The 144,179-nt window shown below is 34.8% G+C and overlaps 3 protein-coding genes and 1 long non-coding RNA gene across 7 annotated transcripts in view; 2 read left to right on the top strand and 2 right to left on the bottom strand.

Moving 5' to 3' along the window:
• The window catches only part of LOC103909697 (uncharacterized), a 22,500-nt gene extending 1,216 nt beyond the window's left edge, over window positions 1–21,284 (bottom strand). The window contains exon 1 of the long non-coding RNA NR_170149.1: window positions 20,736–21,284. This is a non-coding gene — a long non-coding RNA (uncharacterized lncRNA). The remainder of the gene's footprint in view (window positions 1–20,735) is intronic.
• Window positions 21,285–55,135: 33,851 nt separating this feature from the next.
• On the bottom strand, window positions 55,136–69,756 carry myb (v-myb avian myeloblastosis viral oncogene homolog). Of its 2 annotated transcripts, NM_001309822.1 has the most exons (16): window positions 69,564–69,756; window positions 67,589–67,706; window positions 66,323–66,394; window positions 65,584–65,676; window positions 64,965–65,185; window positions 64,373–64,589; window positions 64,221–64,289; window positions 63,402–63,506; window positions 62,939–63,130; window positions 62,413–62,565; window positions 61,596–61,720; window positions 61,173–61,284; window positions 59,933–60,055; window positions 59,621–59,704; window positions 59,433–59,537; window positions 55,136–56,470 (listed from the first exon to the last, which is right to left on the bottom strand). In NM_001309822.1, exons 1-16 carry the CDS (start codon window positions 69,584–69,586, stop codon window positions 56,357–56,359), a joined length of 1,926 nt encoding a protein of 641 aa, NP_001296751.1. In that variant the 5' UTR covers window positions 69,587–69,756; the 3' UTR covers window positions 55,136–56,356. The 2 variants fall into 2 exon arrangements, with proteins under 2 accessions (NP_001296751.1, NP_571341.2); NM_131266.2 differs by lacking the exon at window positions 62,413–62,565.
• Window positions 69,757–74,950: 5,194 nt separating this feature from the next.
• On the top strand, window positions 74,951–117,868 carry hbs1l (HBS1-like translational GTPase). 3 transcript variants are annotated; one of them, NM_001308548.1, is made up of 18 exons: window positions 74,951–75,116; window positions 75,618–75,683; window positions 76,036–76,176; window positions 80,863–81,069; window positions 97,950–98,058; window positions 99,924–100,150; window positions 101,844–102,009; window positions 102,106–102,223; window positions 106,699–106,845; window positions 106,983–107,057; window positions 108,617–108,734; window positions 110,682–110,750; window positions 110,914–111,018; window positions 113,533–113,623; window positions 113,799–113,907; window positions 114,032–114,132; window positions 116,264–116,408; window positions 116,500–117,868. In NM_001308548.1, the coding sequence occupies exons 1-18, from the start codon at window positions 75,074–75,076 to the stop codon at window positions 116,509–116,511; spliced, it is 2,049 nt and encodes a 682-aa protein (NP_001295477.1). In that variant the 5' UTR covers window positions 74,951–75,073; the 3' UTR covers window positions 116,512–117,868. The 3 variants fall into 3 exon arrangements, with proteins under 3 accessions (NP_001295477.1, XP_073794199.1, XP_017209007.1); XM_073938098.1 differs by lacking the exons at window positions 97,950–98,058; window positions 99,924–100,150; window positions 101,844–102,009; ... (9 more) ...; window positions 116,264–116,408; window positions 116,500–117,868 and adding exons at window positions 81,706–82,565; window positions 82,905–83,818; XM_017353518.3 differs by lacking the exons at window positions 97,950–98,058; window positions 99,924–100,150; window positions 101,844–102,009; ... (9 more) ...; window positions 116,264–116,408; window positions 116,500–117,868 and adding an exon at window positions 81,706–83,818.
• Window positions 117,869–121,471: 3,603 nt separating this feature from the next.
• aldh8a1 (aldehyde dehydrogenase 8 family, member A1) lies at window positions 121,472–132,576 on the top strand. Its single transcript, NM_001004540.1, has 7 exons — window positions 121,472–121,689; window positions 122,300–122,447; window positions 124,898–125,053; window positions 125,154–125,303; window positions 126,425–126,681; window positions 128,919–129,080; window positions 132,023–132,576. The coding sequence occupies exons 1-7, from the start codon at window positions 121,552–121,554 to the stop codon at window positions 132,473–132,475; spliced, it is 1,464 nt and encodes a 487-aa protein (NP_001004540.1). The 5' UTR covers window positions 121,472–121,551; the 3' UTR covers window positions 132,476–132,576.
• Window positions 132,577–144,179: the final 11,603 nt, after the last annotated feature.

The raw sequence follows: 144,179 nt of genomic DNA, 5'->3' as shown, positions 1-144,179 counted from the left end.
GGATGTTTTCAGGCTTGTATTGTGTTTTAGGAGAAGTTGAACCTTTGTGCAACCTGTGGCTGATTCACAAATGTGACCCCAGTGAAAGCCAATTTAGATTCTGCTGTGTTATTTATCTTCATTCAGCTTAAAAAAACGGAAGTGTCCTTATTCCAATAGGGTATCAAGCAACGGGACGAATAATCAACCTTTTCTGACAAAATTTGCCCAAATTAAAGCTAAATAAAAAAAATCATATGGGTCACATTTTTCCAGTTCTGCAAGTCATAATCGAGGCGGGTTTGGACATGCCGGGATCGGGACTCTGAGAATAAGGAGAAGGTGGAAACAGGCCTGACGGGATTCCAGCTCTGTGTCCCAACTGAGGGAGTATCGGTCCAGCATTTTTCCCATGAGAACTGCCGTGACCTTCCAGACGGCTCTGGGGGTCCCATAGGGATTTAAGGGAGCGCTGGATGAGGGTGTCTCTGTGTTGGCAGATATTTATCCAGCAATGCGTCTCTGTGACCTTCATGAACTCCACACCTTTTTTTTTTGTTCAATTTAATGAGCTGAATTCTACAAAATGTAAGATTCTCTCACAGTGTTTTTGCATGTCTAAATATTTTTGTGCACATATGCATTTAAAATGATTAGCTCTTCGTGAAATTTGATTTATTTTTTTTAAATATTCCCCAGATGCAAGGAAATCACATTGTTTTCAATTATATTTTTCTTCTGGAGAAACTCTTATTTCTTTTAGTTTGGCTGGAATAAAAGCATTTTTAAAATTTGTTTAAAATATCTTTTTGTTTTCAATATATTATTTTCACATCGATAATTTACAGAATCATTTCAATATACATGTAAACATTCTTTTCTAACCACCCTCCACCCCGGTCCCATGCTCACTAGACAGAATGGACATAATTGTAAGACATTGAGCTGATATGTAAAGGAAGAGAAAATTAACAAGTAAATAAATAAACAATGATAACAAATAAAAGAATAAAGCAAAGAAGAGTCACATTATCCCACCAGCATTCTCAATCAATATAACATCCAAAATGTTCATGCGGTCAATAATTGTGCCCCAAATCTTTTTAAACATTGATGACTTACTTTAAAGATTAAACATTTTTTTCAACAGACTAAGGTTCTTTAAAATATCTTTTAAGGTTAATATTATTAGCGTGTTTAAGATATATTTTTTTTGATTGACTACATTGTTGACTTGCTCAATTAGCCAAATTAACCTAGTTAAACTTTACATTTTTCAAATGCTGAAAAATAAAACAATTTACTAGTAAATTATGATTAACTGTCATTATGGGGAAGACAAAAGATGTTATTAAAAATGATTATATAAAAAAAAAAATGTGTAAAAAAAACTTTTCTCCATTAAACGACAAATGGGACTAATTGAAAAAGTAACACATATTTTACAGAAGAGCTAATAATTTTGCCTTCATCTGTTTAAGGTTTTAACAAAAAATATTACGGCGGCACAGTAGGTAGTGCTGTTGCCTCACAGCAAGAAGGTCACTGGTTCGAGCCTCGGCTGGGTCAGTTGGTGTTTCTGTGTGGAGTTTGCATGTTCTCCCTGTGTTCGCGTGGGTTTCCTCCGGGTGCTCTGGTTTCCCCCACAGTACAAAGACATGTGGTACAGGTGAATTGGGTAGGCTAAATTGTCTGTAGTGTATGAGTGTGAATAAATGTGTATGGATGTTTGCAGCTGGAAGGGCATCCACTGCATAAAAAACGTGCTGGATAAGTTGGCGGTTCATTCTGCTGTGGCGACCCCAGATTAATTAAAGGACTAAGCTGAAAAGAGAATGAATGAATGAATGAATGAATGAATGAATGAATGAATGAATGAATGAATGAATGAAAAAAATATTACCTTTTAAAAACTAATCACTTTTTGTTTTATAACACTAAGTGAAGTTTCACAAACGAATTTTGAAAGGAGCATGTGATATGATCAACTACAGCTGGTCCTTATCGCTAATTATTAGCTGGCCTATCAGATCATTTCAAAATTACTATAAATATACTGCCTAAACTTCATTCCCTATATTCGTTTTGGAAAACCTCTCCTCTATCCTTTCCTTCTCCCGCCTCCTTAATTTTAGGATCCGACGACATGTCGACTCAGTGGCTGGCGATGCTGCCTCCCAGAGGGAGGGCCAATTGTTTAAGTTCTAATTGAGCCAGTCGGCAGTCTCTACATGGAGTTTGCATGTTCTCCCTGTGTTCGTGTGGGTTTTCCCTGTGTACTCCGGTTTACCCCACATACTAAAAAGATGTACATAAGCCTATTGTAATAACAGTCACAAGCAAGTAATGCATAATACTGAAGTAATTCTTATAGAACCACCTTATTAACCAAAGTATAGGTTAAACTTAACTACCTCTGAGCTCAGGGTGCTTTCTCAGGACAGCATGTCAAACCTGCTATTATAGACAAGCATTATCTAAGTAACTCTTGTAATAAGGAGTAAGAAGAAAATTTTTTTTACCTCCAAATCAACATAATTTTTTTTCTGAATTAATATAAATATGTATGCAAATATGTTCATAACTTTGACAAAGCCTCCATTCACAATTACGGTAATTAATTAAAAAACAGCAACCTGGACTGTCTTTAAAAATAATAACATGAAAATGTGTCATTTTCAGGTAAACTATTCCTCTATTAGCTCACGTTCTGCTTAAATGGTCTCTATCTTACAAACCGGATCCATGATGTTGCTTTTTCCTGAGAATCTGTGAAAGTACAGCTCGGATGCTTATCAGATTGTAAGTGCTTGAATATCAGTATGAAGAGGTCTGTGTTTGCTCTGTGTCTGAAGAAGTATCTTGCGGGCATCTGCTATTTAAGTATTGACGCTGTTTGTATATAGTCAGTCACAGACAATAAAAGAGTGTAATTTAAAACTCAACTGACTACAAATGGATTTGAGCTCATTCTTGGTTAACTAGAACCCAACATTTCTCCCAATAATGTTTGTTTGTTAGCGAATGTGGTGTGTTGGTTTATGTTGCAGAACAGGATTTCCCCCCTCCTTTTCCCCCCTTTTTCTGTTTATGTGTGTAAGTGCCTGATCCTGTATCACTTCTGGATCAGTACGACCTGACATGATGTGCTTGTTTGGACTGGAGGCACAGATAACTCTGAGCTAAACCAGCTGGTTAAGTTCCCAGGACACGGGAGACTGACGTAGGTGCGTCTGACGAGAAGGATTGCCGTGGCTTGTGGCTCTTCCATGTGTCAGACAGACTGACTGACAGCTCTGTTGACAATGCTCTGAAGTACAATGTTCTTGCTTACCATAAGTTCTTTTTATTCTATTATCATGCTTTATTTTCTTGCTATGCGCACACTGGGATATAATAGCTTTGGTGTTCCCAATGGCCCAAAGAAAGGCCTTCTGATTCCATCTGGTTGAGTGTTAAAAATGGTCTATTCATTTTGTTCTTAGATATTATGTATAATATTAATATGCATCTGTTCTGTTTGTTTGAACTACCAATACATATTTTTGACTGTGAAAGTATTGTGATAAAGATCAATATGTATGTCAATGCTGAATACATATATATATATAAAATAATGGCGGCACAGTGGCTCAGTGGTTAGCAATGTCGCCCCACAGCAAGAAGGTCACTGGTTCGAGTCCTGGCTGGGTCCGTTGGGGTTTCTGTGTGGAGTTTGGATGTTCTCCCCGTGTTCTTGTGGGTTTCCTCAAAGTGCTCCGAATGTGATTTGCATGAATGGAAGAGTGTATGGGTGTTTAGCAGGACTGGGTTGTGGCTGGAAGGGTATCTGCTGTGGAAAACATATGCTGGAATAGTTGGTGGTTCATTCTACTATGGCGACCCCTGATAAGCAAGAGACTTAGCAAAAGCTATCTACTCCTGCTTTCCTGTCATATCTCTACTGTCCTGTCTGTGCGTTAGCATTAATGTGTGTTATTGTCACTTGTAGACCCTTTAATGAATGTCCTATTACAGTTATTAACTCTTTTATTTGAATATACTCCTATTTCAAGGAGACTAAAGGAGAATCAAATAGTAAGAGAGGCTAAATCTACAAATAGAAAATACATTTATTTCCAGAAAATGTAATAATAATAATAATAAAAATAATAACATTTTTATTTACACGTTATAATATTGTGTTTTAGCATCTGTGTAGCTGCTAAAGAAGAAGCTGTTTACTACAAAGTCCCTTTAAGGCAAGCCATTTCACTCGGCAGCCATCTTTGAATCGCCTCTCAGACAGTATGCTTGTGCATTCTGTCTGAATGGGGAAACATCAAATTCTCCAAAACTGTTTGCCAAGCTTACGATTACGTTACATATTACATATTTGGAACCACCAATAAAATTAAACAACAATCGTCTCAAAAGTTTTGTTTTAAATGTCCAAATCAAACAAAATCTGCATATTTTCAGGTTGGGCGAGCTAATGCGCATGCGCACTCAAAAGAAATTACAACACAAACTTCATTTATGCCAGTTCTACACAAATCGTCCTTTGGATAATGATGTCTGATCGCGCTGCTCTTTTGAAGTAATCCACAACTTGGTCTTGAGGGCGAATCTCCTCCAGAAATAAAAGCGACTCTTTGTTTACAAGTTTGTGGGCGTTTAAATATTTGTTGTCATGTGATTTGCGTTTGACAGGATGGACTGTACCTCCCGTTCATTTCATACAGATTACAAAAGTGCACTGGCTTTATTTAAAACTTCAAGCTTTATGGGGACATATTTCTTATGCCTGTGATCGAGGGAAATATTTGCTAATATTCCAGTGTGTTTGTTGACCACCAAACTGTCATAAAAGCACACGTCTGGTCCGAGCTTTTCCATCAGAGAATCGTCAGTCTATAGTGATCGATGATTAGCTCCTGTATTAGCAGGCAGGGCTTCATTCGCCATATTGACAGTTGCACTTATCCCCATTCAAAACTATACAAGTGACATGTCTTGTGTGACTTTGGTTTACCACCAACAATGGCAGAAACTTTTGCATTTACTTAAGTAGATTTTCATTAGCATATTGCTAATACATGCATAATATTGATAATCATAAAATACATAAATGTTAGATAATATAACCGATTTGTATTTACAATGAAACATTTTTAATCATCACTTTTAAAAAGTGTTGTCTTTTATAATCTACTGCTTTCATGTCGTCCGCCGTCTTTAATTTTTTTTTTTTCCCAGAGCTCACTCACTTGGAAACATCCACACACTCTCCCATTCACACACTATGGCCAATTTAGTTTATCCAATTCACCTATATAACCCACACAGACACAGAAAGAGCATACAAACTTTACACAGAAAGGTCCTGACCCATCCTGGACATCAACCAGTGACTTTCTTGCTGTAAGGCAACTGTGCAAACCATATAGTCACCCTTCCCAGAGCTCATCACTGTGTATTGCCTCCTCTGTAAAAGACAAAACTGACTTTTATTTATTCATTTATTTTTTGCAGTGCATCTTTAAGTCATTGTCATTTTGCATTTGTGTAGCTTTTAGCATTTAGCACATTGCTAGCACATGACAATTAGCGCTAAATTCTAATACATTACCTGATGCATTTCATATGTAGAAGCTCGTTCTTGTTCATTTATAATTTTGTTTCTACACATCGCATGCTAAATCAATGAAATCTACACCTTTGCACGTGATCTTAATGAGAAAATAAGATCTCAGTGACGCCGCTCTGCAGTAAACAAGCTTTGTTGACTCGTGGCACACTGCTCTTTCAGTGTGGTGTTAGTGAAGTGAATGACAGTGAATGAGCCGGCTGACGATACAGGTTAGTCGTCTATGTGTGTGTTTTTGCGTGTCTGGACTGATCCCGGATCCCAGGGGAGAGGTCCAGGGTGTGATGGGAGGGTGAGGGGGCAGAGACGGGCCCAGCCTCTGCTGATTCACTCTTATCCTGATCTGGTTCTGCCAGAAGGATCACATAGCTCCACTTTTACATCCTCCTTTTCTTCTCAGCCTTTTCTTCTTGTTTTTGTATTGCTTCCTTGTCACTGTTCGTGCATTTGAACACATTTGTGTGTTTATCTGTTTTCATGGGTGGGTCTTTTATGAGGCCTTTACATCACTTAATGTGACAGAATAGTTTATTTGTTACTTAAATATTTATTTTTAACAATTATATTCTTAAGTTACAGATCTAAGAGTGAAACACTATATGCCAATTAAAAATAGCAACTAATAAAATGTTGGAAGTGCAAAAACTGGATTATGCAATCCAACATTTTAATTGTGTTCCATATACAGTGCTCAGCATAATTGAGTACAGCCCATTTTGAAAATGAATATTTGTATCCATTTCTCAGTGAATACAGGCGACGTATTTGAGTGCATTTAAACAAAACAGATTAATTAAACAGATATATTTATTAAAATTATATTTTAGTCACCAAACATATTTAGAAATCGGAAGACAATACAATTCAATTCAAACAAAATATCACAAATAAATTACATCCTTCAAAATTACAACAAAGTTTTTCCATAATTTTTGCTTCTCTTGATTTTTTCCCCCCTCTTTTTAAAATTTATATTTAGTATTTTTCTATAACATAAATTTGGCTGTACTAGTTTTTGGACAGTTATTGTAGGTTATTTTGTTATAATATAATAAATATAATATTTTATAGTTTCTTATAAAAAAATGTTAATTTAAAAGAGAGATTTGTCTGTGCCAATAGCCTAGTGGTTAAGTGCTCCGACATATACCATGGTGTCCACGGTGACCTGAGTTCGATTTTTGGCTCGGTCCATTGCCGACCCTTCCCCTCTCTCTGCTCCCAATACTCTCCTGTCTGCAACCTTAACTGTCCTTTCCAAATAAAGGCAAAAAACCCCTAAAAATAATTAGAAAAAATAAATAATGAGAGATTTGTTAGGGGTGTACTTATATATGCTGAGCACTGTATATTTAAATTGCAAATGTATTTTTATTAGTTTTAAGTTATATTTTTATGTAATTTACTGAACTGATTTTACCACACTGTAACAAAAGGCATATAATAAAGTGTTGTAATTTGTCAGAAATGTTGAAAATATTGACAGAAATATGAAAAATGTCAAAGTTTTGATCCTGTATTTCTATAATATTCCAGCTTTTTAAAAATTATAAATATATTTCCAATAGTTTGAAGTTTAGATGAGGTACTGAAGTGGAATTTTCTGAACTGAACACTGTAAAATATGTTAACTACATAAATATATGAAATGCAAAACTGCACATTGGCTAATGTTGCTGTTCTTTAAATATTTATTTTTATTGATCAAATACTCAAGTTTCAAGTCATGGGGAACACCTATATGCAATGCAAAAACAACAATTAATAAAATGTTGGAAGTGCAAAATATTTTTTTTATAACAAGTAATTTTTGCACAATCCAACATTTTATCTGTGATCCAGATATATTTAAATTGCAAATATATATTTTAATAGTTTTAGGTTTAGAAAAATCGAAATAATATTGATATTTTAATTTAATTTATTGAACTGAATATACCACACTTTAAAAAGCCAGGTAATAAAATGTTGGAGGAGCAGAAATATGAAAAATTAAAAGGCATTCATCCAGGATTTCTATAAAATTCCAGCTTTATTTAAATGATAAGTATTTCCAATAGTTTTAAGTTTAGATAAGATATTGAAGTGGAATGTTCTGAAGTGAACACTGTAAACTATGTTAACCACATAAGTAAAGTAAGAAAATATTGTACACACAAAAATAAGTCAAATCAAGTCAACATGCTTATTGGCTATCATTGACTGGTCTAGTAAACACAAATTGCAAAATATAGCCAGTATTATAATTATTTTTAAGTTGGATTCATCTCTGGCTCAGGCTAAAGCATGAAAATAAAAAAGAAATGACATAGAAATCATAAACAGAAATTGTGGGTTAAATAATAATAATATTTGGTTGAAGCTGTTTAAACTTTTTACAGTGTAAGCAGCAACCTTTGCTTGTTAGAAATACTTGGAGGTAGCATAATTAAATTGACTGTTTTTTGGGAAAAGCTTTACATTTTGATGTTTTAAAGTGTGTCTTACTATGTTGAGGAACATTATTTGTAAATTATTAGTGAATGAACTTTTCACATCTTTAGTGAATGTTGATATTGAATGAACTCAACATACCTGCATGCGACATTAAAACTAACAAAAATGTCACCTCTATACATACTATAATTCACAACAGTAAACACTTACTTAATACTGCTTAATAACTTAATTGCAGATGGAATTAATGCATTCTTAAACCTGTTTAATCTGCAGTTTGGTGATCTAAATCTACTTCCTGGCTCTGGATTCAAAATGAGTGTTGTATTGGTTAGAATACAATTTTTGTCTTGTTTCTAGTCCAAATATCTAAAATCTTTTAAATCAAGAAGGATTTTCTAGACTAGCAAAACACATTGTCTTGTTTTAGAACTAAAAATGTTTTTTTTTTAAAACCCATAAGCTAAATTTTTGAATATTTTGCTAACCCCATTAGTAGATTTCTGTGAAACTCTCTTAATTTGGGAATATTATTTCTGAAAACAATACAATATGTTTTGCTTGTCTATAAAATGCTTCTTGATTGAAGAATTTGTAGATATTTGGACCAGAAACAAGACAGAAATTCTAAGCAAGAAGAGCATTTTTTGCAATGTACATCTAACTTTTGTTTCAACACATTCAAATCAGCCGTAGTTGCATTTTTCCCAATTCAAACTATACAAGTAGCACGTCTTGTGTATTTTAGTCTTTGGTAGATCATCTGGCTTTAAAACTATTTCAATTTTGCAATTTAATTATTTCACTTTCATAAGGCATTTTTTTTCCTAAATGTATCACAATTTGTCATGTGCTATAAACTATCATCTCATAAACTATCATCTCATGGATGATAAAGCTACCTCTTTTAAGTTTTGGGATTCTGCTCTTATCAGTCATTGGTCAGAGTTGATAAACTGTTTATTTTGTCTCATAATTATTGTAATTCTGAAATGATAAACCACTCGGTACTGTTCATGTGCTTTAACTTGCTGCTTTCATTTAGTGATTTTTTGATAACACTATCAACTCCTTTACATAAGATGTTTCCCAACTTATAAACTATTGAGTTCTGTTTTTGAGTTTAAACAGTGTGCGAATCATACTTTGATGATCAGGAGTGGTCAACGTTTTTAGTAATGTTACTGTCATTTTTGTATTTATTCAAATTACGTCTAGTTTATTAATAAAATGTATTTAAGTGTTCAGTGCTTTGAGGGATATTTAGTGTCTGACCTATGGTATCCTCTGATTAGCTATTTCAGAGGTTACTGGAGGTCAAACTATACAAACTATGCATCTAAAACTATGCATCTAACAAGCTATATGTTGATACCAACACTAAACACTAAAAGTGTCTTGTGAACACTTACAATGTCTATCAGTGCTCTAGATCTGCAGATTTCAGACTGTTGAATGATTTTTTTTTTTATTGCATAAACCGATTGGCGCGATTATGAATTCACAGTGGTATTAACTAGGGGTGGTCAGATGTATATTTATATTATCTGTTATTTTAATCATTAACATTGTTATTTAAAATACACATAAGCTTGAACTATTTCTCACTATTAAAGGGCTGACCCCCCATATACACTTTATTTTGATATGCTTCAGTGGGCATCGAGCATTAATTGTCAATCCCCCCAAACCCCCCTGTAATACGCACCCTGACTTTAAATAGTGAAAGTAGTGTGTTATCACTGAAAAATTGCAAAAAGAAAAAAATATGGCTTTATATGTCCAGATAATGCACTTATTTCAATGCTAAAAATGTGGAAAGTTGGACACTTTAATCAGTTGGCAAAGCAATCAGGCTACACTGTCAAAACTTATATGACACAAAGTCATGGCAACAAGTGTTTTATTATTGAATTATTTTAATTAATTAATCAGAGGCGACTCGGTGGTGCAGTGGGTAGTGCTGTCGCCTCACAGCAAGAAGGTCGCCGGTTCAAGCCTCGGCTGGGTCAGTTGGGGTTTCTGTGTGAAGTTTGCTTGTTCTCCCTGCGTTCGCGTGGGGGTTTTTTTTCCGGGTGCTCTGGTTTCCCCCAAACCAAAGACATGTGGTACAGGTGAATTGGGTAGGCTAAATTGTCCATAGTGTATGAGTGTAATTGAGTGTGTATAGACGTTTCCCAGAGATGGGTTACAGCTGTAAAGGCATCCGTTGCATAAAACATATGTTGGATAAGTTGGCGGTTCATTCCGCTGTGGCGACCCCAAATTAATAAAGGGACTAAACCGAAAAGAAAATGAATGAATGAATGATTCAGATTTCAACTATTTATTTAAGTTATACAAATTTTAACTTAATATTTTAATCAGTTTGACTGATGGATGTTGAGTTGACTTGAAAAATTCATATGATTCAGCTAAAAAAAATTAAGCAGCAAGCATCTTTTAAAGCGTACAATGATTAATGACAAATAAAGTTCATACACACTTATAAATATAGACTTAAATTGTCATTGATGGATTTATTGAAGAACCGTAAGCGTCAATGGAAACTTTACATCCCACATAAAGTTCTTTAGATTTTTAAAATAAAAGAAATGATTGGTTCTTTTAAAAACGTTGGCTAAAATCATTTGTTCTCTGGCATTATTGTAAAAAACGCTTTTGGAACCTTTATTTTATTATGTATATGTGATACATTAGTAGCACATAGTCTGAAACTGTATAGTGTATAGTATAGTGTGTAATTTGGGACACATTCATAAATATTCCTTCGGCTTATTCCTGTTATTCATCTGGGGTCGCCACAGCCGAATGAACCGCCAACTAATACACTTATAATGTTTTACACAGCAGATGCCCTTCCAGCTGCAACCAAGTACTGGGAAACATCCATACACACTCATTCATGCTCATACACTACGGAAAATTTAGTTTATTCAGTTCACCTATAGCGCATGTCTTTGGACTGTAGGGGGAAACTGGAGCAACCATGCGAACACGGGGAGAACATGTAAACTCCACACAGAAATGCCAACTGACGCATGTTGGTATTCGAGCCAGCAATCTTTTTGATGTGAGGCGATCGTCCTAACCACTGAGCCACCGTGTCCTCCTTATACCACCTTGTAAATCATTGTAAATCTACAGCAGTCAGGTGGTACAGATGTCACATGATACTTTACAAGTCATTAACAAAACTCTGATTAGGTTAAGGTTATGTACTTAATACATTGTATTAAAGCCTGGTTTAGGTCCATTGGATTTAATTGCTTTCTCACCACAAGTAAACTACTCCAGAGATTGTTTTCAATCCCACTGGGACCATCTCAATCAGTTGAAATTTAATAAATCAGGTAAAATAACAAATGTTAAAATGTTGAAGGAGCACAAATGTAAAGTAAAATGTATTCAAATGAACAAATAGTTTCTGAATAGTTTTAAGCTTTTAGAAAAACTACACCAAATACTGGCTGTTTTTTCTATCAGTACATTATCAGTAAAGTTTTTGTCATTTCTTTTTGTGGAAAATAATTTTTTTTCTTCACATTAGCACTGGACCCTATTTTTACGAAAGCTTTTGTTGTGAACAGCAACACCACAGTATTTAACAGAGTGTGTAAACTTTTAGATATTTTCAATGCTAGTGTGTGCTGCATTGGTGAGCAAATTGGTGGTGGTATATATATTGGAAATAGCCTTTGTTTATGGGATGCATTGCCTTTTTCCACAACCCACCTCCTTGCATTTATCAGAATCTGCCGTCCTGTTGTGTAAGCACCCCAAACTTCAGTCGACCATTGTTTGTATCACCACCACAGCATGTTTGCATGAATGCATGTATATTTAAACGTGTGTGTGTGTGTGTGTGTGTGTGTGTGTGTGTGTGTGTGTGTGTGTGTGTGTGTGTGTTAATGGGGGATGGTGCAAGGTTGACAGACTCTTATCTCTCTCAAGGCTCTGCACCTGTTCTTTATTATTCACCTGTCACTCAGCCTCAAAGCCACTAATACATATCTGTATGCTCATGCTAATATGCTGCTGCAATACTATAATGAACGCTAATAGGCCCACGTAGTGGATTCCCCCCCTGAGTGGTTAAATATTTGCTCTGCTACAAATCCATTCCTTGGAAGATAGTTTTTTTGAAATAAGAGAGATTGACATCAGTAAGCTCAAAAGGTTGAAGGAGGGAGAATAAAATGTTGAAAATAAGAGTCGTATTCTTTTATGTGGCTGTGTGGGTGTGAAGGGTGAGGCATAATGGAGGAGTTTACTTGTTTGTGTTTGTGTGTGTGTGTGTGTGTGTGTGTGTGTGTGTTAAAGGTGTGTCTGTGGTACAGGGAGGTCTGTATGTTTGAGCTGAAGATTGATGTGTCCTTGTGTGTGTGTGTGTGTTGTCCAGCAGATGTTCAGGAATGATGGAGAATTGAGTTTAAGATGTTTATACATGATGTTATCTCATTTCACTTTGTTTACCTTACTTTTTACTATGGTTGGGTGATTAATCAAAAGTAATCGAAATTGACATTCAGAACATATAATCAAGCTAATTTTTCCAGGTCAATTACTCAATTACTTTCCTTACCATCATCAGAGAGTAGCAGTGTCAGGGTTTCAGGAAAGGGAAAGGAGCGAGGACTCAAATCCAGGGACAAAAACATGTATTTATTAATTAAAAATAAAACAAAAAGCAACAAAAACTACCTTGATGGGGGAAAAACATAACTAAAACACAAAACTAACTTGACTGGGCTGGCAGGGAAGAGCAGGGATGAAGAAGGCGATAAACGACGGCGTGCTCATGCAGGATAGCAGACCTGCCGCGTGTTCACATGAAACGCAACACTAAAGCAACCGGCCACAATATAAACAATGAGCCATGTGCTTTGACAACACCAAGACGAGACAGAACACAAGACACGAGTACACTTACCGTGCACTCACACATGCGACGTGCATGTTTCAATCCCAGCGCCAACCGAAACAGAAACCAACTAAACTGAGGTGCTGAGAATAGAACAGCACAACAGACAAATCTAACACGAGCGAGGGTGCACGCGTGCTCGCTACGAAGACAAAACTGCTGCTCACTTAAGATCGTGCATTCACAACAACAACAAAAGACACAGAACAAGACCGGCCTGAGAAAACTCAAACCGAACACGACATACAAGACAAGACAGGACTATTGTCTGGACTCCGCCACCAAAACAAGAATTAGCAAGACTGAAGTGGCAGACTCCTGACAAGCAGTATATAAATCATAGATCTCAAACTCAAGCTCTCAGCTCTGCACAGTTTTGCTCCAACAAAGCTGATCCAAATAATCAAAGTTTTCAAAAGAGTCATGAACAACTTGATTAGTTCAATCAGCTGTGTTTGATCGGGTTAGAGCAAAACTGTGCAGAGTTGCGGCCCTCCAGGAATTGAGTTTGAGACCCATGATACAAATGCTTTGACAAATCTGTTATTTTAGTTTTTGTGTGTCAATGTCTGTGCAAACTGAGAGGAGAGAGTGAGTCCTACAGGTCAAGCCCACTGACGCATATAGAGCACACTCAAAATTGCATAACGTTTTCTAAGCAGTATGAGGTGTTTATATGTAGGTGTCTGGTGCATATGGAGTGGAAAAGAGTGTGTGCATATAGGTGGTTTGTCAAGCCCAGACATCCATGTAATTCACTATTTTGTGAATTAGATTACTGGTTGAAATTAGAATCAGTTCCAAAGGAAGTTAAAATTTAATGGAAGTAAGTGGAATTTACTAAACTGAAACTGTATTTTTGCAGTTTACAGAATATTTAGATGGTTCATTAGCTTTAGTTTAATAATTTCAATTTTGTCAAGTGTTCTTCATGTAAATTTTTTATTTCTGCTATATTTAAATAACCATTATATTTTATTAGTTTTAAGCTTAGAAAAATCTAATAGGTACTGAAGTGGAATTTACTAAACTGAAGTTGAAAAATTATTTTTATCTTTAGACCGTTTATACCTCAATCTGCCCAGTTGGTGGAATGAACTCCCTAACTGCATCAGAACGGCAGTCACTCGCTTTTTTCAAGAAACGACTAAAAACTCAACTATTTAGTCTCCACTTCACTTCCTAATCTGCAATTGCCTCTGAATATCACACTAACTGTACCCAAAAAAAAAAAAAAAAAAAAAAAATCCTAATACTACTAATACTTTCCTTCTTAGACTTTACAGACCTGAAACTTGCCTATAGCACTTATTCATTGTTGCTCTTAGTTGTGTAAATTGCTTCCTTGTCCTCATTTGTAAGTCGCTTTGGATAAAAGCGTCTGCTAAATGTAAATGTAAATGTAAATGTAAATGTTATACCAATACATATTTTCTTTATAAATTTCATTACAGTGGTGTCAAGAAAACTGAAAAATCTTACTTTAGTAAAAGTATCTTTCAAAGTAGACCTTTAAAAGTCAGCGAGTAGTAAGTATTATGCTGTAAAAAGCTGATGCTTAGTGTCATAAGATGTTAATGTTAGGTTAGATTATTAATTCAATGTCTAGTCAGTGTCTGAGGACAATGTTTTTTTTTCGTAATCACCAATAACAATGTCAAATGACGTTGATATTTAGTTGATTTTAAGTTGTGTTGGAAAGTGACCAAAATCCAACGTCAGCATCTTAAGCCATATTGACGTCCAACACTGATATTTATTTGTCAGGTATGGCTACCAAAATCCAGCGTCTGATAGATGTCATAGTGGTAACTTCCACACAATGTCAAGCTCTAGTATCATTAGACGGTAATATTTGGTTGATTTTAGGTAAAAGATTTTGAACATTTTTCTTGGACACTTCCAAACAGTTTTCTTCAATTATAAAGCGCTTGTCTTGATGTAATTCATTATGATGCGATTTACTTTCTATGTGCGATTTGATTGGACGGTAATCACTGGACTGATTTTTCTAATCCCCATAGAAAGGAAAAATCAAGTAGAGACTGCAGGCTCAAGAAAAGTAGTGTAGTTAAAGTACCAATACTGCACTAAAAATGTACTCAAGGGAAAGAAAAGTTCATGTTTTTAAAAGCGCTTAGTAAATTACAATTCCTGAGAAAAAACTATTCAACTACAGTAGTTTGAGTATTTGTAATTTGTTAAAACCACTGATTATTTATTTAATTCTGAGTAGTTATGTTTACTACTCATAATGTGTTGGTGAATAAATCAACAGAAAAAATGAACAAATGCTGCAAAATTTAAGATATAATGGGGGAAAAAAAATAAACACTGTTTCAAGCTACACCATGATAGTCTATAGACTATATTTTAATTCAACTTCATATTGCAGTTATTTATTCATTCTCCACTTCAATTCAAATGATCTCAATTAAATTGAGTTTTACATTATCTCCAGTGACTTTACCACCATCCAACTGTCTGACTGGTGAATAACCTTACCACCAGGCCTAGGCAAACATCTGTGTCTTAATTTTCCACAGTCATATCACCCTGCAGTCCAAGACCGGTTACTCACTGAAGCTAACCTGGATAGGAGACCACATGGGAAAACTAGGTTGCTGTTGTAAGTGGTGTTAGTGAGGCCAGCAGGTGGTGCTCAACTTGCGGTCTGTGTCCTAATGCCTCAATATAGTGGAGGAGACACTAAACTGTCAGTGAGCGCCGTCTTTTAGATGAGACATCAAACTGAGGTCCTGACTCTATGTGGTTATTAAAAATCCTATTGCATGCGCAACCTTGGTGTCCTGGCCAAATTCCCTCCATCAGCCCTTATTCATCATGGCCTCCCATTCATCCCCATTCAGCGAATTGGCTCTATCACTGGCTCTCCAATCCCCCAATAGCTGCTGTGTGGTGAGCACACTGGTGCCGTTGTCCTGTGTCTGCCGTTGCATCATCCTAGTGGATGATGCACACTTGTGATGGTGTGTTGAGACCCCCCCCCCCCCCCCCCACCCCCATGATTGTGAAGGGCTTTGAGTGTATACACAATAAATGCGCTGTATAAATACACATTACATAAATACACATTACTTTCCAGGATCAAATATTATCTCGCCAATAGTTGGTGAGGGAAATATTATGGTAATGATTCACCATCTTTTACATTCATTGAATAGCCTTGGGCACCGTTTAGTCTTCTTCTCTAAAAGTTTTCAGACGACCTGTCCATTGTAGACAATGATTTATAGTACAGGAACTGATGGGGCAATTTCTATTGTGTGCAAGGAAAACTTCAGCTGAATCAGCAAGACTGAGCAGTTTGTGGTGGATTTGTGCCATGCAGGGAACCCATGAAACCAGCCTGTGCTTTCTAACCACTTCTTTCAAATAAAGATATTACTCAAAAAAAAGTTTTTTACAATTGCAAAAGAGTGACTAAGCCCACCCAACAGCAGATTGCTGCTTTTATATGTTCTTCTGTTTGATGATGCTTCCAATTATACCTGCATTTGGCCTTAAGTTTTCAGGCTTTGATATAAATTCACTTCCTTATATCTTTCTCCAGACTGTCTGACACGCACCTCGCCATCCACATTTATGTATGTTGAATATAGGAACAGTCTACTTTTTAATGGTCTGCCCACATAGATCACATCCACTTTTTTACTTTTCTGAGCTGGGAAACAGGGGAAACTTGGGCTCGTTGTGATACAGTACAATGAATATTTCTCATGGTTGTGACTGAACACATGCCAGGTTGCCATACTGTATGTGCCAATTAAAAGGCTATTTAATTACTTTTGTTTGGTAAATTTTTTAGTAATATGTGACTTTATGGACCACAAAACTTCACTGGTATGAATAGCCAACAATACATTGAATGAGCCAAAATACTTATGTTTTTATGGCAAAAATCATTAGTTTAATAAATAAAGATTATGTTTCATGTAGACATTTTGTAACTTTTCTCCTGTAATTATATGAAAACTTAATTTTTCCTTAGTAATGTGATTTGCTTAGAGCTTTATTTAGACAATTTAAAGGCAAATTTTTTAAACTTCAGATTATATGTTTTTTTTATTATTTATATCTCAGCCAAATGTTGTCTAATCTTATTAAACCATGCACCAATGTAAAAATGTATTTGTAATGTACAAATCTCAATAAAAAAGAGACTCTTGTATGACTGGTTTTGTTGTTCATGGTCACGTATTTCATTTCACAGTTTATTTTACAGTATTTAATTTTACATTTAACTTTATTGTAGTAACTGCAGTAAGTTATGTATAATTACATACAATAATACTAAACCCAACCTTAATTCTTAACCTAACCCTAAACCCAAGTTGCCTACATGCTGTTGATTACTCTGTTATTTAAGAGCACTACTCAAGGAACAAGGAAACTGTAAGCAAATAATAACTACTACAAATTATTATTATTATATGTTTAAAATGTTACAACATCAAACTAATGTTTTCACTAATATATAATCATGTAATCGAATCCCTTAAAAATCATGCAACATGTCGGCGCCAGTGGTGTAGGGGTTAGTGTGTCGTCATATGCTCTCCGGTGCTTGCAGCGACCCGGGTTCGATTCCGCCTCGCGGTCCTATGCTGATCCTTCCCCTCTGTCTGCTCCCCATGCTTTCCTGTCAGTTCTCTCCACTTTCCTATACAAATAAAGGTGGGAAAAGATGCATGCAACATAGACTAATACAAATGTGCATCGGTCTTGTCTTCTTAATTACATAATAAAAGTTTTCATTATATTTGCTGCAATAAAATTAGTATAAAAAAGAATTTTCATTAATAAATTGCAAGTGAATTTCACAAACTATTACAAAGAAACAGCAAGAAACACACTGAAGTTTTGGTGTAACTTTTCAACCGTAAATATATCAAAATGTAATTTTTTATTAGTAATGTTAATTTATAAGAGCTTCATTTAGACAACGCTAAAGATGATTTTCTAAATGTAAAATGTAGAAATTTCATTAAAAAAAATCTATCTTATGATGTCCAGACTAGAGACACATTTAATTTTGCAATGTCCTTGTTACACGTTCATGTACTTACTTTACAATAGTAATTACAGTACGATACCAAACCTATATGCCCATGTGTTGTTAATTACTTATTGTGGTCGAACTTAGGGAAGGTCTTGTCACTTAACAGTAATAATGTGCAGTATAGAATATAAAGTCATTGTGTAGTGGAAAAACAGTTAATATTGTGTATGATTCCCATGATCTTGGAGGACTGCATCCATACATCTTTGAAATAACTAAAATAAATCATTAATAAAGTCATCTGGAATGGCAAAGAAAGCGTTCTAGCTGGACTCCCTGAGTGAAGATTCTTTGCATTCATCTTAAATGCCTCCTCCTTCATCTTACCCCAGACCTGCTCAATAATGTTCATTTCTGGTGTTCTGGTGGCTGTCCTGGAACAGCTTGACCTTCTTTTGCTTTCGGGAACTTTAATGTTGAGGCTGAACTATGAGAAGGAGTGCTATCCTGCTGAAGAATCTGCCCCCTCCTGTGGTGATACCTGTCTGTTGATGTTGCCATCTACTCTGCAGATCTCTGGCATGCTCTCTTACTGAAAGTAACCCAAACCATGACTTTTCCTTCACCAAACTTGACTGATTTCTGTGGGAATGTTGGGTCCATGCAGGTTTCAATAGGTCTTCTGCAGTATTTGTAATGATTGGGATGCATTTCAACAGATGATTCATCAAAAAAAAAAAGAATCTACCTTCTGCCACTTTTCCAAATGAACAACTATTAGTCAAGTTATTATTTGTTGCTCTTAAAACTGGGATCGACAACAAGACTTTTAGTGCAATCACAAAATGTTAAAACATCAAACTAATGTTGTCACCAAGCCTCAATGAATTATATGAAGTAAAAAGATTGACATAATACTCAAATATTAATTATTTTCTGGCTAATTATTTTCTTGTGTTCATTGGTTTACACAATGACCATTGCAATGATAATATATTTGATGATACTGCAGATTTAACTGTAGAACAGATTTAGAAGATGCTACAGAGGACTGTGTAGAAATAGGTGATTTATGCAAATGGAATTTTGATTAAACTATGTGCATAATGTTGCACTACACTACATTACATGTACACAGCAAAATCCTCTGAGTAAAATTGACAGTTTAGAAAGTATTTTGTTCCTTAATAAATTGAGTTAATGTTACTCAAGTTAATGAAACAATGAAATGATTATTTAGGTGATGACTGAGGACTGATGATGAGAAACACAAAACTACAACTGACTTCAGTCACAGCCTTAGATGAAATCAGCTAAAATTTAATACATTGAATCTCTCAAAATCTCTAGATCTATAAGCAACTGCACAAACAGCAGCTTTACATATTACAAACCCGTTTGCCTTATTATAAAAAGGGTCCAAATACTGTCTGAATGGAGTAAATTTGACTAATTTCTTCCCTTTTTCACCCTAACTCTTGACCTCATAGGCTTCTAAAACACTTTTATTGCACTGCAGTATGTAGAAGTATAAATAATTACATTCATTCAATCTTTTTCCTTCGGCTTACTCCCTTATTCATCAGGGGTCACCACAGCAGACTGAACCGTCAACTATTCTGGCATATGTTGTACACAGCGTATGCCCTTCCAGCTGTAACCCAGTACTGGAAAATAACCATACACTCTCGCATTCACACACACTCATAGATTGCGACAATTTAGTTCATTCAATAGGTTAAATGCTGAGCTAGTGTTGTTCCCATACTGATAAACTTCCGGTGACCGGTTATTGTTTTTTTTTCATGGTTCCTTTTACAGCAACGATGTTGTAATGTAATTAAAATATAGTCTGTTAAACAGACTTTGGCATTCATTTAGTAGCTCAAGTGTAAGACGATACAAAACACCGTTTACTCGCACTCGCCTGTCAGAATCGGCAGGCTAGCACAGAAGCTCAATTCAATATACTGGGGTAAAATAAATGCTCATATTTTAAAGACACGGCGGGGAGAAATGTAATTTAATGCAGTGCTTCCACTATAATCTGAGACCCACTTTATATCAGATATTACTCAGCCAGTGGAGATCGCTGATTTTTAAAGAAAACAGACCTTAAACACTCCGATTTTGCATTGGCATAAAGTTCACCGGAAGTGGTTAACCCAGGTTACTGGCAAATTAAAAGTCCTATTAGCATGCTTCGACATACAGTATACCCTTTTCACCTATACTGCATGTTTTTGGGCTGTAAGGGAAACCGGAGCACCCAGAGGAAACCTACACCAATATGGTGAGAACTTGCAAACACAGAAATGCAGAAATTATACAGCCACAATAATTCTTACTGTGAGGCCACAGTGCTAACATTGTTGCCTAAATAATTAGATACACTGTAAAAATAAATGTTGCTGTTCTAAATATTAAAGTCATCTTTTAAAGTAATATTAACTTGCATCACCTGAACTGACTTAAAAACCACATTAAAATTGTTATAACTTCAAAAATTAAGTTTAAATTAGATTAACTTACTAAAATGAGTAAAAGCAACTTAAAAGCACATGTTGTCTGACTTACTAATATTTTACAGTATGTGCAACTGATCTTCGTGTAGCTCCAGCATTTGTCAGCCCACTTGTTTACCTATTTCCTCAAACACTTTCATTAGTCTTATAATGGCTTGGTAGGAAGTTGACTAATATGTTGCGGTAGTCATTTTACATTCCTAATTACATCGAGCTTACCTTGCAAAAGCAGTCGACTGTATGGGTTTCTTTGTCCATGTGAAGCACCGTCATGCTTCTTAGACGTCATGTTATGCCTTTAAACATCCCAATTTGGATGTTTGCACCAAAAGTATGTCCGAAAAGCCGTGTAATGAGTCAGCTGTGCAAAGTGTCAGTGAATGGGATGTGTGTTTTGCATAACTCCTATGCTCCCTCTTCCCCATTCCGATCAAACATCACACGGTGAGTCGGCTCAATCTGCTGGTTCGTGTATTGAGCTGTCTGCGTTTAAGTCAGTTTTATTGAACTTTCAGAGGAAAACGTAAGTATGGAGCAAATAGAATTTGAGCACTTGTTTCTGTGGGCTTTCAGATGGATTAGGAAATTTGTGTGAGAGGATGTTGAAGGATGAAACAGAAGGTAAAACGCTGCCGTAATGGAGATTCTGTCTTCTAATCTTAAGTCTTCTAATTAACAGTTTCCCTATTTTTCAGTTTTCTGTTTATTTACGGTTGTGAATTGTATTGCTCTCTGTCGACGTTTGATGTTGAAAATTGAACTCTGCAGTTTAACAAAGTGACTTTTAGTGACATTTTAGTATGTAGAAGATAACATATAGAGAAATAAGTCTGTAAAATTGCAGAAAACGTACTGGCAGCTTAATACAAGGTTTTTGCAGCATAATATACAACACCAACCCAGACAATATATCATTTTAAAAATGTTCATAAAAGTCACTTTTTTAGGTCGTCAGAAGAATTATTGGAATTTAAAAGTATATAAATGAGGAAAAATAAAAACATGAATCACAAAATGCAGAAAACTGCTAATAAACGTATATTTTTCTGTCCCTATTCATTCTTTGTTGGTTTCTTTGCAGTGTTTTCGTAATGAATCAGAGAAAAAATAGGCCGCTTTTCACATATGCTCGACAAAACTGTCCTTTTTTGATCTTGTTGTTTAGTAATGGCGTGAAAGGAAAGTGAAAAGCCATTGTGACATTTGATTTAAGGTTAATGTTTTTTTTTACTTTTACAGTATGATGACACATTTTCTGTTTTGCTGTCAAAAGGCCTTAATCAATAAAAATGAATAAATTTGCAGACATTTGAAGAATTGAAGTAAAGATGTTTTGTTTTGTTAGTCTGTGTAGATAAAAATAAAGATAATCAAAAAACTATTATCAAGTAAATAAAACAATCATTTACAACTAATTTTACACTTAAAGGAAAATTTTTAAATAGGATACATAAGTCATGATTTTTAGATTATTCAGATTATTTTGGCCGATTGTTAGGGGAAAATTAGTTATTCATACACAAAAATCTTGCTACGTTCATTTTTTTGTTGAATCAACTAAATTTTTCTAGTCATTCCAAGTTATATTAGTCAAAGTGACTAAATTATTAATTAAAACAACTTATAAAATGTAGTTGACATGATTAACCTGTTAAAATGATTTAAAGTTTTTCTCATAATTTTTTACTTAGTTTTTTTCTGAAATTATGTTCCACTTTATATTAAGTGTACATACTGTATATTATTATATCTTATTACAATGTACTTGCAATAAAAATAAAAAACTATTTACTTACTCTGTTCATGTATTTGAGAACCCTTGTGGAGCTCTTAAGTTGGGATAGGGGTAGGGTTTTGGACAGGTTTGGTGGTAAGTGTAGGTTTAAGGTTGGGTTAAGGTGTAAGGGATGGTCAACAGTGCATTTACAAGTGTAATCACAGACATTAATTACAGATGCAATTACATATCGGTATTTAATCAAGCATAAGTTTCATGTAAAAACATGTATTTACACAATAAATACATTGTAATGAATTATTTATTTTGGTGTAAGTACGTATTGGTTAAGGCCACTTATAAAGTGGAACCTGAAATCGTAAAACTACTTTTTTAAGGAACATAAAATAACAATTTGTTATGAATATAGATTTTTTCAAAAGTTTAAGAATCAAAATGAAAGCACAAGCAGAAACTATATATTAATGTTACATATTTAGTTAATTCAACTTAACGTTTAATTTAACATTATATTTTACATTTAGCAGACTTAAAAAAAAAACTAAATAAAAAAAATGAAACATGGTTAACTTCTTTTATTAAGTTAAAAAAACATAAATGTATACAGTTGAAGTCAGAATTATTAGCCCCCTTAATTTTTTTTTATTTTTTATGAATATTTTCCAAATGATGTTTAACAGAGCAAGGAAATTTTCACAGTATGTCTGATAATATTTTTTCTTCTGGAGAAAGTCTTAATTGTTTTATTTGGGCTAGAATAAAAGCAGTTTAAATTTTTTTATGAACCAATTTAGGGACAAATTATTAGCCCCTTTAAGCTATATATTTTCTCGATAATCTACAGAACAAACCATCGTTATACAATAACTTGCCTAATTACCCTAAACTGCTTAGTTAACTAACCTAGTTAATTTATCAAGTGAAAATATAATTTTATATATATATATATATATATATATATATATATATATATAGGTTGGCATAAATTTTACAGTATACAACATCTGTACTGTGCAATTTTGTGAGATAAATGTTTACCTTAATCTTGATCTTTTTAGTAAATTGCTTTAACGCTTAAAATTTTACTGCTTTAAAAATAATTAGTATTTTAAAGCATAAAAGGCTATTCTGTCCATATCTGCAGGAGAATAAATGGTTTGTTCATTTCTTGACATATTTCAGAAATTGTAAAACTACTTTTTTAGCAACACAAAATGAGAATTTATTTTGAATATTGCGTTTTGTCAAAGGATTAAGAATCAAAATGAAAGCAAAAGTAAATCAATATATTAACGTTACACTTTTAAGTTGATTCAACTTAATAGCACACATAATTTCAAACTGTATTATACATTAAGCAGACTTAAAAAATTAAATCTCATATAACTTACAAAATGATGATGAAACATGGTTAACTAATTTATAAAGGTAAAATATCATCAATATATATAAGTTGTCATGACTTTTTAAAGTATAAATCACCTGTACTGTGCAATTTTGTGAGATAAATGTTTACCTTAAGCTTGATCTTTTTAGTAAATTGCTTCAACGCTTAAACTTTTACTAGTTTAAAAATAATTAGTATTTCAAATGGTTTATTTATTTCTTGACATTTCAGAAATTGTAAAACTACTTTTTTATAGGAACACAAAATGAGAATTTATTATTAATATTACATTTTTAAAGGTTGAAGAATGAAAATGAAAGCAAAAGTAAATCAATTTATTAAGTGTAATTAATTACACTTTTAAGTTGATTCAACTTGTATTATACATTAAGCAGACAAAAAAAAGTTGAATCTCATATAACTTACAAAATTAAGATGAAACATGGTTAACTAATTTATCAAGTGCAAATATCATCAATATATATAAATTTGGTATGACTTTTTACACTATGCAGCATCTGTACTGTGCAATTTCGTGAGAGAAATCTCTACCATAAGCTTGATCTTTTTAGTAAATTGCTTTAACAATGAAACATTTACTACTTTTTGTATTTTTGATATATTACTAAAGCCGAAAATGCATTTCTATCTATATATGCAGGAGAATAAATGTTTTAAAAAAGATATTTTAGATTTAAATGTTTAAGACACGCGTTCCTTCAACTATTTTATTTTGCAAAGTTTTAAGATTATTCAGGAATTCCTCATTGATTTGTTGACATGCTCACTTTATATCCAATAAAGCAGGAGAAAAAAACATTTCTTATCTCTCTGACCTTCTGTGCTTCTTCTTTTTTTTCAATCCTATCCTTTTCTCTCTCTCTCTCTGCTTGTGTGTGTCTGTGGTTTTTTGTCACTGTTATCTTTGCTTAGGTCTGTCTGAAACCCAAGTGCTTCTGATGACACATTACTCATGCTCTGCTCTGATAATGCCACCCCCCTCCACTCTCTCTCTCTTTCTCTGTGTGCGTGCTTATGTGCGTCTATGTGTGAAGGGGAACCCAGAGTAGAGGCTTCCCAGTTTTAATAGCAGTGTGGTTTGGTGGATGTGAGAACGTATTTACCACCTTTGTCTTGCAAGTGTTGGCGTCTGTGTGATCTGCTTCAAATTCTGCCTTTTATTTTGTGGAAATTTGAACAGCTGCTACTCATGTACATACATATTCAGTTGAATGAAATGAAATGATTATATTATTCTGTATATTTTTCTAAGTGAGATGTAAAAGTGTGTGTTTATGTACACTATATTTATATGTATCAAACCAAAAATTCAGATAACAATAACTCTATTTTCACAATTATAAATAATTTGAGCCTAACTGACAGCCTGTAGTCTCCTGTGTAATGTCTCTCTCTTACTCAATAACTGAGAACTAAAATTGAAAAAAGACCTTGGCAAAATATTTCTGATATATTTTTAAGTCCAGCGTTTTGATTGATTTGAAACATTTTATAAGGAAGTGAGTGATCTGGTTACATACTATCAAGATAATCACACTTTTAGCTAGTTGTGCTCACATTGCTTCATTGACTTAAATGGATTAAGTTCACAAAACTCATTAGGATTTGTTTTGATCTTAAATGGTTTGTTGCAATCAGTTTCCTCAAATGGTTTGAGTTACCTTAACTTTTTGAGTTTATAGTGTATATAATAGGGCTGCATGATATTGGAAAAATCTGATATTGCGATATTTAATTTTTTGCGATTAAATATTGTGATATGAATACCGTTTACAAGTTGGTTTAAATAGATCTATTTGACCATTTTCTTGGGAGTTAAACAGTATTCAGTTACAGAAATTGAACAACCAGTGCCAAAAATCCTTTTCTTCCTTTCCTTTGTCTTGTTTCTTGTCCAAATATCTAAAAGTTCTTCAATCAAGAAGACATACTATTTTACTTTCAACTTCAGAAACTTTTCCTTAAAACAAGCAAAAATATCTGCCATTTGCAAAATAATCTTGTTTTTGATTTGAACTGTTGATATTTGGACTAGATGAAAAAAAAGAAAATCTACAGTAATTAAATAAAATTCTGTGGCTCCTGGTCACCCATAATCCAGACTCAACATTGCATATCTTGCGATGTGACTATTGCGAATAGACACATTGCAATATCGATGCTGAAACAATATATTGTGCTGCCCTAGTACATACATTTGAAGTCAGAATAATTAGCCCCCCTTTGATTTATATATATATATATATATATATATATATATATATATATATATATATATATATATATATATACATATATATATATATATATATATATATATATATATATATATATATATATATATATATATATATATATATATATATATATATATATATATATATATATATATATATATCCCAAATTATGTTTAGCAGAGCAAGGAAATTTTCACAGTATGTCTGATAATATTTTTTCTTCTGGAGAAAGTCTTATTTGTTTTATATCGGCTAGAATAAAAGCAGTTTTTAATATTTTAAAAAACATTTTAAGGTCAAAATTATTAGCCCCTTTAAGCTATATATTTTTGATAGTCTACAGAACAAAGCACTTTTATAAAATAGTTTGGCTAGTTAGCCTAATTAACCTAGTTAAGCCTTTAAGTGTCACTTTAAGCTGTACAGAAGTGTCCTGAAAAATATCTAGTAAAATATTATTTACTGTCATAATGGCAAAGATAAAATAAACCAGTTATTAGAGATGAGTTATTAAAACTATTATGTTTAGAAATTTGTTGAAGAAAAAATCTCTCCAGTAAACAGTAATTGGGGAAAAGAATATACAGGGGGTTAATAATTCAGGGGGGCTTATAATTCTGACTTCAACTGTATATATGAGATATGTTGTGCTATTTTATGTTAATATTTATTTTTATTTTTCTGATAATATATATTTAACGTAATTATATTTACAACATAACCCTTGAATCTTGAATCGTGTTAAACATGTTTATTAAAAAAAATCTTTTTCAAACTCTCTGCCTCTTTTTTTTAAGTGAATCACATTTATTAAAGCACAATCTTCAATTGTGATGTTGTATTTTTGCAGTTTCTCACTCTCTCTCTCTTCTGTTTTGCATTTATTTTAAACATCATCAGCATTATTTTTTTAACACTTTCCCTCATATCATCGTCTGCTGCTCTTTTTCACACATTTATGCACCGTAATGCACTAACCATCAGCCTCCACAATACTGATCCAGTCTAGTCAAAAAACACCAAACCAAAACTCAGTGCCCAACCTGTTTTGAAAGGATATTTTAGTGAAATAAATGATGTATTGTTTAAGGTGTGTGTGTATGTGTGTGTATTTAACTATAGAGGAAGTGACTTGTTGAGTTGTTTTCATTTCGTACTTACATAAGCCACTAACACATACACTACTTCTGCTTTTTTTCTTTTCTTTTGTGTATTATGTGCTCATGTTTGTGTATGTGCATGCAACACTTGGCCATTCCTTATTTAAGTGTATGTAACACAATGTTCACAGTTCAAAATGCAACCAAAATACACTCATATTCCTAATGTACTTAGCAGCACTTTATTTTGAGTCTGTAGTGAGCAGTGTAAAAAAAAAACAATTAAAAGATAATTATATATATATATATATATATATATATATATATATATATATATATATATATATATATATATATATATATATATATATATATATATATATATATATATATATATAATTTATTTTTTTTATTTTATGTTATTTTTTTCTGCATTAGGGAAATTTTCACAGTAATTCCTACAATATTTTTTCTTCTGTAGAAAGTCTTATTTGTTTTATTTCGGCAAGAATAAAACCTAATTAAAAATTTAAATTCAATTTTTTAACCATGTTTAAGGTCAAAATTATCAAGCAATATTTTTTTAGTTGGCTACAAAACAAACCACTATTATACAACGACTTGCCTAATTACCCTAACTTGCATAATTATCCTATTTATACTAGTTAAGGCTTTAAATAGCACCTTAAACTGAATACCAATATCTTGAAAAATACAGTATATACTTAAATATTATGTATCGTCTTCAGGGCAAAAATAAAAGAAATCAGTTATTAGAAGGTTTTTACTAAAACTATTATGTTTAGAAGTTTGCTTAATAAAATCTCTCAGTTAAACAGAAATTGGGGAAAAATGTAAAAGTATTAAAATTTTACATGAGGGCTAATAATTGAGCTGTATATACAGTGCATACACAACCTGGAAAGCCCCTTATGAAGGCTACTGTGTCCAATATAATGCACATTCCCTGATAGCATGTGTGTGAATGTGTGTGTATGAGTTGTCTGTTTGTTTTGTGTGTGAGTAAAGAGGCAGTGCAATCATTTAATGTGCCACTATAAAGTGTGTGATGCTTGAGCAGGTGTTGTGGAATTCCCTGACTGCATTGCACTACACACACACACACACACACACACACACACACACACAAATTGGTTTTTGGGACTTTTGAGGACTCTTTGTAGCCGTAATGTATTTTATACTGTAAAGACTGTTTATTACATTGCCTTACCCCACCCCTTCCCTTTAACCTAACCCTCACAGCAAACCTGTGGCAAATTTAGAAGTTCAAAAGACCCCGTTAAGTATGGTTTTAAGCAATGACACAAGGCATATACGTATTGTAATCTCTTGGTCATAACTATGTCATTATACAAGTTTGTATTATCACAAACCACGTAAACAAGCAAACAAACATGCACACACACATACACACATATACATACAGCACATACATACACTTAAAAAAATACCCATAAACAAACGCTTATTTTCTGGCAGCAGAGGGGCCAGAAAAATACCTGCAAAAAACTGTCAGAATAAAAAATGTAGATAATCTGTAAAAAAAAAAAAAAAAAAAAAAAAAAAAAAAAAAAAAAAAAAAAAACAACAACAGCAATTTCTTGCTTTAAAATTACTTATTAAGTATTACAGGTATTACTGTCATTTTACAGATTATAACTGTAATCATACAGGTAATTACAGCCATTTTACTTTTACATTACATTTTACTGTAATTTTATTTATGTAATTATGCAGGTTATTACTGTAATAATACAGATTAATTAATGTGATTATAGTTATTATACTTTAATTGTGCAGGTTATTATTATACAGATTAATTAATGTGATTATAGTGATTATTACTGTATGCATGTTATTACTGTAATTATGCAGATTACTTTATGTGATTGTAGTGATTATTATTGTAATCAAGAAGGTTATTACTGTAATTGTACAGATTAATTAATGTGATTAGTGATTATTACTGTATGCAGGTTATTACCGTAATTATACAGATTAATTAATGGTATTATAGTGGTTATTACTGTAATTGTACAGGTTGTTACTGTATTTATACAGTTTAGTTATTGTGATTATAGTGATTATTACTGTATGCAGGTTATTACTGTAATTTTACAGATTAGTTCATGTGATTATAGTGATTATTACTGTAATTGTACAGGTTGTTACTGTATTTATACAGATTAGTTATTGTGAATATAGTGATTATTACTGTATGCAGGTTATTACTGTAATTTTACAGATTAGTTAATGTGATTATAGTGATTATTACTGTAATTGTGCTGGTTGTTACTGTATTTATACAGATTTATTATAGTGATTATTACTGTATGCAGGTTATTACTGTAATTTTACAGATTAGTTAATGTGATTATAGTGATTATTACTGTGTGCAGGTTATTACTGTATTATACAGATTAGTTATTGTGATTATAGTGGTTATTACTGTATGCAGGTTATTACTGTAATTTTACAGATTAGTTAATGTGATTATAGTGACTATTGCTGTAATTATATAGGTTATTACTGGAACCTCTACAGAATAATTAATGTGATTATAAAGATTATTACTGTAATTATACAGATTAATTATTGTAATTATACAGATTAATTCATGTATTTACGCATGGAATCTCAAAATATTCTACTTTTAACGTATCTTTAAAACGGAAGAAAAATATTTTAAAGAATGATAATAACAATAAAATATAATGTAGTTTAACAAGCATTTTTTAGGATATTTAGATTGTACAACTGTTAGATATCTACTTTTTTCCCCCTTCATTTAACAAAAAAAAAACAAGGCAAGTGTCACGTGACGATGGCTGGACAACAAAGTTGAGGATCAAATAGCAGTTTATTAAGAGAATTATCTCACAATCAAAGGTTGAAACAGGAACAAACAGGTGCATACAGATAATCCCAAGTGTAAAGCTGGCGAACAAAGTAACAAAGCAAAGGGGCAAACATCGCAAAGTAAGGAAAAACAAAAACAAAAAGGTAATGCTCACTAAACAGTTTAACAAGACCTGCAGAGTTTTGTAGTCAGTGTGAATCAGACAAAGGTGTGTGCGAGGTACAGGCTTGGAGTTGTAGTACGTAACGTAGTGTGTGTGCAGTACTACGAGCTAAAATACTGTAAATAACTAAAAATTTAATGTTAGAAATTTTTAATACAGACAATTACATATAAATGAACATTTATTTTTTATAGTGTACATACAAACATTTATGGAATTCTAAGTTTGGCTCAAGATTTGGATTTACAATTTTGTTTTTGAGTTAAAATAAACTTTTGTCCTCTTTTGCAAACTCTTGATGACATTTACCTCTCAAATTTCAATAAAAATGTATTTTAGAGCAGAAAATTAATCAAAATAAATCAAAATAACAAAATGATGTCTTGTTTCTAGACATTGATGTCCATTTTTAGACGACACAATACCTGTGTTTTAAATTAAGAGATTAATATTTGGTGGAATAACCTTGATTTTCAAACAGACAAGTGAGATATTTGTTTTTTGTCTTTTTTTGTGCCAAAAAAGCTCTATATGACAATATTTGTATGAGATATCTGGAAAAAAATGTTTCTTTAGAAACATCTAAAGAAAAAATCTTTAGAGAACAAACAAAGTTATATATATTTTCTGTCACACTTTATTTTGATGCTCTGTTTGTTGAATTTAGGTTACATTACACCTACATGCCAACTAATTCTCATTAGATTATAAGTAGACTGTTAGGTTGGGGTTAGGGTTAGTGTAAGTTGACATGTACTTGAAAAGTTTCTTATAATCAGTTAAATGTCTGTTGAAGGAGCAATATCAATATATTAAGCAGACAGTCTGCTAATACTCAAATGGACCCTCAAAATACATATATAACTGCCATATATATTTTTTATAACAATATATTTTCGGAGTTTTTCAACTTTATTATATAAGACAGTGGAGTTGAGACAGGAATACATGGGGAGCAGAGCGAGGGGGAAGAAGGATTGGCAAAGGACTTCGAGCCGGGAATCGAGCTTATGTTGCCGCAAGCACTATAGGCTATTGGAACCAACAAAAAAATTAATAAATTTAAAAAAATAATTTTTTTTTTACTTAAACACACTACACACAGAATCTACACAGACCTGCTTACTATATAGACTACTTTGAGGCATATAAACAAAAACAATGGTCTCAATGTTTTTCCTGTTTTACATTTTTAATTTCTATAGCTTCTGAGAATCCAAAAAAAGCCACAAATTGATAAATAATGTTATGATAGCTGTTTTAACATTACGTTATGATTGAATTGCCTCTTGTTATAGTTAACAAGCAGGAAATGTTCATAGGCCAATGACATCACCACATTGAAATGGTCTTCAAATAACATTTTAATGCAAATGTGCAAGAAGTGATTTCTATTTCAATGACCAAACCTTTTGAATTTTAAAATGCTTTTTTAAATAAACTCCCATTCATGCATTCAACTGACAAATAATCACATGATGTTGATGAAAGACTAGATATATATATTTTTTAATGAACAACATTCTTTAAGTCACATTCATGACAACCGGTGTCCTGACATAGCATCCTACCCATCAGATTACGCTACCAACACTGTATTTGAATAGTTCTGAGGTCAGGTTAAGAGATTAGGTAGATTAGGGTAATAATACAGCTTCATATCACACTACTCCATATGAAAATTTACACAAGTAGCAAAATCTGATGGGTAGCATATTGCATCATCAAAATGTGCTACCTACTTTTTGAATGGGAGGTAGGACAATCTGAACACAGGCATCAAAATACATGCTGCAATGTCACTCACACCACAAACAAACAGATCTCAGTAAAAACAACAACATTAATCTTCATTTTAAACACAAGAAGAAACTGGAAAGACTTGTGACCAACCCGTCTTTCACAGACTTTCAAGACTTTTGCTTTCATTTCACAGAAACATTGAACCAGTTGCATCACTTTAAATATGAATTGCAAAACACAAAGTGTGAATCCGAGCAACATGTTTATAGAGATTTCAAAGCTGCTGATGTCCGATGCCCCAAATTATGTGTGTGTGTGTGTTGCTTCATTTGCTGTCAGGATCATTTAGAGGGTAACAAAAGTGCGGCCAGCAGCCTGGTGTTGTGGGTTCAGGACAGGGGGTCTGCATGCGTGTGTGTGGCGGCAGTGTGTATCGGGATGAATAATGAGCTCCATTTAGTCTTTTCATTCTGCTCTATTTCACCAGGTGAATGGAGCACAACACACACACACACACACACACACAAACTGACTTGCGCGGGAAGCAAGAGGCTGCTTTTTACTTTTTAGCAACAAAACTGGCCCATGGATACGTGTGTGCGTTCATGAATAACTTTCGCCTTATTATGCCTTATGTGGCTGAATAGCTTGTCTTTTATGTGAGCAATGGGGTATATGCACACAGACTTTTAATTTTTAGTCAGCCAATCCAAGAAGCACTACATTAAATTTCATTTTCCCCTGCCATGTCTTTTAAATATGAACAGCTATTTTACTACAGTATTTTCAATGAAGTTTCTGCGCTAGCCTGCTGCTACTGATGGCACTTGTGTTTACACAATCTTTCATCTTGTTTTAAGCTTAAGCAACTAAATGAATGCCAAAGTCCATTTAACTGATTGTATTTTAATAACATTCTCAGAAATAAAGGTACATACGCTTTCAATATGTCCATATTTGCACTTTAAAGGTACAAAGTATACCCTACAAGTACAAAAATGCTCCCTTAAGGTATTAGTGTAAACCTGTAAAATACAAAAATGTGCCTTTAAAAGAGGTACCACCTCTGTCACAGCTTTTTTACCTTTATTTCGGAGTGTTTACAATATCAATGCTGTAAAAGGAACGTTATGAAATTAGAAATAGTCACAGTAACCTTTCACCGGAAGTTTATAATTGGCTGAAAAACACTAGCTGTGCATAGAGCCCATTATAGACACTTTTCCTATAAGGAAGTGTTTGTTTTAAGGAAACATCATTATTGTCAGCAGGACCAGCAGTCGTCAAACAAGCCCCTCAAGGCTTTCGGCTTCAACAGGAGTTGTAGATCTAGTTTTGCCCCCAGTGTAAAAGTGTGTGTGCATGTGGGTGAACATTAGTGCTGCACCATACTGAGAAAATACATTACAATATAAGACGTTGAGTATTGTAATAATAATATTTATTGTGATCAATTAGTATATCTTGTGTTTGAATTACTGATTTATATAATGATCATACGCTCAAAAATGACATTTACTCTGTTGTCCTGACTATTGGAAAAAAAAAGATCCTGAAAACATGGCTGGATCCATCTACTCCAGTTGATCTTTCTTGGAAACTCTACCTGCAGGGCATTATTATTATAGCTTGGAGAACACCACAGACAAAATAAATGGCGCCAGGAAGAAAACTGTACACTGTAAAACCCAAAAAGTTAACTCAAATCATTTGAGGAAACGATTGAAACAAACCATTTAAGTTCAAAAACTAATCCTAATGAGTACTGTGAACTTAATTCATTTGAGTAAATGAAGCAATTTGAGCACAGTAAAACCCAATGAATGAAGAGAGCTCAAAGCAACTGAGTACTATAAAACCTAGTAAGTTAAGGCAGCTCAAACCGTTTGAGGAAACCGAGTGCTACAAACCATTTGAGTTAAAAAACTAATCTATATGAGTACCATGAACTTACTCCATTTAAGTTGAAGTAATGAGGCATTTAGTTACTCATTAGCCTCAACTCTGAGTTCTTTTCAAATAAGTAGAATTAACTTTCAATGACTTTTGCAGTAATTACACTCGATTTAATTTGATAAAGTTAACTGTTGGGTTTTACAGTGTACAATTCTGGTCAAATATGAGAGAAAGACTGTATCAGATATGCTTCAGTCCTTATTGTGCACCTATTTTTGCACTATTGCTGTTTTTAGTATATTTGACCTTTTTGCTGTGTGGATCTCTGGGTTTGTTGTGTATAGTCCAAATCTGAAATATTTAATAAAAAATGTTGTTTGCTGTTTGTTCAAAGTACTTATGTAAAATGAGCTGAAACAACACAATTCTTAAGGCTTCTTGCTTAAAAAGGTGTCAATACATATACATTTAATCAACTAATATATGCTTTTCTCAAAAGCGTTATACCAATCAGGATAAAAGAACTGCAAATCAACAGAAAAGCTTATATATACGCTAAGTTGCTACTTATTCATTCATTCATTTTCCTTTGGCTTAGTCTCTTTATTCATCAGGGGTCGCCACAGCGAAATGAACTGCCAACTTAACCAGCATATGTTTTACACAGTACATGCCCTTACAGCTGCAGCCCAGTACTGGGAACCATCCATACACACTCATTCACACACATACACTGCGGTCAATTTAGTTTATTAATTTAACCTATACTGCATACACTGTCTTTAAGGAACCCGGAGGAAATCCATATGAACACGGGGAGGACGTGCAAACTTCACACAGAAATCCCAACTGATTCAGCCGGGACTCCAACCAGCGACCTTCTTGCTGTGAGGCCACTGTGCTACCCACTGTGTTGCCCCTTATTCAAACTGCTTATTTAAAATGAGTTGAAATAATACAATTCTAATGGTTTTTATGTTCAATCCACTTACATTCATGAAAAACAGTAAAGTTAACTTAATCGATTTGTGTTCGGACAACATGAAGGAATTGTGTGGAACCCAAAATTTTTTACAGTGTAGATGCCATGACAAGTCTAATTTAGTTCAGCAGTTTTTCTTTAATTAAGGTCTTGTAATTGAGTGTTTGTAGGAAAGTGTCTGGTACATGAAGAGGAAAACAATGTTTCTTGTACAGGTTTCTCCAGCTCACCTGCATGAAGCACAGTGTCCCATCAAGTGTCCCATCTTTGTCAGATTTGGATAAACAACATATGGGTGCAAATGATGTTAAAAAAATGTTAATTATCTCTGCACTATGGATTTTGCATAAATGATCACATTTTTGTTACAATAGAGTTTCATTAGTTAACATCACCATAAAATCAAAATTCACTTTTCTTTTTATATGTATATAAAAATAATTTCTTGTTCTAAAGAATGTTTCTTCATTATTTTGTAAAAAATTGTTTGTCCTAATAAACTTTAATCAAATACCATAACCACCAAACACCCCCCTGTCGTCACGTTCTTGTCATTTCTTTAGGGTGGGTATATCAGTGGGTGTCTGGTTTCTCCTCTGAATTCAACCAAACATTACTGTTACTTTATTTTGTTACCAACACCTGTCACTCAACAATCCAAATGTGTCACAAAGAACAAAATCCAGCATGGCTGTACTATTTTTCTTATTTTAGGATCAATTTAAGTAGATGTACGTCACGATAGCGGGAAAAAACAACAATAACTTCCGCACCATGGTGGATTTAATGTATTTACTAATACTGTATAGAATATAGGCAGCGCAGTGGTGCAGCGATGTTGCCTCACAGCAAGAAGGTCGCTGGTACGAGCCTCAGCATTTTGAGCCTCAACATTTTGACAAACAAACAAATAAAAAGTTTAATGTGCCGTTGTTGAAAATCTGTTTATCATGTAATAATGAAATTAGAGGAACTCTAAAAATGTTTTATATATATATATATATATATATATATATATATATATATATATATATATATATATATATATATATATATATATATATATATTTCAATTGTGTAAATAAAAGATTCTCATAGATTATATATACGTTTTTTGTCAAATTTACTTGTAATGTCTCGATAAAAAAGGATATATAAACGTACCTTAATTGTGTCATTCTTTTATTGTATTGATGCTTACAAAGCCCTTTTCACCTTTCATCTGTTTAACACACAATAAAATCTGGCATCAGCTTTTGGTTATTTAATTAGCTTTTAAACACATCTGAGGGACACAATGGCACCACTTTTGTGTAACCTGAATAATTTATGCCATCAACTGTTGTCGTCTCAAATTACAGTACTGCACATGAACGCATTATAAGCCTCCAAATTGCAAAATAATAATAGCCCCAGCTGTTTGTTTCCATATGAAAAAACACAATAGTTAAGAAAATCCTAGTTGATATGCATTGTCAGAAATAAAGGTACGAAAATTGTTACTGGGGCGGTAACATTTCAAAACATACACTTTTATACCTTACAGGTGCATATTTTTATCTTAAAAGTTCAATTCTGAACTTTTAGGGTTCACTTTTGTTCCTTTTATGATACTATGATGTACACATTTGTACTTTTTATACTCATATGTCTCTTTGAGGTACAAAAGCGCACATATTAATTAAAAAATTGTACCTCTTGAAAAGGTACTGCCCCAGTGACAGGTTTTGCATTTCTGAGAGTGTGACACAACAACTAACAAATGTTTATTTTTTAAATGTTTATATAGCACATTTTTTACAACACAACGTCACATCACGTTCATAACAATTAAAACATAAGGCAAATCCCTCAACATTAAAAAGGCTCAAATGCTAAAGAACAAAGATGCCGTTTCAGAAGCTTTTTAAAAACAGATAGAGTTGGAGCGTGTCTAATGTGGGGTGGAAGCTTGTTCCAGAGTTTTGGGGCGACAACAGCAAAAGCTTGGTCCCCACTTTGTTAACACTGGGACTTTGGTACAGAAAGAACAAACTGATCAGATGACCTTAGTGACCTATCAGGATTATATACATGTAGAAGGTCTGATAAGTAAGGTGGTGCCAGGTCATTTAAGGATTTAAAAACAAAAATGTATAATTTAAAATCAATTTGTGACTTAACAGGCTAGAGAGGAAAGACCTGTGACATGTGCTATACTTGCGAGTCCCTGTCAGAAGTCTTGCAGCCACATTTTAGACTAATTACAATCTATTCAGGGCATTTTGACTAATACCCACATACAACGAGTTACAATAATCAAGTCTTCCCAAAATAAAAGCTTGAATCACCTTCTCAAGGTCATTAAACGAAAGAAATTACTTCACTTTTGCCACAAGTTGTAAACGGAAAAAAATTAATTGAACAACTTACTTGTCCGTTAAATTTCAGATCACTATCAACAGAAATGACCCAATACTGTAGTTTTCTAAACTCAAAAAAAATTAATTAATTAATTAATAAAAAATAAATAAATAAATAAATAAATGTGTTGCTTGTTCACACTACTTGTTAAAAATGGGCTGAAACAACAAAATTCTTGAGATTTTGTTGGGACAACTTAGTTTGTTTAAGTTCAATCCACTTAAATTTGTTAAATCAAATTTAGCTTAATCAATTTGTGTTGGGACATTATGAATACACAATACATCACACTATTAATGTAGTAAAAATTAAAGTATACAACAATATGCATTACAGTTCATCATTTCATTACTACAGAATTCATTAACAAAGAGTAGTAAACACTGTAATATAAGCAATAATACACTTTGGTACACTGAAAAAAAAATGATTAATTGAATTTACTAAAATAATAAAGGTAAGTGGTTGCAATCTATTTATATGAATTTAAACAAACAAATTCAGATGAACATAACTCCATTTCATTTGTTTAAATTTAGCCCATATAAATAGTTTGCAACCACTTACCACTAAAAAATGTAGTAAATCCAGTGAAACATTTATTTCAGTGTGTGGTTCAAAAGCACTACAGTATTTATTGTAAATTACTACAGTATTTATGTCATGTGGGTTAACTCAACCTTTGCCAATTTGACTCTCTAAGAAACCAAATAAAAAAAGTAAAGCTGATTTCACTGATTATTTTTCTAAAGCTCCTTTTTCGTTATCTAAATTCCCATGTTCACTTTCTCTGGTGCATTATTGTATGTATTTTCTTTGACCTACTTCTCATCTATGAGCTGTTGTTTTCTCGGAGCGTATTTACAGTTGATATTGTTTTTCTGTGATTATCAGCAACTGGCACACGACTCTATATATGTTTCTGCTCTCTCAGAAACGAACCGTCAACCGAACGGGGCCAAATCTGAGGACAGAGACAGTTTCTTCATCTAATCGGCCTCAGTGCAGTCAGTTCTCTGTCGCTTTCTCTTTATCTGCTCAATCTGTGTATGTTTCTCTTGTGCATGTGTCTGAGTTCACGTGTTTGCTTGCCAGCGGATCGTTTTTTGGGCTGGGGTTTGGTCCTGGGTTTACTCCTCTATCGCTAATAAACCATCTGCCACCTCAATCCCTCTGTCTATATGTATGTGTGTGCGTGTGTGTTTCTGACTTTGCTTTGCTTTTGTTTACACTCATTAGCACGAGCTTTTGTCTTTATAACGCAGCGTTGCCTTATCATTTATAACTTGAACTTTCTTCCTCTTGTTTCTGCTGTTTTTGTAATTCTGTCAAAGAGATTGTGTTTGGGTAATTTCAGCAGCAGGTGTTTGTGTGTACTTATGCGCTGAAGTGTGAACTTTCTGAAAAATGTACAGTAACATTCAAAGGATTGGGGTCAGTGTGTGTGTGTGTGTGTGTGTGTGTGTGTGTGTGTGTGTGTGTGTGTGTGTTTTGAATTACAGTAATAGTTTTATTTCAAGTAAAAACTTGCTTTTCTTTGACTTTATGTTCATCGAAGGATCTTGTATTGATCAAATATTACATTGTTAACAATTTCCTGTAGAATTTACAGTAACTTACTGGCAGCAGTTTTTTTTTTCAGTAACTTATAATAAAATCAATTACAATAAAATTACTGTAGTTACATGTACAGCATCATGTATCTTGCTATTTATGTTTACAGAATTGTATGTACATCTTTACTGTAAACTATTCAGTAATTTTCATAATGCAACTTTAAAATACAGAAACATACCGCATAACTGTCCTACGGCAAAACACAGTTCATATTACCGGTAAATACTATGTAATTTACTAAATGTTTTAACAATGTAAGTATTAATAATCAGACACATTTCCCATTTCAAAAAAATTTTATTTATTTGACCCAATGGTTGAGTTAAAAATATTTAGTGCTTTGTTGGGTTATTTTTATCCTTTATTGGGTTATTTATTTAATAAGTCAACCTGTTGGGTTAAAAGTTTTGAATTTCAACAGTCAACTGATTTAATGGACACAAAACAGCTGTATAAATATGCATGCGTAATGTTGTTTTTGCTTTATAAAGTTTATTTAAACACAATAAAATATTTTTTAAAATCAAATTACCTCTTCGTGTTGTGTTTTTTCTAGTCGTTTTACAAGCACTCTAAATTGTAGATGATAAAAGTGCGTATTTCATGGCCGATCAATTATAAATGGATAAAAACGCTGAAGTGTCTGGAACAAATGTTGTGGAAATAAATCATTTTCAATATTTTTGAAAATTGCATGTTATTTATTTAAACAGCCATAATTATAAAATTAATAATAGTACTAGTAATAGGTAATACCAGAACGGAAAAAATAACATTTAATCAAAATAACCCATAGATGGGAAGGTGCTATTAAAAACCTATAGTTGGGTTATATGTTGTTGTTGTTTTTAACCCAACTGTCTTAACTGAGTGAGATATGATTTCTAAGAGAGCATGAGTGCATAAGTGACCCTGATGACTGAAAATGAAAATGCAGCTTTAGATCACATGAATTACATTTTAAATTATAATAAAAGAGAATTCTGTTATTTTGAGTTCTAAAAATATGTCAGATTTACTGTAGTTTTATAGGCAGCTTTAGTCCTTATAACATCCATAAAAAAAAAGGTAACACTACAATAAGGTTGTTTTACTGTTAGTTATTTATTTAGTCTACTATTTAGTTAATGCATTTACTAACATGAGCAAACAATGGACAAAACATTTATTATGGTATTTATTCATGTTTGTTAACGTTAGTTAATGAAAAAAAAATTAAATCACTTAAAGTGATTATTTATTTATTCTTTATGTTTACGTTTTATGTCTTAATGTGCATTTGTTGTTGTTACAGTGTGTGGCACTGTTGTGAGATGACTCTTGATTGCAAACCAAATCTACCTTCAGGTATAAATAAAGTAACCTACCTACCTACCTATTGACCAATGTTAACAAGCATCAAGCATGAATTACTATTTATTAATGCATTAGTAAATGTTGAACTATGATTAATAAATGTGGTATAACAAAAAAATAAATGATGTATGCTTAATGAGTAAAAAAAACATTATTATTATGATAGTAATATTGATATAAAAATATAAAATAACTTTGTGTGTTATTAGAGTTTCTTCTTTTAGGCTTATTTTTCTGTAGGGCTGATTTGCATGCTAAACATCCTTGGAATACTAAACACTTATTCAGTCAAATTAATGAACTTTTAAAAGCATCAGCTGCAATTATAAGTTAACTTGAAAGTCCATGCAAAATGAAAATCATTTACTACTCATGCCTTGCCAACTTTCTTTTGTTCTTGGAACAAAAGAGAAAAATTTTGCATAGCGCTTTTTGCCATACAAATAAATGGCAGCATTCAACCTTTGAAACTACATGAAAGTATCATTGAAAAGTAGTTTGCATGACTCCTGCTCAATTCCATGACCTCTAAAGCAGGGTGTTTTTGTCAGAAACAGATGAAAATGTATGTTTATAGCACATTTATTTTTTGTTATAATTACTTTTAGGAGTTTTTCCACCTTTATTATAATAGGACAGTAGAGAATTCAGACAGGAAAGCATTGGGAGCAGATAGAGGGGAAGGATCGGCAAAGGACCTTGAGGCGGGAATTGAATTTGGGTCGCCGTGACCATGTAGGTGCTATATGTTGATGCCATAGATTGTAAAATATATGGACGTAGTATTTGTAGATATTTGATGTCACCCATAGGTTTCTGAAGAACGCAAAAGAAACTACCAGTAGGCATGGCCAACCATTGCCATTTCGTTTGTGTGTCATCACACCGACCGGGGAATACCAAACAAGGGGCAGAGCATGAGCAGAACTACAGATAACTGCTAGCATTTTGCTTAGACAGGCTTTTCTTTGGAGAAATGCTTAATACCGTGTCACCCGTGACTTGTTTGTGTTTTGACCACATGTGATCGGTTGTATACTATATCAATAAAGTGTTTAGACTTTTAAAAAACACTGTTGTAATATATTGAGCCACTTAACATTGTTCTTATGATGTTTTTCTACAGGAGGAAAACACAAATTACTTCCAAATACTTCAGATATGGTCTGTGTTAGTAAATGCAAGGCTGTTTATGAAATCTAGGCAGAACACTGAATGACAACGTTTCAGATGACTGTTTTAGAGCTCACAGCCAATCAATCTGTCAGATTCTGCAGTACATTACAGGTCTAAAGAAAATGATAAAATAAAAGAAATACATTTATAGATATGGTATGTAAGTTTATAATTCCACTCACCTGGGAAATGGAGGCCACGTGAATGGTTTGTGAGCACAATTAAGTGCACACATCATGCCATATTATCTGATATTGTAAGAAATAGTTCCAAAAGGCAACTGACTGTGTAAAGCTACATAAAACCAAACAAAATTACGATGAATATGCCAAGTTCAGCGGTTAATCAGCTGGAATCAGCTGAGATAAAGTGACTGCGACCAGTGAGACCTAGCTGTCTCTCAATTGGCCAGGTCCTTATTTATGCAGACTTAATATAACTGAATATAAACAAAATGGATGAGTTATAAAGAAAAACTCACCCCCTTAAAGTTGTCATGAAGGGTAATATTAGCTATATACAACAAAATCGTTCTTTGTACCAGGCTGTAAACACCTTTTTTTTCTGCTGATTTGGGATCTTTAAGATATTTTAATTTAATAAATAATCAAAGATATTCAGACTGGCTTTGTGAGTTGGATCAACTAATTCATTAAAAAAGATCCGATTAAAAAAAGCTATTTGTTTACAATTCCCAAGTGGATCTCACGGTGTTCAGTAGCTACATTTTGAGTTGGATTAGTCTTTAAATTGTGTTTTCTAAATTGTTTACAGAACTGTATTTGATCTATGAGTATGAACAAATGTGTTATTTATTAATCCCATTATATATTAGGTTAAATATACAACAAATATTTTCTTGATGATGACAAAATGTTAAAACAAAGTGCTAAAATTAGAAATGACAACTAATTATATGAAATAAAGTCCTTTATCAAATTATGAGGCCCCCTTTGAAATTTTTTTTTTCTTTTTCAAATATTTCCCAAATTATGTTTAACAGAGCAAGGAAATTTTCACAGTATGTCTGATAATATTTTTTCTTCTGGAGAAAGTCTGATTTGTTTTATTTCATCTAAAATAAAAGCAGATTTTTTTTTAAAAATAATTTTAAGCTCAAAAGTATTAGCCTGTTTAAGCTATATTTTTTCCCGATAGTCTACAGAACAAACCATTGTTATACAATAACTTGCCTAATTACCCTAACCTGCCAGTTAATGTCACTTTAAGCTTTATAGAAGTGTTTTGAAAATATCTAGTAAATATTATTTATTGTTTATGATTAGAAATGTGTTGAAAAAAATCTCCTCTCCGTTAAACAAAAATTGGGGAAAAAATAAACGAAGGTTAATAATTCTGACTTCAACTGTATATTATGGTAACACTTTACAATATGGTTGTGTTCAATGCATTTACTAACAGGAACTAACAAAGAACGACACATTTATTACAGTATTTGTTCAGTTATTGAAAATAGTTAATGAAAATACAGTTGTTCATCGTTTATTAATGTTAACTCATAGTGCATTAACTAATATTTGCAAGCATGAATTACTATTTTTTTTTTTTTTACTTTGTTTATTTTGAATATTCAGTTGAGTACAATCATACAGTATTTCAAGGTACATTGGTATCTCAGTATGTGAGCTTAGGTGGTATAAAAAATTACATACATTATTGTCAGGTGTATTTACTACACAGTAGTATACTCAAATTTTGTAAATTATAAAATGAAAAACAGCATAAAGAGAGAAGAAAAGTAAAAAAATAATAAGAAAATATCAAATAAAATATAATAATCAAAAATAAATGGAAATTAAAGCACATGTCATAATAATTCCTTCAAGAATAATCTCAAGTGACCATCTTCATTATACACATGGGGATGTCACAAATTATAATATGAATAAGTGTAACCATATACATGTACATACATTACATAGATCTCAATAGTTGCGTCTATCCAATTACAAAGGGTTAGTCGCTCTTGCTGTAGCCATTTGCGTGTGATTGCTTTTTTGCTAGCAGCCCTGTGAGCACGCATAAGGTATTTATTATCTGCCGTTACTTTATCTGGATCCACACAGCCAAAATATAACAATTTACTGTCTAGAGGTATATCTTTTTCAGATATATATGAATTACTATTTTAATAATGCATTAGTAAATGTTGCTATGAACTATGATTAATAAATGCTGCACAAGTATTGTTCATAATTAGTTCATGTTAGTAAATACAATAACTAATGAACAATTACTTTAAGTGTGACCATATCAGTTACATTTTAGTGAGCACTTCCGTAAAGTAAAAAAAAACATAACATGACAATTGAAGTTTTTTTTGTTTCTCAGAAAAACTGAAAATGAAACAGGATACATTCTGATGTCCAAGAAAAAAACAAAACACTTTCATTCTTGTATTTCTCGGGGGGGGAAATACCCTTTTCAATATCTCCAGGATCTCTCATAGCACATTTTCCCCCCATGCATTAATCAGCTTTGTGTGCGTCAAGTGTTTTGCTTGTACATATTGTGGTTTGGATGATGTTATAGGAAAGTTTAAATAACAGACAAACATGTTTTATCTTACTGTTTCGCCTCATTTTTTATGTTGCATAATTAATAACTAGCCAATATAGGCAGCAACTTCAATATAAGGTCTTAATTACTGTTCATCTTCAAGTTTACTGCAGCATTGGATCTTTCACAGACACACACACATACAGACTTATCATGGTCGCTCAGATACATTGTACCTGCCAGTGGAACGAGGAGTGGCTACTAGTCCAAACCACAGGAAATCAGCAATATTGTAATCTAACCAAGGGGTACAAGTGTGTGTGTGTTTGTGTATGTGTGTGTGTGTGTGTGTGCATGGGTGGGCAAGTAAGAAAGTGAGAGAGTACAAAAAAAAATAAGGAAAAATGGTGCTGCTGCAACATCCGGCTAATAATTTATTGTGACAGGTCGAACGAACTGAATTTATGTGCCAATCCACTTGCGACACGGAGATGCTCTGTTGAACACAGAGAGGAAAAGGAGCTGTGACTCAACCCAGAGATAAGAGTTATTCTTGCTGCTGTAGTTTTCCTCTCTATATGCGGTAGACTCATTTACTTACAGGGCAATTCAAACTGGAGACCTAAATGGATCACTTTGCACACGGTCGGTGTGTTTGTGTGCGAGTTTGCATTGAGGTGTTTGTGAATGTTGATGTTGTTTTGATTGCGCCATCATGTAAACTGGCTAACCATTGACAGGTAAATCGGTCTGAGAAAAGAGCTGGTTTTTACCATGGTGACTGTCCTGTAACATAACCCCACAAACTGTCTTGTGTCTTTAAGCCTGGTTAGAATCAACTGAGCCCTCTGACAGATATTATTTAGCTGTATTTGTGATGGATTTGATTTAAATCATTAATTTATTATTATTATTTTTATTATTATTGTTGTTATAATTGTTATTATTATTATTATTATTATTATTAGGGCGACTCAGTGGCACAGTAGGTAGTGCTGTCGCATCACAGCAAGAAGGTCGCTAAGTCGCTGGCTTGATCCTTGGCTCAGTTGCTGTTTCTGTGTGGAGTTTGCATGTTCTCCCTGTGTTCGCGTGGGTTTCCTCTAGGTGCTGCGGTTTCTCCCACAGTCCAAAGACATGCGGTACAGGTGAATTGAGTAGGCTAAATTGTCTGTAGTGTATGAGTGTGTGTGTGAATGTGTGTGTAGATGTTTCCCAGAGATGGGTTGCGGCTGGATGGGCATCCACTGCGTAAAAATGTGCTGGATAAGTTGACTGTTCATTTCGCTGTGGCGACCCCGGATTAATAAAGGGAAAGAAAATGTATTAATTATTATTATTATTATTATAATTATTAATATTATTACTATATGTTTTTCAAGCAGTTGTATTTTCCAACAAAAAATGTGTTGATGTTCATCTCACATAAGCCAAACTGTACTGTAGCAATCTAAGAGAGATAATAATAATAATAATAATAATAATAATAATTGTAATGTTTTGTCATATACAAATATTCATTCATTCATTTTCTTGTTGGCTTAGTCCCTTTATTAATCCGGGGTCGCCACAGCGGAATGAACCGCCAACTTATCCAGCAAGTTTTTACGCAGCGGATGCCCTTCCAGCCGCAACCCATCTCTGGGAACATATACAAATATGTTGTAGTAAATAAATTACTTATGCACAGATAATGTCAAAGCAATGGTTATGTCCTTGGGCTAATGTTATTTTATTTGCAATTTAAATAACTTATTTATAATTATTTTTTATAATTATAATTATTCTTCAATATTAAAAAATAATTATATATATACTTATAATAATTAATATATATATATATATATATATATATATATATATATATATATATATATATATATATATATATATATATATATATATATATATATATAGTATATATTATACTATTAATAAAAAAAATCCCAGTTCTTTATTTTGCACTTTTTTATTTTTGAGTTACAACATTATATTTAACATACATTTCATCTTATCTAATTTAGTGCATCAATATATGCACTTTAAATGACAGATTTTTATGTTAATGCAATCCCTATTAATTTATTATTATTATTATTATTGTTGTTGTATTTTGTATATTTATTATCGTATTGTAGCACTCTTACCAAATGGAGGTAATAATAATAATAATAATAATAATAATAATAATAATAATAATAATAATATTAATAATATAATGCACAGGTAATGTCAATGCAATAGTTACGTCCTCAGGCTATTGCTGTTTTATTTGCAATTTATATAAACATAACTATTTTATAATATTTATCATTTAGTATAAATATTTATTTATATAACTTTATTTACCTTTAATTTATTAATAATTAATTAATTATATATATATATATATATATATATATATATATATATATATATATATATATATATATATATATATATATATATATATTAAACTTAATAATATAATTTACTATTAAACATTATTTTGACTATAATATTTACATACATTATATCTCATCTACTTTGGTGCATCACTTTATTCACTGTAATTGACAGACTTTTATGTTAATGCAATCACTATCAATTCATATATATATATATATATATAATATCAATTATTATTATTATTATTATTATTATTATTATTATTATTATTATTATTATTATTATTATTTGATCAACTTATCCTTCCTAATATTAATTAAGATAAAATGTATTAAATACAAAAAAACTTTTGAACAATATTATATTATATTATATTATATTATATTATATTATATTATATTATATTATATTATATTATATTATATTATATTATATTATATTATATTATATTATATTATATTAACTAATTTAATATAATATAATATAATATACTATAATATAATATAATATAATATAATATAATATAATATAATATCCTTATGTATTTGTTACCTAAAAATCCTGTTGAAATAAATAACAATACAAAACTCAACTTACTTCGAATATTAATAATGGGGTTCGGATTCTCTTCCTAACCCCCTTTCGAATGTCACCCAGAGTTCTGATTGGAGGACGTCTATAGGCATCTATGATGTCATTAATGAGCGCGGAAACATTCCACACATCTTGTTTCCAACACAAAGGTCACGTACAGAGGGTGTGTGCGTACAAGTGGAACTCTTTGCACCTGTGTTGTTGTTTTTTAGTGTCAATTTGGGGTGGTGACGAACCCCCACCCCACCCGCTACCATCATCATCGCTACATCTTTCTTTCTTTCTTTTTCTTTCTTTCTTTTTCTTTCTTTCTTTTTCTTTCTTTCTTTCTTTCTTTCTTTTTTTCTTTCTTTCTTTCTTTCTTTCTTTCTTTCTTTCTCTCTCTCTCTCTCTCTTTCTCTCTCTTTCTCTCTCTCACTCTCTCTTTTTCAGACAGAGAGCAGGTGTGTGGGGTTTTGGGGGCCTGCTCCTGTTCTGAAAGTCTGCTCATGTCTCTTCATTGACAGGCCTTTCCATTCCTGTAACCCACAGCATTCGTATGCGCACACACACACACACACACACACACACACACACACACACACACACACACACACACACATACACACACACATACACATACACACACACACACACACACACACACACACCCTCATTGAACAGATGCTCACACAAAAGAGCATCAGCTGACACAGTAGCAAAACTCTTTACTGCATTTATCCGATAATTCTGTTTCTCCTCTCATCTGTTCAACTTACCACCTCCTTTTCCCCTTTAGTCAATCTTTTAAACTTCATTTAGTCAGATGAAAGAGGCAGAGAAGATAAAGTAAACCCTCATTTAAACGCAAATTGCACTTACAGTAAATAAACGTTATGTGTGGTTAAAAAGATGTGATATTATTCTAGTCTACCGATCCCTAAATAGCCTTCCAGCTCCTCACCAGTACTTTATCTGTATAAATTTGGCACATTTGGTATGTTTTCAGTGGGCTAAACGTGGGTGTTGGGAGGCCAGCGAGCAGGTGGCAGGATGGGGGATGTGAGAGCTGGGCAGCTGTAAATTTAGGCCCTGGTCTGAGCCGGGCCTCTGCTTTTCAACAGCCACACAGGAAAAGCGATATCCTCCAGAGACCCGAGCAGAGTTTCTGGACCACAAACACACACATATAATAGCTCTAATACTGTAAAAGGTAGTTTTTTTGTTACTTCATTTTCTCACCCGCACGGGGGGAGCATCTGTTAGGGCTGGAGTTGGAAAGTGTTTCCATCAGTGTGAAGCCCTGGGGGACTGACAGCTCTGTACAAAACACCTCTCAAATTCACCCTCAAAAACAGTCAAAACACCCAGAGATGTTATATCTAGTGTGGTCACAAATGTGTGTGTGTGTGTGTGTTTATCTGCATTCAGGGAAAGCATTCCTAAGACAAGCCTGAGAGAATACAGTTGGTGGCATTTGCATAGCTCTTACTATGAAGCCCGATAAAGAGTTACTTTCAGATTCTCTCCATTCAAAATGGGCCTTTATCATTTCTGCTGTAACCTACAAGCTAGAGAGACATTTGAATACTATATGGTTGTAGTTATCTAAGTGTGAGTGAATACTGAGTTTTGCACTTGTTGCAATGGTTCAGTGGAAAATGGCTGCTTTTATATGTGAGTGTGGTGTTGTCTTTTACAAAAGGATTAAGAGAAAAATTTACTGTGAGTACATTTACATGGACACCAATTGACTGACTTTAATAGGATTAAGACAATACTCTGATTAAGAGTTTACCATGTAAACAGAGATTTTTGATTAATCCGATTAAGGTCATAATCGAACTAAACAGAAATGGAATTAAGACATGTGGAGTATTATTGAAGTGCAGCACAGACATGTAAACACCACAATCAAACTATTACTGCCGTGTAGGATTTTGTGACAGGATATTCCATACAAACATGGGTGTTTGACACTATTCTCTGCACCTACAGAGTGAAGGACCACAGACACCTGCATCGCCAAATGCAAAGGTTTTTTTTTTGCCCGTACGGTGTGCGGTATCAAATTTCATTAAACTAAACTCTTCCAGCAGTTTATACTTGCATACAATATCTCAAGGGGGGCATGTATGAAATGTTCCTGAATGAAAGTGAAAGTGCTAAACTCAGTGTTGCCAACTATTTTCAATGAAAAGGAGCTAAGCTCAGGGGCGTCGCTAGACCTAATTTACTGGGGCACGTGCCCTAGTTAAAATTGCCAGTGACCCGGTAAATGCTTTGAGATTTACTTCATATGCAAGGTGTATTTATTAAGAGTGGTAATCCTGGAATAAAGACGTTATTCACTATGTGCAACCGAACTACCGCTGTTAAAAGTAATGTAGTTTAATCAAAAAGTAAACTGATGCATCTCTGCATGTGCGCAGAAAACTATACCCGGACGTGGGTGCCTCACACACCGCTCCTGCTGGACCCTGTTTGACGCATTGCTTTTCTCACGGTGCAAGTCCCAAATGTTAACATGCACGCCAAAAAGTACTTGCTGCTCACGTGCCACTCATGTGTTGTGAAACCGACCGGCCTTCAATGCAGAGGTGACTGCAAGCAGTGAGTTTTGCAAGTCAGCAAAACCAAAGTTTAAATAATATGATGGTAATCTTAAGCACTAAGACAACAGATAATACTATTAAACATCTTTTTTTTTTTTTGTATTCTTTAGAATTGTCAGTGGAAATTAAATCAAATGAAATTAATATTCATGCAAAAGATTTCCTAAATAATCTTAGCATATCACTCCAGTTGTGTCTCTATGTTGTTCTTCAGTTTAATTTATATATATATATATATATATATATATATATATATATATATATATATATATATATATATATATATATATATATATATATATAAATGCCCTAGTAGAGCTTTATGTCTAGCAACGCCCCTGGCTAAGCTCTACCCAAAAAGTTGCTAAATGTCACAAGATTATGTCACATGTCAATTTGCATATTACTGACGTCATCACGTTCAACTGCTTCTGTTTAACAGCCTATGGTTAATTAAGGGATGTTTATATTTGCCATAGGCTTTATGTAAGTCAATTTACCTAAATTTATTGTTCTTTGAATACAGTATATCAATATAAATGTGTAGTGAATTTGCAGTAATCTCTCAGACGTAATAAAACTAAAATATCTGTGATTATGAACAAGGTCAAATGAAATTGTTAAACATAAAACTAAGGAGAAGCAGATCGGTTTGACTGTACAAGGGAAATACCTCACACTCGTGGTGCTACATCATTTGCCGTTGGTACGTAGAGGAGTGATCTGCTCTTAGGCTGCAGGTGGGAGAGTCTGCTGCTGTACTAGGACTGGGCTGCCTGTCAGTGCTCTGAGGTGGGGGAGGGGCTGATGACATCACCCCAGCTCGTGGAGAAGAGTAGGAACAGTACAGTATGGACACATGAGAGTCTATAAAAATCTCTGGTAACACCCAAAAAAAAGTCACTAGATTTGTCGCTAGTCGCTTTTTTGAAAACTTGTCAACACTGGCCAAACTGCAGTTAAAGTCAACAAATTAAAAATGAAACACCCGAATTTCATGAAACTCCGGAGAAAATGTGGATAGCGCAGTGACGCAATGGCAAATTATAATCGAATTATTTTCTATGACATGTTAAACTGGATCATAAAAGGAAAATTTAAAAAGCAACTCATGTAAACACCTTAATCATATTATTGTCTTATTCAGAATAAAGCAAATAATTGGATTACGGATGTCCATGTAAACGTAGTCAGTGTTTGGACACTTAAAGAGAATATTTTAAACCACAGATAAACATAAAATGATGAAGAATTCATCTTGGAAATAAAAAAGGATAGTTCAGTCAAATCTGAAAATGCACTGGCTATTTACTCACCCTCAAGTGATTCCAAGCTGGTTTGAGTTTCTTTCTTTTGTTGAACACAAAAGATGATATTTTGAAGAAAGATGAAAACCGGAAACCATTGACTCATTTTAAAAATGAGTTGAACCAACACAGTACTTGAGTTTTTTTTTGATTGTTTTATGTTTAATCCACTTAAATTTGTAAAAACAATCAAGTTCACTCTATTCTAGTTGGAACAACATGAAGAAATTGTGCAGAACCCAGCAATTTTACAGTGTAGGAAAAACCAAAAATATTGAAGTCAATGATTACAGGTTTCTAGCTTTCTTCAGAATATCTTCTTTTGTGTTCAACAGAAAAAAGAAGCTGAAACAGGTTTGTGATAAGTGTGAGTAAATGATGACAGAGTTTACATTTTTGGGATGAATTGTTTCTTTAAGGCCTTTTCCTGAGAACACAAGCATTTTGTTATCATTCTGTTATAATCAGCTGCATTGCTCAGGGTTTCTGTAGGTAAATTTAGGTTTTTAGCTCCATTATTTCTGTTATTCCATTTAGGTCCATTATTTCTGGTGGTAAATTTAGTGCTGTTTAAAACCAAATGATTATGGGAAATGTCATTGTTTTCTCCAGCAGTTTTAGTAATTATTTTAGTTATCCAGCAGTTTTGGTAAAAAATTTAGTTTGGGTTTTATTCACCATATTTTCGGGCTCCATTTTGACGGTTCACGAGCAAAGTGCAAAGCGTAGGGCGGAAACGCATTCAGGGCGTGTCAGAATCCACTTTTGCTAATATAAGGACGGAAAAATCCACTTTGCGCCATGGCGCATGATCTAAAAGGGTTGAGCTTATTTTCTTAATGAGTTATAGGTGTGTTTTGAGAATAAACCAATTAGAGTCTCATCTACCATTCCCTTTAAGAGTCAGTTGTGACGCGCCATAAGCGCATTTGCTATTTACATGAAAACTTAAGTGGAAAAACTGAGCATTTCACTAGTAAGAAAACAGTTAAACAGAGCATCTACAGCGCAGGAATGAGAGATGAGGCTTTCTCATGATCTACTTTCAGGGATAGGGAAACCTTGTACGCACAGACATCCATTAGCCTGTAAATAATTAATTTCATTTGTTAAGCGCAAATATTTGTTTCAAAACTATTTCTAAATTCAGTTCTAATTTCCAGCAAATGAAAAACTGAACAATAATAATGAAGTGTGGTCAAAAAACGGAGTTAAATCTAAATACACATGCTATACCCCATATGGTCTAAAACATGCAGGTGGACAAACTTAAGCTTGCTTTAATAAAACAAATATAAATATGCATATAATAAATAAAACTGCTAATAATGATAACATTATACAACAGCAAATTGTTATAAATCAACTGAAAAAGCCCCACAAGATGAAGGCGGCGTGAAGGCAGTGGTTTTTATATTTATGTAGGCTAGAAAATAATGTTTTGTAATATTTTAGTCCTTGATATTTATATCCTATATATATCCTTACTATATCCTATATATATATATATCCTTAATATTTTAATTCTTTGTCATATGTAAAGATTTTTTGTGTCTTTTGTGTATTGCTCTACATCTTGTGTGTATTAAGCAGTGTGTAAGCGAGGCGCACAACTAACGCGCTCTGCGCTGGACAATAGACCGCCTTTATTCTGGTCTATTGAAAAATCTATTATAGTTTCTCAAAATAGCAACGAACAGCAATACATCTCAACACGCCTCCCTTTTTAGACCAGAACGCCTATGGGCACACATATGAACGCAAATGCATTTGCTATTTAAACAACGTGGCACAAAACGTCAAAACGACTCTTTGCCAAGCTGTAATAAGTAAACAACAGTTGCGTCGCGCCTTGCGCCAGGTGTATTATAGGGCCCTTCATCTTGTTTTCCAGTGCAAACATCTCTTTATTCCTAAGTCAAGATACTTTTATATGGGAGACATAATTGTAAAGGTCTTGTTTACAAGTCTTGTATACAAAAATAAAAACTGAATTATTTTTAGGGTTAAAACAAGAGCAAACATCTGCTAATGGTCTTTGAAATAGCAACTTAATTATAACTGAAAAGTAATTTTCATTTCACATCAGCAGAAAACAGTATTAGTTTGTTCATCTAAAGTAAAATTATATTGATACACTGTAAAACCCAAAAAGTTAAGGTAACACAAACCATTTGAGGAAACCGATTGCAACAAACCATTTAAGTTCAAAAGCTAATCCTAATGAGTACTGTGAACTTAATCCATTTGAGTAAAAGAAGCAAAGTAAAACCCAATAAATGAAGAGAACTCAAACAAACTGAGTTCTGTAAAACCCAATATTCAATTTAATTCATCTTTATTTCCCTTGTGCTTTCACAATTTAGTTTGTGTCAAAGCAGCTTAACATAGAAGATTAGAGAAGTTTGAAACTGTGTCAGTCCAGTTTTCAGTGTTGAAGTTCAGTTTAGTTCAGTTCAGTGTGATTTAATTTTCACTGCTGTACAAACACTGAAGAACAAATCCATTGATGTGCAGCTCCACAAGTCCTAAAACCACGCAAGCCAGTGTTGACAGCAGCAAGAAACAAACTTCACCAATTGACGAATGTGAAGGACAAAACCTCAAGAGAAACCAGGCTCAGTTGGGCTTGACCATTTCTCCTTTAGCCAAATGTCTTGTGCAGAGCTGCAGTCTAGGCGCCGGAGGCTGGAGAACGCTGGAAGTCAATCGTAGAGAAGCTGCAGGTGGGAGAGGTCACTGGCTGATGTACAGGCTGGCCCTTCAGGATCAATGCGAAGACTCGTCTGTCACTGGGGTCTTACAGGAATCAGTCTCATACTCTCCACTCCTCCATTACCACCACAGCAGCTTCAACAAGTTAAGGCAACTCAAACCCTTAAGTACTGTGAACTTACTCTATTTAAGTTGCAGTAATGAGGTATTTAATTAACTCATTACCTTGAACAGTTCAAAACTTGTTTTAAATGAAAAGAATTAACTTCCAGTAAATTTTGAGGTAACTGCACTCATTTCATTTGATAAAGTTAACTTTTAGGTTTTATAGTGATATATTTTTGTAATCAATCAACATTTAATTCCAGGACTCTTTGAATTTGCCCAGAAATAAGAATTTTTAAGGCTTTATGGTTTGAGAGGGCAAGTTAACATTTTTTAGAAACCACATTACTGGATTTTTAAAAAAATAATTACATATTTAACGCTGGGATAAAATGTATTGCGATTCATTGCATCCAAAATAAAAGTTGGTTTTGACATAAGTCTCTGTTCATATTTAATACAACCTGTATATAATGTTCATAGTACATCCATCTGTAAATATTACCCGGAGTTTTTCTAGAATTGCTATTTTCTAACTTATACCTATATCCTGCCCTTGCTGCTATTGCACTCCTGGTTAGACCTGAACTGCATTTCATTGCCTTGTACTTGTACATGTGTAATGACAATAAAGTATAATCAAAATTACATATGCATATGTATAAATACAAATATGCATGCAAATTTTTGAGAAAATGTTTATTTACATGTAGATATAATATACTGTGGGGAAAACTGGAGCACCTTGAGGAAAACCACGCGAACAAGGGGAAAACATGAAACTCCACACAGAAATGCCAACTGACCCAGCCAAGGCTCGAACCAGCAACCTTCTTGCTGTGAGGCGACAGCACTACCTGGTGCTGACGCCTCACAGCAAGAAGGTCGCTGGTTCGAGCCTCGGGTGGGTCAGTTGGCCTTTCTGGAGGTGGAGTTTCCATGTTCTCCCTGCGTTCGTGTGGGTTTCCTCCGGGTGCTACGTTTTCCCCCACAGTCCAAAGACATGCGGTAGAGGTGAATTGGGTAGGCTAAATTGTCTATATAAGTGTATGAGTGTATGGATGTTTCCCAGAAATGGGTTGCGGCTGGAAGGGCATTCGCTGCGTAAAACATATGCTGGATAAGTTGGCAGTTCATTCTGCTGTGCCGACCCCTGAATAATAAAGGGACTAAGCCGAAAAAAAAGAATGAATAAATATCTATGTTACTCAATTGTTTTGTATAGTTTTGTTTCTATGCGTGTGTGCCTATCACATATACATAATAAATATACAATATATAAAACACCTATATTATGTCAAAAAACTTTTATTTTGACCCTAAATTAATATAAAACAAAGATTAATGGGAGCACAACTATGTATATAATGGGGTTTTGGATTTTGTTATAATTTTATTAATACTTTTATTCTAACTTACATTTTATAACAAATAAGTGATTAAAATATTATTTATTTTATTTTAGATGTACAATAGGTTACTGATATTTACATAAAGATTAACATAAACTCAAAATGGATTTGGATACTAAGTTCCTTGCAAGTATGATGTTTTTATGCAAAGTTCTTGAGACATTTAAGTTTGTCTTTTCGACTATATTTCAATAAGTAGTTTAATTTTGGTCTTATGAACATCTGTGAAAGTAAATAGATTTTAGGAGATGCAAAGTGGAAAAGAAACCATTAATCCAGAGATATTTTTTCTCAAAAACACACTTTATTTACAAGGCAGTTTGTATAAAAAACGTATGAAAAGTTCAAAATCAGTGTATAAAAAGTGTTTGTACTTGAAGCTAATACAAAAAGGCAGCGAATAACAAAAAGTTATTCCTCAATGCTTTTGATTGGATCTTAGTATCAAAAAAGGCTGATTGTAATATCAAAAAACAAGCCAACTACGTATAAAAGCAACAATCATTTCAGTGTTTAAAAACTAGAAATACCAAGGTAAATTTGATTACAAATCGTCATACAAAAAAGTGTTTATGAAAACATAAAGAAATGTTGTATATCATCTCGAAGGCAACTTTGGACCTTGATTTGAAAATGTTCGGTAAACCTTTGAAGCAAATACAAAAACAAACAAACACTTTGTTCTGTTGAAATTCCTGCAAGAGTTGATCTAAAACCTGAAATAGTGCTAATACAAAAATGAACGTTGTGGTTTCCATCTTGAAGCTTTTGAAATGGCAACACTACTAAACTGGCAGAGTACACTAGATATATGACTTCAAATTTTGAGTTGAATTCACAAACTGGCCTAATTTTGTAGGCATCGGGCACAGTTTGTTTTAGCCAGAAATACACAGCAGTGCTATAAGTCTGAAATACATACAAGGGCAGTTTTGTTGGTCACCCAGAACAACTCTTTGTCTGGTTTTGGGTGTAAGACTCGGATAATGCTAGGAGGACATGCGCTCCTTACAATTAACACACATTTAGCGAATAAAAAAGTGAGCAATACTGGGGGCAAACACTGGCAAAGGCGCCCGTCATAGTTAGTTAATTATTATTCTTAATACAAAATAATAATAAATTACTGCAAATTGTTCCTTATATTAAAATCCATAAAATTAGAACCCACATAAACAATTATTTCCCATGTATAATACAACATATATAATACAATATTATTAAATTCCAATCAGAAATGTAGAAATAACAAAACAAAACATATATATATATATATGTATATAAAAAACACAATGTCTTTGGTTCCTTGAATGATGGCACAGCTTAAACATTGGCGACCAAACATCGACTGTGCAGTCTACAAACAAAAATGGCTTACAGCCTCTCCCAAATAATGTACCACGAGTGTAGGGACTGTTCCTCTTTTTACTTCTTTTCAGAATGATTGTCTTCTTTCACTCTCCCTCCTCCTTCCCTTTCTATTTTTGTCTCATTATGTCTCTCGTTCATATGACCAGAGCTCGCGAAGAATAATTGCTGAGGTATTTGTGCGTGGCTTCAGAGGGAATCGTCTGCTCTTCCGTCTTCCCACAAAGCACCTGTTCCCATGTGTTCAACTGCTGTGATGGACGAAAGAAGAGAGAGAGAGGGGAAGTGAGGATGGAGAGAAGTACATCAAACTCAGAGATGAAGGTGATTGGTCAGGTTTTGCATAGCCTACGCTTGTGTGTCTAATAAATCATTACTTTTACAAGTTTATGGTGCAATTCAGCACCTGGAGTCATAAAGCCAAATATGTGCTACTACCAAATGCTACTATATAGTTGTACATACAAACTACGCAAGTAACATTAATACATTAAAGACACTAAAAATATGCATTTTCAAGTATTAGCTACTTTTCACAACAGCCCCAAACAAACTGTTTTTGTTATGAAACCGTATTTTAGAATGAAAACACTCCTCATTTAGGCAAAACAAACTCCATCACTCCATTATACGGTGTAAAATGTATGATATCTGACTATTCGCACTTTCTGGGCATACACATATTTTGCCCGCATTCATACTTGAAGTCTACTGGTTGTGTAAAAATCATATGGTAGTGGCTTGACGAATCGGCGAAGGATATGCAATAGTTTAGATGACCAATCAGACAGTGATCGTAGATAGCCATGCCTCCATTTAAGAAAATCTCTATTTCAAGCTATACTAAAACAAACATAAAAAGCATTTCCAAACTAAAACTGGGTCTTTAGTGTTTTTAAAATGCTCCATTTTTACAAATTGAACATGTCCGAGTAGTCCAGATGCTAGCCGCAATCATGACTAAACTAAATGCACTAGTGTTAACAGAACAAAATAATAACAAAAAACAAAATACGTTGTGTAGAATTGTTATAAAAGTACCTCCACTGACACATTTACATAATGAGCATTATAGTAAAAGTATTTTTTTTTTAAAAAGGGTAAATATTAGTGATGGTGTTTAGGATTATAAAGAAAATGGTACCCAAATATTTTCTTGATTATTATATTTTAGTTTATTTCATTTTACAAAAGCCAGTAGCAGGCATGTTTATCCTTGTAGATTAGATTAGAGTGAAACAGGTAGAAATTCTTTAATGTATTGCCTATGAGTTTAAAAGAGATTCAATTTGAGAGTGTTTTTAGAAGAGCAATTAAAAAAAATGAAGGTTAAAGTTAATATAATGTTAATATTTGCATTTATAATTCGCTTGTTCAGTTTTTAAGATCATCGAGGACCACAATGGAAATAAGTCTGTGGCTTTTTTTGTGTATTTTATCCTTGACAGTTTTTAAAATATGTATGAATTATTCTAACTGGACTTGTTGGTATATTTTTGTTCAAACTGTCAAATAAAATCAATCAATCAATAATAAATGTTCTAATAATAAATGTTCAGTATAATGTTGAAACAGCTATTCTGTACTGCTATGTCAATGCAAAGAAAAGTTTACTTTCACATAGCCAGATCTGTAGAGTGCAATAGCTTTATATCCATAAGGGTGCATGGCTGAGCTTGTGGAAACATATCCATGTTGCTATGATCAGATCCCGCTTTTTTAAATTTATTTGTTTTGTGGCCTTTAATTTAATGTTAAGAGGAAAGGCGTGCAGCATCCATTAATCTAAAAGTGCAACATACATTCATGGAAACATCACTCTAAGTTTGTACATTTTGCAAATGTAATCCCAATTTTTGTCAGTACGTTGCTTGTACACTAGTGTAAGCATGGGCAACAGGTTGTTGGATGCAATTCACTTAATGACCACCGGTGTCGCTAGTATTCTACATATAGCTCAAATCATTGCATTAAAAATTTCAATGCGATACTTTCTGATAGCCAAACGTAACAGGGGTGTGTGCATTATTTACTAACACTGGTGTTTACTCTTGGAACCAAAATATAATTCTGAATGAAACATTTTAAACCAGGCAATCAGAATGTGTATCGGTAGCATACTGGTTATGTGCTAAGGCTTTATATTAGAGTATATGCAGGAATCCTAAAGGTAATTTCAGTACCTTTTTAAGACTTTTTAAAGACCTACTCATAATATTTTAAGACCTCATCGCCACTTCAAGTTTTAATCAGTATAAAACCTTTAACTTAATAAACAGCTCTTAATAAACAGTTGTAGTTAAATAAATCAATGGATCACAACCATGCCACAGAACTCGGAAGAAACAAAGCTTGTTTTCAGCGACAGGCTTTAGCCACTGTTTAAACTCGTCTTTCTTCAACCAGGAGAATGCAAACTTACATTTTCACATTTTTCTGTCTGTTTCGGTTTATGGTTTTGTTACATGCAGAGAGCGTCACATCCCCTTCCCACGTTTGTCGCAAATTACGCGACATCACTCGGATGGAGGAGCTTGGCCCAAACCAATTGCATGGATTGAGGATGTTATTGTTAATATTAGGAGGAAAATAAATATATTTATGCTTTTTTGGAGTCAAACACTTTGGACAATGCTTAAACAAAATTTAAGACCTCGTAAAAACTCGATTAAGACTTTGTAATACTTTTTAACAGCCTTAATTTTTTCATGACTGATTTATCAACTTTTAATACTTTTAAAGATCCCGTGGACACCCTGGATATCGAAACTTTAGTTGTAAACAATAATTTCCCCTATTTTTTAATTCAGATGACCTCATCCAGCACCCATCTAACTTGAAAGGCCAAATTAGCTGTAATGTTTAATACAATACATCCTTATGCGATGTCTGATTTTTTAAATACTTTTTAAAAGCATTTAAAAAAAAAAGCTCCTATTTTTTTTTTGTATTTGTATTTTGTTGTATTAGAAAGGTAATCGAAATGTACTTATTAAACCACAATAAACTGAGCTAAACTGAACTGAACTTAATCTTTAAAAACTGAACTACACTATTTCATTTTACTATGATCTTTTATGTGAAGCTGCTTTGACACAATCTACATTGTAAAAGCGCTATACAAATAAAGCTGAATTGAAATGAATTTACTAAAACATAAGTTCTGAAAACTTTTCACATAGCTACACAGGAGTGAATATGTAAATATTATACCTGCAAAGGACTTCCTATGGGTCTGCGGGGCAACTGGGCAGCTTTGTGTCCGTCCTCAGTCTTCTCTGTGTTGGGAAGCATCAGCACAGAGCTAGTCAGCAGATCCTATAAAAACACAACCGTCAAACATCAAAATAATGCTGACAACTGTAGCATTCGTCGTATAAAAGCGTAACGAAGATACTCACAGGCATGTCGTGGGCGGGGCCATTAGAAGGGAACAGCTGAGTGTGGAGATCTTGCCCCTCCCACTGAAGACACACTGACTCCACCTACAAATCCAAAAGATTGACAATTATTACAACAGATCTTTGACTATACCGGGCATAATTTACAGTACTTTTACAATCTCACAATTCACAGCCTCACTCTGATGGAGTTTGACTGCATGCTGATATTACTGACAAATTCAAATCGCAACGTACAGACAAGGCGTTTTTACATTTGTGCTATTTGAATATCAAATTCAAATGAAGGGGCCTGCATTCAGCTGAACTCACCTCCTGTTTGATCTTTTTCAGAGGGGGCTGGTCTAGATGCACCCCTCCAACACTGATCTCACACTCCTGGGGCTCTTGTTTAATCGTGCCGACCACTCCAGAGTCCAGCGAAGGACTGTGGACCTGCAACCAGAATACAGACTTGAATAAAACATGTCAATGTAGTTAAGCATAATGTGGCATAAGCAAAATGGTTTCTGTTATTAGAGGGTTCATTTGTTGTATGATATTGGATATTTCATTTCACCTAGTATAACATTTAGATTACCTCATCTAGTGATTGCTTTTGGAAATCCCAAAGTTATTAATAATATTTTATAGTGTTCTACAGTTTCATATTGTATATCCTGTTGAAATGTCTGCTTGTTTAGTCATTGTTGGTGTTTTCTGCAAGTACATTGCCTTTATTGTATAGATTTGTATAGATTTTGTTATCATATATATATATATATATATATATATATATATATATATATATATATATATATATATATATATATATATATATATACACACACACACGTATTTTATTTTTATTTTTATTTTTTTTATATTTAAATGACAATGATAATAATATATCAAATAATTTTAAATCATGTTCTTTGAAAATAATTTAATAACATTTGAATAATATTTAAGACAGTTTTTTTATGCAAACAGTCCCGGGATATTTGATTCGTGTTACATATTTGTGTTATTTAAACTGTATTTTAAATTATTCAGATGGAAATACACTGGTAATATTTTACCACGACATTTTCCATTATTTCTATGGAGTTTTCTTTACAATGTAAATTCATTTAGATTTTTTATGTATATTTTTCCTCTGGGTGCTTCGGTTTCCCCCACAGTCCAAAGACGTGGTATAGGTGAATTGAATAAGTTAAACTGGCTGTAGTGTATGTGTGTGAATGCAAAAGTGTATGGGTGTTTCTCTGTGTCGGTTTGCGGCTGGAAGGGCATCCGCTATGTAAAGCATATGCTAGATAAGTTGGTGGTTCATTCTGCTGTGGCGACCCCTGGTAATAACGGAACTAATAATAGTAACGACAATAATCTTGCAAGTTAGTTTATTTCATGCTATTTATAATAATAATTTATTCAATTTTAATGGTTATATTTAAAATATAGATATTTTATGTAATTGTTATGTAAAAATTTATTTTATCCTATTGTAAAATTATGTGTATATACTGTGTATTTATTTGTGTTCTCAAAAAAAAAAAAAAAAAAGTCTTACCCTCTTCAGTGGTCCGTATTTGCTGTCCTGCATTGTCAGTGTGGATTTGAATGGAGTGGGTGTGCGAGGAGAACACTCCATGATCGAACGCCTCAGGTTGGGAGTTCGGAACCTAAAAATGGCCATATATACATTATCACTTAACCACTGTCTCATTACCATCATCTTTAACAGAGGGGTCTAAAGGGCCAGTTTCCTGCATAGTTTAACTCCAACTTTCTTCAACACACCTGCCTGGAATTTTCTAGTATACCTAGAAAGAACTTGATAGGCTGGTTCAGATGTGTTTAAATGAGGTTGGAACTAAAATATGCAAGACACCGGCCCCCCAGGACTGAGTTTGAACACCCCTGATCTATAACCTCAGTAATTCCATCTCTATAGGAGATCCTAATTATAAATGATATCAAAAAGGGCACTTACAGCTCATTTTCCTTCTGAGGTCGAAGAGCAAGGTCTTGCTGCAGTGCTTTCTGGGAGCAGACCGGCGATGGCGTGACTGGTATATTTTGACTGTCTGAATCGGGACTCACTGAAGCATTAAAGAACTGCAAACAGAAGAAAGGAAGAAAACAATCAGATATTAAACTGTAAACCACATAATTAACATTCAGAGGTGTAGGAGGACCTGCAAATGAGGTCAGAATCAGCATAAATTCACACATAAGTGTCAGTAAACAGTTTTGATACTATTAGACTAGGTTAAAAGCAAGTTAAGCTATTGTATGATTAGAGCATACCAGCATGTAATGAAGAACATTATAACTAAGTGCAACAATAACAGCTATAAGAGGAAATGAAAAGTGTAATCGCATGCTGAGAATCATACACCAATCACCCAGTGCTCATTAGACATTCATTTCATTTAAGAAAGCAACACAGCGGTCCTTCGTGCAAGATATAGTATATCTTAGTAGTATATAGAGTATATTAGTATCTAATATTCAAGTCAAACACTATCTTTAGTGTTTGACTGATGTACTGAAAACAACAGAGCAAAATCAATACAGTCATACCAAAGAGATAAAAGTGTTAAAGCATCATAAAAGTGTAGCACTAATAGCTGAGGTGATACATTTAATATGTTAAAAGCGTTCATGTTGGCTATAAATGCGATTTAGTATGTCAACGCAACCTTTTGATGAATCCTACGCATGTTGACTAATGCACACTGATTCGTATTAGAGTGAACAGATTAATTCAGAGTCATTTGGGTGACTCAATGCGGTTTTCAGACTACCTGAGTGGGAGAAAAAGGCAGGTGTCTGACGGATGAATATTTGGGCGTTGAGCAAAGAAAAGTGGGGGCACTTCTGTTGCCGTTGTTTGCAGGCGAACCCTGACCGGTTTGGCACTCCGTTTTAGGGTGTTTGTTGGCCCAGACTGATGGGGCCTATGAAAATGAAGGAGGATACTTCACCCAAAGAGATAGTTCACCAAAAATGGATAAATGCTCAGTGTTTACACGCCTTTCGTGTGGTTTCAAAACACTTAGGAGTTTCTTTCTTCTGCTGAACACTAAAGAAGATGAGCTGAAAACCTGTAACCATTGAGTAGTATGTTGGAAATCAAATACTATGGAAGTCAAAGGTTACAAGTTTTCAACTTTCTTCAAAATACCTTCTCTTTTGTTTAATAGGAGAAAGAAACTCAAGTGAAAGGTGAGTAAATGATGACAGAATTTTTAGTTTTTGAGTGAACTATCCCTTTAACGCTAGATGCTAGCTGATGAATACATGGTCACTGTTCATTTTAGATGAACTTACCGAATCAATAGCATCGATAAACTCTGGTAAAGTGGAGCTGGAGTCGTTATTTGGGCTGTTTGTGTTGCCATGTGCGCTTTCTTCAGGAAGGCATCCTTGCTCTAGGGATGGAGCCGGGACTGAAACAACAATGCCAACCGAACTGTCCGCCAAAGAGCCTCTGTTCCAGCCACCGTAGCCGTTCATGGAGATCTGGGTGGGGGAACAAAAAAAGAGCAAAATTAAGCGAAAGAAAGAGAGGAATGCATGCAGGAAAAGCGGTCAGAGAGAAAGGGAACTTGTCGAGTTGAATGATGTGAAGGGTTGGGAGGGGGTTCTCAGTTGCACAAGGAGTTAAACAGAGCTTGTGGTGTGATAAGGTGCAATTGCATCATTTAGCCAAGCAGTTGAAGCATGTGAAATAGACCCCCAGATGCTTCCTCCAATTAAACACACACACACACGCACAGAGAGACACACTTACTGGTAGTGCCTGTTGTCCCTTCAGCTCGTTTTCTGTTGACATCAACAGCATCTCGATTTCTTTCACCCTCTTTTCTTTTTCGGGGTCCTCGTCGCTGTAGTGTCTCTATGTGAGATGAGAGCAAAGTAAATTCAGTGTTTGTTTATTAAGCTCAAATTGTGATTATAAATGGGAAAAATGACATGAAAGCGTGTATTTTTTGAGGGATTCACATAAAAAATATCTGTTTAATAAATGTGTTGCATATGTACTGCATGATTTTTTTATGGCATGTATTTGAACAGAACTCTCATGTTAATAAGAAAAACTTTATTTGATCAAAAAGGACAATAAAATAACATATTTTTGAAGGATTCACACTCTAAAACAGATAGTGTAGACTGGTATAGCTAGTTTCCTGAATAACCTGAATCAGTATAATGGATTTGTTGTATATATCCTGTATGAATGTTTTATATTTTGGAAAGAAGTATCTTATCCTCAGTGAGGATGAATTTATTTGATCAAAAATGACAATACAAAAGGAATTTAAATAATCTGTTTTACGTTTATTTGTACTAATAAAGATGCATTTATTTGATCAGAAAGGATAATAAGAAGGTATAAAATGGTAAACGGAATTCGAAATGACTCCAAGCTTCAGTGTCATGTGATCTTTCAGAATTCATCATAAAATATTTCTTTATCAACACTGAAATGAAAACAGTTGTGTTGCTCGAACATTTTGTGAAGTATCTTAAAACAGCATTTATCTGAAAACAACTGCTTTAATGCATTCCTGCTAAATAAAACTACAAAGCAAATCTGATCATTGGTTACCTGGATAGCAGCAGTGCCATGTTGTGGAAAGTTCAAGATGTTTAACTGGAGAGCAAGTGGAAATGGCACCTGAACATGAGAAAAAAAAAACAGTGTTCATATAAGCTGACTAACAATGGTGTTGTTTTAATAGGTAAACATAGGCTACCTACCCGTGATGATTCAGTGTAGTATGGATACTGATTGCTCATGGAGGAGGCAGGCATGGATGTGTTGCTTGGTGTGTGATTGTAGTTCAGGAGGTGAGGTTTAGAATAGCTGTTGTTTAGCGGAGTTGGGCTGACTTTAGCAGCGTGCTGCAAATAACCTTCTTGCTCCACTTTCCGCCGCATAGTGGAGTTCCAGTGATTCTTGATGGCATTATCGGTTCTGTTGATGAGAGAACGATAAGAGATTGTCATTATCACATATAAACATATACAATAAGAGTAATTAAAGGGATCGTTTACAGATTTTTTTTTATTTACTCACTATTTACTCACCCTCAAGTTCTTCCAAACTTTTAAAACTTTCTGTTGAACATAATAGAGGTTACTCCAAGGAGAGCTGGAAAACTGTAACCATTGACTTCCATAGTAGAAAAAACTTACTATGGAAATCAATGGTTACAGGTTTTAGCATTCTTCAAAGTATCTTCCTTTGTGTCTAACAGAATAAAGAAACTCAAATAGGTGTGGAAAGAGTGAAGGATGAGAAAATAGTTCATTTTTGGGTGAACTATCCCTTTTAGCAGCATTCATTTACCTTCCCGGAAGTAACTTGGCAATCTCGGCCCATCGGTTTCCAAGTTTCTCGTGCGCCTGGTAAATGATTTGATCTTCTTCCTCAGTCCAGGACGTCTTCTTCACCTCAGGGTTTAGATGGTTGTGCCAGCGCTCTCTACACTGCTTTCCGATTCGCCCCTTTAAATGCTTTGCGATTACTGACCAACGTTTGGGGCCGTACTTCTGCACCAACTCAATCACCTGAAACCATTAGGCCAGAAAAGCATGCATTAGAAGTGGAAAGAATTAGAGGAGGAGGCCAGAACCAGCCCAGAGAGAAAGGGAACTAACATTGCATAAGTGTTTTAGGATTGCACACAGATACAGATAGTGGTATTATGCTGAATATCTGCTAAATACACCTGCTAATGACTTCTGCTGGGTCGTAAAAATGACGATAAAATGGAGAAACACCTGGTCTCCCCAGTTAATCATTACAACACAACACCCGCACAATGGATCTTTATTTTCCCCCTCAGCTTCTTTTGGTTGCATGTGAATTTGTTGGTTTGTGTAATGCAATCCTGTGGCTTATTTTGGTTATCTGAGGTAACATTTTGGTTGTGGTATGGTTATTTTGTGCTGGATTTCATTCTCACCCGTTGGTCTTCTTCTTTAGTCCATGGTCCTTTAATGAGTTCAGGGTTGAGGACTTTCTGCCAACGATGCTGGCATTGAACATCTGTTCGATTCTGTGAAACATACACAAGAACAGTTAGATAAACAGAGAATGGAAACTAAAGTTGGGTTGTCAATGTGGCGTGTGACTTGAATTAAAGTAAATTGTTGTGTTTAATAAGAGGACAATGTTCTGTGCATGGGATCCCAGGTGTTTCGGAAACCCCACAGAGAGAGTGAATCAGAAATGAAACAGCTTTAGTTTCTGATTCTTGTTCATGTGTTGAAATTGCCACGCAGCGATCACTGTCTAGAGTGTATGCGAGTTGTGTTTGTGCCTGTGAAACTGTATGCATATGTTTCTACCTTGCAGTGCACATTTGTATGTGTGTGTTTTTTGTACATCCGTGTGTGTATGCAGGTGCACAGTGGATTCTGAAACCTTGCCATTCCCTCCCCCCTTAACCCCCCATCTGACTCTGTTCCAAACTAGGCCAACCAATGAGGAATACCCAATTATGCAAAATCCTCCAAAACGTGCACACACTTCTGCAGTACCTGATCCTTTGGCTATTCACATGCAAATTCTCATCTATAAAACACCACACCTAATCACATAACCTAATCTAACCCCCTAAAGCCTAAATACACAAGCCACATTCGTACACACACACACACACACTTTATCCCAAAATCATAGACACAAACACACATACTCACCGGTAGAAAGCTGGCGATGACTTTCCAGTCTTCAGAACCATGATGCTCTACCAGCCTCTTTAACTTTTCATCCTGTAAATAGTAGGCATTCAACAGTCAAGACTTGGGTGCATAATTATTAAACAAATAATACATAGTCAGTGTTCCTTTAAATTAACACCTCACAAAGGAGTTAGCAGTTTAACTACAGGTAAAAACAGAGTGATTTATTTGTTAATGAATGCACAAGATACAGTATGAAACAAAAACAACCTAAAAACTATTCCTAAACATTTGAAAGTCAAAGCAATGCAAAAATAGAGCAAATACACTAACAATTATTAAACTGAATATTAATACATGTGGTATTATATATTTAATTTATTTATATATTTTTAAATATTTACCAAATTATGTTTAACAGAGCAAGGAAAATTTTAAAGTATGTCTGATAATATTTTCTTCTGGAGAAAGTCTTATTTGTTTTTTTTTAACTATAATTTTCTTTTTTTAAAACTATTTTAAGGTCAAAATTATTATTATTAGCCACTTTAAGCCATTTTTTTTGCGATAGTCTACAGAACAAACCATCATTATACAATAACTTGCCTAATTACCTTATCCTGCCTAGTTAACCTAATTAATCTAGTTAAGCCTTTAAATGTTACTTGAAGCTGTATAGAAGTGTCTTGAAAAATATCTAGTAAAATATTATTTACTGGCATCATGGCAAAGATAAAATAAATCAGTTATTAGAGATGAGTTATTAAAACTATTACGTTTAGAAATGTGTTGGAAAAATCTCCTTGAAACAGAAATTGGGAAAAAATAAACAGGGGGGCTAATAATTCAAATATAGATTACAGATTTTTTTTGTATTATATATAACATTTAGATGTAAAAATAAGGGAGTTATGAATTAAATTCAAATAGGCCTATTATAACATAAAATACAGTATTTCTGACAAATTTTCTTTATAATCTGAGTTTACAGTATTGCAATACAACTTGGTATCATGATACTATAGCTGGTATAGTATCATAAGATTTATTAATAATATTGCGAAAATTAATAATATTACAAAAATAATATTGTGTGTAAGTATATATAATTTACTTATATTTGCAATTGGTCAAAATGCTGTTAGCAAATATAGATCATTGTTACTATATCTTTATAATATAGATGCTATTATATATCTGTAATTAAATATAGATCAAAGTGTTAAACTACTACAACAGCACAAAAATAACACTTAAACAAAGGCAAAGAGCAGTTTTATGTACCTCCTCACGGGTCCAGCGTGTCTTGCCGAGGTGGCGTTTTCCTGTCTTGGCATGAGGACCATCATAGTCATGATCATAAATCTCCACATCATCATCATCTTCGTCGCTACTGTAAACACTGAGGGGGAGAGAAATGATCAACTGTGAGATAAAGAGAGTAAGGTATCAAAGAGAGGGTGAGTCGGGTGGGGGGGGGGAAGGGGGGGTAATAATAAAACAGCAAACCAAGGGTAAATATAGAATAAATAATAGAGAGAGCACTAATAAGAAGAGTGGGGAGGAATCTTCATGAACCAGATGTGTGTTGGTGACATACACAAATAGCACCCTTTCACCTCCATACATCTATCACGCGTTATAGAAAAATTAAGCGATAACACAGTCAACACAAAACTGGAGTGGATGAACCAGTACAGCCGGCAGGTTAGGGTGCAGGGGGGACACGCTCACAGAAACCTGTTCTGGTGTTTTTGGTTTCCACAGAAACAGCAAGCGTGTGCGTGGACTGGCACTGTTTCATGATAGAAGCGTGTTTAGACCTGCACAGGTACTGTCAAAACCATCTCACCTGGCCGGCTCTGGGCCAATCAGGGTTGAGCACAAGCAGACGTGGAGAACAATGTTCCCCTTGCCTTTGTGCCACAGGTGTATGTGTATGTACTTTTAAATCTCATGTTTATCCTTAATGCGAGTACTCAAAACAAAAGATAAGGATGATAGCTCGCTGCATTGATTACAAGTGTTTACACTGAAATGTAAAACTCAGAACGCACCTAGTCCAAGCAAATATGTAGTCAAATATATGGTTTCATCTTTAGTGTGCGCTGAGTAACTGTACTGTGACTTTAAATACCTGTCAAAATAGTCTCACTGTGGCTGAAAACTAATTCAGAGGAATTTTTGAGTAGTTTATTATTAGCTTAAGTGACAAATACAACGAAATACTCTCACTTTTAACCCGTTGTGTGAACTTAATATACATTAAAGTGAATTTAGCTAACTGTAAACGCTCCAAAATTTGAAGTAAACTTAAAAAGACAAAATTAACCTGCTGAACTTATAGTTTTGTTTCATCTTTTATCGTAATATTTCATCAAAAGGAAACAGGCAGAATGACAGCCGCAGTCTCCATTCACTTGAATAGAAACAAGATGCAGTGAAAGTGAATGGCTCGCGAGACTGTCAGACCCTCACTCGCATTCTGCCTCATTTTCATTTATTTAATTTTGTTCGACGCTAAAGTTACAACAGTTTAAGATCAGCATGAGGGTGTGTGAACGATGACAGCATTTCATGTAGGGTCGAACTATCCCTTTAAGACTATAATACCACGCTAGTTATTACAACCGACAAATGTAAAGCGGATTTAGAAAACTCAGTGATTATAATCCATCCGGCTCACGTGTAATCTCAAAATTAATCCAAACGATATAATTCAGAGCCATTTCCGAAAAAGAGTAAAACTCAGTTAGTAGAAATAGTACGCGAACACACCGAGATGTTTTTGGCAATCGCCCGCTATTTTTCAACTACGCTACACAGCCGCTGACATTGCGGCTCTCCTCTGTTGTTTCTGAATCTAAATGAGTGTTCTTCTTTTTGGGGAAGTACCGAATCAAACCTTAACCTGTCCAGCGGACTCGCACGCGCAGGTGGATGAATGAAAATGTAAATGAACGCGAGCGCGAGACCACCGCGCGCGGGCGCGAGCGGAGAGCGCACATGCCATCCACCTGTTCAGCGCGCGCGGCCACAACAAATGCCAGTCCTCGCAGACTAAGATGCGTGCGATTATAAAAATGCAACAAAGCTCTCATTTTGAGCATGCCTTTTCTGAAATACAATGTTCTTAGGACAAGCCGTTTATACGTGTGTACATATATATACCTCCATGTGGCTGTGGAGCGCATTCTCACAGTATAAGGAAATACATGCGCGAAAGTTTTCATCATAATGCATAAGTTTTAAAACTCACCTGTGTCTGTGCCGCCTCGCCATCCCGCTGTTCGAGAGGAAGGTAGAGATGTGATGGTGAGTGCGCTCGGCTCAAGTGTGCTAAGGTGGAGTGCTGTCAGCTCCTCTTCGAGGAGGAAGTGCTGATATTAAGCTCTCTAGTGGAGTGTGCGATATTGTAAACAGATCCATCAGACAAAGCTGGGCTGTCTTTCTCCCTCCCGCTAAATTTGGCGCCTCGGGTCTTGCGCATGCGCACCATCCGCTCGACTATTCACTGAGAAGAGCGCCTTTTGAGCAAGAGGTCCGCGCTAATCGTCCACTGTTGTGCTTTTGGAACAATTATATTGTGTTTTTGGAGGTAAAGAGGCAGGGAGGGGTGGCAGCGCGTTTCTTGGAGGACAATGTGGACTCTGAGTGGGAGTGAAAGTTTGGCAAACAAGGAGAAACAGAGCGTGAGGGGGTCCGGGCATCCTCTCTCGAGTTTATCGCTGTTTCTGCGGTACTGAAGCTGCTGTACTCTAATGAGGGATGGTGAGAAAAACTGGCTTGTGGTTCCAGTCGCGACTCCCTTTAACAAATTCAGTTAGATTTTAAAAGAATATTTAAAACGGTTTAAATTATGTTTGTTAAAATTAATAACAATTATTATTCGTTTTAAATAATCAACTAAATTTGTAATAAATTAATCTAAATGTTACATTTTCGTGGCTTTTTAATAAAAGAAATGCAAATCAGTAATTACAAACTTCAAACATATTAAAAAAACGTGGTAGATGTAGCCTAGACATATTTTTCAAAATACCACTATTTATAACAAAACTGATTACACAACTTTAACACATCATATTTATAAATAAGCTACTACTAATGCGCTGAAATAACCAGCTAATACAGAAATGTTTGGGCTTTGTCTACTTCCAAGCAAGAGAACCAAACTTCAAGTGTTGTACACATCAATGGGACATACGGAAAGTATTATGGGATGTTTTAGTTTCTTTTTAAGTAGGACATAAGGTAATAATTGATTCGCCGTGTCACTAACAAGAATCAGCTCATAAGAGTCATTTGCTCGAGTTGGTCAACACAGTGACGCGGCTGAAGGCTGTGTGTATTTGATTCCATAAAAGAACCGGATCATAAGAGTCATTTGTCAGAGGTTCGAACTGCTATCCGTGTATCGAAATGTGAATCCAGCAGTGTTGCGCCTAAATATCTGTGCAGAATTTTCTTTCTTCTGCGAAGCTATTCAAACGCAAAACAACCGCTGAGCCGTACAGATAAACTTTTCAAAAACATTATTTCGATTGGGGCAGTTTTTAAAGTTCCCCATTCCTAAATGCACGTTTTCCTTTATGGAGAGACAGTTACGCTGAAAACCCTGTGTCATCGTTAATTTCCTGTGAATCATTTTAATAAACTACGTTTTCCAGAATTCTCGCATTCATTGGGTTGCAACAGTTTCGCTTTTCCTTTTCCAGAAATGTTCCACTTGGTTGCTTATGAATTTCACTTTGCGTCGAGGAACAGTGTTACACAATACACAATGTAAAGCACATTTTGTTACTGAATTTCACGGTCAGGTCTGGACGGAAAAGTAGAGCAGCTTGTTTAAGTTCTTCTCCGACATGTCCAACCTGTTGCCATGTGATAGTATACGTAATTGCAGAATAACCAAAAGTAACCAGCAAACTTTCTCTGTCACAACACACCCATGCTGGCTGTGGTCTATATAATTTGTTTTATATGTTGTCTGCCGATTGCACTCACTTGGCTGACATATTGTGACCGTCACTTATCATTTCGGTCAGCGTGAGCCATTGTTTCTGACCACTGACGCTCATGCACGTGCTCAGCAGAGCTCGCAGCTCGTGAACGCGCATCTGTTGTGTCTGCGCGCTAGCTGGCGCGCTCATCCATCCATTGCAGAACAAGGAGGGGTTATCACTGGGGGTGCTTCATTAAAAAAAGAAAACACTTAGTCGCCATTTTCTTTCCCAAGTACACTTGTCTATGCAACAGATAATGATTTATGACTTAGTCATATCTCAACACACATTATAACAATTTTCTGTTTTATGACAACATAAATCCACAATAACATATGAATTACATTGCACAGATAATAAAAAAGTAAATAAAAAAGTTGCTCACAGCAGGAAAGTTGCTGGTTCGAGCAACGGCTGCGTCAGTTGCCATTTCTGTGTGGAGTTTGCATGTTCTCTTCATGTTCGCGTGGGTTTCTCCTGGGTGCTCTGGTTTCCCCTACAGTCCAAAGACATGCGCTATAGGTGAATTGATTAAACTAAATTGGCCATGGTGTATGAGTGTGTGTGTGTGTGTGTGTGGGGGTGTGTGAATGAATGTGAGAGTGTATGGGTATTTTCCAGTACTGGGTTGCAGCTGGAAGGGCACCCGCTGTGTAAAACATATGCTGGGTAAGTTGGCGGTTCATTCCGCAGTGACGACCCATGATGAATAAAGGGTCTAAGCTGAAGAAAATTATTGAATGAATAATTGACTGAAGAATGTGACAGTTGACCAATCAGACGATTAGCAAATTACAACTGAAGTATAGCTGAAATACAGAATTATTGAAGACTTGCTCAAATGGAAAGTCCCTATGACATGACTGTTGTTCAGTATTAGTTGTTCAAACTAATTTTGATGAATAATTGATGATGACAACTGTTTTAACCCTGTTGCCTCAAATAGTGTTTGAGTAAACATCAATTGCACAAGGAGAATCACTCAATGCAGATGCATGTGTGCAGCAATGTAAAAGTGCACAGTTTTCCATTGCATCATAGTTGTGACCTCAAAATATTTGTGAGTCAGTCTGGAAACAAATACCACACAGAGACATGCATTGATATGTGAGACAGAGACTGACCTCTGTTTAAGGCCTAATTAAAATAATGAATGTTATATCTGTTTTTCCTGACATGATACTGCCACCGACACATACTGTGGGTAACACATTTTAGAAAGTGGCATGAATGAAACATCCCCCACCGCACACACATACCACACTGAAGGTGAATCATGGGTCAATCAAATGTTTATTTATATCTGGATGCTACCTCATAATTATATTACCTATCAGAAATGTTAAATTACATCAAACATAGTGGCTTGATGCGTTGGTTTATATAGGCTCAAGGGTTGGGTTAGTAGTGAACCATAATGTTTTTATTGTTTTTTTGTTTCCCAAAGGCAACATTTTGTCATAGAAATCACATTATGTCCAAATTAAATCACTAATACATTGTGAAGTAGTTAAAAATAAAAAATTATGAGACTTGCTTTTTTGCACATGGAAAGAACCCTCTACCCATGTAATGCTCAAGCGCTATCATCACAGTATGAAACTATTTGGTTGTTTGGCACATTGGTGTTTTTTTTCATGCATGCATTTCATGAAATCTGTTTACATCCCACTTGCATGTGAGAAAAAAATCTGAACTAACTCACATTTGGGTTTATATATCACAATTCTGAAGTCATGAAGGTTATTTGTGAATTCTTATCTCACAATACTGACTTCCTTTCACAACTTAAAGATATCTAAACATTCAGATTTTATCTCAGAAATGTGATTTCATGTTTCACAACTGATTTTAGCCTTCTCGTAATTCTAACTTCTTGTAATTTTGCCTTTTTTAAGAAGTGCAATTTAAATAGTTTTTCTCCCTCTAAAAGTTGTTTTCATATGAATAAGATACAAAATCACGATCTTTTAAAATAAAGATATAAAGTTGCTTTTTCTGCACATGGAAAGAACCCCTCCCACCCATGTCATCACAACCCACTCTGTAGACTTGATATATCTGGGTCACTCAAAGTAAGCATGAAGCAATGAAGCATCTGTATGTCTGTAGTGCTGAATGTGTTTGTTTTAAGTTAAATTTAGACATGTCAAAGTTAAATGTCATGCAGATGTGAATGAATTTAGCACAAACAGTATCAGATTAGTGACTGTGGGGATTCTAGCTATCTGTATGCTGTGAAACAAAATAATTACATTCATTACCTTTGGCATTCCTAACATGTAGATAATCTAATGCAGCATGTACCAAATATCTTCTGAAGTTTCATGCAGCAGCTTGAAAGTGTCATTCAGAAAATGCGACTGGGGAACTAACTTCATTTTTCTCCATAACTTTAGGTCATCGTGAATTATTAAAACTGAAAGATCAAGATCCTTCTAAAAATCTGATACAGCAGAGAGGAGGTGAGAGATTGAAGGTGGTTTCCAGAAGTAGGCTTTGCAGCTGTAGAGTCTTGTGTTCCAAGGAGAGATAAATCTTACAGGGGATTTTCTTTTTCTCCACTTAGGCAGATGGAGGTCAAAAGACCAATTAAACACATGACAATATATGTACAGTGTTTAGGCTACCTGTACTTGGAAAACCCATTGTCAGTGGTTCCCCAACTGTCATGCAACTGTAATTCGTCATAAATGTACTTAACACTTTTTTTGCATTATGTCATATGTTTTATGTCATACTTGTTAATAATATTCGCAATATTTTAATTATTTTCTTACAAAACTTTCTTTCCTGCAAACAATTTTGAGTTTAATAGACGTCTAATAGACATCTAAACGTAGACAGCTTGGCTAAAACAAGGCTGAAGTTATTGAGGTAAAGTTGGTTTAATATTCGTAAATTCTGACTTTTTCCTTAATAAAACTTTTACAAAATATTCTTTGCCAATTTTTAATAGTGAAATCATAATATCATCCAATGACAATCAAAGTACAACATTGTTTACAGTCAAATAAATGGTGTTAATGTTGTTTTAAATATATTTACATGTGATTTCAGACCTAATATTCAAAGAACCATGTTAAACAATATAGGGAGCATTTCACAAGTTGCCACTGAACGAATGTGTGAATATAAGACTAACTTTACCTCAATGCTAAACTTTGGCTGTCAGTGAAAATCTACACATCTAAGAATAGCCCAAAACTAGACTAGTTGTCAAATAGACAGATTAGACAGAATATATGTGTAGTCATTCATTTCTGTTTATTTGAAAGTGTTGGCCTAGTGGCCGATTTTCACTAACAGCCCAAATTTAGCCTTGTTTTAGCTGAGACGACTATGTTTAGACGCCTATTAGACATCTTTTAAAAACAAAAATGCTTGCTGGGTTTCTTCTTCACAAAACAGACTGTTATACTATTACTATTAGGCTACTAAATAGTATTACATACTATTTTCTCATCCGCATAAATACTAGCTAATAGCTAACATTTTGGTAAAATGTAGATACTAAAATGTTTAATAATGAATATGTATTAATATCTAACGTTACTTTGGATTGTTTTAGCAGCTTTTCAGAACTCTACATTTGTTTTTTTGTTTTTGTCCCAGTGTCTTCTTACTGCGCATGCGTGTCACTCCTGTGATGGCCGTCAAACATGGCGGCTGTGGAGTAAGACGCATGTCTAAACTTTACACTGACAATTAATTTCCAGCCTCGCGTACTTTGTTTACGTGAAAGAAAGCCGTCGAACAAAAAATGTCCCGCCACAGGAATGTCCGAGGTTATAACTACGACGAAGGTATCGACGGCAAATGCTATATGTATTCGCTTTTCTGTAAATGGGCCTGTGTGTTTGCTAGTTAGCTGGTTTATTTATACATAGATCATCGCTGCAGATCATGATAGACTGCTGTCGTGTCACTATTACAGATGGTAACAGCTGCTCTGTTTACCTGGCCACAAGTTTTGTGCGTTTAAACGCTGAATAATAGTATTTATTGATAATAAAAATGGACAGTAGTTTCAATACCATCTTACATTTGTATTTCTGTATTATTTGGTTATCACAGATCAGATGCTCAGCTAATAGGAAAGTAAAGTAACAGCTGGTTTGTTTTTCTTGTTAAGATTCATGCTATTTGTGCCCAGAATGAGTGTTTTGACTTACTTTTTTGTTAGTAAGTGCTTTTGTATTGATTCAGATGGTGTGGCTGACTAAGCAAAGCTTTTTCTGGTCACATCAATGCACTTGTGTTGGTTGACGCATTTGGAGTTTTGTCTGTTTCTCTCACTTTCACAGACTTTGAAGATGATGACATGTATGGACAGTCAGTGGAAGATGACTATTGCATCTCTCCAGCCACTGGTTTGTGTTTTCATATAAGTTGCTTGTGAAAAAAAAACCTTCTAATTTCTTATTAGAAGATACCTGGCCGTTCAAATCACTCATAAATGCCAAATTGTGAAATAGTATTTGCAGATTTATTAGATATTGATTCCCTTTAGATGATACTTTTCGTATGATTTTGAGCTATGCTATTTTATATGCTTTATACTATACTATATTATATTGATAAAATATTTGATTTATATACGTCGTTTGTAATGTCTTTAAAAATCTTACATTCATATTCTTTAATTTATCAATTTCTAAACTATGTAAGTGTTATGGTTAGCATTGTCTGTTATTGAGATGTTTACGGGTCATTTTTCTGTAGCCGCACAGTTTATCTATTCGCGTCAAGATTCGAGGCAAGCTCGGCATGTGGAGACTGTGGAGGAGGCAGAGTATGAAGAGGAAGAAGAGGAGATGCCAACCTCTCCCACCATGACAAGCACACTAGATTCACTACAACAAGGTACATGGTGAAGACATTAAATGGAGAGTTTACCCATAAATAAACATTCACCATTAATTATCTCATCCTCAGGTCATCCAAGATGTAGGTAATATTTAAATTGTATAGAACTTTATGAAAGATGTAAACTATGATTCTGTGTCAATGGAAGTCTAAACATAAAAAAATGTATTTGTATTATTTCTAGAAAAAGAAAACATCACTACAACTTCTGAAAGTGAACAGCCATGTTTTACCGTTGCATAAAACCAAATAGAAATTGTAACAATGTAAACAAACAAATATAGATTAAATAAGTAGGCCTGTCACTATCCACTTGTTAAGTGTGAGGCATGCAAAGTGGCTTCCGGGTCCAAGTGCTATCAAACTGTATAGGAAGACTCATCAAATGGTAATAATAAATGTTTACAAAGCGATTGTAATACTTTCAAAAATTTCCATAAATACTTTATATGAATGTATCTATCCATGGCATGCCTAATATCCTTTTGCCAGAAGGTGATACATTTTTAAAAATTGTTAAAATATTGGTATTTTTGATGAAGCAAGTTCAGAGACCGATGTGTAGGACTAAAAGTGGTCATAAACTAATATTTTCTCAATTCAAATAAGTAGCGGCTTGGACCTTGAAACAGTATTTCATACGTCACTGATACATCATGACTTGACCAGCGGATAATCTATATATCGATTTAGCGCACAACACATGGACATGACCTCAGTCCTTTATATATTTTTATATATATATATATATATATATATATATATATATATATATATTAAAACCAATTCTAGCAACATTTTAGCTGATTGTGCAACATCTCTATATCTATTGGAGGTATCAGCATTAGTATGGTAGCAGCTATCGCATCCTCTGTTACTTTTTACCTTGTACTTTTTTGTTAACATTTACTATTTGTTTGGGATAAGCGTTTTCAAACTCTGATTATATTGCCTAAATTGGTAAAATGACTATAATTAAATTAAATATTCTTAAGAATAAAATGTGTTCTTTGAATGTACTAGCATTGTGATTATATTCAGACCCTCTAGTTTTTCGTGATTCTGATCACTGTATCCAATGCAAAATCAACAAAAGGTCGCAAATTTTTGCGATTCTGCAAAATTCTTAAACACAAAATAGTTGCAAAAAATGGAAATAATCTCATAAAACATCATATTCCAAACCATATAATCACATTATATTTATTTCAGTCTGCAATTAATTGTTTTACATCACGTGCGCTGCGCATGCAACATCATGTATTTAAGTGTCTCTTGAAAAATGACATCTCACCTGCACCCTCACAATCACTTCATCACATTACATTACATAGAAGGAGGAGGTGGGGTATTGTTTTGCAGTCTTTGCAGTAAGCAGATAAAGCCAATTTATATGTGAAGCCAATGCAAAGGTGCGATTAGACATCCTGTGGCGCAATTTGGGAGTTTTGTGCATTTGCCGCGCATCAGACTGCAAAAATGCAACAGACAAAAAAAGCAAGCAGCTTAGCTTATAATGATGGAGATTGGTTCACAGGTGACGGCCACTTGACGTGACCGAATTAAAAGACATTATTTGTGCTTTACATGTATGGCTGGTATGATGTTCATCGAATCGATAAACGATTTTGTTAAACTTTTTCCATGCAGTTAACGAGAGAAAGCTCTTCCCTGCCATTGAAGAGTTTTGCGACAATCAGTGTTTTAGGTGTAGGGGAAGCCTTAACACATTTCTTATGTGTAAAGTACATGATGTCAGATGCTCCAGGTAGTGAAATCTGAGAGAGAGAAGTTTGTGGATAAAAATAAGAGTTATACAACCTTCCTTTGGCTTAATCCCTACCTTTTTTAATCTCGTCTTGACAAGAGACCAAAAAAAAGAAGCTTTATTTGTATTATTTTTGTCATTGTGTCAGATTACACACCTAACATAGTATGCTACCTAATATGGTAATATTATGTAGTCCTCAAATTTTTGGGAATTACCACCACAAAATCATTTTAATCGCAAGAAATCAAAAAACAAATCGTGAAAAACTAGAAATTCTTTATACTGTCATTCTTGCATTTTGTAATGAGTGGCATAAAATGCTGTTAAATGACAATAATATTGTTTATCCCAATATAATTTGGTGCTTTATATCATACAAAAAAAAAAGGATGTCATGACAGGCCTACAAAAAGTATCACCTCAAATTTGCTCCACTGGAAGAATTAAGAACAATCAAGAAAATAAAAGCACCTAAGACAGATTGCAATTACTTCCTTGCTGTCTAATTGTTTTCTTAAAATGGCATAAATGCTTGGTCATGTTTTAGCATCCATACTACAGCCGTTACAGATTTTTGCACAGGAAAACCAGCATGTCCGCTCTGCTTTTTTTTCCGAGATGCGCATTGACATGTAACTGCATTGTGTGATATGTTGAAAAGTCTTTCAGAGGGTTTGCTACTGGCAGGAACACCAAGATAATTTTTTTAATGAATCACAAACCATCACGATATGCACATTTACAATATTTTGATCTTTTTTATTTATTACGCATTCCTAAAAATATCTATCAGATCATAGTGGCGAATAGTCAGTCGTCTGATGCACACACAAACATAATCTTTCTCGTTTGTATGGCACTATCCATATATATATATTTGAAGGTAATGTGATTGTTAGTAAGATTTAGTTGTTTCATTTTGCTATATGAGAATACAGAGAATTGTCGAAATCACTAGGTGTTAATTTTGTTTTTCCTGTGTGTTTTTCTTACTCTCGGAAGGATGTTAACTGTTGACATGAATTATATGAATCCCTAACCACATTTTCAGCTAAAAATCTTTTAACTTCCTTTGCAGAAAAGTCACCTACATCTTGGATGACATATAAGCATATAAGTAACAGCAATTTTCCTGAATTACCCCTACACTGAGAAAAAAAAAAAGATTCAAAGATGATTAATTGGATTTACTAACTTTTTTTATTTTTAGGTGTTTGCAAACAGCTTATTCAGGACAGAAGACCCAAATAAGTCCCGAATAAAATAGAAGTTGAACACTACTATATATAATTTGTTTGATTAAGTTCAGTCCATATAAATTGTTTGCAACAGCTTTTTTCAATGTATAAGACGATTTTAGAGGGGTGACTGGCGAAAAAGTTATACTTGTAAACAGGGCTTGACGTTAACTTTTTTTAATCACCAGCTACTGTGGCTAGTAGTTTTCGTTGTTGGGAAAATATATTTATGCAGATATTTGACATTGGCATGCTAAAATTACTTGATTTATGTTATGTGTTATGTTCACATGCCTCCCCGCTTTTTTTAGGGCTCCATTTCCATTTTTTTCTCTGGCCACACTAAACAAATTTATTCCTTGTCACTAATTAAAAAAAATGTCAGAACAAGTTAAATATAGCTGTACACATACACTTTTTGTTCAACAAAAATATTCTAAAAAAACAATTGACCAATTCTCATTTGGCTAAAGATATACACAGTAGTTTGTCCATTCTAAATGTCCCAGATCATCAGGTAACTGTAGATAAATAAAGAGTCAATCTCCTTTTAAACAATGTTAGTGTAAAGAATGATTATTAAACCATGCTAACAAAAATAACTGCAAGCAAAAGAAAGCTGGTGAAATGACAAGGAACTGATGATCATGCACACACTGTTAATGTTAGGTCCAATAATAATGTTCAAAGAATAATTAAAGTGAAAGCGGCAACCACTGATGCTTACAAAAAAAAATCCAGTGCAGCTATTGGATAATGAGCTGAACTCTCCTTCCTCTCTATGCAGTATTGCATGAACACAATATGCAGCCTATGCTTTGCAGATAAAAGAGGAGAACAAAGTGTCACTGCTTTAACTGTCTCTGAGATGTTTTGCGTTTTTTGGTAATGGATTAATTAATACGCATCAGACTCAGTTTTACGATTTACTATTACGATTTTTAGAAGTTAGTTAATGTAATGTTTATTTTTATTAAGAAGACATTCATATTTTCTGATGTGTTTGAGTTTCCTGTTATTAAGCAATTTATAAGTATCTTTTTGTTATTAGTTACGGCTATTGTTTGGTGCAAAATATTTTGCTATTGAATTAATTTATTTATGAAGTGTTTGTCCATTTGCTCATTGAGTAATTGTGCTGTTGTGTTACTGAGAAACCAGAGGCTTTGATGGACTAACGTATCAATTGGTAGTTTTGTAATTTGTTGGTAGTAAAATATAAAATTTTATGAATATCTACATTACCCTTCTATAGTGTTTTTGGCAGCAGTATACCAAGATAGAGACATTTATGTTCCATTATGAACAGTATTGTTAAATATTATTTCAGTTTATCTACTTGGTATTTTGACATGATTATTTGGTGCGCAGATGGAAAAAAGCTGCATTTTTAAGGAAAACATTATGAATATTTCACTTTTGATCAATATAATGCATGCTTTCTGTTTAAAGGTATGATATTTTTCTTCCAGTGTTGCTAACCTTAGATTTTTTTAAAGTGTAGTTTCTCAATAAGACTTTTAATTAGCATAAACAATACTGACAGCAGTATTTGCACTAATGCCATTGTTCATGTAGTCCTCAATAATTGTCCAAAATCCTGAATCAGTTAAGAGAAATCCTAACATAATCCACTGGGATTAGATGTCTTTAATTTATATTTTTTAACAACAGGCCGGTTGTATTCCTGTTTGGATCAGATGAGGACCGTACTGGGAGACTCAATTCCAGACTCCACATTGACTCAGGCAGCTCTTAAATATGACTGTGATCCTCACCGAGCCCTTGATTTCATTCTGAGCGAGAACACCAATACACAAGCCCCTTCTGCCAGAACCAACCCACAGCTGGAGCCTAACACCACAGCTGCACCACAGAAAGGTACACACACACACACACACACACACACACACACCCACACCCTTCCTTTTAATACCAGCACACACCACCAAAAAGAAGAAAAAAACCCTACACACCCTAATAGCCATTAGCTGTTCTAAACACATCTGTGTCACTTCCATGTAAAAATCTGCCCTCTTACGTATATTTAATCCAAAATGAAAATGAAAGCCACTTCAAGATGACCACGTTGAAAGAAAAAAAAAAACATAGTTGGCATTACGTCTCAGGGGAATATGGCAAACTCCAGGGTTTTTCCAAAACTGGGGTTTTTAGTTATAGAATAAGTTTAGCTAAAAACAAATAGATACTAAAACATGAACAATTATAAAGGTACTACTACTAATATATAAGTTTGTATTTGTGATTTCAGAGAAGAATTTTTCTCACAAATTTAAATCTATTTAAAAAAAATAAAACTGAGATACTAAATCTCTAGCCTTTCTCTCTCTTCAATATTTGTGTGTGTGCGTGAATTACTAGTCCCTAACTTCCAGTGTATAACGTATTGCCTTTTTTCTTGCTCTCTCTGTGGTCTCTGCTAACCAATGAACTTTGATCGCCCTCCTCATCATCTTGGTTGCACTCTCTGACTACGATTGGCCCTCGCAAGGTAAGGAGCCTTATTTCCTCTCTTACACAACAGTAATAAGACTGTATCCAGTGCACATTCATGCAAACCCCTAAAACAAAATCCATCATACAACCTCAGTGATCTGTTAGCAGTGCCCGAGCCAAACATGACCAAACCTAAAGCTCAAAATCCTCCCCCTGGTTTTGGAAGTTTGGCAAAAGACCATTTAAAAGGAGTTTCAAGTCACAATTTGGGCAATGGGCAGTCAACTACTGGACAGAGTTCACTTGCTCATCTAATAGCTCAGCATGAGCACAAGCATTCAACTGTTCCTCCTCTAGTTCCCTCCACTGGTCTCTCAACGGATTACACAATTCCCCTCACAACCAGTCCTCTTGGCTCTTTTAATGGTCCGTCTGGCCCACTTTCTACACTTCAGGGTCCCAATGTCCCACCTTTGTCTGTTGGCTCTGCTGCGACTCTCTCTTTAGGATCCTCTGTCCCAGCTGGTCTGGGTGCAACACCTTCCTCATGTCTGCTTACCTGCTCTCTCAGTAATCTAGCACTGCAGGATTCCCAGCGGTCCGCCCCTCTTCCTGTGTCTATAGGAAGTTTGAGCTCTGTCATGCGAGGAAGTGGACCGCTGGGAGTACCAGTGCAGGGAAAAAGCTCTGCAAGCCTTTCATTGGCTGAACTGATTCAGGAGCACCAGGACAGCAGTCCCAAACTCTATGACAGTTTGCCAGGACTCAACATAAGCACAAACAGTTTCCATGTAACTGGTACACAGAACAATGCGCACTCTCAGAAACCTGCCTTGAATATTCCTCCTAGGTTATCAGAGGCTCCATCTTTGTCTGACCTCATGTCCCAACATCAGGCGTCACTTGGGCCACAACTCTTAGCATTAAAGAATGAAAATGGCTCCATTACTGCATTAAGAAAGCCAGCTGTACCTAAACCTCATCCACTAAGCTTGAATCGGAGCATTGATCTTAGCACGCTGATGTCCAAAACATCTCCCGTCAGTCGTTCTCCAGCTCTTTTGAATTTTACAGAAGAAACGGCTAGTCTGAAAAAGCGTGTGTTTGCTAAACCATCGATCTTTGCATTGGCGATGTGCGTGCCTGTGAGATGCAGTAAGAGTCGGCGAGGTAGAGTTACACACAGCGCTTTCTTATACAGCAGGCAGATGGAGAGAGTGAAAGAACGGGTGCAGTGTGCACCTCTCCATCACATCGAGCCATTTTCTTTCAACACACCCTCTCCGGATGACATCGTCAAAGCCAATCAGAGAAAAGCTTTTACTCGAGACTGAATTTTTATTATTTTCTTCAGGACATTTTAAACGTCTTTTCATGCGTCACTTATGATAATAAATCCAAAAAGAGCAGAGCTGTAGCTAGAGGCTGACAGACTGAACGATCAGTAATAGTGTTATAGAACGCGTTTAATAGATTATGAACATTGGCATATAAACATTAATCATACGTCAGGTTTTTGTGCATATGAGCAGTGTAATTATTTAAAGCACTTCGACTGCCGATTTATTTAGCTACCCATTTATTCTTTATACTTTTGTATTTCTTTTTTTATATTTATTTACAGCTAATCATTACACTGGAAGTATTAACACTTATTTTTTGTCTAAAATATCAGCTCAACCCTCAGCCAATTTGTATTATGCCTTTGATGTTTTTAATTGTGACTCAAATAATTTCAGATTTTTTAAATAGTTCATTTAACTAAACATATATTTTTGTACTTGACAGTGTAGATTTTCATGAATTATTGATGAGGTTTTAGAGTCTGTCGACATAATGGAAAGAAAATGCACAGTAGGAGCACGTAGAGTGCAAAAGGGGGGAAAAAAACAGCAGATTCTCTCTACAGCTGTGTTGCTGCCATTTGAAATGAGGTACGGCGCTGGTTTACCGCAAACACAGAAAGAGGGAAGACATTTTATGTTTGGGGGACACCTGGAGTTTTTTCTATTATGTTTTTGACACTGTAAAAGTGCATTTTAGTTATTATAATCAGTATTTCATACCCGTTTGCTGTGCAGTTTTAAGTTGTTTTATAGCACTGATGTACATATTTAGACCTAAAGTTTTGTATAAATATTCTGAAATAAAGATTTCCCTGTTTCATTTTTGATACTGATGTTGAGGAGTGCGAGTATGTGGGGGTGGAGGGGAACTTGTTGTTTGCTCACCTTAAAGGGTGTGTTAGCTTTTGGTGTTTATCACTTATGTGTGCGTCTGTGTGTGCGCGCATGTATATGCAAAACAGAGAGTCTTTGTGGCCACATGAAGGTGTTAACACACCCAGATCATATTGGAAGAGATTGTTTGACAGATGCTTTGCTTTCATTGTGGTAGACCAGCCACCTTGGGAGAGGATGCACAGATCTGAAGATGGTCTACACACACACACACACACACACACACACACACACACACACACACACACACACACACACACACACACACACACACACACACAAACTCTTAATTTAAATGCACATCGCATTACTAGTGTAAGTATCAATGATGACAGTTATTTAACACACAAACTATTTAACAAGCTACTACCAAAATTTAATTGAGCATTAAAGATTTAGAATAAGTTTTAGGATAAGTTTTACAAGGCAACAATTTACTTAAAACTAAAATGTGTTAACTTTTCATTTTGTGTAAAGATGACAACATTGTCAAGATCCAAGAAAAATAACTAAAAATGCTGTATTATGCATGTCAGGCCAGTAGTTGATGTCACTTTGTAATGAAACTGGTAGTAAGGGGTATGTAGGGGAGAGCGGTGACGAAAGTACCATTTTTCATAAAAATCTATTTTTAAAATATAATGTTTTCTACAGAAATATATTTTCGCTGTGGTTACTAACTCATAAGTGTGGTCTGTCAATATCTGCTGAAATTTTAAACAAATGTTTAACAACTTCAAAATTTATTTTACTTTTAAACATAAAAAACTAACACACAGGTGGGTCTAAAGTAACACAACAATATTTGCTAGATTTACTGGCTTAATCTTGTTTAAATATATCTGACTGTGACTTTGCAAAGACATTTTGTTCTTAATTTTGCAACAAAAAATTAAAGCATTTTCATTTTAAATTTCACTTCCATCCAATGTTTTAAAAGCAATTTGACAATGCAAAATGTTAATTTTTTACAAATTGTTGAATGTTTTATTATTATTGGCGATATGCATTAATTTTATAAAACATCTGAATTAAAACACTGCTAACTCTAATTTAGAAGTGACAAATATATTATGGCTGTTAGCAAATAAGTGTTACTTTCGTCCCCACAGGAACTTTTGCCAATTTTTTATTTATTTATTTTTGAACATTGTTTATTAGATTTTTCCAAGTCAAACACAAAGCACAACAAAGTACAGAATAATCTAAATATGGTTTATCCCCACACATGCTGCCCTATACATGCCCCAATCCTCCAACCCGTACTGCCACAAATAAACCATAAATAAAATTAAGCAAGAAAACATAAAGTCATGTTCTAAGCATTTTGCCCTGTTATAGCCAAGTAAGAAATGAAGCTGCCCCAGTATTTGACAACAAATCTTGCCACTTTTTCAAATGAAAATTTTTTATCACAAGCATAGTAGATAACACATCTTTAATCCACATGGAAGTAGAAGTTGGTTTAGAATTTTAACACCTCAAAGTTATACGTTTTATGGCTGCGAGCAGGACTAGTCTGACAAATCTCAGATTAATGCTTTGTAAATCAAGTAGTGTACTATCTCCTAAGAGGGAAGTCTAGGCTCTGTAGGCAAATTAGTACCTATAACTTTGGCAATAACCTCTAAAACCTCTTCCAATATTCTTTTTAGTCAGGGCAAACCACAACATTTGTAGGAGAGTCCCTCTATCTGCTTTACATCTTGGACAAAGCTCTGGGTTGGCGCTTTTAAAAGAGTGCAATCTAACTGGAGTATAGTAAACTTTTTGTATCACACTAAATTGGTTAAGTTCATGATTACTTTTAAACTGAAAACCTCAGGGATTGCAAACTTAAAGGTGCAGTAGGCGGTTGTCTTCAGAAGAATTTTTTGTTGTGCTGGTTGAAAGTCTTGTCACAGTCTAATAGTAATAATTAAAGTAAATGATCTAAATGTATTTATATGCATTTATATATTTTGGTTAAAGCAAAAAACAAAAAATAGTTCATCCAATTAAATAGAGTCGGACCGACATCCCTCATTATTCCGATAAGTTGCCCAATCTGTCTGTCTGCAAATGCAGATTTGAACAACTGCGCAGCCGTTTGAACGCAGCTCCGCCAACCGCCGGCAGGGGAGGGACTGTGATTCAGAGATTTATGCTAAGCTGTTAGCATTGTGGAAGATCACCTACTGCCTCTTTAAGGATGTTTTACTGCACTAAATAACCTGTAGATTGATCATTTGTATGATGCATGAAAAGAGAAACACAACTAGTAATAAGGAAAAAAGAACCGCTACAATAATTTACTTTCTGCTCTTAAAAACTGAAATTCCAACCTTACTGCTGGACACGGCTCCGAAATCAGCTGATGTTTGCCAGCTCCATTACGGGTTTCATGCAGAATGTGCTATAGCCTGGAAAGCAAATGTTGTCAGGGCTTTGTTACTTTCGTCCCCGCTCTCCCCTACTTGATAATGTTTGTCAAGTAATTGTGTGTGATGTCACATTCTTCACAAAATTACATTTTTGAGCTTTTGAACTTGAGACGATAAGGAAATTTATTTTATATACTTATTCTTTGAAACTCAAATGACTAGTTTTCTGGCTCACAGTTGGTTTTAAATGTTGTTGTGCAAATTAATGTCTTATTGCGTATATTTTCTTTTGGTTGAAATTGTGAAAAATGCAAATTGTCACCGTTTCCTAACCCTCCACTTGTTCCAAACCATTCCGAGTTTCTTTTTTTCTGTTGAACACAATAGAGGATATTCGGAAGAGAGCTGAAAACCTGTAACCATTGACTTCTCTACTAGGAAAAACAAATACTATGGAAGTTATGCTTGCAGGTTTTCAGCTTTCTTCAAATATTTTCTTTTGTGCTCAACAAAAGAAAGAACCCACTTGCGGGTGAGCAAATAGTGAGAATTTTCACTTTGGGTGAACTATCACTTTAAACATCATCTTCGAATGAAAATTGTCATACTTAGCCCTCATGTTCAGAAATCTTTCTAAAGATATTATCATCTAAAGTTTCTAAGGTGTATTTTTACATTGTCGAAGAAATCAACTAATTGAAAATACTATGGACTTACATTGAAGGAAAGACCTGTGCCATACTCACTGACAAGAATATCTTGTTTATTGGCAACACATTTTTATTCTTACAAAAAGCACAGAAGTTCCAGGGGAAACATTTTGAATGCCTTGGCAACAAAATTTTGCACATGCAAACGTCCACAGTTTTCTTCAGAAAATGCAAAAGTCTCGTTTTACTGTTAGGATGCTTTGAGTACACACACTTAGTGTCTGTCGTTCTCACATCTGTTCTTGTTAACTCTGTGTTTGCCGAGGCAAGCGTGGGTGAAGTCCTGCTTTTGAAAAGCATGGTGCACCTTTCACACTTAGTTTTTTTTGGTGTGAATTCTTCCTCTTTGCCATCTGACCACCTCGAGTCATCTATCCCTTTTTTTCCCCTCTCTTCTCTTTGCTGCCTTATTTTTGCCGCCTACACAGGAAAGAGTGACTGGTTTACAGCTGGCCCGGATACTACTCGTTTTCTTCTTTTTTGCACTTTGTGGCTTTTGCAGATATGGTGATATGTCATTGTGCCTGTGCTGCGAGACGTGCAGCACTACATAGATTGGTCAGAGCGAGAAAGAGAAAGATTACTGACCCTATTCAACAGCACCAATTAAATCATATGAAGCCTTTTTTTGTCAGGCCTTTTCTCATTTTTTGCACTCAGAATACTCAGTAGTGCTCGAATATTTTTCTACCTGTTTAAACTAAAGCACTGACTGCATTACTGTAGTCTGTGTGCTTTTAATTACAGTTTGATTGTCTGATTAGGTTTTTAATAGTGTTGGCTAAGTTAAGCATCATTTTATGGAATTGAACAAGCATCTAACCCTAAGAATAAATTATTTACATATACGTTGTCCTAAACCACTTGTGCTACTGAGATAAACGTTACCTTTAAATGTTGTGGCTTGTAGCAGAGAAGTGTAGTGTTACTTTTCTGAATGTTTACGCTTGTGGTTTTCTTTACCTTACGGATGTTAAAATAGATAATTCAGTACGATAGACTGGCGAAGTCAGGACAAGGGTTTTGAAAATCACAAAGTGATGGCTGGATTTTCTTTGAAAAAAAAAAAAAGTGTATTTTTACTAGATAATGGGTTCTATTTTAAACGCGTAGCAAAAAATCAAGCAAAATTCTTGCAACAACCCTCAGAGCTGTCACTGAGGCCCCGTTTACACTAGTGCGTTTTAGTTTTAAAACGGCGTTTTAGAATGAAAATGATCACCGTCCACACTCGTGTTTTACCCAGCGTTTCTGAACTGCTCTCCGTCCACACCAAAACGCTGAAAACGCACATCACGTGACCACACAGACACTCTCGGGCAAGCGCTGCAGCCCATCTACCTAGATGAGAGCTGTGCTAGTCGGACTACTCATCAAGCATCTCCCGCTGGATCTAATCTCACTATATATATTAAACGGGATATTTCATTCATCTTATTGTCTTTATCTAACGACATATTCCCTGACTTTGGTCATTGGAATCTATTACTTGTTCTCAGGTAACATGTTTTGGCTAAGCGCAAAGATAAGTTAATGAATAATGTAACCACGTAGCCTACATTCTGTATATTGACTGATCGCTTGCCTTTATTTCCTATAATGTATAAACTTATTGTATGTTATACTTTTATAATGGCCATTATCGATTATTAAAACTGATATTCAGCAAAAGAGAGGGTGTGTTTCGTATTTACACTGAAATTGAAAGGAGACAGTTGTTATCGGCTCCGTTTTGTTATAAATATCCACACAGTGAAGATGACGCTCATGCAGCACGACACCTCAACATTTCTGCTGTCTAAGTTGCTAATATTAAAATGAAAATAGGCATTTCCTTAAATCATGTTTACATTTTATTGTTGAGAAAGTGAAACAACGTAGCCAGGGTGATGTGAATGAAGTTCTAAAGTACACTGTTCCCTTTGAATATTTACCCGTGTCCTCGGTATAGTCTGCTTTTCCATATCAAACTGAGAAGAAGAGACTGCAGCCTTGATCAAACTTGCGAAGTCTGAACTTACACGGAGAGAATGCAGGACTGAACTGTGTGTGTTAAGCTACTTAATATTCAGGAAAAGCCCCAATCAGAGAGGCGAATGTCTGCAGCCCCGCCTCCGTTTTCAGATGTCTCCGTTTTCCATCATCCACGCTGAGACGGAGCAGCAGCGTTTCAGAATGAAAACGGCCTCTCCAGCGTTTTGAAAACGCTCCGTTTTCGGCGCTCGAGAACTCTGGCGTAGTGTGGACGGTTGGCGTAACCGTAGCAAAACTTATGCGTTCTCAAACTAAAACGCATTAGTGTAAACGGGGCCTGAGTTTTGGTCCGCACTAATGGGACCCAGTTGGGGTCTTTTGGTTCATTGTTTAATATTTAAAATCTCTAAAGGGATGTTCAGTTTATTTAAAGGAACACTCCACTATCTTTTTTAGAAGCAGATTAATTTTACAATTCACCTAGAGTTAAACAGTTGATTTGTACTTTTACAGCTCCTTTTATAATTCTGCAGAAGCCACACAGTGCAAAAAAGAAGAAAGTATGTAGTATCAGGGCCAGCTGAAAACCAGTCACTCTTTCCTGTGTGGGTGGTAAAAATAAGGCAGAACAAGAAGAGAGGGGATAGTTGACTTTAGGTTGTCAGATGGCAAAGAGAAAGTTGCACCATAATTCCATTTTTATTAAAAATAGGAACTTTAAATTTTTCACCGGTCTTTGTACACAATGTAACTAAAGAAGACAAACCTTAAATGGGGAAAATGGTCAAACTTTTTTTTTTTTTGAGCAAGATGCCAGTGGTCTGATCCAATTCGATAAGTTGTGTTGAGTTAAACTGGAAATTTCTCCAGCCAGACCTGGAGATCGGCTGAATTTATTATAAAATGGTAAAATGTATGTGGCTTGTAAATTGACTTGTGAATTCCCAACAAAGTGGTGCTTTCCTTTAATTTAGCAAAGTTGGTGTATGAGAAAATAAAACTGAAAGGAAATACAAGCAGAGAATTCAAGACAATACAGACTGGTGGCTCTTTTAATATTGTAACTTTACCAGATGATTTCAAGACATATAAATATATTTGTAATCAAATGAGCTGCTTGAAGAAAGTCATTAGTTGAAAATGGAGAACAAACCTGTTTAAGTAGTTCGATATATGCAAGGCCCATTTTTGAATTTCTTTTTGTGTAATCGATAAAGAGTGTTCACATCTGATGTACCTGTATTTTGGCCATTTGCTGTAACACAACTTGATTTGAGGCCAAAAGCTTGAGTTTTGATCACACTAACTCTTGGTGGTGGTAGTTTTATTTATTTATTTATTTATAAACTTTTTGGATTACTCGCGTATCTACAATAACTAAAATTAAAATAATAATAACATCTAGCATGCTAAAAATCTCTGTCATGGATCAATAAATAATGTATAACATAAAAAGAGCATTTGGGAGCAGCAAGTCAAGCCGGGCCAGACAGAATCTGCATTTTTTTTTTTTTTTTTTGCTATTTCTGTATATAATTTGATTTAAAACGAATTGTAATTTTATGTGGAATGTTTTTCCACATAAATTAAGTGTAGAAGCTAAAAACCTAACATAAAAAATAACAGATTAAAAAAATACAATGAAAATTTAATAACAATCACTTGTTCGGGAAGCTACAGCAGTTCCCTTATATAAAACACCCACTAAAAGAAGACTTTACAAATTGTATTGTACATAATATTGTACATAATCATTTGCATATTCATTAATATTACTGAAATTATATTAAAAATCAAATAAATATAAATTTACATGCATTCATGTTAGTGCACTGTTAACAATTTCCTGTAGAATCTACAGTTACTTACTGGCAGCAGTTCACCAGTATCTGACTGTAAACCAATTACGGCATACATACTGTATTTACATTTACAGCAACATTTATCTTACTGTATGTGTATTTACAGTATTGCATAGCAGTATACTGTGTTTTTTACAATGCAACTTAAAAACACAGTAACATACTTTCCTACACTAAAATACAGTTTATATTACAGTTAAATACTGTATAATATACAAAAGTCATTAACACTGTAAATAAATAGATTGAACGATTGGCTTAGAAATCTGCAGGTTTCTGCATGTGCTGGTTCTGTTTGGGTCTACATTTGTTGCATTTGAAATAACATTTACTTGCAACATACTGTGTAAAACATTATAGTAGTATGAATTCATAGTATTTGAAAAACAATTGATAAAAAGTACCCGAGTAGCCTACGGATTTGTCCTTTATACTGACGTGCATGTGGAATTAGGCTGTTGGAGAAGTTTTATGAATAAATGTAAAGCAACATAACTGATGATGGTATGCTACGGTAGATGTGGTACAATTCCTTATTAATGTTATATAGAATACTAAATAGATTCATGTAAGTTCAAATATCGTAACTACTTTGTGATGCACCGCCTGTAAATGAGTGATTCATTGAATCATTCATATGATTTGTTTAAATTGACTGATTCGTGTAAAGCACATGTATCAAACTCAGGTTTTGGTGGTCAACAACTCTCTACCGTTGCACACTTGATCAAACTAATTGAGTATGTCAGGCTTATTTGAAACCCACAGGGAAGTGTGTTGAAGCACGGTTTGAACTAAACTCTGCAGGCCTGCGGCCCTCCAGGAAATGAGTTCTGACACCCCTTAAGGCTTTCTTTATGAATGCGTCATTAAAATATTGACTCAAATTATTTGTTTAAAAAAAGATTAATTCAGGAAGAAACTACCACAGTTTTGCCCCAAGATGCAAAAATGGGGGCTTTCGTCAACAGAAACTCTGAAGTGACGCAGGTCAGCCAACTTTAATATCACAATACATAATAACTGCAGTTTTGCACTATTTTATAAATTATAAAGAAACAAAAACCTATAAAAATGTCTTTTTTTCTTTCATATTTTGAATTACATGGTGATAGTCATTGACATGCTCTGTCAGCTTGCATATCATTAAAATTACATTATCATAGTCATAGACAATACTCAGTTTGCTGTGCATTTTTTGTCTATTTTGAGGGGGTTTGCATTGATTGTCAGGAGCTTTCATTATTAGAGATTTTTATTTTTGCTTCACAGTTGTCCACTCCACTTCAATCCACTCTAAAAGTGTTGCTAGGTTTTCTTAAAGTCAAAAGAAACAGAAATTAAGTTTGTCATTTTTTTCTGCTATCGTGATGTACACTTGGAACACTGGAAATGAGGAAAAAAAGTAAGGTTTGATTTCATCCTTTCCAATTTATATCCTTGGGAGATGGATGTTGCTAACAAAATGGAGGATGATTTGAATGCTAGTATGTACTCTGCTGTCTAGGAATAATGTCCACCGGAATCACCGCAAGCACCCTTTGGTGCAGAATGTTGTCAGATACCAGATGACGATGAGAACGAGGAGATACATTTTCCATGATTAATCGATCATATTGGCTTGAATCACTGCGATGAGACACGCACAGATATTGTCCTATATTATGGGGTGAGGAGGAAGAATATTTGACGACAGTGCTTTAACAACAGTTTTAAACAGAGTGAGAGAGATAGAATGGAAAACATTACCTGATGAATTGTTGTTTCCGGAAGCTGACCATGTCACAGTTTAGCTAAATTAATTCACGCCTCCTCCTGAAGTGCTTCTTCGCCGATTTCAATGCAATAAAACATTGTTTTCCAGCCACAGCCACACTACATACTTGAAATGTATAGTTTGTCCAAAGTGATGAATACAAACTATAGTATACTATGAGCAGGGATGCAATCAGCCAGTGCAGTCGTTCCTCCATAGTAAACAGCGACATTTTGTGTCTGCCGGTTTGTTTACTTGCAGGAGTTTTATTGACATTTTCCTTGCACGTTAATTCTGACCTGTTAAAAGCAGTTTAGTAAACACTTTCAATAACATCTGGCCAGTGAGTGATGTGGATTTTGTCACATAACTGCATTTTGGTTCTTTTCAACTGGTTCCGACCAAAGCAATCAGTGTGGTGTAATAAGGACCCAAAAGGGCAGAAAAATGCTACAGTGTATAATTTTTTTTTTTTACCCTGGGTCCGGACCAAATGAACCGAACCATAGATGTGAAAGCACCCTAAAGCAATCTCTGTCGTACGGAGTGAGAGCGCCTCTCTCCTGTTAAACTGAACAGTCGCATCATCAATGACATAAGCGTGCTCTGGCTCAGAAGGCAAAAAATGCAATGTGAGTGAGGGGGGGACAATTGTGCCTGGGCACGGTTCAAAACATCCGTGCCCAGTGTGAGTACACCATAAAAGTATAGTACCTACCTAGCCATATTGACCAAGAACTCTTCATTTTCTCTTGCTTTTAGTATATGATGTAACTACAATAGTGTCAACCCCTTAATATTGGTCTAATCCAAATTAGTGATCTGTGCTAAGCTAAAATAAAAGTGCTTCCGTCAGACCCGAAGATCAGCTAAACGAATTAGAAAATGGTACTCAATTGTTTACCTCTAGGTGACTTGTAAAATAAACATTTTTTTTTCCTTAAAAAGGGTGTAGTGTTCCTTTAAAAACTACTTGTAATTAATACTTGTAAGATGCATGCATTGAGAGGAATGTTCCACTCATGCCAACTTCTTTGTCAGCCCTTTGCCCTTCCCCTGTCTGTGAAAGAGGTTAAATGCAACCAGTGTGTGTTGCTTCTGAGAGCGTCTGTCATGCTGCTGTATTGTTTCCAGCAGGTGTGTACTTTATTTGCAAGGCCATATGTGAGAAAACCTGTAATCGTGCATGCGATGTCACTGTCAATTGAGGATATCTGAATAGCAGTAGTGAGGTGAGTGTGTGGGGATTACCCATAGTAGTTATGGGACAGCAGTGCTACACTCAACCTTTATAAAATTAACTGATATGGAAAAGAAGGGGATTGAAGATAAGCTGGAGAGAAGATAATGTAGGTTGTCAGTGTTTTGGAAAGAAGACCGTTCCTCCTTTGGTTTTTCACAAGTCTCTTTTGTTTTCTTTCCTTTCGTTTACAGGACTTGTTACACTACTGCACCCTACTGGAGCTAAAGCATATTCAGCACTTGTATTGTTTTTATTGTTGTTTTTAATTTATATATTTATGTAATTTCATTTAATTTAAAAAAAAAAAAAAAAAAAAAAAAAATATATATATATATATATATATATATATATATATATATATATATATATATATATATATATATATATATATATATATATTTCCATTTTATTTGTTTGCTCTTGACTTTTTGAGGGTTTTTTTTTTTGGTGCCAGGAACTTGCACACTAAAAAAAGGTCATTTGTTGTTTGTTGACCTACTTAAATTAAGCTGAAACAACAAAATTCTTGAGTTTTTGGGGGACAACTTAATTGTATTATGTCCCATCCACTGTAAAAACTAATACAGTAAGTTAACTTAATTCCTTCTGCTTGTCGATTGTGTGGAACCCAGTATTTTTACGGTGCAATGCCTTTTAAAAGCCTGCGAGGGGTAGAGAGACAGACAGAGTGAGGGGAGTGTCTAGAGTCACTGGCAGTGAGTAAAAGAGATGGTAGATAACCTGGTAGGATCATGTCTCACTGTTGTTTGAATTGGCCTGGATCCGTTTTTCTAGGAAGAGCGCATTTACATATCCTGAAGGGTGTGTGTGTGTGTGTGTGTGTGTGTGTGTGTGTGTGTGTCCCTGTCTTTTTTTCTGCTACCTGCACAGTATTTTTCTACCTGTTTTTATTGTCATCATAGTTGAGTAATCCTCTTTTGAACAACAGCCGGCACAGAGTCAGAGTCAACAGTGCTTTATTGACATGATAGCTAACGTTAGTCATTCCGCCAAGCACAAAACTAACATAGAAATTAAAGCTAATATAATATTGAAATATACAAAAATGGTGAATGCACAAATATACATATAGAGAATAAACCACTCTGTGAAGGGGAATACAGCAGGGTTACATTTAATTGGTAGATTTTTGTATGCTAAATGTTAACAAAGTTTAGATATTTTATTGATCCACAATCATCTGCCTTTTCATTAGGTACAACTGTCCAGCAGTTTATTTAGCGCACATTTCTAATCAGCCAATCACATGGCAGCAATTACAATGCATTTATGCATGTAGACATGGTCAAGACAATCTGCTACAGTTCAAACTGAGCATCAGAATGGGGAAGAAAGGTGATTTAAGTGATTTTGAATGTGGCATGGTTGTTGGTGCCAGACGGGCTGGTCTGAGTATTTCAGAAACTTCTGATCTACTGAGATTTCACACACAGCCATCTCCAGGGGTTTACAGAGAATGGGCCAAAAAAAGAGAAAATATCCAGTGAGCGGCAGTTCTGTGGGCGCAAATGCTCAGACTGCTCCGGAGAATGGTCAGACTAGTTTGAGCTGATCGAAAGGCAACAGTAACTCAAATAACCACTCATTACAACCGAGGTATGCAGAAGAGCATCTCTGAATACACAACATGGCATACCTTGAGGCAGATGGGCTACAGCAGTAGAAGACCACACCGGGTGCCAATCCTGTCAGCTAAGAACAGGAAACTGAGGCTATAATTCACGCAGGCTCACCAAAATTGGACAATAAAATATTGGAGAAAGGTTGCCTGGTCGGATGAGTCTCCATTTCTGCTGCCACATTCGGATGGTCGGATAGGAATTTGGCATCAACATCATAAAAGCATGGTTCCATCCTGCTTTGTATCAGTTGTTCAGGCTGGTGGTGGTGTTATAGTGTGGGGGATATTTTCTTGGCATGCTTTGGGCCCCATAGTTCCAATTGAGCATCGTGTCAACGCCACAGCCTACCTGAGTATTGTTGTGATCATGTCCATCCCTTTATGACCACAGTGTATCCATCTTCTGATGACTACTTTCAGCAGGATAACGCGACATGTCATAAATCCCGAATCCTCATCCGACTGGTTTCTTGAACATGAAAATGAGTTCACTGAAGTCAAATGGCCTCCACAGTCACCAGATCTCTCAATCCAATAAAGCACCTTTGGGATGTGGTAGAACAGGAGATTCACATCATGGATGTGCAGCTGACAAATCTACAGCAACTGTGTGATGCTATCATGTCAATATGGACCAAAATCTCTAAGGAGTTTTTACAGTACCTTGTTGAATCTATGCCACGAAGGATTAGGGCTGTTCTTTAGGAAAGAGGGGGTCCAACCCGGTACTAGTAAGGTGTACCTAATAAAGTGTCTGGTGAGTGTATATCAGCATATTAATCCCTGCTTTTAGTCAAAATAAAAAAATATATATATTTTTTGTATCTACTATAAAATTAGGTACTAGGTACTATAACAGTGTATATATTTGTAGTTTCAAATTAAAACATTTTAATCTAAACATTTTTTAAAAATGACATTTGGTCAGAATGATACACTTTTATTTGTTTTGGTTTTTTTTTGTAAATTTTGTGATTGAAAATTTCACTAAATAGCGAATTTATTTTTATTTTTTTAATTCTAAGTTTAAAACATGTGTATTGTGTTGTCTAAAAATGAATATAAATATGTCTGAAAATGTGGCATTTTTTGTTCCCCATAAGGGCAAATGTATTGACCCAAATGTCTAAAAAAAAAAAAAACATTTTTTTTTTCCTTAATTTTTTGATAGTGAGGTGCTGACGGTGTTTTTTATGCACTTTCACAATGGACTCCTAAATGACAATACTTATGTTTTAAATTGGCTAAAGATCATCTTTAGTTTACAGAATAAAACAAAAATTAGATTTTTGCTCAAACATACAACTATCATAAATGTCATTGAAGTGGGCTCTTACGTAACTTTATACATATGAAATGTCTGTTAGCCATTTTTACTCAATGTTGTTGTGTTTCTCTGGTTGTTTTTCTTTTGAAATCAACTTTATTTGTGCTATTGTAAGTTTGGCAGCACAGATCATTCTGCCGTCTGAGTCTGTAAAGATATGTTGTGTGGGTGTGGTTTGTGTGTGAAGTGTTACTGTGTGTGTGTTCAGATGGTAGATATTTTGTGGGTGTGGCTCAAAGTGTGTGTGCGCGAGCAGGTGAATCACTATCTACATTCCCCAGCACTTCCTGTCCCTTTAACAGGTGTCTCTGTGTGTGTGTGTTTTATTGTCATCTTGAGCTCTGTGTGCTTAAAGGGTCTTTGCAATAAGGCCATTCCAACTCAATTCATACATCTAGGCACTTGTGTTGTGTTTATTTTTATAGAATAATCAGTGGTGGTTTTTTATAACAATGCATTCTTATGTTTACGATATTGTAAAAACAAAAACATTTTCGTGAGTCAGATGTCTTGCAAATCTCAATGTTTTTGTGTCCCCATGCATGTTTCCCCTAAAATTGTTCAACGCAGATCTCCCTCTATCGACTCATCTTTTTGGTGCTGCATTATTTTAACTCGTTAACCCTTTGTGTGCTGGAAGTGCACAGTCAGTGTGGGAGTGAGAATGACGTGCCGGAGTTAACCCTTTCCTGGCTTGAGCATTCGCAGATCAGAACGAGATGACTGGCTGTGGCCGTTAACACTGAAACGGCTCTTCTGCTATGACGAGACACGGTGCTCATGCTGCAGCCATTTACCTTACAGGGACAGAAAAATGCTTTCTCTCATCCTCATTTTCATTCCTCCCTTCCCCCTCTCTGGCTATCGATTGCCTGTTTTGGTGCAGCACGGAGGAGTTGACTCATGCTATTTTTTTACTAAGATAGCGAGAAAACAGGGCTCCGCGCTAGCTGACACACACATCTGCACATCTGAAAATGAGTAACCCTTTTTACTGTACCAAACAGGAAACTAGACTTTCAAAAAATGTACACTGTAATGTGTTTTCCATGCCTAAAGGCCTGTTTTGTATGAAATAAATGGTTTCGTGGGTGTCTTTTAACATGAAAGCTGAGCTAAGCATCAGTAAATATAATCTAAATTGCAAATTTTGTGTATGCATGTTGTTGTTTTTTTTTTTGCTCCAGCTAAAGTACGGGAGGCTCCAGAGAGTCGCGTTGAATCGGAGGTCGTCCCAAAGGTTGCCCGAATGACTGTGTCGGGTAAAAAGCAGACAATGGGCTTTGATGTGCGAAGGTAAGTCAATTGAGGTAACTTGGAAGTGGTTTAAATCTTGGTACTCGTAACCTAAACATCCTAGGTTCAAACCTTATAAGGGGCGTTCAGTGAACTGTGACCTTTCAGCCTTACACAAAGCATTTAACCACAGCTCGCTCTGCAGGGACTGTCCCTTTTAATGAGTGCACTGTAACTCACTGTCCTAATCAGATGCGATAAGTCACGTTATTTGTGATTTGTCATTCCAGCTCAGGCTGAATGCTGGTGACATTTTATAATAGGTGATGTTCTGGAACATCATAACATACACTAACCGGCCACTTTATTAGGTACACCTTACTAGTTTCTAGTTGGACCCCCCTTAGCCGTCAGAACTGCCTTAATCCTTCGTGGAATACACGGTACTGTAAATATTCCATTAAGATTTTGGTCTATATTGACATGATAGCATCACGCAGCTGCTGCAGATTTGTCAGCTGCACATCCATGATGCGATTTTCTGTTCCACAACATCCTAAGGGTGCTCTTTTGGATTGAGATCTGGTGACTGGGTAGGGCATCTGAGTACAATGAACACATTGTCATGTTTAAAAAACCATTCTGAGATGATTCACCCTTTGACATGGTGCGTTATCCTGCTGGAAGTAGCCATCAGAAGATGTGTACCTAATAAAGTAGCCAGTGAGTGTATATTTTAGATTTAATTTATATTAGTAATTGGATAAGTTGACAAATAAGTTAATTACATGGTTTCATTGTTTCTTGTAGTACAATTGAGATTAGTTTCATTTGTTAACATGCTTTTTTGAAGTATTTGCAGACCAAAATATTCTGTCTGAACTGTTTAAAGTGACCGTTCACTCAAAAATTGACTCAATTTTTATTTACTCACCTAAACCAGTGTGGTTGTTTTTCTTTGTAAAATGTTGGTGATCAAACAGTTCTCTATATTCATCAGCTTCCATAGTTACCATCAACTACTTGCTTGCCACTCATATATGTACAAAGTGGAGGGTGAGCAAAAGATGATGCTGTTTTCATTTTGGGTGAACTCTTCCTTTAATTTATAGCTCTTTCAGTTACAATCATTAATGGTGCTGAATTCAATCCAGTCCAACTCTTATCTACCTGCATTGCATTCTGGGACAGCAGTAAACCACAGAGATGGCTGGTGCATGTAGATTAATCTCAAACTCGCAAACACAAAGCCACAGCCTATCACTCCCACTCCTCCAGACACAGACCACACCCGATGAACTCAGAAAGAAGGGTGTAGGGGCTTCTGCAGGTGGAGCAGCCACTGTACTTCCATTTAATAGGTTAAACTATCAGAGGACTCACAACAATAAGTTTACACACAATCAAATGAAATTAGAAGGTAAAAGGTGGCATTTTTTGTTTTAAAATAATAATTTTAATGCCCTAAAAATTGTTCAATCTACAAAATCGCACAATGACTTATATTTGAGGTCAGGAAGATTTTTGTTGTGTAGTTTGGAAGAAGCTTGTACGTATATTGATATGTGATTCATTAATTTGACCAAAAGCTGCAATGAAGATGTTTATATTGTCACACATGGATTATTTATTTATCTATTTATTAATTTATATTTATATTATATGCTTTTGGTTAGCATAAATTACTTCTATAGTTTAATTTTATTTGTGCGTTTAATCTTATCAACCCATTTGAACTGTAGGTTACCTATTTACAACAACATAGATTGGGAAGGTTTAACCCTTTTCCATAACACGGTATGATATATGAAATTAATGATCTATTATAGCCTTCTTGGATTTACTGTGGCATGTTTTTAATTTGCTTTAAGAAAAAGAATAAGGCTGTGTTAGAAATTATAATATGCTTTTGTCCGTTTTTATAGTGCAGAGGAAAATGGCGGAGTGGCTCCTTCGCTTCGCAGAGGGCCGAGTCCAGAGGCCACTGCTGTACCAACCACAGAAACCCCATCCAAACAGTCGACTGTGACTGAAGATTCTGCTGCTCCGACCCCAACTCGACCATCCGGAAAAAGCAAACAGCAGCTCAACATCCGTGCTGAACTGGAGAAGAGACAAGGAGGAAAACCATTACTCAACCTGGTGGTCATAGGTATGCTATCATATCAGCATTTTTTTTTATTCACTCATTTGGTGTACTCATTTTGCATGTTTGTAATTGCTAAACACATTGACATTTCTAGAGACAGTGACACTTCTAGTACCATAAAGCTGTTTGCTTTTACACAGTCTATTGAAAAGTGCTATTTAAATAAAGTTGACCTGACTGGAGTGTTGCAGAGCTTGTGCAAACATTTATATATCTGCAATCAAATGATGTTTCTTTACTGCTTTGTTAGCCTTAAGCTATACTTAAAGGTGCCATATAATGAAAATCTGGATAGGCATAGCTGAATAGAAAGAGTTCAGTACATGGAAATGTCATTCTGTCAACCTCAAACATCATTGATTTTTCGTTTCATGTACATCTTGGGAAAAAATACATTGAAAACAGGCTTATCAAAACAAAATACAGTATCATTAAAATGTGCGCCTCATACTGTGTTTGATTGGCTACTGACAATGTATCTTATGACTCTTATTTTAAAAACGGACCAGTCGTTAAGCCATTTATTAAGACAGTAAAGGAGCCATTCTTGGAAGCAAGCAGACAAGCTTGACCTATAGAGCATTGGGTCTGTTCACAGCATGTCAGAATGCAAAATGCGGGATATATAGATTGTAAACGTATTCAGTACCACCCCGAAGAGACAAAAGGTCTGTTTAACTATGGCATTTGTCAGATTAACCTGTATGTTGTGAAATTTGCTGCTTATGTTTGTAATGAAGCGACAAACACATGCAAACTGCTAAATGTTAGTGTTGAATGCATGCTTATGCATTGTGTTATGCCACTCAGTTCTTACTGTGTGTTTTCTTAAATGAAAGGACATCAGTACACTTTATTAAACGTCATCTGTTTATGCCAGAGGTGTCCAAACTCGGTCCTGGAGGGCCGATATCCTGCAGATTTTAGCTCCAACTTGCCTCAACACACCTGCAAGGATGTCTCTAAAAAGCCTAGTAAGTGCTTGATTAGCTAGCTCAGGTGCGTCTGATCGGGGTTGGAACTAAACTGCAGGACACCGGCCCTCCAGGGCCGAGTTTGTACATGCCTGGTTTATGGAGTGGTTAATAATAAATCTTATCTGTGTTTTCATATACATTAAGGCTTCAAAATGTAACCAATTACATCTCTGTCAGGCCTTTTAGTCAGATATAATTGTAAGTTAGCCAATATTTCATACACAACTCTATTAGGTTTCTCTAGTGGCAAATATATAGGTTTATTTTAGCTAGAAGGAGTGAGTGACCTATCTACTACTACTATTTAAACTATTTTAAAAGCCATCTACGCAATTAAAATTATGTGATAACAAATCAAGTATTATTATTTTAAATGTTATTTTTCAGAGTACATCCCATTGTGTGTTTTTGTGTGTTTGAGCAAGAGACGGAGATAAACACTATCAGAACAGAGCTAATTAATATTAATGATCATTCCAAATATGGTCAAAACTGAGCTTTTCATTCTAGTTGTAATTCCTATGGTTATAAAAGATTATATACAACTGTTTCTGGAGAATTTAGTTAATTTACCCAAGCCACATACCTACTATGTAGATTTCAGAGAACAGTTTAACATTTTGATTCAATGCACCCTTGAAGTATGTTTGAATGTCACTTCATTGGTTATCAAAACTGTATATACAATGAATGAAAATGTGGGCTTTGTGTGTTTGTAGGACATGTAGATGCTGGCAAGAGCACTCTCATGGGTCATCTGTTATATCTGCTGGGGAACGTTAACAAGAGAACCATGCATAAGTATGAACAGGAGGCCAAAAAAGCTGGCAAAGCCTCATTCGCCTATGCATGGGTACTGGATGAGACAGGAGAGGAAAGGGACAGGTTGGTTGATTACAAACACATTCAGATGCCAATCAATGTGTGTAAAAGCAATCTATAATAGCATGCGTTACTGAACATCATCGTTATCTTTTACAGAGGAGTGACCATGGATGTGGGCATGACTAAGTTTGAGACTGACTCAAAGGTTGTTACTCTGATGGACGCACCAGGACACAAAGACTTCATCCCGAACATGATCACAGGGGCAGCACAGGTACTTTCACGTAAAGTTTCTCACCTTCAGGTTATCTCAAGTCTTATTTTTTCCTGGTCATTACCATTTAAAATGCATTCTTGGACTAATATTTAGCATAATTCACTTGTGATTGGATTGGCAAAAACGCATCTTATCTCTTGTGTGCTGTTAGGATGTTTTCATCCACTCTGGGGTCATTTTAAGGCTTAGTTTGGCCACAACTTTCTCTGTTTTAGCAAATGGAAAGATTTTTGGTGAAAAATCTAATTTTGACCATAGACTGTAAAAGATATGATGTTGTATCCGTGACGTCACTCATAGGTTTCTGAAAAGAGCAAATGAAGCTATAAGTAGGTGTGGCCAACTGTCAAAAAAGGGCAAAGAGGCGGAGCATCAATGGAGCTCCAGAAGCCTGCTAGCATTTTGCTTAGACAGGTTCTACTTTAGGAGAAACGCTTAATACTTAATTACCTGCGACTCGTTTGTGTTCTGACCACGTGTACTTGGTTGTATACTATATCAATAAAGTGAATTAAACACACTGTTGTAATATATTGAGCCACTAAGCATTGTTTTTATTACGTTTTTCCATAGGAGTATTTTCCCAAATACTTCAAATATAGTCTGTGTTTGTAAATGCAAGGCTATTTATGAAATCCAGGCATAACACTGTACGACAGTGTTTCAGATGACTGTTCTATATCCTACAGCTAATCAATCTGTCAGATTCTGGAGTGCTTTACAGCTCTAAAAAAATTATAAATGATAAATGATCTTAAATAAAACGGATGATATGTATATATAATATTTATAAATGTAAAAGGATATAATTGTTAGTATTTAAGTATATTATAATTTCACTCACCTGGGTAAGGGAGGCCACTTGAATGGTTTGTGGGCACAATTAAGTGCACACAGCATGCCGTATTATCTGATAATTGTTGAAAATAACTCTAAAAGGCAATTGACTGTGTAAAGCCACATAAAACAAAACAAAAAAATATGATATATATGCCAAGTTCAGCGGCTAATCAGTCGGAATCAGCTGAGGTGTTGGATGGCGACCAGCGAGACCTAGCTGTCACTCAAGTGGCCACGCCCTTAATTATGCAGTCTTAATATAACTTATAAAACCAAAACAGATGAGTTCTAAAAAAAAAATCACTTCCCTCACAGTTGTCATGAAGGGTTATATTAGCTATATGCACCAAAACCATCTTTTTTTTACCAGACTGTAAACATGTTTTTATCAGCTGTAAAATTTGCCAATTTAGCATAGCAGTCAGTGAATATCTGGACTTCCTGGAGCCAGTCCCCGAAGGAAAGTCGATGAATTGCAGTTTCAGTTACTTCCAAATTGGCTTTACGAGGGAGATCGTAAGGTTGCTTCTTGATTTTGACTCATTTAAAAAAAAAAATGCTTTGAAAGTTTTAAACTCAACAATCCAGTCTGGGCAATTTTACTCCCTATTTATTATGCTCGTTGCTGTTTTTACCCGATTAATTCCATTTTATTGATATTGCATTATAATGACATTACAACAGTAGAATCTTACCTCTTTCCAACAGGGGAAATACCAACAATCAATGATGCATGATTATTTGGTGCCATGGCTTTGCATTAAAAAAATGTGGCTATAATGGAAGTCAATGGGACAAAAACAGCCTTGAACATAATGAAGTAAATTTGAACTATGCACAAGGGTTAATACCTGGTGTAAACATTGTCATAAGGCCTATAAAAGTGAAATAACTTCTCTCTAACGGTTTCTCTTGCTTATTGTGTGGATCAGACAGACTTTCCAACAAAAAAATTTAGTTTAATAAAAAATCCTTCACATTTGTCCTTGCACTTCTTGCCATGTTCATGAGAGGGTAGCACTGTCTCATTCATGAATAATCATTCTGCGTTGAATCTTTTAATGAAGCTGAGGATCTAAATTAGAAAATGGTCTGAATTAATCATTCACAAATTGGACTGATCCAGTTTTCAATGCTGTTACTATAGTGGTTAACAGCCCAGAGTAGGGGAGAATTACCATCAAGTAATGATGAAAGTTTTTTAACACGAAGTTCTCATATGACTTCGGTAGAATTGTAATACTGCGCACAAGTCTATGAATCACTTGTATGATGCTTTGGTGTGTTTTTGTGAAACATGAAAACATCTTTGGTTTCCATTTGTTGTAATTATATAAAAATCTAGGGTCTCTGTTTGGAATTTCTCCATATATATATTTAAACATATCATACAGGTTTAGAGTGATCGGAAAGCTAACAAATGAAAGTTCTCTTTCAAGTCGTTTCTCATTTACCTATTAGTTTTTTTTAATGTGCATGCAAGTTGACGAGAGGATAGTCGATGACTGAGCATAATTTGTGCACAGTAAACTCTCAATGAAACTTGTTGTTTGTGGATTTGGGTGCCACCACCACTAGTACTCTGTGTATGAGTATGTATGTTTGGATTTAGCTGATACTTACAAATTCAGTGAATGAAATTAGTCACATTGAGCAGTCCAGATTTACTCACTTCCTCCGTCAGTCTACTGAGAAAGTCTACTTGTCCCCTTTTGGGGGCAAGTAAGTGGGTGTCTGTGTGTATTGCAGGTGGGTGTCTATAGGGTCTAGACAATTACTGTATGATGTCGGAAGTTGGAATTAATATGACGAAACAATACGGAATAAGAAATCAGTTTTTTTGTGATCTCACTGAAAGGAAACATCTCTCTATATATGTATACTTATTATTATTAAAGTGACAATAATTTATCTGAAAATACAAATGCATAATTTATATATATATAATTGGAATGAAATATTTTGATGCATGGATACTGGGCAAATTTACTACGTTCATCATTTTCATGGCATTGCCCCATTGACTTCTATTATAACGACATTACATTATAACAACATTACAATTCCACTCGTTTTAAGGGTACAACAGTCAAGCTTTTATTTTTTTCCAGAAGTTGCATCTAAAATGGTGTTTGGCTATATTTACAGACCATTTAGTGCAGCTTTAGTTGGGTTACGAACATTGTGAACAATCCTGCTTTTTTAGGGGACAACTTAATTGTTTTATGCTTAATCCATTTAAATTTGTAAACTTGTTTACTAAATTCTTGCATGTTGTCCCAACACAAATTGATTGTGTGGAACCCTGCATTTTTCTAGTGTTCTTTACATGGAAATGCATCTGTTTACTGTACATACACTCACTGGCTACTTTATTAGGCACACCTGTCCAACTGCTTGTTAACGAAAGTTTCTAATCAGCCAATCACATGACAGCAACTACAATGCATTTAGGCATGTGGACATGGTCAAGACGATGTGCTGCAGTTCAAACTGAGCATCAGAATGGGGAAGAAAGACAATTTAAGTGATTTTGAACATGGCATGGTTGTTGCTGCCAGACAGGCTAATCTGAGTATTTTTGAAACTGCTGATCTACTGAGATTTTCACGCACAACCATCTCTAAGGTTTACAGAGAACGGTCCGAAAAAGAGAAAATATCCAGTGAGCCGCAGTTCTTTGGGCGCAAATGCCGTGTTGATGCCACAGTTCAAAGGAGAATGGTTCAAGCTGACAGAAGGCAACAGTAACTCAAATAAACACTTGTTAAAACTGAGGAAAGCAGAAGAGCATCTCTGAACACACCACACGTTCAACCTTGAGGCAGAGATGGGCTACAGCAGCAGAAGACCACACAGAGTGCCACTCCTGTCAGCTAGGACAGGAAACTGAGGCTACAATTCGCACAGCCTCACCAAAATTGGACAATTAAAGATTGGAGAAAGGTTGCCTGAACGGATGGGTTAAGATTTCTGCTGCAACATTCGAATAGTAGAGTCAGAATTTGGCATCAACAACATGAAAGCATGAATCCATCCTGCTTTGTATCAACAGTTCAGGCTGGTGGTGGTGGTGTAATAGTGTGGGGGATATTTTCTTGGCATGCTTTGGGCCCGTTAGTACCAATTAAGCATCGTGTCAACGCCACAGCCTACCTAAGTATTGTTGCTGACCATGTCCATCTCATTATGACCACAGTGTACCCATCTTTTGATGGCTGCTTCCAGCAGGATAATGTGGCATGTCATAAAGCGCAAATCATCATCAGACTGGTTTCTCGAACATGGATGTGCAGCCAACAAATCTGCAGAAACTGCGTGATGCCATCATGTCAATATGGACCAAAATCTCAGAGGAATATTTCCAGTACCTTGTTGAATCAATGTCACGAATGATTAAGGCAGTTCTGAATGCAAAAGGGGGTCCAATACGGTACTAGTAAGGTGTACCTAATAAAGTGACCTCTGTATATAATTAATACAAAGCTTAATTTAAGTTAAAAATATACATTCTGTTTGTTCATACATTATTATTCAAAAGTAAAATGCTTTGTGTTTCTGTCTTTATCAAGCCTCATTAATGGCTGATGCTGGTCGCAGGTTATTTGAGGTCATGTGTGTTTCTTTTGCAGGCAGATGTGGCAGTGTTGGTGGTAGATGCCAGCCGTGGGGAGTTTGAGGCCGGGTTTGAGGCAGGAGGGCAGACCCGCGAACACGCTCTGCTGGTTCGATCCCTCGGAGTCACTCAGCTTGCTGTTGCTGTCAACAAGATGGACCAGGTGGGAAAGCCTCATGGCCACAACAGCGTACTGTAACCACACCAGTGTCAATCATGATTTTATTTACGTCTGAGAACTCTGCTTCAATTCCTCTCCCAGCACTTGCTCTCATCACTTTATTTCATGTGTGTTTGCAGGTGAACTGGCAGCAGGAGAGGTTTCAGGAAATCATCTCCAAGCTCGGCCACTTTCTGAAGCAGGCTGGTTTTAAGGTAATGCAGTCTGTGCACAAAGATGACTTTGCATGTTTTTTTTTTTCACAGTATGTTTTGTTCTTTGGGGAATTTTCGCTTTAAGAGCTTAGTGTACATGTAGTCTGTTGTTGTCTGACTGGTGTTGATTCTGGATAGCGTGATGGTTTATCTGATCTTTGATGCATCCTGAAACAGTTCTGGATTCAGTTTTTGCAATTCAAGCCTAAAAAATAGGTTTTGCATGCTTGAATCTAGCACAATACTGGCTTTATGAGCCGATTTTTGTTCAGGTTTTCTAAATCTTTCTAATGCAATTGCACATTGAAATTGATATTTTTCTCTCTAAAATGTGATTATTTTTTAAGCCTCATGTTGTTGGAGCCTTGTGACATGATTGCACATTAACATACTTTGCAGTTGTTTTTCCTCATATTTTGACATTTGTGTCAAATCAACAACTAAAGATATTTAAGAGCTTTTGCCAATACTTTTTCAGCAAGTAATGGTTAAAAATATAAAAATGATTTGTTCATCACACAACACTAACATATGGTTTCAGAAGATTTATTCACATCATTAGACATAAAAGTTCAAAATCCTATTGTCACATTTCAGTGTCCAAGTACAAAAAAGCTATTTGAATCTTTTGCAAAACATCTTAATTTCTGTTGCTGTACAACTACTCTTAACTATTAAAAGCACCAAAAAGAAGACTCCTACATTGCAATTAAAGCTGAGCTGCGGAAGAGAAACTGACATTTGGCCTCCAATTTTTGACTAGTTTCACCTTTGCTCAACTAGTTTCTAGAATGTCTGGTTTCAGAAATATCATGAGTGCTGTTTCTTGCCCACATAAGGAATTGTTATAACAATTTAAATGTAAATGTAGCTCTACTATGACAACATTGGAACATCTCGTGCAAATTTGCCTTCTCTAATATTTCAGCTAACACTGTGGCTTTGTTACATTTCATGGCTCTGCATTAAATGTTTTGGCTTGGTTTTTGTCCTTGGTTTTATGATTGGCGTGTTTTTAATGTCACATCTCATGCACCAGCAAGAGGTTTAATCGGATGTATCCAGAATTTCTAATCATTCTTTTATTCATTCGTTTTCTTTTTGGCTTAGTCCCTTTATTAATTAGGGGTCGCCACAGCGGAATGAACCGCCAAACTATCCAGCATACGTTTTGCGCAGCAAACACCCATACACTCTCGCATTCAAACACATACACTATGGCCTATTCAGCCTATTTAATTCACCTACAGCGCATGTCTTTGGTTAGCACCCGTAGCTAACCCACACGAACACGGGGAGAACATGCAAACTCCACTCAGAAATGCCAACTGGGACTTAGACCAGTGACCTTCTTGCTGTGAGGCTATCATGCTACCCACTGCGCCACCATGATGCCTCTATTTCCATTTAGTGACCAGTAAAAACATTGCTTGTAAGTGGTTTGGGAATGGGAAGTAACATTTCACGGCTGTTTGATTTGATTTGATTAGTCAACAATACATGCTGGTAGAAAAATGATCATTGCTGGTCATGTGATACAAATGTGCTTGTCTTTGCAGGATTCTGATGTGTTTTACGTCCCAACTAGCGGCCTATCAGGAGAGAATCTAACCACTAAGAGTAAAGTAGCAGACCTTACAGCCTGGTACACTGGACCATGCCTGGTGGAACAAATAGGTGTGTGTGAACATTTCTGTATTTAATATAATGCTATGTGTGAGCTTTAGAGCAGTGTTTCTCAACCACGTTCCTGGACAACCACCAGCTCTGCACAATTTCCTTGTCTCCTTAATCAAAAACACCTGATTCAGATCATTAGCTCATTAGCAGAAACTAAAAGACCTGTAATAGGTGTAACAGACAATGGAGGCAACAAAAACATGCACTGTTTGTGGTCCTTCAGGAACGTGGTTGAGAAATACTGCTGTAGAGTATATTCAAAAGCATAATGTAGTAAGGAACAACTGAGCTATTTGAATTATTCAAAAATAATGTGAAATGCACACCTGAAATGGTGATGCCTCGGATGTGCATTTATTTTTTTAAATAAACAAATGGCTGGAGTCAGTTATTCTGCTTATCCTAGAGTTACCTCACCTAAAGACGTTGTTTAAATTTTGTATATTCAGACATTTGTTATTTTAGTCTCTCAAACATCTCCTGTGTGTAATACTAGACTTGTGTAACCCCTATCATTTCTACATCACCCAACCCGCTCCGAGATGGGATCGAATCGTTGGCTCTTTTGTATGGGAGTCGGATGCTCTAACAAGGAAGCTGAAGACCATGACCTCTAGCGTTTATCTGCACAGCACTTCATTAGCTGGCCTCCGTTACACTTAACCCCCCCATTTTTGTTTCATTTTAATTTTTTTGACTGTTGTAGACTGTAAAGTAACTGAAAATGTTTATTATATTGATATGCAACTGTGAGCCAAGATCTGCCTGGAACTACCTCAGCTGTGCATTTATATGAAAGTAATTGCACATCTTAGAAATTTCTCATCAGCGAATAAGAATCAAGCATTCAACAGCTCCATTATGTAAAATGTTAAAACAACTATATGTTTACGTACTGAGGAATGTTACTAAACTACAATTGAAGAGTTCAGATGCAAAAACCTCTCAGTGCCGTCTGAAATTTCCATCGACTATGAACGTTTTTCTCAGCCTCCTTTGTTTATGTTGAGATATTTTACTTTAAAGACCAGGAAAAGGAATTATTCTTTGCTGTAAAAATGATATTACTGAACATACACACAGGAGACTGATAAAAATACTCATTTTAGAGGAAATTTCAGACGGCATTTAGAGGTTTTTGCATCTAAACTCTTCAATTACTCACTATATGGTGTTTATTTCCTGCCGTATTTCTCATGTACATATTTTGTACTTATGACAGTGATTACGAAGATGAGGTTATAGCAAGGTACTGTCCCTAAACCTAAGCTTAACCGATGTCATCACTTTTTAAAGCTTAGCAAGTAAACGTTTAGTACATGTACTGTAAGGTGCAGCCAGTACATGGAGCAGGTGTATCAAGGACACTGTGAAAAGTGAATTAAAATAAATCTATATAAAATATAATATAAAAAATTTAATATTGTGAATTTTTTGTTTTAAAATTTATTTGAAATAAAATATATATGAAAATCTGAAATAAACCGTATTAATTAATTAACCTGATAGAAAAAATTCATTTGTTGTAGCGAGGAAAACATGTTTTGTGTGACAGAGTTGATAATGATCATATGGTCTGCAGAAGGTGCGGTTCTTTCGATTTTGAACAGATATAGATGTGAATGAGTTATTTCTGCCCTAGTGTGTTTCTCCATCACCAGGCTTGCAAATAAATGATCAAAGACGCTTTTTTTTTGGACGTTGCATTAAAATTTTGATGTGGTGCATTGATAAGCTTGAATGCGTCTGTAATGATGTTAAGTTTGCAAGAGTGTAGCGGTTATGATTTTCACAGAAGCTCTTGTGTCATGATGCTATGATCTATATGTAAATGGTGACTGAGCTGTGAGAGTCGTAAGCAGTTTTACTCTGACTCATCAAGAACTCGTTGAGGAAACAGAGAACCTGTGTCTTTCCTTATCTGTACTCTCTTTCTGCTTTTAGATGCTTTTAAACCTCCCCAGCGGTCAGTGGAGAAGCCCTTCAGGCTCTGTGTGTCAGACGTCTTTAAAGGTCAGCATGGAAACTAACAAACACACCCACAAGTGAAGTTGTGCTTTATCCATATATTGCTTTTTTTAATGCAAGCCAAAAATTAAACAAAACTCTGCCTTTATTCATTCATTGTAGTCAGTTTTTTTGATGGCGATGAGCTGAAGAATCTCACTGTTTTCAGATCAGGGCTCTGGGTTCTGTGTGACTGGAAAGATTGAGGCTGGCTACATTCAGACTGGAGATAAAGTGCTTGCCATGCCGCCTAATGAGACCTGCACTGTTAAAGGTAAACACAAAAGCTTCCACTTTCTAGAAACATGCATTGCTTTAGGGTGTTAGGCAGCAGCGCCCTCCTCTGGTGCTTTCGTGAAAGACCAGTCGTGTGAAAGAAGAAATGGATGTTAATCATAGAGCATGCAAAATATACACTCACCGGCCACTTTATTAGGTGCACCTTACTGGACCTGGGTTGGATTCCTTTTTACCCTCAGAACTGCCTTTATCCTTTGTGGCATAGATTCAACAAGGTTTCTGGAATTATTCCGTAGAGATTTTGGTCCATATTGGCATGATAGCATCACACAGTTCGTGCAGATTTGTCGGCTGCACATTCATGCGGTGAATTTCCCATTCCACCATGTCCCTAAGGTGCTCTATTGGATTACTATCTGGTGATTGAGGAGGCCATTTGAGTACAGTAAACTCCTTGTCATGTTCAAAAAACCAGTCTGAGATGATGGTAAGATGGGTACATACTGTGGTCATAAAGGGATGGACATGGTCAGCAACAATATTCACTGGCTATGGCGTTGACCCAAAGTGGTTATTTGAGTTACTGTTGGCTGTCTATCAGCTGGAACCAGTCTGGCCATTCTCCTCTGACCTCTGGCATCAACAAGGCATTTGCTCCCACAGAACTGCAGCTTATTGAATATTTTCTCTTTTTTAGATGATTTTCTGTAAACCCTAGAGATGGTTGTGCTTGAAAATCCCAGTAGATCAGCAGTTTCTGAAAAACTCAGACCAGCCCGTCTGGCAACAACAATCATGCTACATTCAAAATCATTTGCTGCCATGTGATTGACTGATTAAAAATTTGCATTAACGAGCAGTTGGAAGTGGCCGGTGAGTGTATATGGCCAGTGTACATGTTTATCTGTTTAATGCACTGAATAACTTAATAAAAAATATTTTTTTTTTAATTTAGCACACTGATTTTTGCTAATTGAAAACAGATACATATTATTAAACATCTCTGTGGAACAATATAGTAACACATGGCACATGGGTAACTGATTGTAATAATTAATATATATGTTAATTAATATATGTTAGTAAAATATGTGCTATAAAATAAATATTCAAAAATAAGATTTGTATTAAAATATTTATATATATTTTACAATTTTATTTTTATAATTTAACGTGAATTAAATAAATGCTTTTTATATTAATATTTGTAATGGTGTAATAGTTAAACTCACACACATTATACAGTTGAAGTCAGAATTATTAGCCCCTCTTTGAATTTTTTTTTCTTTTTTAAATATTTCCCAAATGATGCTTAACAAAGCACGGAAATTTTTACTGTATGTCTGATAATATTTTTTCTTCTGGAGAAAGTCTTATTAGTTTTATTTTTGCTAGAATAAAAGCTGTTTTTTATTTTTTTAAAACATTTTTGGGACAAAATTATTAGCCCCTTTAGGCTATATTTTTTTTCTCAATAGTCTACAGAACAAACCACCATTATACAATAACTTGCCTAATTACCCTAACCTGCCTAGTTAACCTGATTAACCTTGTTAAGCCTTTAAATGTCACTTTAAGCTGTATAGAAGTGTCTTGAAAAATATCTAGTAAAATATTATTTACTGTCATCATGGCAAAGATAAAATTAATCAGTTATTAGAAATGATTTATTAAAACTATTATGTTTAGAAATGTGTTGAAAAAAATCTCTCCATTAAACAGAAATTGGGGGAAAAAATAATCAATCAAATATCATCATAAAAAAATTATTGTAAAAAAGAGTTATTAGTTACTGAAATCTAGTTGAGACAGATTCGCAATAATGACTGAATCTTTTAACAAATTTTGTTACTCGCTTTTTTCTTTTTATTTCTCTCCTACTAAGATTGCAAAACTAACGTTATGACACAGTCTTTATAAACTTTAGGACTAAATAAAAAGTCATTGCAGTAGTTTTTATATTGCTTAGTTTTGTTGTTCTGGAAATTGAGGAAATATACTGTGTAGTTAATCATGAATAATCAATACTTAAAAAAATACTTAAATCGATACATATTAAATTTAAGAATTTAACATATTAATTTCAACTAGATTCTCTTGGAATCTTAAAACCAGAATAATAAACTGGTAACACTTTATAATAAGCTTATTAAGGTGTTTTTGTTTGTGCAATTAAACAAACAATATGCAATACATTACATTTCTTACATTCATCTTTGTTGATGTTAGTTAATGAAAATAAAGCTGTTTTTTGTTAAGCTGTTTGTTAGAACTCATGTTAAGAAGTGTGCATTTGGAATTAATAATGCATTGTTGATTAATAAATGCTCTGTGTTGTTCAGTGTTAGTTCATGTTAGTAAATACTTCACATTAGTTAATGAAACCTTAATGCAAAATTTAAATAAGTGTTTATTGAGCACCAGATTAAAAAAATATAAATATGATTTATGATGGATTTTGTAACGCTAAAGGCTAGAGTGGTGCTACACTCATTTTTGGTTATTTTTTTTTATTAATGCAATCTTAATGGATTGTAATTCTATCTAGGGATCAGTCTTCATGATGAAGCATTAGACTGGGCAGCGGCTGGTGATCATGTCAGTCTGACTGTAACAGGCATGGACATCATCAAAATAAAGTGAGTGTGTGTAGAAACACTAGCGTCGAAAGCAATCCCTTCCTTAACGTATATTATAACAGTTCGGTTATATAATGTTTTGATTATGTAATGTTGCGTAATACATGATTAAAAACTTTCTACGGACACGGTTGATTCTGTGTAATCATGTATGTTTTCTTGCTTCTTTCTCTAGTGTTGGATGTGTATTCTGTGATCCCAAAGAGCCCATTAGAGCCTGCACGCGATTCAGAGCAAGAATCCTCCTCTTTAATATTGAACTTCCCATCACTCAAGGCTTCCCCGTGAGAAAACATTTCATCTCTCAGGCTTTTTAGATATAAATATCTTTGCATGTTTCTTGTGGGTTCTTGTGCAAGTGTGTTTGCTAATATTTGTGTATTTGGTGTGTGTGTGTCTGATTGGCAGGTCCTGTTGCATTATCAGACTGTAAGTGAACCGGCCACCATTAGGAAGTTAGTCAGTGTATTACACAAGAGCAGTGGAGAAGTTCTCAAGAAAAAACCAAAGTAAGTGGACGGATGATTCTAGAATCTAAAATGTTACATGATTTTAAGGAACAGTTTCTTTTTAAAGGGTTTTTAACAGCGCAGAAAAATGACATTGTGCATATGTATATCATATTGTGGAGAAGCCAACGCTACATATGTATTTTTTTTTGTATCATGCCGCTTGGTTTTTCCATGCATGCCTTTTGCAGCAGAAAGTTGTGACTTGTGGCCAAGAATGGTTAACTATACTCAGAATTTGAACACACAAACGCCTGGGAAGTAGTTGAGGATTCTGTGCATTGCTCAAGGGAATCACCTCAACCATGGGATTAAGGGTGGTGAGATTGCTGGGTATTTACTCCCAGCACCTTCAGTCTTCACAATTAATAAGCTTTCTATCAAAGGGGGCTTTCGTGTGATAACCACATACATTTAAGCCATTGTTTGTTGAAATACCTTTTTTTCCCGCAGTACCTTTAAAATCGCATTTACACTTCCACGTTACATAACAATGAAAATGTAAAACGTTTCAAAACAAAAACAAAAAAACACATCAGACAAATTTTGGACAAATCAGGTAGTGCAGCAACTTCAGAGCACTTGTGCAAGCTGCTCATACATCATATTCACAATGCAATTATTCTGCATGGGTATAGTAAGGAAGTTTAACAATGGACCCTTTTCACATTTCCGGGTTTCTCAGTAGCAGAATTTGTCATAGTTGGGTAAACTTAAGGTGCATTGAATGGGAGAGTACAGCAAACATATATTTTTTTACAATCCTATTTGCTGAAATAACAAAATAAAAAACTCAACAATGGTGTTATCAAGACTTTCAGAAAACGGAAATAAAATCGGTGAGACCTAAAATGTCAAATTTACTCTCCTGCCCCATTCACTCTGCATAACAAACGCCTCACACAAGTGGTAATTTGTTTTCTGTAATTTGATTCAAAGATGATATAATACATATAAATCTACATACTTTTCTTTTTAATTAAATATTAAAACTTTAGAGGATTTTAGATGCTAATGACGGTTAAATGCATCATAACAGTCTTGTGAAAAAGGGTCCATAATTACAAATTACAGTTATATTATTTAGGGCTTATCTTTTTAAAATGTATCCCATGATTTAGTGGTGTAATGGATCACAAATCTCACTGTTCGCATTAGATCATTTATCATTCACGTTGCGTGGATTTGAATTAAAATCACGATCTTTTAAATTTAATAGTGCAGCTTAAACTGAATGCATTAATGCAGGCTAAAGAAGTGTCAGAAAACACCTTTAATTAATAACCTAAGAAAGCATTTAGGTAGGTCCCACCACAACTTTTTCAGTCATCATTATATTTTACAGGGATGCCATTGTTTTCATACACGTAATTTGAATGACGCTGGGGGCGATCGCTCTGCCATAGTTATAAATGTTGGATCAACTTACAAAAAAATTAAAAATGTTAATGCTCAGGTCACGTATGTTTCGAACTTTGTGTCAACCTTAATTCGTTACAGCCCTACCATGATTTAATTTCTTCAAACAAAATGCATGTTTCTAGTTTACTTTCTATGAACCTTCCTGTTATCAGTTGAAAGCAGATAGGTTCATCTTGTTTAAACTTTATCTTTTGAGGTGCAGTTTTTGGTGCATTAGCAACATCAGGACTGCACTTTTCTGTCTCTTGAGTGTGAAATGTATGCACAGTTAAAATGAATGCTGAAGCACCTTGAAGAGAGTCAGACTATATACAGTATTGTCCTGCTGGTGGCACTAATGCACCAAAAAAAATTATGGAATAATTAACATTTTTGAATGAACTAACCCTTTAACTGGCATCACGGTGGTGCAGTGGGTGGCCTCACAGCAAGAAGGTTGCTGCTTCGAGCCCCATGTTTGCGTGGGTTTTCCCCACAGTCCAAAGACATGCACTATAGGTGAATTGGGGAAGCTGTCCCTAGTGTATGTGTGTGAATGAAAGTGTACGGGTGTTTCCCAGTGATGGGTTGCAGCTGGAAGGGCATCCACTGTGTAAAACATATGCTGGATGAGTTGGTTGATCATTCCGCTGTGGCACACCTTGATTAATAAAGGGACTAAGCTGAAAAGAAAATGAATGAATGAACTAACCCTTTAACTGTCGTGCAGGTGTTTGAGTAAAGGACAGAATGCAGTGGTGGAGATTCAGACACAGAGACCTGTGGCTATGGAGCTTTATAAGGACTATAAAGAACTGGGGCGGTTCATGCTGAGATACGTGGGCTCCACCATCGCTGCAGGAGTGGTCACAGAGGTAAAACTAAAACACCAAATTGTTAAAAGCGTACTTGATTGTACATCGTAAGATGTGATGCTTGTTAATGCCAATGTTTGTATTGTTCTAGATCAAAGAGTAAGAGCCTGTTGGAACTGGATCCTTCAGATTGTACTGACAGAAACCATCAGACTGAAGTGCAATTTCTCCCTCAAAACGTACACAAACATGAAGTGAATACACAAAGATGCCCAGCAGGCAAGCTAACAGTGAATCTAGCCTCAGCTCACGTTACATTTCACAGGCCTCGGGAGGGGAGAGTGAATGTTGGTGTTTGTTTTCTTGTAGTCATTTTTGTCTTGTTTTCAGTACAAATAAAAAAAGCATTCTTAAATCATTATGCAGTTGTTTGAGAGGCAAATTATTAAAGTTCTGAAAGATCTGTCACAATTTTGTTTGTTAAAAACATCTGCCACTAAAATCTAAATAATAAACAAGGGATTTTTCTGATCAACCCCACGTTAATATTTCCTTTGTTTTTGAAGCTTAAAGTAATTTTATTTTGTTACGTTTTAAAAAAATAAACATTACTCTCAATAAATATATCTTGATTTAAGTATGTTTAGATGTTTGTACTGGCAAACAAGACTAAAAAAAAATGAAAAAGAAAATATCTTTTGATAAGTGTAAGGGAGAGAATGCTCTTTGTCTTCCTCCTCATCTTTGCAATAACAACTATAGTAATTAATCCCAAAATTCGGAATTATTTACATTCAAACCCATTTAACAACATATAAAACCACAATGTTTACCTTTAATTTACATTAGGTTGCTTCCTTTTGTTGATTTGCATCAGAAATGGAACTCTTTTAATTTTATTACTTGATATTTTATTTGGATTTTTGGCTATAATATAGCAGCACATAATTGCCATTTATATTTATTCTTCCTCCAAATAAGAGGTTTCAAGGTTAATTAGCAGAAATGGAACAGGACAGTGTGAATGAAACCTTCCCTTCAGTTTGCTGCTACTTTGTGTTTTCTTGATCATTAATGCGTCAGGGGAAAACAGGAGGATTGAAAACCAGGGAACAATTGGATATGCCGTGTATGCGGGAGAAACTCATCTGTGTGTCTGTAGTCAAACAGTAGTCACTTTAAGGACCTGATGGACACGACTCATCTGTTTTGACTTGATTATTAAGGGGTTTTAATTTAAGAGTTTTGTTTGGGTGTGTCGAAGCTGAAGATGTCTGATCCGGGGAACGCTACATCATGCGAAAAATAACAAATAAATATTGATCACTGTGGAAAACATCATTCTGTGTGTTGTTGGGCCAATAAACAAATACCTATTATTTATTGATTTTTTTTTATATTTATTTTGCCTTTTCGGAGAGTGTTTATTGTTAGACTCTAACAAAAGCATTTTCTATGCACTGTTAAACTCAACATTCAACTTTATCAAATGAAATAAAATGAGTGCAGTTAACTCAAAATTAACTGTAAGTTAATTCTACTCATTTGAAAAGAGTTTTGAACTCAGTGTTGAAGGTAATGAGTTAATTAAATACCTCATTACTTGAATGTAGTAAGTTCACAGTACTCGTATAGATTAGTTTTTTAACTTAAATGTTTTTTTTTCACCCTATTTGCATGCAATGGACAAACAGTTGCAGCCAAATTAAACTTTAGTGACAAGGCAGCACTAACAATCCAGTTTACTCTTCTAAGTGCCTTGCACGCTGGCCCTGGGTGTTCAAGGTGAACTTATTGTCAAGCCCTGATATTGTACACAAATATCACTTAAAACAAAGAAAGGGAACACACCCAAAAATCTAATTATTTTACTTTTTCTTTTTTTTTTCAAGTGTAAACCAATTGCCTTAAAATCAACAAGTTAACTTTAAAAAAGTGATTAAACCTGTTGTAATCTGAAACAGTTAGGTTAACTTGACCTTATTTTTTTATAGTTAAGCACATAGTTCATTTGCTTAATAATTTTAGGACAACAGTTTTTCTAAAAATAAATTCAGAATTTAAAGTAAATTGTTAACTCTGTCAGATAAAAAAAATGCAATTTCCTTTTGTCCTGATGCTGAATACCATCCATTCCACTGATGTTTTATGAAAACTATTCAAACTCGAGCTATTCAGTGTAATATGCGACTGGGGGAAACCAAGTAATTTTCCACTTGTTTTAGAAATCATATTACAACCCCTAATTATATGTGCTGAAATGCCTCCAATATGTTTCGTTTGTGAAAATGCAGCTCTGTAATTTTCCTCTTCACAGCCTGATAATCAAAAGATTTCATAAATGCAGCTTGTTCAGAACAGATAAAGACTCACAAAGGAAGATGATGACACATTGATTTGGCCAAGCTTGCTTTAATCAGTTCACCCTCTTGCTAGTAGAGGAATGCACTGAAAAACAATAGCATGTTTTCAGTAGAAGAAAAGTAAATTGATGGTAAATATTTAACTTCAACCTCATGCATGATATGGTAATGTGACATTTTATAGCTCTTTGGTTATTGAAGTGGTTTAATTAGGCCTGTCACGATACAGCATTTTTGTTGTGCCACATGTTGTCACAGAATTTGTTGCGATAAGTGATATTAATGTCATTTTGAGATCAATTTATGCCACTGATTATATAATGATTATATCACATCATAATAATACAAATAGCCATACACTTAAAAATAGCCAACACTCTAAAATACTTATTATTCTTCAGATTATTTAGATTCTTTAATTTGCTGTAAAAGGTAAAGGTTCTATAATATACACTATTAAATGTCCTATTAAGTAATGTGCAATCATAAACTTAGAGACACAATGTCATAGTGAAATGGCTTTAACGTTGTTTGTGAATTTGTAAATATATAATGCTACGGCAAAAAATATTGAGGTTATCTCCAAGGATAAAACGATAAGTCCATATATTGATTATTGCAACAGGCCTAGGTTCAATCAAGATAAAATACTTGTTCTCAATTGAGCATGGCAAATAAAGTATTTGTGCTGCAGAGTTAGACCTATTACTAGTGCACTGTGGTAATCAGTCTCAAGGGTTAAAAAGCTTCAGAGAGCTTTCTGAATTACCCGCAAAGAACATTTCTGACAATTACACATCGCAATTGCAATCATCCAAAGAGATTGTGTAGGATCTTTTTCTTCCTGTCATTTTCTGCATCGCTGCCTACAATGGTATTTTCACAGTATGAGTTGTCTTTTTCCTGCTTGATAATTGTCCTCATGGATGGTATTTTTCTCTACATGCGGTGGTTTGCATCTTTTTTCTTTTTTTTTTTATGAGAAATTAGATTTTCACCATCCACCCACTTTCCTCCATGGGTTGGTCTTTTGATTTGAAATGAACAAAGTCTGGAGTCTTTCTGCTCCTCCTCATAAAACTTTGATGATTCATTCATGAAAAATTGAAGCAATATCAAATTAGAAAATCACTTTGTAATTAAGCTACTCTGGGATGCATTTTGCTCTTCTGTTAAGTCTTTTGTTCTTGTACTTCAAATTTGTATTATTCTCTGCATTATTTTTGAAGATCCCTGTTCTGGCTCGGTAAAATATCTCATTTAATACTTCAAATATTCAAAGAGACTATTTTATTGGTCTCGCTCAATAAAGAAGGTTTATTTCAAGAAATGAAAACAGAGGCCAGCAGTGTTGCATATGAGATAAAGTGAGTGTGAAATTAGGTGTGATTGGATTTCATGCCAGTAGTGCCATCTTCTGTAAAGCAAGATGGCAGACTCCCACCAGCCATATTGGTGTTATTTAGTCTTTTTGATTTTGTTTGCGTTTCTCACAAGTTCTTAAACTCTGTTGGAGACCTCGTCACTATTATAAGTGACCAAAAAAAATTCTTAAATTGTTAACTCATAATTTTAACCAAGGCAACATAATGTCTGCTGTTCTTGTTTACTGCATATGGAAATATTTTAAATATCACCAAAATACATACATATATAGACACACACACACACACACACACACACACACACACAGTTGAAGTCAGAATTATTAGCCTCCCTTTAATTTTTTTTCTTTTTTAATTATTTCCCAAATGATGTTTAACAGAGCAAGGATATTTTCACAGTATGTCTGATAATATTTTTTCTTCTGGAGAAAGACTTATTCATTTTATATTTTAAAGCAATTTCACGTCAATAACATTGCACTGTAAAAAAAAATGCAGGGTTTTTTTTATTTATCATTTTATATATTTATTTCAATTATTTCAGGTTGTCCAAACACAAATCCATTATCTTAATGTAGCTTTAAAACAAGTAAGTTTTCCGAAAAAAATCTCCAGAAATGCCTCGTTTCAAATTATTTTAGTAGTAGTTTGAATAAGCAGTAAAGTGTGTGTGTGTGTGTGTGTGTGTGTGTGTGTGTGTGTGTGTGTGTGTGTGTGTAAGTGTGTGTAAGTGTGTGTAAGTGTGTGTAAGTGTGTGTGTACTCTTTACTGTATGTTTGATCAAATTAAAACTATGCTGTAAAAATGATATGATCAATTGGTCCTGACAGCATATGTTTTTAGGTCATTGTAGCTTATTAAAGTTAATCACGTTCTAACTTAATTTTTCACGTTGCTCAAGCTGTTTTAAGTTAGTTTAACTTAAAATAAGTTCAATAAAATCATAAGCTTAATTTAATTCAGCTTAAAATTTTAAGGCAACCACGATTTCTTTGCAGTGTATGTTCGTGAACAGAATAAACTTACTTCAAATCTTTAGAAATATTAATGTTTTAAACGTTTGGCTGGTAGTTTATTTTATTAAAAAGTATCCAACAATCAAGTTATTATTTTGTAGAGTTCATTTTAAAAGCATTAAACAGTCGTCAATGTCAGGATTAAATATTTAACTCGAGACTAACATTCTGTTTTCACAGAATTGTGAATATTATCTCACCTCCATCAGCAAGTTAAGGTCTTTTAATATCCAACTCATGCTCTAATTAATGAGTGGCGTATCTGCTGGAGAAGCCGTTTAGTTTTCTTTTACAACCTATCATTTAGTTGAGTAAACATATTGCAAAAGAGTCTGGCGAAAGCTCATATGCAACACCGTGCTGAGTGCAGCGCAAAACTTTCAGATCCTCCTTTTGTTTGCCAAGCTTGATTTTTTTTTTTATCTCAATTTTTTTTGCGATGTCAAAAGACATGAAATATCTAGTGCTGGAAAACTACATCGGTGGGAAGTTTGTGCCATGTTCCAAGCTGATCGACTCTTTCGACCCGTCAACAGGAGAAGTTTATTGCAAAGTTCCAGACAGTGGAGCTGAAGAGGTGAGAGTTTATTTTGTATTATTCTCTTTTATGTTTAAGTTGATCCTCAATGATGTTAGTTGAGCATGATCAAGTACTCTCGCTTTCACCAAAGAGATTCTATTGAAATTAGTTGAACATTTTCACCTGTTTCTAGTGTAGAGAATCATTGCAGTCTCCCATTTAATGAATATGTAACCAGTCACGCCATTGTTTGGCTTAAGACACAAATTCCAGGAATGTTCGGAGTAAAGACACTTGATGAAGTACCTTTGGTCTCGGATATTTCTCCCTGTAAACACGTTGGTCATAAAAAAGGGAAACAATCAGGTGGGCAGATGCTCAAGGTCCAGAGTTTAATTATTAAACAAGCTAAAGCTCATGCCAAAAGAACTTGTCTGGGTCAGTGGAGCAGAATAGAGAGTGTGTTTGAAATCCACTTATTTGGGCTGTATTGTGTTTCCTATTTTTAATTGTTTTCCTTTCATCTTTAATATATTTAATAATGCTCAAAATGACAATTTACTAACACTTCACACTCTAAGATAAATAATTTCCTCTACAAACTAATGCATCATCTCTTATTTGTTGAACTTTATAAGTAAGTTAAATATTTTCTCAATGCTCATAGGTGAATGCTGCAGTGAGGGCAGCTAAAGAGGCCTTTCCGGATTGGTCGGCTAAAAGCCCAGCTGATAGATCCAAAGTGCTGAATAAACTGGCAGACCTGATAGAGGCTCGACTGGAGGAGTTTGTTCAGGCCGAGTCTAAAGACCAGGGTAAAAATGCACTGTAATGCGGTATTATTGTACAGGGTACACTAAATGAGTCATACTATATAAGGACTCACGGCTGCACAATAGACCAAAGGTAGACAGAATTTAAGCGATTCAGCAATGTAGTCTTCACTTAATTTATGCTTTCTTTCAGTAGGATATACTGAGAGCAGAGTGTCTGATGTTTATTTTATATAATTAATTTTATGCATGCATGTACAGTTGAAGTCAGAATTATTAGCCCCCCTGAATTATTAGACCGCTTGTTTATTTTTTCCTCAATTTCTGTTTAACAGAGAGAAGATTTTTTTAACACATTTCTAAACATAATAGTTTTAATAACTTATCTCTAATAATGGATTTATTTTCTCCTCACCATGATGACAGTAAATAATATTTGACTAGATATTTTTCAAGACACTTCTATACAGCTTAAAGCTTACTTAGGTTAATTAAGGTAACTAGGCAGGTTAGGGTAATTAGGCAAGTTATTGTATAACTATGGGTTGTTCTGTAGACTATCGAGAAAAAATATAGCTTAAAGAGACTAATAATTCTGTCCCTAAAATGGTGTTTAAAAAAATTTAAACTGTTTTTATTCTAGCTGAAATAAAACAAACACAACTTTTTCCAGAAGAAAAAATATTATCAGACATACTGTGAAAATTTCCTTGCTCTGTTAAACACCATTCGGAAAATATTAAAAAAAGAAGAAAAAATTTTAAAGGGGGCTAATAATTCTGACTTCAACTGTATGTTTCCGTGTGTATATACAGTCAAGCCTGAAATTATTCATACCCCTGGCAAATTCTGAATTTTTTGTTCAAATCTAAATAAAAGCTGATAAAGGCATAAGCCTTTGTCATTTTGGTCAAAAAGCTACTTTCTGGTTGTATAAAAGTAACTTTAAGTCAGAATTAACCAGGGGTATGAATAATTTTAGACTTTACTGTATATGGATTATAATGGTTGCCAAAATTATTAGAAAACTGGCCATATTATTTATGAGGTTTCAGTTATTTTCATTCTAAAAACAAGCTAGACTTATTTCACTGATAATGTGAAACAAACTATGTTCCTGTACAGGAAAGAAAAGGCTTCAATTGCAGAAGGCATGGGATAACATTAGTGTTAAAGTTCTCAGTAAATATATTGACACTATGCCAGAGAGATGTGCTGCTGTAACTGCTGCAAAAGATGTGGACATACAATGCCAAGTATTAAAGTTAAAAGTGGATAAAAACATCAGTTAATATTTATCGCAGCAGCCATCTGCATGTTTCATGAAAATGAGGAAATAAAATCCTGTTTTGAAGGCAAGAAAGGTCAACATTTCCAGATCTGTCAGCTGTTTTAATCACTTTGTCCACTACTGTGGGACTGTTGCGAAAAGACAGGACTGATCCCTGCTGTAATGCTGTTTATTTTTTTGTCAATTTTATTGACCCTATCATCCAAATGTCCCACCAGAAATCAATGACCATTTTCCAGTCTTCTGTTGTCCAAAATTGGTGACAGAACTGTCACTTGCTGAATATTTTCTTTCTCATACCGTTTTTATAAACCCTAAAGATGGTCATTCATGAAAGTTTTTGAAATGCTCAGAGCAGCCTGTGGCAAAAACAACCTCACTACATACAAATTCGCAAAGAATTAGTTCATACAAAAATGTATATTTGTGATTAATTACTTACCCTCATGTAGGTTGAGTCGCTTTTGTTTGTCTTCAGAACACAAACTAAGATATTTTTGATGCAACCAGAGACCTCTCTGACACCTCTTTAGACAACAATGGTCTCGAGACATTTAAAGTCCAGAAAAGAACATTGTCAAAACCATTGTCAAAATATTTAATGTGACTTTATTGGTTTAACTTGAATCACATGAAGTGCCAAGAAAACATTTGTGTTCCAAAAAAATGAATAAAACTACTTTTTTGAATAAAACTACTGTTTTCTCTTCCTCAAGTTCGCTACGGGCATTATGATATATCGCCATTAGATTTAGCAGCACAACGTCCAAGCGTAGGTTATTTCATATAGTAAACGGCCACCATGACCTGATGCCAGAGACATAAGCAAACAAAGTCATGAACTAATCCTTTAAATCACCTTTCTTTCCCATTCCGATGTTCAACTTACACAGTTGTCTAGTCAATGGTTTTCAACCAAATTCCTAGAGAATCGCAGCTCTACATATTTTCCATGTCTCCTTAACTAAACACACCTGATTCATATCATCAGCTCAGACTGATAGACCTGTAATTGGTATGACGGACAAAGTAGACATCAAAACATGCAGTATTGATGATCCACCAGAAAGGTGGTTGAGAAACACTGATCTGGAACACAAGTACGTGCATAAATGCATTGAATTGCCGTCATGTGATTGGTTGATTATGTGTGCCTCTATGGCTCTTAAAGCAAGAAATTTTATCTTTTTTTTTCTTTTAGGAAAGACTATCACTTTTGCCCGAAATGTGGACATTCCCCGATCAGCATACAACTTCCGTTTTTTTGCTTCATCCGTCCTGCATCACACTAATGACTGCAGTCAGATGGATCACATGGGCTGTCTCAATTATACAATCCGCTGTCCTGTAGGAGTGGGTATGTGTCAGTCTATTAATACACTATTATTACTCTGTACTATAAATCACCCATTTTCATATGCTTCATATACGTTAAGTTATTGTTTCCTTGTCTATAGCTGGTCTGATAAGCCCATGGAATCTGCCACTGTACCTCCTAACCTGGAAAATCGCCCCGGCTGTTGCTACGGGTAATACTGTTGTGGCAAAACCCAGTGAAATGACTTCAGTTACCGCCTGGATGATGTGTCAGCTGTTAGAGGAAGCTGGTGAGTGATGCTAATATCGGCATACTTGTAGGTTAAATCTTGTAGGTAAAATCAGCAAAAATTTGACATTGTTCAACTATTTATTCTTTTGCGTCTCTTACAAATACACCTATTTACAAGTGCAGTTTGACCAAATGCATAAATAAATACCTAATGAAAATGCTAAGATGCACATAAAAAACAAAAAACTGAGTTGGATTAAATTTACTAAATAAATTCCAGCATGTGCATCAAATAATTCATGTTATTTTGTTTTAACACATCAGATGATTTAAAAAAAAACCTTTATAACTCTGAACTGGTGGCACAAGGTATGATTTGAATGGACAAACCAGCAGACAACCACATTGCACAGCACCTGAATTGCTGTTTTGGTCCTTCTAAAATCCCCTAGCAAGTCAGTCATCAAAGTGGTTCAGTAATATTACCTCCACTGAATATTTGGCACCAGTTTATCAGTGATGATTTAGTTCTCTTTAACTTTTTAAACAATTACAAACACAGGAGTTTTATAAAATCATATATCATTGCTAAATGCACTTGCGCCACAATATTTAGCACCTCTGTATTTAAATAAGTATATTCACATTTATATTTTAGATTCACTCAGTCATTCACCACAATAAGTTAAACCAAAGAACAGAGCTGTGATTTTGAGGTAACGGGTTGTTTATTTTCAGATGTCAAATGGAATTTGACACAATTAGAGCAAAAACACTGACAATTCCCATTTTTACCATAAGAGTAATAATGAAGAAATTCTAGTGAACTGCTGCTAATTAACCTGGAAGAGGACATGTGTTCTTGTTTCCAAAAATCACAGCTATTAGTTGAGTACTGGATCAGAAATTCTCCAAAACAACTCCAAAACACACATCACCCATATTACCATGAGTCTTCAGTTTTTTTTGTTAATATTTTGAGAGAAAGTTCAATTGGTTGAACAAAATTTTATTTTTTTCATAACTTTCTCTGATCATGTTTACCAAGGCTGCTTATATTAGTTCAAGGGATTGTATTTCATCCTTTCTTGGTGTACATTACCATATTTGTCTTTCTTTTATTGCATGCATTTTACATGAGTTTCTACTCTATGTAATACATGTGTTGGCACCTTTTAGGCTTTCCACCAGGAGTGGTCAACATAGTCTTTGGGACAGGTCCTCGTGCAGGTGATGCTTTGGTTTCTCACCCTGATGTACCCTTGATCTCATTTACGGGTAGCACGGCTACAGCGAGACTGATCACTGAACGCAGTGCACCGCACTGTAAGAAGCTTTCACTGGAACTTGGTGGGAAAAACCCGGCAATTATATTTGCTGATGCAGACATGGAGCAATGCATCAGCACTACTGTACGCTCCAGCTTCTCCAATCAGGTGAGCTCATGCACAGATTGACCAATCACGTTAGGATTTCATTAGGTAATCACAATCATGCAACTTGCACTGCCTTTTTCTGTGTGTGTATATTTTAGGTCACACTCTACAAAGAGATTTTAGAGAAAAAGATTTTATTAGTAAATGCTAGTCAATGCATTTACTATTAATGAACATTACTTGTACTGTATTTATTAATCATAGTTTAACATTTACTAATTCATTATTTATTGATCTTATTTTAACATTTATTAAAATCCATATTTATGCGTGTTAATATAATACAACCTTATTGTAAAGTGTTACCATATTTTAAAATACAATAGACACTGATGTATAATGTATGACAACAGCATTGAAATGACTCACCAAACACACAATGAGGCACTTTCCTGATTTCCTCATAAACTTTATTTGCAATCATAACAACCCTGATTGCTTCCTCTATATAATTTCGAGTGACACATGACTCACTATCACCGCTTCATCCATGTCAGTGTTTGACAGTTACAGATTTACAATGGGCCTTATGGGCCATTCTACCAGAAATGTACATTTTCACTTATGAAAAATGTGACAGGGCCTGACCTAAGCTTGTCATCATACAATTCAATGATAGAACACATCCTTAAACACTGTCAGCTTCTCCTCCATCAAATTATGTCACTTCAGAGTCATAGCCTTAAACGTGTATTGCACACATTTGATGTTAAATTTAATGCAAAAGTGACAGGACTGACTGAAACATGAGGACAATTGTAAATTGATTTGTATTATATATTTGTAGTGTTTATTTGTAAAACATATTTATAATTTCATGTTTTAAATCAATTGATGTGAATGATAACAACTCTAACTTGCTACTTCTGAAGTATTTTCTAAAAAACAGTTATATATATAACATATATATATAATATATAATATATATAACAAAACTATTAAAGCTGTAGATTCAGTTGGGCTGAGGACAAGGACAATAACAAGTGGTTTTTAATGAAGAAACAAAATCTGAGAACCAAAAGAATGATATTTTCCTTTAAAAAAACAACTAATTTTAGACATTTTTGGGATTAAATATTTTTATTCACTGTATTTATGTTTTTTTTTCAGGTACAGATAATGTACATTCTGGTAATATGTCCTTAATAGTGTTGAATACTTCTTTTAATTATTGTTGTTTTTTTCTATTAAATGTAATAATTAGGTCACTTATTTTCTAAAATACATGGTAGTCCTTTTGATTTATTTACTTTTTAGTTTTAAATACCTCCCATAAGTAATAAAAGAAGGTAGATTTTCGTAGAAGTAAAAAAGTTAGAGTGAAATGCATACTTTATTTCTTTTTTATTTTAATTTACATCACTAGTTCAAAATACAATTCTCATCTTGCCTTATGACTGTTTAATGTTATTATCATGAATTAAACTAATACCTATTTCTATTAAAAATTATTTGAAAATTGACTAAAAGTGAATTCTACTCATTTGAAAAGAGTTTTGAACTCAGTGTTGAAGCTAATGAGTAAATAAATGCCTAATTACTTTAACTTAAATGAAGTTCACAGTACTCATATAGATTAGTTTTTAACTCAAATGGTTTGTAATGATCGGTTTCCTTAAGTGGTTTGAGTTGCCTTAACTTATTGGGTTTTACAGTACTCAGTTTGTTTGAGTTTCTACATTTATTGGGTTTTACTGTGCTCAAGTTGCTTCGTTTACTCAAATTGAGTAAGTTCACAGTACTCATTAAGATTAATTTTTGAACTTAAATGGTTTGTTGCAATCGGTTTCCTCAAATGGTTTGAGTTACCTTAACTTTTTGGGTTTTACAGTGTACATACTGTACATATCAACACAAGAAGGACATCTAAATAAAAGTAAAATAAAGTAAACAATTACAATTCTGAAGTTTATTGTTGATAAGATCATTACTGTTTATGTCATACGTTTTTCACATTTACTTTATTTGTCTTAAACTAATTGAGATGACTTTATATAATTCCCTTTCTCGCCACTATGTGGTGCTCAAAATACATATTTTGTTAATCCAGCTACGTACACTATGTTCCCAAAACTCTCTCTCTCTTTCTCTCTTAGGCCTTCATTCACATTACTCACACAGACACATCATCATCACTGTGCTAATATTTAAACTGTATCCTCATAATTCACACAGCCCAATGAAAGTTGTGAGATTTACTCAACAACTCATTTGCATGTTCTTCTCCACTCTCTCAGGGTGAGATCTGCCTGTGTACCAGCCGCATCTTTGTGGAGCGGAGCGTTTACCCAGAATTCCTCACTCGTTTTGTGGAGGCGACTCGTCGGTGGAAAACCGGGGTTCCTTCAGACCCCTCAAATGACAATGGAGCACTCATTAGCAAAGAACATCTGCAGAAGGTACGGTTATAATCACACACGCAATCCTATTGATACTACATGCTATCTGTATATGATATGATATCTACACAACCAGTTAAAAGTTTGGGATAAGTAAAAATAATATATATGAACATTATTATAAAATATGTAATATTATTGTAATTTAAAAAAACTGTTTTCATATAGAAAGTAGTTTAAAATGTGAATTATTGCTCTGGTTTAAATTGAGTTGATTTTTCAGTAGGTCTATCATTACTCCAGTCTTGAGTGTCACATGATAATAAATCATAAATCATCCCAATAAGATGCTTTGCTCTTTAGGAAACTCTTGCTCTTTTGTTATTATTTGATTTTTTAAACATTTCTGTTGTGTTGCTTAATATATTATAGAATCTTTTTTTAATTAGGAAATAGAAGAATATAGGAAATTGTAAGACATATAAGGAAATAAATAGTGTTGGTCTTTTCATAAAATAATTCTAAAAAGTAATATATATCACAGTTTTCAGGAAATTATGATGCAGGGAAAATTGTTTTCAGCATTGAGAATTATAAACAAATTTTTAACGATGGAGTTAGAATAATAATTGATCATATTGGATGACACAACTGTATATGATGTTTTTTGAAAGATCTTGTGACACTAAAGTAAATTCAGCCTTGAAATACAGGAATAAATAACATTTTAGACTACATTCTGTGAGAACATTAGGTCCCACTTTTTATTAATTGGGCATTTCTAATATGTACGTGCATACAAAAATAAATACAACATACTTACTCTGTTCGTAATGTATTGCTGAACACTTCTAGTGCTCTTGAGGTGGGATACAATCAGGGTTAGGGCCAGCTTTGGTGGTATGAGTTGGTTTAAGGGATGGCCAACAGCACTGTGAAAAATGCTGAGTCCACACAATTCCTTCATGTTGTCCCAAAACAAATCGATTAAGTTAACTTAATTGGTTTTAAAATTTTTGTTAGATTAAACATAAAACAATTAAGAATTATGTTGTTTCATTTTAATTAAGTAGTTTGAGCAAGCAACAAAACCATTCTTGATTGAGTACAAAAGTAATCGCAAGAAATTAATTACAGATTACAGACATGTATTTAATCAGTCATAAGTAAAAATGTGTGTTTACACAACAAATACATTGTAACAAATGATTAATTTAGGTGTAGGTACATATTAGTTAAGTCCACCTAGAATAAAGTTGAATCTAAAATTTTTTTTCTAAATTGTGGCAATTTGCACAGCCATATCACCCTGCAACCCAAGACCGTTTACTCACTGAAGCTAAGCAGGGCTGAGCCTGCTCAGAACCTAGATGGGAGCCCACATGGAAAAACTAGGCTGCTGCCGGAAGTGGTATTAGGGAGGCCAGCAGGGGGCGCTCAACCTGCGGTCTCTGTGATTCCTAATGCCCCAGTGTAGCGAAGGGGACAATACACTGTCAGTGAATGCCGTCTTTTGGATGAGACACTAAACTGAGGTCCTGACTCGCTGTGGTCATAAAAAATCCCATGGCACCGTTGTCCTGTGGCTGCCACCGCATCATCCTATGGATGCTGTACACTGGTGGTAGTGTGGAGAGACCCACCGCGCCTCATGATTGTGAAGTGCTTTGGGTGCATAGCCATACATAATAAATGCAATATATCAGTAAACATTACAATATTTCATAATACCACTTTATTTTATCAAATAAATAATAAATAAATAAGATAAATTCAGCCATGGTTAGCAGAATAGGATTCCTTTTTAAACAATTAAATTTTCTAGATCCCAAACTCTTGACTGATGTACAGTTGAAGTCAGAATTATTAGCCCCCTTTGATTTTTTTTCTCTCTCTCTCTTTTTTTTTTTTTAAATATTTCCCAAACAATGTTTAACCGCAAAGAAATTTTCACAGTATGTCTGATAATATTTTTTACTTGTGGAGAAATAATTTGTTTTATTTTGACTAGAATAAAAGAATTTTTGAATTTTTTAAACACCATTTTAAGGTCAATATTATTAGCCCCTTTATTCTATTTTTTTTTCGATAGTCTACAGCAGGGGTTCCCAAACTTATTAGCTTGCGACCCCCAAAATAACAATGTTAGTGACTCGCGACCCCCCAATATCCTCTGAGGTGGTTATATATACAGAAACCTTGCATGCAACAGCGCACACACACCAATAGACCCAAGTTTATTCTTAGTTTAATGTTAGTTTTCATGTAAATCAGAGCTGTAAATGTGCCAGAAAGTTTAACCTGATATTATAAAATCAATCTGCTGCATCTGACGCCATTGGTGTGTCTTTAAAATTATGTAATTACCCCAGGGGTCGCAATCCAATAGAACTAGTAACTATGAGCTACTGTAGTAACTATATAGTATATATTCACTATAAACAACAATTTTTCTTTTCAGTAGTTTATTGATAAAGTATGGTAATTCTTATGGTTTAATATAAATAAATAGATTTTTGGAAATCACCAGGCGACCCCCCCCCCCTTCATTGTCCCGCGACCCCTTGGGGGGTCCCGACCCCCACTTTGAGAACCCCTGGTCTACAGAACAAACCATCGTTATACAATAACTTGCCTAATTACCCTAACCTTTCTAGTTAACCTAATTAACCTAGTTAAGCCTTTAAATGTCCCTTCAAGTTGTATACAATAGTCCTGAAAAATATCTAGTTAAATATTGTTTACTGTCATCATGGCAAAGATAAAATAAATCAGTTGTTAGAAATGAGTTAATAAAACTATTATGTTTAGAAATGTGTTGAAAAAATCTGCTCTCTGTAATACAGAAAATTTAGAAAAAATAAACAGGGATGCTAATAATTCAGGGGGGCTAATAATTCTGAATTTAACTGTATATGAAGAAACCAATCAACAAGATTTCAAGATTTTCCGTTTTAAAAAAGCATCTCTAAAGCATCTAACGTGTTTGTCTACTCCTATAGGTCAAAGGTTACATTACGTTGGCCCTTGCGGAGGGTGCACAGGTGCATTGTGGAGAAGGTGTGGACAAACTTGCCCTTCCACAGCAAAACATCGGTGGTTACTTCATGTTGCCCACCATCATCTCCGGAGTCAAAGATTCCTCCGCACTGATGCAGGAAGAGATTTTCGGTCCCGTAACCTGCGTGACGCCCTTCGATGAAGAAGAGGAAGTGATATCACGAGCAAACAATGTCCGCTATGGTTTGTCTGCCACAGTCTGGTCCCGAGATGTCGGGCGCGTGCACAGGGTTGCTAGGAAACTGCAGGCTGGGTTAGTGTGGACCAATTGCTGGCTGGTCAGAGATTTAAACCTGCCGTTTGGTGGCATGAAGCACTCTGGGATTGGTCGAGAGGGGGGGAAAGACTCCTACCACTTCTTCACTGAGGTTAAATCTGTAACTGTCAAACACTGACATGGATGAAGCGGTGATAGTGAGTCATGTGTCACTCGAAATTATATAGAGGAAGCAATCAGGGTTGTTATGATTGCGAATAAAGTTTATGAGGAAATCAGGAAAGTGCTTCATTGTGTTTTTGGTGAGTCATTTCAATGCTGATGAATTGCGTGGTCTGTGGTGCATTTTAGGACACTAAAGGATTATGCTTTCTTTGAGTTTGGGTAGCTTAGAGACAGGATGGAGAATTAAATTTTTGTTGTTTTTTTAAACTTCCTTAGGAGCAATAAAAAGATGCAAATGGGCATTTTCAATCAGAATATAGCACTGTATTGAATTGAATCTAAAAAGCAAAGAGCAGATAATTAGATTTTCGGAAGGTTTTTTTTCTTGTTAGATCTGTAAATTGGTTGCTGACTTGGATATTGTGAGTTTCACTTAATGTATGTATTCTAATTTTAAAATTGAAAAAAACTGATTACTTTAATATTTTTTTCAAGGATTTCACATTTATTGTATAGGACAGTAGAGAGAATTAGCAGGAACGTGTGGAGAGCAGAGAGAGGATCGACATAGGAGTTTGAGGCGGGAATTGTACTCGGGTCGCCGTGAGCACCAGAGTGCATGTGTCGTTGCACTTTCCACTACGCCATTGGCACCGACAAACTAATTACTTTTAAAACACAAATAAGTTCAAGTAAACTAGTCAAGTAAGTAGACTGACAAATCAGTGTTTAACAATTATAGATGTGTGAAATATTTACATTTTATTTAATTATTTTTCATTCATTCATTCATTTTCCTTTGGCTTAGCCTCTTAATTCATCAGGGGTCGCCACAGCGAAACCTCTTACTGTGAGGCGACAGTGCTAACCATTGAGCCACCGTGTCGCCAGAAATATAATTTTTATTAAGGTTATTATTTATTACAAATGAATAGAGGCTGGTGCAGAAAAGAGTAACAGAATTATTAAATGAATCAGAAGTTCAATACTTTTTAATGCAAGTTAAGCTTTGCTTTCTGGTAAAGAATTGTGACATAACTTTTTTGTTTGGTTTTTATCTCTTTATATGGTTTTTATAACTTTTTATCATGAGCCTAATCTCTGACAATGAACTTAAAAGAATAGTTCACCCAAAACTACAAAATTATTTGCCATTTATGTACTCTCAAGTTGTATCAGTATATTCTAACATAAAATAAATCACACACATCACTTTAACATCTCAAATGTTTCTCCATGAAATTAAATTTAAACCATGGACTGAGCCAGGGATAGTTTACCCACCCAAGAAAATTCTGTCAATTTCGCACCCTTGAGTTTCATAAAAAAAAAAAAAAATTGACGAATGTTGGACACTGGTAACCACTAGGGGTTGAACGACTTTAGATTTTTGGAGGTCGGCTTTTATGTTATCAAAGTCGAGTCGACTTTGACTAGTCGCCAGTGACGTCATCAATAAAACACAAGATGCAAATGTTTTGCAACATGCCACAATTTGCTATTTATTTGCAGGAAATCTATACACATGCTGTTTGACAGCTCATTGCGTAAACAATGCACTGTTACCACTTACTTATGTTTGTGCAAAACAAATGCACTTTCAACACATTCTTCTGAGATGATATGTACACATGCTATGAAGTTTGTCATACCTCCCACGGCTGCACACTTTGTGGTATCTCTGTGGTTCATTCACAAAATATGTCAGCATCTAAGCTTCGCAAAGGACAACAGCCAATCACATTACTTTTTCAGGGTTGCGTAAATTGGATTGCTATCATCTGCACTGGGGTATTTGCATGGAGCGACCCAACTGGCATCTGTTTGACGATTTAAAGTTCATGTGAATCTCAGCTGCTGACATAAGTAATATAACACTAAAAATTACTTTAAATTATCCAAGGCCAGTTGCAGTGAACCACCTTTAAGCTGCCATGTAGTTCAGGTCAAACCATGTGTTCTGTGTAGCGGGACTAGTCGAGGTCAATCAAAAAGTGTCACAGCAGAGCATTAAAGTCGACCAGTTGACTAGTCACTTCAACCTCTAGTAACCACTGACTTCCATAGTATTTTTTCTTCTTACTCTGGATGCCAATGATTACCGGCTTGTCTTCTTTTGAGTTCAACAGAACAAACTCAAAGTTTTTGTAAATGATCACAGAGTTTTTATGTTTGGGTGAACTATGCCTTTAAGCACACGGGGAAAGATTTGACTATTTAAAGAGTATTTGTGTGATTTATCTTCTGTTAGAGCACCATATGTGTGCAGAGATGGAGGTTTATTGGGCAGACTGTTGTGTGTTACCTCCACACAGCTGTGGGCATGTATTACTGTGCCGCTTCCGAGAATGATCTGAGTGTGAGTTTTCCTGAGAGTGGGAAGCGATCTGACACGCTAACACAACACACACTCGCATACATGTTTGATTTCTGCCAAACGTCTTCAGTTCTTCAGAACAGCAGCTGAAGTGATGGACACAAGGCATCATCTCTCATGCCATAAAGAAATAGTTCAGCAAAAAATCTCAACATTGCCACCATTACTGATCCTTCACTTGTTCCAAACCTGCTCCTGTTGAACACTAATGCATTTTTTAAGACATCTTCGAAATAAGAAATTTAAGAAATCTGTCGCTATTGTCTTTGTATTTCCCTATTTTTTTCTACTATTGATTACAATGGCTGCCAGTTTACAACTTTCTTTAAAAATATATTTCTTTGTGTTCAATATAAGAAACACTTTGAGGATTAGTAAATGGTTAGTCAACTTTCACTATACCTATAAACTGTACAAATGTGATTTCTAGGTCATTCGGATTAATTTTATGCTCAGTTCTGAAGTATTTAATTGGTTATAGATTGACTTCAGATATGTGTTGTTTGGAAAAGACTCAAAAGGTTTCGTTGTACGTGTCTGTGTGTTGGTCGGAAAGCACAGCAGGAGTGAGTGTAATGCTTGAACAGTGATATGATCTTGCATCTGTATTGAAAGGTTTTTCTGTTAATGAGGGGTGTGTGAAAACTGAAGGAAACTTGTGAATGTGTTCAGTCACGTCTCTGTGTGATCGTGCTCAAAGGGCAGAGCCCACACTGCCAGCTTTTATTTTGACTTGACCACCGGCAGTGCCCTGTACCACCCTACACACACACACACACACACACACACACACACACACACACACACACACACGCACACGCGAACACGTAAACCATTAGGGTGCTCACCATAATAACTGTAAACCCTTATATGCTCTTACTCTAAATATTACATTATGTGCATTATAAACATAACTAATGTGTTATTTCATAAGTGTTTTTCTATATAAAATTTTAATAACTTATATAATATTATTAAAAACTATTGTTAATAGTTAACTATTAACAGTAAGATACTAGCTATTGATCTAAAAGATGCAAGATACAATGGATATAATGCCATTGGTGTTTACAATAATGACTCACTGTTTATTCTCTCATGTTATTTCATCCACACACACAAAAATCTTTACAAAAAAAAAAAGATATTTTGAGGAATGTCTGACACCGATAACCATTGGCATACATAGTAGGAAAAATAAGTTCAATGGTAGCAGTTTCCAACATACTTTAAGATGTCTTCTTTTATGTTGAACAGAGGAAAGAATCTCAAATGGGTTAGTAATACTTGCAGGTTGTGTAAATGACTGAGTTTTCATTTTTAGGTTATGCCTTAACTTTTTGAAAGTATCTCTTTGTTAATTGTTTTATTTTTAGCATGATAATGATCCAAATCTAATGCAGTGAAATCATACTTGGAGGAAACAAATGCTAATTAAACACATGTAGTTGTGAAATGGCGCCCCCAGAATCCAGACCTGAATATTAAAGAGTATTATTATATAGGATCACCTGAAATTTTTTTTACTGAATCTAAAGATAACCTCTGGGGGGTGCTGAAAGAGGTCTGGCATTATATAGCATTGTTTATTTTAGAACACTCCATGACAGTCTCCCCAAAACCATTCAAGTTGTGCTTGGTGCAAAGAGAGTCCACATTAAAGACTGGCTTTTGCTTGAAGAAATGAGTTTGTTCTCCTTTTCTTTTTTTTAAAGCCTCTAGATGCATGTAGAAACCTAAATATTTATATATAAATAAATAAAAACTGTAAAAAAAGAAAAATATGTACATACATACATACATACATACATACATACATACATACATACACATCAGTGGTGTAGTCGGGGCTATACGCACATATTGTTTTCCACGAGCTGTTTGGTTATTAGGATTTTTGAGGATCAATAATTGCATTTACCCTCAGTATACTCACTTGTTTTGGTGATTAAACTTTCCTTATTTATATTTATTTACATTCCCTTTAACTGTATACCAAATGTTTGTTTTATTTAATTTAATTTTATTTTACAAATCCCCTAGAGTTAAACAGTTGTGTTTTACCACAGCTTAATATACTCAGACAATTTCCGAGTCTTCTGGGGCACTATTAGCCAAGCATAAATCATTGAATAGGATTAGACTATTAGCTTCTTGCTTTAAAATTAACATATTTGTTTAAATATGTTTCCTTTTTAAATAGATAGTTTACCGATAACTGAAAATTGCCATCATTTTTTGAATTAAATCGGTTTGTCTTTTTTTTTTCTTCTGTTGAACACAAAAAAAAAAGAAAAGAAAAAAAAGCTGGAAACCTGTAACCATTGGCTTGCATAGTATTTGTTTTTCTTCTGTGGAAGTCAATAGTTACAGGTAACTGATGATAACTGGTAACTTATACAGTATATACACATATAGCTGATGATTTGCCAACTTTTAAAATTTGGGTAGGGTTAGTAATAGTCTTTTTTTTTTCTTTTTTTTTTTAGGACTACACCACTAATACACAAGTAGTTCTGTCCAAGACTCTTAGGCCACCAAAAATGTTGTCTGTTCTGTACCTTGTAACAAAACTACACACACACATCATGGATGAAGATGATATAGACATGCATCCTCTTCCAGGTAGATTCATAACAGCTCCGTTTGCTTATAACTTGCTGTTTTGTGGATCTCAACACTCTCCTCTTACACATCTAAAAGATATTTTTGGGTTTTGGTTTGGTCATTGTAATAGTTAAATAAGGGAATTTAGCCTTCATGTTGCTCATATTTACACCTGTATAATAGGAAGCAATAAATGGCCAGTTTGACCTGGTGTGCTTAAAAAAAACGTAAGTATATGGAAATAAACTTTAGAGATATTATGTTCATAAGAATTTATAGGATAATATATAAGTCCCAATAATAACAGACAGTGTAAGATAATAAATTCATGTTAAATGTTAATGTTAAAGTTAATATCGTAAGTCTATTTAACATGAAATGTTGTAACCCAGGACCACAAACCAGGAAAACTGAGATTTAAGCATCTCACAAAAGCTGAAAGAATATGCTTTGAATTGATGTGTGGTTTGTTATTATAGTACAGTATTTGGACGAGACATAGCTATGTGAAAATCTGGAATCTGAGGGTTCAAAAAAAAAAAAAAATGTAAATACTGAAACCATTGCCCTAACATTGTCTAAATGAAAAGCTTAGCAATGCACGTTGATATATTTACAGTAGGGAATTTACTAAATATATTAAATATGATCTTTACTTAATATTCTAGTGATTTTTTATTTATTTTTTGCATATGAAATAATCGGTGGTTCATTCTGCTGTGGCGATCCCTGTTAAATCAGGGATCACACCAATGGAAAGTGAGTGAGTTATTTTTGGCAGAAACAAAAAGTCAACCAATTTGCCCCATGCTTTTGCCAAAAATATAGCAGTGCGACTGGTTTTGTGGTCCAGGGTCTCATATATGATGTCCAGATGAGCGTGTGTGTAAAAATGTGCAGTGAACAGAACAGTAGGTCACATCTGGGCTTTTTTTTTTCCGCTGAGGCTGTCGGTGGGTGGAGGCTGTCTAATGATCCAATGAATATTGCTGAGCTGTGAGAAAAATCTCAAGTGTAATCAGGTTAAATAAACTGGAGGAAACATAATGAGAAATGTAAAAAGCTCTGTTGTTTTCTCCCCATTTCGTAGTTAGTCTCTGGTGTGCGTGACCCAGGAAGAAAACAGAGGAAGATCACGTAGCTTGTTAAACTTCCTGCTAAAGAATAAAAGTGTGTAATATGTGTGTGTGTCTGTGGCACCACCCAGTCCACACTTCATGTCAACAGAAGAGAGCGAAAGAGATGCTTACTTGTGTGTGTGTTGGTTCAGTAGTTGTCACAATGTGTCTTTATATCTGACAATAGCTACTTTGTCTAACATGGTAACTGTTTTTCAAAACTATGAATACACTGTAACTCATCTACAGTTGAAACCAGAAGTTTACATGCACTAAAAAAGGAACATAACCGTTTTAAAAAAATGTCTAATGGTAAATCATACTAAACGTTTACTATTTTAGGATTACCTAAATGATTTACATTTGCTAAATGCCAAAATAATGAGAGAATTTTTTTTATTATTCTCTTGACAGTTAAAAGTTTACATACATTTTCTTGGTATTTTTTTTAGCTTTGCTTTTAAACTGTTTAACTTTGGTCAAATGTTTCGGGTTTCCTTGCACAAACTTCTCACAATAGTTTGAAGGAATTTTGGCCTATTCCTCCTGACAGAATTGGTGTAACTGAGTCAGATTTGTTGTCTTGTCAAGCATTTTCAACTAGGCCCACAAATTTTCTATAGGATTGAGGTCAGGGCTTTGTGATGGTCACTCCAAAACATTCACTATGTTGTCCTTAAACCACATTTTAACTAAATTGGTAGTATGCTTAGGGTCATGGTCTGTTAAGAAGAGCCATTTGTGGCCAAGTTTTAATTTCCTGGCTGATGTCTTGAGATGTTGCTTCAGTATTTCTACATAATGTTCTTTCTTCATGATGCCATCTATGCTGTGAAGTGGACCAGTCCCTCCTGCAGCTAAACAGCTCTGCAACACGATGTTGCCGCCCCCATACTTCACAGTTGGGATGGTGATCCTAGGCTTGTAAGCTTTCCCTTTTGTCCTCCAAATGTAACACTGGTCATTATGGCCAAACAGTTCAATCTTAGTTCCATCAGACCACAGGACGTGTCTCCAAAAATTTGTCATTTTCCCAGGGTAATTTATAAAAATGTAATCTGGCTTTTTTATTGATTCTGGCTTGTTGATTTCACCATGTTGTCACACAAGGAAGCAGTGTGTTTGAGGTTTTCCTTAAATGCTATTCTACAGTTGTGCCTGCACTTTACTCAAATGTTGTCAGTTAGCCAATATGAAGCTTACAAAACCTTGACAAATCATCTGAGCTTTTTTAGATGCATGATAGTCTTATTGTATGTAAACTTGACTTTCAAAAAAAGTTATCACAGTTTCTCAAAAAATATCTCACTCATTATTCTGCTATTAAGCATAACAGAAGCCAATTTGATAATCCTAACTTAGCTTAAAGAGAAAAAGTTTAGTTACAATAACATCTGACTTTTTTTAAAATGGTTGTGTTCCTTTTTATACAGTGTAAGTAAACAAATGGTTTCAACTGTATATCATCAGAGTTTGTTATTCCACCTATTTTTGAGCTTGCCTTTGTTTTGTTTTCTGTTTTTTTTATTTTATTTTCAAATTATCTTGCATCTTAATCTTTTAAAAACATCTTGCAACAACAGGCGACTATAATTGTCCACCTGCATCAACTCAAATTTGCTACTCCATCTCCCATAATTTTGACCTTATCTGTGCTTTACACTTTTGACATATCACAACATATTTCATATCACAATGTGATTTTGAGAATGTCTATTTTAACTTAAATATATCTCTGTGTAACTCAGTTTTAAATGTGTATTTATATCTGATAATATTGTATGCCTGTATGTCTTACACTGAATATTTAACCCACATTTTTTTTAGATTAGATTCAACTTTATTGTCATTACACATGTACAAGTACAATGCAACGAAATGCAGTTTAGGTTTAACCAGCAGTGCAATAGCAGCAAGTGCAGGATACAGGAATAAGCAAGTGCAGGATACAGGAATAAGGAATTTCTGTCCTTATCTCAAGGTTTGCTACTTTATTTCCCATTATTTTGGCTTCCTTTCATGGTTTTTACTTTATGTAACAGTGCAGTGTTTTAAAATATTGTACTGACTTTATTTCTTATAATTGTAATTATGATTGTCTTACAATTGCATAGGCCTCTATTTTACATATAAGGCCTGTATTTCAAAACTGTGACTGTAATAATGTGACTGACACCATTTGTTTATATCTCAACATTTGTGACTATTTTTGCTATTTATTTAAAAATAGACTTGTAAAATTATCTTAGTCTGTGGATTACATAGACAGAGGGGTCATTGTCTCAAAAACAAAACAAGATGTCAAATTTGGACCAACATTTTAAATCTGTTGTGATAAATTTAGAAACTCTTTGGCTTCTGTATAAAATTATACTGAAAAGGATGTGCCAGACTGTTCACAATGATAAACACGACCCTTTAAAAGTATTGTTTATTCTCAGACAGAAATGGACTTTCAAACAGTGTCATAGCTGTACACTCAAACATGACTTTTGCTGCTCATTGTTTAATATGAGTACAAACAACACAATTGTTAAGTTTTTTTTTTTTTTTTGGCAACAACTTAATTGTTTTATGCTCTATCCATTTAAATTTTCTTAAGGTTTGCTACTTTATTTCCCATTATTTTGGCTTTCTTTCATGATTTTTACTTTTTATGTATCCGTGCAGTGTTTTAAAATATTGCCTTGACTTTATTTCTCATAATTGTAATCATCTAAGAATGCGAATTTATGTCTTACAACTGCCTGTATTTCAAAACTGTGACTGTAATAACCTGACTGTCACCATTTGATTATATCCTAACATTTGCAACTATTTTTTGCTATTTATTTAAAAATATACTTGTAAAATAATTTTTGCTTGTAAAATACATAGACAGAGGGGTCATTGTCCGTCTCCAAAAAAAAAAACCTTCAAACCAAACAACATGTCCAATTTAAACCAACAAATTGAAACTGTTGTGATAAATTTGGAAACTCTTCGGCTTCTATATAAAATTCTACTGAAAAGGATGTGCCAGACAATTCACAATGATAAACACGACCCTTTAAAGTATTGTTTATTCTCAGGCAGAAATGGACTTCCAAACAGTGTCATAACTCTAAACTCGAACATGACTGTTGCTGCCAATTTAATTCAACACAATTCTTGAGGTTTTTTTGCAACAAATTATTTATTTTATGTTCAATCCATTTAAATTTGTAAAAATGAAGTTAACTTAATGGATTTGTGTTGGGTCAACATAAAGGAATAGCGTGAAACCTGTTTTTTTTTTTTTTTTTTACAGTCTAGTTAATAAATATTCATGCTTCCCTGTAAAGAATGCTGAATTGTTTGTAGATGATTTGATATGATGTCATGGTGCTTTTGAAGCCTGTCTGTTTCCATAGGAGATCCTCTTCAAGCAAAAAACACTGGCCGTTTAGTCATTGACGGATATAGACTCTCACTGTCCAGCTCTCTGGAATCATCTGGACTGACTGTTCCAAAGCTCGTCATGAGGTCTGTACGGAATGTCCCACACAATTCCGCAGTTCCATTCATAAACCTCTAAATCCCCCCAGTTGATCAAAGTAGCCAGTGACAGTGCACAATTTTGCATATTACCGTATTTGAATTTATGCCATTGTTATTTCTCACCATATGTGGCCTTACAGTTTAAGTCAGAATTATTATTCCCCTTTGAATTTTTTTTTTTTTAATTATTTCCCAAATGACGTTTAACAGAGCAAGGAAATTTTCACAGTATGTCTAATAATATTTTTGTCTTCTGGAGAAAGTCTTATTTGTTTTATTTAGACTAGTATAAAAGCAGTTTTTAATTTTAAGGTCAATATTATTAGCTCCTTTAAGCTATATATTTTTTCTGTAGTCTACAGAATAAACCATCATTATACAATAACTTGCCTAATTACCCTAACCAGCCTAGTTAACCTAATTAACCTAGTTAAGCCTTTTAATATCACTAAGCTGTATAGAAGTGTCTTGAAAAATATCTAGTCAAATATTATTTACTGTTGTCATGGAAAAGATCAAATAAATCAGTTTATAGAAATGAGTTATTAAAACTATTATATTTAGAAATGTGTTGAAAAACAAAAGCTCTCCGTTAAACAGAAATTGGGGAAAAATAAACAGGGCTGACTTCAACTGTACATGAAATAAAACCTTCTTTTGTTAATCCGATTGCAAGTGGATGACGTTAAATATAGATGTAAATTAATCTGAATTTTTTCAGTTTTAGTTAGAAATTTGTGCCTTGTGCACTTTCTTTCACCTCTAGAGATAGTCGAAAAAATTTAGTTTGATTGCTTTTGTATTGTAAACACTCTGGTCATTAATTGAATGCGAACATACAAAAACAGCTTCTTCTTTTTTTTACTTATAAAAACGTGTTTTTTGTTGTTTTTAAACTAACTTTATACTATTTTTTTCACTCTAAATTGTACACATCACAGAATTAGAAGTTTAAAGCAGAGGTGTCCAAACTCAGTCCTGGAGAGCCAGTGGACTTTCTTCAACACACCTGCCTGGAAGTGTCTAGTATACCTGAGATTATCTGGTTCAGGTGTGTCTGATTGGGGTTGGAAGTAAACTTTGCAGGACACTGGTCCTCCAGGATCGAGTTTAGACACCCCTGGCTTAAAGCATGCTAGCCAAATAAACTCTCTCTCTGTGAAAATGCTTTAAAAGCACACTGACTGGATTTTCCCCGGTAGCAAAACATGAAAATATATAATTAATTTACTCATCCTTAGGCTGTTCAAGATGTTGTTGACTTTTTTCTTCTTCAATAGAATGCTAACAAAGGTTTTGAGCTGAATTCATGGTAGTCTGTGATTTGTATTCCAAGGGCCCACACCATTTTGGGGTTCCTAGAGTTATTATTTGGGGCCCCCAATCTCCCCCAAGCCCCCACCTCCCACCTCTTCACTTTCCAACCCCCACCTCATACCCCATGCACTAACACAGAAATTATGTCTAATTCAGGTCAGTGACACAATTGGAACTGGCCTAAAATGGATAGATTTAGGTCAAGTAAGGCAAACATTGATGGCGGTGTATTTGAGCATGTGTTTGTGAATGCATGTAGATTTATCCTGGGCAAACATGACCTTTAATATTGAGATTTTCCCCCATACTGTGTCAAAGCCCTCTATGCATGTGTTTATATAAGAGTGAACTCATCCTCCTTAGTCGTATACTTCCCAGTCCTCCTCTACATGACTGCGGGTCTTGCGACATGGACTGCAGTGTCAATGCTCGAATGAATCCAAGTGCTGGATCACTTTCTGCTGACTAGTGTTTTACCATTTAACCAGATGGTCTCACTCCATGTAAACTACACACACTACACACACACACAGAGAGACTCATTGGATGAAATCATGCTAAGCTTTCTTCTGCGTGCATCTGATAAGGTTTGAGAGATATGTACTGAATGTGTGGATATAAGGATGTGAGATATGGAAGCAAAGGAAGCTAAGAGAAAAACCTAAGAAGTGTTTTGCTTGGTCTCAGTGCAGAGGATTTTTTTCAAAGATTTATAGTTTGGGAGACTTAACTCTTTATATGGTATATATATATATATACTTTATTATTGACATTGATTA

This window comes from Danio rerio, chromosome 23 (assembly GCF_049306965.1).
Source record: "Danio rerio strain Tuebingen ecotype United States chromosome 23, GRCz12tu, whole genome shotgun sequence".
Lineage (NCBI taxonomy): Eukaryota > Metazoa > Chordata > Actinopteri > Cypriniformes > Danionidae > Danio > Danio rerio.
The sequence above is the reverse complement of the archived record's forward strand: the minus strand, read 5'-3'. Positions and strand labels throughout refer to the sequence as shown.

Coding starts and splice junctions, on each gene's coding strand:
- myb (NM_001309822.1), bottom strand. CDS start 69,586: ATGGCGAGGCGGCACAGACACAG. Junction 64,590..64,964: donor GCCAAGTTACTTCCGGGAAG/GTAAATGAATGC, acceptor TCTCATCAACAG/AACCGATAATGCCATCAAGA. Junction 63,131..63,401: donor AGGGACAACAGGCACTACCA/GTAAGTGTGTCT, acceptor TCCCCCACCCAG/ATCTCCATGAACGGCTACGG.
- hbs1l (NM_001308548.1), top strand. CDS start 75,074: ATGTCCCGCCACAGGAATGTCCGAGGTTATAACTACGACGAAG. Junction 81,070..97,949: donor CACAGCTGCACCACAGAAAG/GTACACACACAC, acceptor TTTTTGCTCCAG/CTAAAGTACGGGAGGCTCCA. Junction 102,010..102,105: donor ACAGGAGAGGAAAGGGACAG/GTTGGTTGATTA, acceptor TATCTTTTACAG/AGGAGTGACCATGGATGTGG.
- aldh8a1 (NM_001004540.1), top strand. CDS start 121,552: ATGTCAAAAGACATGAAATATCTAGTGCTGGAAAACTACATCGGTGGG. Junction 122,448..124,897: donor GGCCGAGTCTAAAGACCAGG/GTAAAAATGCAC, acceptor TTTTTCTTTTAG/GAAAGACTATCACTTTTGCC. Junction 126,682..128,918: donor GCTCCAGCTTCTCCAATCAG/GTGAGCTCATGC, acceptor CCACTCTCTCAG/GGTGAGATCTGCCTGTGTAC.